The sequence below is a fragment of the Sebastes umbrosus genome, chromosome 4 (assembly GCF_015220745.1).
Source record: "Sebastes umbrosus isolate fSebUmb1 chromosome 4, fSebUmb1.pri, whole genome shotgun sequence".
Taxonomy (NCBI): domain Eukaryota; kingdom Metazoa; phylum Chordata; class Actinopteri; order Perciformes; family Sebastidae; genus Sebastes; species Sebastes umbrosus.
The window spans coordinates 32,105,627-32,245,273 of NC_051272.1; the positions used below are offsets into that span (position 1 = coordinate 32,105,627).

Consider the following 139,647-nt stretch of genomic DNA (forward strand, 5'->3'; position numbering starts at 1 on the left):
AGTCCAACAAAGCATAACGCATTTTCACAATTTCAGCAAATTACTTGTAATTTCACTCAGCAAAATGGTAGAAGTCATTTCAAAGACAAAGGAACAAACGCGGAGAAAGTCAGTGAACATCAGAAGTAATCGTTTCTGTGAATCTTTTTCAACAGAATTATGAGAAGAGAAAACAACATTATTATTAGAGTTTCTTTCTCCCCCCTTGTTCTCTCTTATAGGAAAAACACAAGTGCCACTCGTTCTTCTGAGGATATTATTGAAGCTCACTCTTGCGCAAAGCTTTATTCCTCAGAAGCATATTAATTGGGGTATTTGCATAACTGGAGAAATGACTTGTTAGTAATACGGGAATAGCTAAGAGATACCATTGTGTCGTGTTTTTTATCAGCCTCCTTTGACAGTGAAGCATGTCGTGCTGTTAACATGATCAGTGCTGTGGCAGCGCCAGCGAATGCAACTTCCAACTCCGGCATATTGTTTAATTATTTTACAGCTCCGCCTGTCATATGCAGTGATAATTAAACGAGGAAAATCAATTCAGTACAGCTCATTGTTTTGATCTGTATTATTCAAACAGTAAGCTCTCTAAATAAATGATGCTTTCTGAATTCTCTGGCATGTATTCCTGCTGGCACCCTGCTAGGTGTATCTGTGGACTGAGCCAAGCACGTTCAGAGACCAACTGAAGCCGCTTGTCTCATCCAGGTGTGAAAACCATGTTTTATGAGTATAGGAGGACTTGCGGGATATTTTTTATGTATTTATGTGGCATTTCTTGGAGTCATCAGCATAGATGTATGGATGTTTTATTTAAGCTGCAGCCTGCTTAGTATTAAGTCAGCAGAAAACTGGCAGGTGGTCATACTGAATCAACACTGCATTACATTTTCACATCATCCAGGGCTGAAGCTACAGTATGTGGACACTGAGGTCATGACCTATTTTTTTTTGGATATTTGGGATTTTACACAACCTTGGGGGAGTTTACATTATACTTTAAAATGTATACATTCTGTTAAAAACTGATTCCCGACTAAAATGTGACCGCATTTCCAAAATCATTATTACTCCACTAAAAGTCAAGGCAGTATGGAGGGAGCTTTGAAACTGCATTTAGACCTTCATGTTGGGAAATAAAACATTACAGTAGGATATTTTGTAGGAAACCAAGTGTGTAATCTGGTACTAAGCACAGATAAAATGGAGACAAAGTGGAATTTAAATGCTCCATTTCAATAAAACTACAGAAAATACAACTGAATAGCTAATTAAATTAATAATATATGAGAGATCCAAATAATAAAAAGAATGTCTAAATATTTGGGTATGGTGATAAGGGGTGACTGATTCATGACCTCATATAAAGGGCAGATGAGGTAGTTTGGCACCGGAAACTTTAAAAAGGGATGTTGAAGAGGCAGGTTGATAAGCAGGAGTAGTGCAAAAGAAAAAGTGGCATTTATTCCCAAAAAGTTTACTGAAACAAAGGGCAAAATCGAAACCTGGGGGATTCAATAAAACTACATTTAAGAACATCAAACAAAAGAAAGCTGGATCCTCACAGCAAGCTGCCAACTCCTTCCCCCTCCCTTACTGCAGTGAATGTGATTTTACCTTTTCAGCCTCACCTAAGTGGAACCTACCACCTGCCCAGTTGAGTATTAGGTTAACTAAACACAGAGCTAGCATTCAAATTCACACAGAATAATGAACATACCATTGATACAAGATCTCTAAGTTACGGCTGACATCTCAAGCTATCTATAGGCACCCATCCATACCAATGAGCACAGCAAACATCTATCTAAACATCTCTATCGTACCTATCTTACATCTTTACAGGGCCCAGCAGCCCCTTCCTGTTAAGAGTACATATTGAGGCAAATCTGTTAAAGCAGCAGCGGATAGTGTGACAACCCCTCCACTCCACTAGGTGTCCCAGTGTCCTTTTGCTGGCTCGATGCGGTGGTGATATAAAAGCTCCCTCACGCCCCCACAGAGGATCTCTCTTCCTTGGCTGTCACACCTGTTTGGGTTTTGTTTGCTGCAGACATTTTCACACACCCACACATGCCTACATTACTGATTACTGACTTTCCACGTTTATTTAGTTATTTATTGTTAGTTTGTCAAATAAATGCCTTTTACTATTTTAAAACTCGTCTGGTCTCCAATTTTTGTTGCAACCTTTGAGCCGGGTTGTAACAGTAGAATTGGAGCAAATATGAATAAAAAAAAGTTATAAGTTATATGTATTATAAAACGCTCACTATATCTTGACAGTAGAGCATGAGGCAGGTCATCTGAAAAAAATCATGTACTCTGGTGTCCTCTGGTGCTCCTAATGGCTTCTGCAAGATTTCACAGACCGGAGGAAAACAACTAATCACAGCCGAGCTGGCCGTCTCTGAGCAGCTGTCAATCATTCGAAATATCCGATCAAACGGTCAAACTAGGCAGCGCTGATCAAATATGAATCAATATTGTGTTACTGTAATGCCTATTTCTCTCCTCAAATGTTTTCAGAATCATCTTGTAGTGTACTGTTTAGCTGTAAAATGAGAAAGTTTGTGACCCGGCCACCATGTTGAGATCAGTTGAGGAAATACCAAGCACCGCCCACCAGCCGGAGCACAGCCAATAGGAACGCTCAATAGGAATGCTCTGTCTCTGAAATGACCTGTGATTGGCCAAAGTCTCCCATCACAGGCTAGATTATTTAAATCCTGAAAACAGAGCCATGAGGAGGAGTAGAAGTCTAGTTTTCTCTCAGAACACTTGAATTACAATATGCTGAAAGGTTATTATGGAACTTTTGCCCAATGATGCCAAAAATATACTGCCTACTGAAGCTTTATTACTCTCCTTGATTGAGATGCTGAGCAGCTGATCTACCCCAACATCCCAGGCAGAACAACAACAACTATCCTATGAAACCATAAAACAAACTAACTAAACAAGCTTGTGTCATTTATACACCTTACCTGATAATGTATCAAATAAACTGAAACATTGACACAAAAACACTGTTAATGTTGGAGAACAGGGCCTAGTGAAGAGGGAGAAACATTTTCACATTCAGTAGCTCTGATAATCTGGCCACATCCTGCTGTCACCTGTAAACTCTGAACTGAACACACACAGATTACACTGGGATCAATCTTTTCATATGACTCAAATGGAAACAGCTTATAGTTTCCTATTAGATAATAACTGATATTTAGCTGGAAATTCCTAGTTGCCTGGAAAGAACTCAATTTGGTGCCAAGAGACAGTTTTGGTCCACTTCAAATTTATGAATTTATTATTGGCATAACCAGAGTTTTTTTAGTCACTGGTTACACAGCAGATCAGCTGAACATGAAAGAATGTAAAATGTGTCTACAGGCAATTGCACAACATATAAGGATTCCAACAATAAAGCAATAATAAATGAATATTTATATTTACTTGGATTTAAATGGAGCAATTATTTTCTGCTTATACATTCAAAATAACTAACTAATGATAAGCTTTGCCTCTATTTTCCCTGTAAACATCAGAGGAAAGTATAAAATTACAGTCCTGTAAAATAAAGTGTTACTTCCCAACACATACGCTACAGTGATGACCCTGAGCTCACATATTCTTCAACATGTCCTATCTCCAATAAAGATCAACCCGTCCAATGACTGGAGAAACAGCACTGTGACCTTGGACCCATTTAGACGTGTGAAACTTGAATCCACATGTTTCTTGACGTATTGATGTAAAGCCTTGATTCTTTTTACAAGTTGAGCGTGCGGGGGTTTACGTTTGCATGAGCTCGGGCTTGAGATGCTGCTTGAGGTTATATGACAAAGAATATCCTCTAGTGGTGAGGCGAGGATGTGGGAGGATGACTGTAGACTTGTCTTTCTCAGCAGAAATCAGTGCTCAACATATACAGAGAGCAAACCGCCTGCTGGCTCTGAGGGAACGCAATGCAGCAGCCAGCAAGGTTAGATTCCCATTATCTTAATGATCATAATGAAGAAGAACTCAGAGGCATGCTGCTCTTTCATTACTCACTCATAAGAAGCTGCTTTGTTACAGACCTGCTTTGACAAACCATATCAACTTGAATAAACCCCAAAGAATAAAGTTTAACGTATGGAAACCATTCATGTTAAGCCAGCAGGAAATGTATAATATGTTTATTTAACCCATATTTAGAGGTCTTGTGCTTTACTTGAGTTTGTCCATTTCATGTCACATTATACTTCTACTTCACTACATCTATCTGACAGCTATAGTCACTAGATTATACACACAAAAGATACATTTATACACAACAGTTTATAAGATTTGATGCAATATTACAGATTAAATTCCCCAACAGTAAATCAAATTATTCAAATTATCTCCACGACAACCAACCATACAATCAAATGCAATTTATACATTAATGCATCAGTGTCAATAATCTAATGATATAATATATAACCATATCCCTCACAGGAGGCATTTAATGAGTACTTCTTGATAATTCCCTATGAGACCCGTGGGTCGCGGGCGATCCCGAGCAACTTTAGTGTATTTCAGAGGCTGTAGCAGGTTCAGCTTTAGTGCTAGATACAGGTACAGATATCATATGAAACTAGAAAACGTAAGGTACCAACCATGTCATGCTAGCTTGTCGGGAAGGAGGCTAAATAATGCTACAAAGTTAGGTTACATTTTGGCGTGGCCATTTTTCAAAGGGGTCCCTTGACCTCTGACCTCCAGATGTGTGAATGAAAATGGGTTTCTATGGGTACCCACGAAAATGATGTATTTGAATATTTCTGAATATTGGGGTCCCTAAAAAGTCTTGGAATTAATTAAACTGGTTATCACTGTAAAGCTGAGACTCTTGTGGATCCAATGAGCCCGACTGTATTCATGTGTGATGATGTTAGTCCCCATAGTAGTCATTTCATTGTATTAAGACCATTTTTTGAAACTTGACCTCACTGTATAAAATGACCTGTGGTGACCTCTAGGATAATCACAGCCTCATGAAACTTATCAGCCACAAACTAGAGACCTATAGCATTCAGGGGATGGATGGCTTTCCTAGCTAGATTGACAATAAGGGGGTGTCTGAGCAGTTTACACAACAGAAGTGCTCGCCATCCAATCGCCGAAAAATGCAATTCTTGCAGAAATCTCCAAGTGTTGACACAAAGTGCTGAGAGCATCTCAAATTAATCTTCAGGTCCCCTGCTTTCAGATGATCTACTGTTGACCTACTATCTCCCTATAAAAAAAACCCGTACCCCCTAAAAAGGACAAAAATGGGTCTATTGTGGGTCTCAGAGGGCTAAGTACATTTTATTGATAATAATTACAAACTTCTTAAGGTAACATTTTCAATCAAGTATATTTTTTACAGTGTGGCATTGCTACTTTTAATTAAATAAATGATATGAATACTATTTTTTTAGACAATTTTGGCCTTATTGTGACCAAGATTTTATCCATTTGTATCTTGAATTTTTTAATTCCTGAAATTGCTCCTATTTCTCCCTGTGTGGATTTAAATATTGTCTCTATGTTCTTAATGATGAAGATGATGCAGATGTAAACTCACAAAAGTTTTCACGGACAAGTTAATAGTTTGATACTCTCTGACATGTCTGGAGGGTTTGTTAATCTGGACTCTGGCCAGACATCATATCATTTTTGTTGTTGTTGTCGTCTTGAACTCTGCAGAATACAAGCTGAGAGGGGATTTCACTTTATGGATGTGAGCAGTCCCAAGAAAGTATAAAGGCAAATTAATTAGATTAGCGCATCTCCAAAGATGTCTTTTGGGATCATGACCTACACACACACACACATACATACACACACACACACACACACACACAGACACACACACACACAAACACCACGCACATTTACTTGTTTGAATGCAACATCAGAGAATGATTCTTCATTCTTTAGAAATAACCAGATAGGCCAACAGGGGGAGGTACAGCATTTGTTTACTCACTATTGGTCCACTTTGACTTATTTGAGTCTCTGCATCATATTAAACTATGAGGCATCAAGCGAAACATGTTTGCATAATTTCTGTTTTGTTTTAGTATAAATGAGACATCACATTATCATATGTTTGTCATCTTTAATTTTATGAATTAAAAGTCACCTTCTATATATTTTACAATAATAACATTGCATTCCTTGTGATCCTGTTGTTTATTCTATACTTCAGTTTAAAAAGGACCATCAAAGATAGATTTGCATTACACCACTGCCCCTTTTTACAAAAGATTGCTGACGCTGATCTCGTAAGGAAAATGAAACTATTTCTCAGATTTGGTCTTTGCCTCTGGGAATCCTTTAAGGACCGCCACAGATCCCATATTCTGACAAGCTCTGCACTATATTACTTCAGTTTCTTCTACAAGAGGGGAATAATGGTTTTCCGGCCCTGAGAGGTTAAAGGCATTAAGTGCTTTGTTTCTGCAGCTTACATTCCTGTAAACTCCTGGGATGTGGGACAGGAGCCCACAGAGAAGATTTACTGCAGTAAAGGGGGTGGTGAGGAGTGTTTCACTCAACTGATAACACTGATGAAAGGTGTAGTAATCCTATTTGGGGAAAAGTTGCCTTTACTATGGGGAGTTCATCAAATAGGAGTGGCACCTTTATTTCCTGAAGGAATGCCGGTTGTGGGTGTCTGGTCACAGAGATCATCAAAAAGGCTATTAGTATACATCTTTTAAACTTAATATAAGACAGTATACTTTCAGTTTACTTTTTATGTACTTATCAGAGATATACTTAACAAACATATACATAAGTAAACTTGGCTCACCCTGACAAGTATACAGAAAAGTCTAAGTATACTTGTCTTATACTTGTACTTAATCTTTTGATTGAGATATACTTAAGAAAAGTATAATTAAATGTTCTTGCCTTATAGGCTATAAAGAAAGGTATACTTGGCTTGTAGTTGTGCTTACTTTTTGATAGAGTAGCCTATTAAAGTGTGTGAGATAATCTAACTAATTTATCTGGGATGTTGGTAGTTGTTGGAAATACTGAGGAGGAGTCTAGGTAAATGTTTTTAAAAGTGAAAAACCTGAGGGAGGAGAGAGGGATGAAAAGGCATGCTAATATACATTTATCTTGCCTAAAATGGTGAAAAAAAAGCTTGAAGACTTGCTTTTTCCCATTAAATGAGGTCAGTACAATTTTGAATGAGAGAGAAGATGTGACATAGAGAGCCATGTGGAGCATCATCTTTCAGCCTTTAAAAAAAACAACTCTTAATCACAGTAAGAACATGATCTACTTACATAACGCCACCAGGGAGGAGGCAAAATAATGTTGTGTACCCTTGGTCCAGACTATTTACTCTTACTCTTAAACCATCTTAATAGTTTATTCTTTTCCAAATAGGTGTTTGTTATTTAAAATATCAAGTTAAATAAGATGCAAAATGAATAAAAACAAAGCAAAGGACAATAACTATTCCATACATACAAATAAAACAAAGCCACGTGCAGTGATGTAGTATACAGTATGTGAGAGAAAACCTGACCCCAGCCAATACCTTCTACTAAAGGTGTTTACATTGATATAATTATGTGAATGACTAATGAAAACTAGTCACCACTTTGCCAAAGCAGAAAAGTTGTATTAGACATGAAGAAATGTGATTTGGTTTGGTATTTTGAGGGGCACCGGAGAGTCCTGGCATACCTTATGTGAGGAGGATCTTGGTGTCTTGAGGTTAAGATAAAATGAGGAACTTTGTTCCCGACTCCCATAAGAAAAGTCCTTTGTGAAACTTTAATATCTTATCCATTGAGCAGTCATGTAGCCTAAATCATCTTCCTGTCTCAGCAGCCCAGAACTTTAAATAGCTTTTGCAGTATGAAATTTCAGGCCTGTGGAACGAGCAAATTACATGTGACAAAAGATCCGTGAATTGCAACCTTGACTATGAAGGACAAAGGAATGTGTATATCTAATATCCTTCATCTGCAGAATATGAACACATTGTAGCACACTCATAGACTCATAGACCGGAAGCTCAAGGTTGCAATTCACGCATGAAATCAAGTCACTACATCGTCCTCCTGATAGACCGCCATCTGTGAGTGTGCTGGTTCAGGTCACAGGGGCCAGCTCCGGGCTACTTTAATGTCAGGAAGAAAACTATCCATTAGGACTCCTCCACCTCCTCCATCAAAAAGCAATACCTTTTCACAAGATGAGAACATAAGTGCTGTAACTACAGCCTCGGGCTCCAGTCCCCACTGTCACCGGATAAACAGTACCTTATGTAACATATATGATTGCTCTCTCACACAGTGTCATTTTCACATTTTAAAAAATTCAATAGATTCTTAATTTCATGATTAATTATGTTAACCATCAACCTCTCAGGACCACTATGGAAATCCTGTGCCATGCTTCAATTTGATTCACAACACCTTGTTTGAATTTATAGTTTATTGTTATATTTTATTATTTATATTTTCTTTTATATTCCATTTTATGTCTTTTGTCTTTGTGTGTCCAGATCTCATGTTGTTAATCCAACATGAGACCCATCTGTGTCTTGTTTTGTTTTTCATCTTTTTTTGTTTTGTTTTGTGAATATTTAGACAAACATGTTATGTGTAGGTTGTTGAAGACATATTAGCATGAAATCAAATTTAAATTATAATTATCTGAAATTGATTGACTGGTCACACTGAACTGATAAAGATTGTGAAATAAAATTAATTTGAGCCATTATTGATATTATTACACTTCCTCTCATCATTTTCTTTTCGTGAAAAATCAAATGTCATCATATCAAATGCAAAATATGTTTTTATTTTGTGTCCGTGACATGAAATAATAAAAATCCTCTCCCTCACCCCATGTTAAACAATGGTGTACGGTCATAGACCTGCTCTATATATAAAACGTCTTAAGATAACTTCTGTTGTGATTTGACGCTATACAAAAATAAATTGAATTGAATTGAATTGAATTGAATTGAATTGAATTGAATTGAATTGAATTGAATTGAATTGAACTGAATTGAATGTTGGTCTTGGTCACATGACAGAAAAGAAATAATAATAATAATAATAAAATTAAAATAAAAATAATTTTGAAAAGTAAATGAATAGGAAAAAATAATAAAAAAGAGTAAAATATGTTTAATTAAATAATCAATTTAAAAAATTTGAAATGTGCATTAATATTACTATATTACGCCTATTCTAGCCTGTTGTGTGTAATACTGTTAATCATTTAATAGAATAGCTGAAAAAGAAGAAACATGTTAAACAGATATAGGTTATTTATTATTATACAAGGTAAGGCTATACTTAATTGCCCCACAGGGAAATGTGTCTTGGGCTCACACGACACACTGTGTAATGTACATTTCGATGATAAAACACATAACGTTACTGTGTAGGAACCTTTTGGGGGCGGAACCTTAGATCGTGTGTGTCGTTTCCAGGAGGTCAACGGAACTTCTGTCCGACACTATTTTGCATCCGTGTGGAAACAACATAGCCAGCTGATAGATAGTCCTCAGTTGGAGCTGCTGTTCGGGGATTTAACACGTGCATTATCCTTTACCTGTCAATCAGTAGGTTTCTGATCATGTTGGGGCTTTTAACGCCCCAGACTCTTTGTGTTAAAGCATTCATCAAAGCTTTCAGACAGACAAACAGACCCAGATGTTCCTCAGCCAGCTGTCGGTCTGAGTACATCCGCAGCTTTATCTCAGAGAACACAGAGGTGGTAGGAGAGCAGAGTCTGACCCCGGAGGTCAAACTGAGGCTGTTCACACCAAACTGCAGGTTCTGGAGAGAGAAACCAGACCTCTGGCCTTTTGAAGACCCCTACTGGGCCATCTACTGGCCAGGAGGACAGGCTCTCTCAAGGTAATGTCTGTAATATCCCCACAATAAACAACAGTTTGATGTGTGTCTGGTGCAGCTGCTAGAGTTCTTACAAAAAACAGAAGAAGTGATCACATCACTGCAGTACTTCAGTCCCTACACTGGCTCCCAGTAAGTCACAGAATTGACTTTAAAACACCACTGCTTGTTTACAAATCACTAAAGGGGGTAGGTCCAAATTACATCTCAGATGTGCTTCAGCAGTACACACCTACTAGACCTCTAAGGTCACTGGGAAAAACCCTATTAGTAGTACCCAAGGTCAGAAGGAAACGTGTCAGGCTGCTTTTAGCTGCTACTCTGCTCAACTGTGGAACAAACTCCCAGATGAGATCAAACATGCACCAACAGTGGCCACTTTCAAATGTGGACTCAAGACCAAACTGTTCTCAGACGCTTTTCTTAATTGATCAAATGCTGCATTTTACTGTGTTTTGATTGTTTTTTCTTTTTACTTATACTTTTATATTCTTTTATTCGTTTTCATCTTATGCACTTTGTGCTCTTTTATCTTGCTTTTATATATGTAAAGCACTTTGAATTGCCTCTGTGTATGAAATGTGCTATATAAATAAACTCGCCTTGCCTTGTTAAGTCTCATCTAGTCTCATCACCTTTGTGCAGGTTTCTCCTGGATAACCCTGCAGTGTGTCGGGGTAAGACAGTCCTGGATCTGGGGAGCGGCTGTGGAGCCTCAGCCATCGCTGCAAAACTGTGTGGTGCTGCTCATGTAGTTGCCAATGACATTGACACTGGTATGCATCTATATTTAATTTGACTTTTCATCCAGTGTTATTTTTTCTAGTATCATTGTGTATAGGGATGCACCGATACCTATGCTCAGGGAATGAAATTAGCCACCTGCCAAATACAGGGTAAATGTTGGCTGAGGCAGGTACAAATATCAGGTCACCTGCCACCAGTTTTCCTTATATTAAGAAATATTATTTTTAAGAAGCAATTCCTAAATCAAATGTAGTCAAGGATTAAGGTTACATCATATATTCCATAAATCTACGGTCTGGCACTACTGACTCAGTGTTTACAATTCTAAAGCGTTCTACCTAGATTTCAGATGTGACAGACAAAAAAATGTAGTGGCCGGTAGAAATGTTCAGTGACCTGCCACAGTGGCAGGTGAGGAAATAGGTTCATTTCAGATCCTGCCTATGCTAGATCTGATATCGGGCCGATACCGACTCAAATAGCTGGATCTGATATCGGTGACAATGGAGCTATATAGCTCAATTCTGTTTATATACTATATACATCATATACTGGAATTTTAATTCCTGTTTAAGTTTTGATCAATTTGTTGCTGCAATAAAAAGGTTTACACCTGAATTGTAATTCCTGTTAATTCTGAAGATCTCTTACCGAGCTGCTGGTGCACAATCCCTATAATATAGAACAATTCAATAAAATGTAAATCTATGTATTTATTGGTAACATTTTGTTTCACAAAGTTAGTAAAGCAATGTTTAAGTCGAGCCTGACGTTGCCATACAGATAAAGGAATGATCCCAGTCAATTCCACACAGTGAGGCATACAGTTTATTAATTAAACACTCCGATCGGTACTTGGTATGGGCCGATACCCAAAGCCCAGATATCGGTATCGGGACTAAAAAAGTCGTATCAGAGCATCCCTAATTTCGTACCTTGAAGTCAGATTTTTTACTCCCAAACATTTTAGTATATAGACAACATCAATAAATACAGACATCCACTAAAGACACACTGACTACACTGTCATGAGGCCCTGTTGCAAAAATGTGCTGTTGGTCCCCTGTGTCAGTCATTGATATTTTAACAACATGTCAAAGTGCAAAACTCTTAATTCAAAACGTCAAACTGAGTGTCTGTTATTGTACATTAAACACTAATAGTACAGTAACATATTTCAGATAATTACTGTAAACATAATGCTTGAAGTCAAACTTTTGTGATAGATACAAAGCAGAACATTTGAATTAAAGTAAGTAAACTGCAGTGAAGTGTTGTCACAGTCATTGTGTCTTGTGTGAATACACATGATTTGCTGTGCACATAATAATACAGTATAATCTAATAAATAAAATGAAAGTTGAAAGGTCTTTCTTACAGTAAATCATTTCAAATACTGACTTCTGCCCAATTACATATTGTCTTGTTGCTGTTTGTATAACAACAGCACTGTTTTGATGAGAATTGTTTCATTTGATAGCATTTTTTGATAGAGACTATTTTATTATGAAATGCTACAGTGATTCAAATTCAATGATGAACATATGCAATGTTTTGATTTAGATTTTTTCATTTTTTGTATGATGTGATATTTTGTTAAGAGCTTTCGAAATTTAATCTTTGTTGTCAAAATTGAGCTAACGCAGTTGTAAAATACTGTAATATGATACCTGGAGTCTGGTCAGTCGGTGCAATAGAAGGTAAAGCACAAAAGACAAACTGCTGTTTGTGTTACAGTTGCAGCCATTGCGACCCAAATGAACTGTGAGCTGAACGGTCTGGAGCCGCCAGTTTGTCAGACTAACAACATGATTGGTTCACAACCCCAGGGCTTCGACCTGATCCTCCTGGGTGACATGTTCTACGACGAGGCCCTCGCCACCAGCCTTCACGGCTGGCTGGACCGCTGCATCAAAACCCACGGCACCAGAGTCCTGATCGGAGATCCCGGAAGAGCCCAGTTTGAGGAACACGGCATCCGACGACTCCTGCGTCAGCTGGCTCAGTTTGAGCTGCCCGAGTCTGTCAGAGAGGAGAACTACGGTCTGACCTGCAGCAGTGTTTGGAGCTACCGTCCTGAACTCTGAGGACCTGAGAGGATACAACGTGCTGTCGCAAGGACTGTGAGGTGTGATGTGATTACTTTGTAGCTATTTTATAGACTCAAGGTCACTCAGTTGTCACTTGTTGCCTTACCGAAAACTATCTTCTGATATGTTTTTAATACCAAGGATGCTATTTTTTTTTTTTAAACTTACACAAGGAATGTTGAAGTGCAGTGTTGACATTTAGATTTGGAGCAAAATCATGCGACGAGTCCACTAAGCCCCACACCTCTTGCTCACAAAAACAAAACAAAGTCTTGGAATAAGTGGCAGATATGGAGCCCCCATATGTTCAATATTACACAGATAAATATTTAATTATGAAACAAAGAATGTCATCATTGAATTATGTTTTTTTTCTTTTTATTATTGACTTTGGGGCTCCATAGAGTTTGGTTTTGTGGGACACTAATTATTTAATACAAATCTTCAGCCTTGTTCTCTAATAGGCGAGTTGTGCAACATTTCTTATCATGCAACATTTGATCTGTGACTCAGAGCCCTGAGGCATTAGTAACTGTCTCATCTGTAAGTGGAACTGAAACCAGTGGGACTGCAGAGTCCTCTTCAATAGAGAGCAATACTGAGGTGACAAATTGATCATTAGGAGAAACATTATAAATTGACATTACAGAAACACGGTGTAAATGTCTCACTAGATGCCGATCACTACCATATATTTTATAAATGTCCAAAAATGGTTTATATATATACACAACACAAGATATTATTAATAGCTAGTAAGAAAGCTATCACAAGGAAATGGGGTAGAGTGGAACCCCCTACACACGAGCAGTGGATGGGGGTAGTAGAGGAGATATACATAATGGAGAAGCTGACATATCGTTTAAGACTTCAGGAAACACAGATGGAAGACAAGTGTGAGAAATGGACATTATTTAAAAATCAAAACAGCGACGAAGACGGCAGAAAGGACAACTGATTGAGTTGGAAATGTCATGAGAATGTATGGAATAATGGAAGTGTAACTCCCAAACACGAGTCCTGTATGTATTGTTCCCTTTGTTTGCAGGTGTGACTGTGTACATGCCCATATGTTGTTGATATGTGTATAACCTTGAAAAACATCAATAAAAACTAAAGTGGAAAAAAAAAAAAAACTCAACATAACTTCAGACAAACAATACAACTGGATTTTTTTTTCAAACTGATGATTCATCAAGTCAGTGTAGCTACATATCGGGGAATGAAACACAAATGAAATGTATCCTAAACAATACCAAGATTGCAAAAAAACACCACCGACTGCAGGAATACCTTCACTGTATATCTGCCTACCTCTATTGCCAGCAGTAAGGCACCAGTTCTTACCTACCGTGTGTAAGTGTGAATCTAATCCAAAAGCTACAAATGACATGAGAAAATGTTCTAAAAGTAGCCTAATGTGTTTTATTGATCATTAATACTGAATGTAGATTGTGAGGAGACAGAATTCAAAGTTTCAATTTGCTATAAGGACAATTTGACAAATGTGTACATTTGTGTTGTATGTATAGGCTCTTATCATTAAACCTGCAGTAGTACACTACAAGATGTTTCTGAGAACATTTGAGGAGAGAAATAGGCATTACAGTAACAGAATATTGATTCACATTTGATCAGCGCTGCCTAGTTTGACCGTTTGATCAGAGTTCGTGAGGGATTGACAGCTGGCTCACGCAGACGGCAGCTGGACGGCAGACTCCAGATCAGCTCTGACTGGTTGTTTTCCTCCAGTCTGTGAAATTTTGCAAATGCCATTAGGAGCACTGGAGGACACCGGAGGACACAATTTTTTTTCAGATTACCTGTCTCATGCACTACTGTCAGGATATACTTTTTAACTTTTTTTTTTTTTTTTTAAATCACATTTGCTCCAACTTACCTACTTCAGCTTTAAAGTCTCTTGTTTGAATCACTTCAGGACAGTTAAAGGTAGGCAGTATTGATCAATATGAGGTGTAGTATTGATCAATTGTACAACAGATGTATAATCAAACTTCATCCTGTCAGAGATGACACAAACTGAAGTACACTCCCAGTAAAGTTTGTCACTATCAAACACACACAAGACCTCTGACCCAGTGAGGAAACGCAGTCCCGCTACACCTTCTTGGGTACGTTGGTGATGATGGGTTTGGGGCGCGTCTTAAAGATCAGCTTCCGTTTGATGAGGGCAGTCACAGAGTAAGAAGTGGAGGTGGGTCCTTGCTGGTTCGTTTCCATAGGCACCTGTGTGACATCATCGTTGTTGTTGTTGTCGTCGTTGTCATGGCTGCCAAGGCCATCCTGCAAATGGCTGGAATGCTTGGTGAGGACAGCGAAGGGTTTCTCAAGTTTGACCTGCTTCCCATATAGAATATGATGTCCTACAATGAGCACTGGCACCCCCTGGTGGAAAACGAAAGACAGACAGCGAAGTGAAATGAGACGGGGATGAAAGGGAAAGGATGAGAGAGCTTCTACTGATAACCATTTAGAGCTAAAGCAACACAAGTACAACCTTGTACCTACTAATGTGTCTTGATACGGTGGGTCATGGAATTTGGTTGCCCAGCAAGGTTTTGAACACTCATTAATTACTAATCAGAGGCTCTACCGAACCTCTGCAGATATATTCACTCTGTGCCATGAGGTGGTAAAAACTACTTATTGAGCCTTGAAGACAAGAGTTGGCAATCAAAGGAAGACCACTACGACTAACAATCATCTTCTTGATTAATACAACGGCAGAAAAAAGTGAAAATTGTACAAAACAATATTCAAGGTGAAGTTTTAAAATTGCTAGTTTTGTCCGATCAACAGTCCAAAACCTTAAAGATATTAATTTTACGATCACATGAGACAGAGAACTGTGGTAAATTCTCACAATAGAGAAGCTGGAACCAGAGTATTCAGCATTTTTGCTTGAAAAATTACAAAAAAAAATTGATTGGCTAATCATCGTTTCAGCTTCAGGTGCCTTATATTTTGAGGTGGGCCATAAGAAAAGAAAGGAGAGTAAAGAAATTAATAAAAAAAAATTAAAAAAAAATTGATCAAAAGCACTACATGAAATGCCATATATACATAAATGATAAAAACATGGGGAGATTCATTGGGTCACATGGAAAGCTTAGATCTTTATATCTGGTGTTTTTAATGCTGATAAAATAATCATCTCATACACATACAGACAGTACTCCACTATACTCTATATTATACTAGAATAATAAGAGCAGCCATAAAACACTTTAAAAGCACAAAAAATACATTGAAAATTATAACTAAGTGAGGAAACTGCATCCAGTGTTAAGTTCAGACCCTGCAACCAGCCGAGCTGGAGCCAGCCAGCCTTCGAGCAGCTGTCAATCACTCCGAACTCAAAATATTCTGTTCCTATATTGCTTATTTCTCACATAAAATATTTCCAGAAACATCATGTAGTGTACTGTTTAGCTGTAAAATGAGAAAGTTTGTGACCCGGCTACCATTTTGAAAACAGTCGAGCCAAAACCAAGTACCGCCCACTGGCCGGAGCAAACTTTAGAATAAAAGACATATAAACTATTATAAAAATACATTCCTCTGGTCCTGAGTATTTATTAGTCACATTTATGTCATGATCTACAATCAAAAGTAATGTATCCATTCAACCCTGTTACTCTAATTTCAACACATATCATCTTTATTAAAATAATCTAAAATGATTTTTCTCAGCTCATGAAGGTTTAACCTATTGTGCTTTTAATATCATGAATGATTATATGCATAATGTATTTGAGCAAATATTTAAAAATAAATACTGAAATTAATAAAAAATAAAAAAAGAAGAAAAAAAACGTGTGACTATTGAAAAGTTGGGTAGGATGGATTTAAAAAGCTGCTTAAATTGATATAAGTCAAGTCTGATTTTAAATTAAATGAGTATTCAATGTGAATGTGACTTTTTTTTTAACTTGATGATAAAGGATTTATTAAACAACATTAATTTAAAATATACTTTTCAGGTTCAGGAGTATTGGTAACAAACATAGCACACAACAAATAAAACATCTCATAAAAACAAATAAAACATCGCATAAAAAGTGTACCTTTGATACCTGAGCTGGACCGTTCAAATGACTTGATGGTTAATAAGCTGTTGTTTTTAAATACATAACAGAAAATTATACATTAAATGTTCACGTATGGGTCGATATTGAAAGCCCCAGGTATCTGTATGGGTATGGGGACTGATCAAGTCAGATAGGTGCATCCTTAGAACAAAATGAGCTAGTTGTGTTTGGTCATCTCAAGTGTTTAGTTTAGCAGCAGTGTGTTGTTCAGTGTGTAGTTTTTACCTCTCTGGTGTAGACTAGGTCTCCCATCACGTCTCCTGCCAGACCAGAGTTGTGTCTGGAGATCACCTCACCCTGCAGCTCCACCAGCAGCCATTCTGGAGGACTGATGCCATCCACACTGCTTCTGCAGGAGCAGACACACACACACACCAACACCATAAGATAAGATAAGATATTCCTTTATTAGTCCAGCATTGGGGAAATTTGCAGTGAATAGCAGCAAAGGGGGTAGTGCAAAAAACAAGATGCATCAGCTAACACAGTAAAAAAAGAGCAAAACAAAGTGTAAAAAAATATGAACCATTTAAATAGAAGGAAGTATAAAAATAGGAGCAGTATATACAGTATTGACAATAAACAGACTATTTACAAAATTGCACAAGTGGAAAATGATATTGCACAGTGAGAATGAATGAATCAATCAATGAAATTCCACCTGAAAATATCAGGTTATTGTCAGTTTTTCGGTGTGTAAGTGGAATGACCATGACCACGACCAACACCCACTAAACACACCTACCTGACAAGACTTCATATTATTACAATGTCTAAACTGGAGGAGATCCCCACTCCCAGAGCTCTATACCAAGAGAGTCACACTCAAACATTAGCTTCCAACATGTGGTCTATACTGCCTATACTGATGTAACTCCTCTTATCTTAATATCTTATTCACTGAAACATACTGTGCTATATATATATATATATATATATATGTATATATGTATATATACTGGGGACGTCCTCCACATATTATTAACTTGAAGTAACGTTAGCCTGCCTATAAATCGGTAGAAATACAAACGTGACCTTACCTTACTACTATCTGAACCATTATTCAGACGCCTTCACATTCAACTGATCCCAACCATGCCAACACAGTGTGTTTATGTTCCCTAGTATTTCCCGCCAGCTGTGCGTGGCTGGTGGCTAGAAGGGAACCAGCAAACTGTGGAAAGTATCGCGAGATTATCAAAGTTGGCATTGACCTCCAACGGTTCGGGCAGCTAATCTCGCGAGAGGTCTTGCAGGTTTTTGCAGCTCATTTTGCTGCTCCTTTCGTGACGCGCCCCGTGCGTGCTGTCAGCGTGATGACGTGTTTCCGTTTATTCTCCCTGTTTGGAGAGATTCGTTTCCGGTTCAGAGGTCCTCAACGTGGCTGCTGATGTTTTCCAGCGTGTTGAGTTGATATCAGAGAAACAGCCGGTAAACAATGCTTTATAATGACGTTGCTGTTGAACTGAAGTTAACTGATAGTTGTTATTTTGTGTGAGGGTTCTGGTTTAGCTAACGGACATCAGGTTTAAAGCTTTAATCATGTAATCAGCAGCTTTACTCATCATGTGCCTGTTTGTGTTGTTCTGAATAGTGACCATGGCTGAGTTCAAGGTGCACCGGGTCCGCTTCTTCGACTACATGCCCGCTGCTATCCGGACTATGGCGTTCAACAGCCGGACTGAGCGGCTGGCTGTGGTCCGGGCGGACGGAGCTCTGGAGGTCTTCAACTTCTCTGACAACTACTACCAAGAAAAGGTGAGTTCACACCTTAGAGGAAGTCCAGATCACCATCTGCTCAAATCCACACTCTGTATTATTAGTTTGTTTATTTGTGTTTATTTGTTTTGCACAATTTAAGACTATACAACATAACAAAATCAATAAATGAATAATATACAGTGGAGGAAGAGGCAAACAAAACCACTGGGCTTATCTGAAGCCTCCACCTAGAGACAAGATTAATATAAAGAAATAATATGACTACATAATAGTGAAAACAAAACAACAATAACAATACAGTAAATATATATAAAAAAAGATTAAGTGTGTGTGTGTGTGTGTGTGTTTAGTGTTTGTGAGGAGGATATTGATTTAAATATCTATAAAGACTTCTGGGCAATCGTAACCAAACAACATATAAACGACTGAACATGTCCATGCGTAGTTTTGTGGTTGAAGGAAGCTTTGGTAATTAACTTTTAAAGACATTCAAACTGCTGTAGTGTGTGTACATATGTATATGCTTTATTAAAGAGGGCTCCTTAGTGCTGAAATCTCAAGTCACATTCTCCTTTCCATGCACCTTTTTTCACGGATATGTGTGCAAGGTCCTTTATTGTCATAATATGTCGATTCCAGCAAAGCAGTCATTGATGAAAATCTCTGGTCTCAGGTTCCTTCAACAATGCTCATTAAATATGTTTTTATATAAAAGGGGAAATCACACAAGTAAAAGCAAAATGATAATCTAAGGCATTAAATAGGGCAGTTAAAATAAATATATATAAAAAAGCAATATAAATTTGTAAATTGTAATTTAGTTGAGTATTTCAGATGGGTAAACAGGATGTAGTATGTATATGCATGATGAGAAGTAATAATAATATATAATATGTACATACAATATAAATCCTACACACTGTACACACCGTATATGGTAACACTTTATAAATTATAAATTGATAGTTAAACTCAGTTAATAGTTATTTTACAAACAATGAAATGATAGTTAGTAATGCTTACTAATTATTAGTAATGCTACAATTTCTGTTATTTCATTATTAGTTTGTATAATATGAAATAATTAGTTTATGAAGTATATGTTGTATCATAGCTGATAACAATCACATTCTGATTACATTAGTAAAGTATGTATTAACAGTTTATTGTTGCACACGTTGTAACATTTTATATACCATATTAAGTATTTGTTAATAATGACCGAATGACTTGTAAACCTTTTAAGATATCATTTGTAAAACATCTATAAACATTACATAGATAGATGGACCAGAAACCAATTATTAACCATTGATAAACTAACTATCTAAATAATGTTTATAGATGCGTTACAAAGCATTTATTAATCATTTAACAAGATGTTCTAATCATCAGTTGTAACTTTATAATAGCCATCCAAATAATGTTTATAGACAGTTTACAAGTAAATATCTATCTATGTGTTTATAAATGTTTTACAAAAAAATATCTATGTATGTGTTTATAGATGTTTTACAAACAATTCCTTAAAGGTTTACAAATAATTTCAAATAATAATGAACAAATACTTGGTTATTATAAAGTGTTACAGAGAGCTGCATAAAACTGGAGTCAAATTCCATGTATGTATGTACTTGGAAAAATAAATCAGATTCTGATGGACAAAGAAGCACTGAACTAAAGTATTGCATGTGTTTGACGCTAGAAGGCAACTGCAGGTATAACCTCCAGTCCTGTTTTGATTTTGATGCACAGGTCATCCCAGGACAGGACGGCAGTGCTGTCGAGGCTCTGTGTTGGGTGGGCCAGCGTCTGTTCAGTGCTGGTTTGAATGGAGAGATCACGGAGTATGACCTGGAGAACCTGAGGCCCAAGTACACAGTGGAGGCCTATGGAGGACCAATCTGGACCATCAGTGGCAACAGCCAGGGAACACTGCTAGCGGTCAGTCATGACCTTGTGGATATTAGATTTCCTCTACGCTTGATGCTAAAATTCTTCGGCCCAGGCTAATGTTTTTCCTTGGTTGGAATTGAAGCGACTAGCCTCATCCAGCCGTTAAGCTTTGATTATTAACTAAAGTGATGTTTTCCTTGTTAGGTCGGATGTGAGGACGGGACAGTAAAGATGTTTGAAATACTGGAGGAGAGGATTCAGTTTCAAAGAAACCTCGACAGGCAAAAAGGTAAGAGAACAAGCTGATTCAGAGGTATTTCTGCTTTTCAACTGGCAGTTATATCCATAAATCCATATTCATACATGTGCTTACATAATGAATGGCAAATGAGTAAACATGAACAAACATTTTGATCTAGAAATAAGATTTGCTCATGCTCAGAGTGTAGGATGGCCAGGAGGGATCACTGGTGTGGTTTTAACTTTATGAAGTGATAATTATCCATGTTTGTTTTCCTCCATGGATAGATGTGATTCATAGGGGATGAGTAACTTTTGACCCTGCCTGTGACTTCGTGGCATTCAGTGTTTCATTTTGTCTTCTGGGATCTTCTAGGTCGTATTATATCTCTCTCCTGGCATCCCTCTGGTACACTGATTGCTGCTGGCATGATGGACATGATCAGAATCTTTGATGCTGAGACGGGTAAGTCGATACAACTCCATCCTGAACTTATTAGCATCAGTTAATATATTCAAATGGAACATCAGAAGATTATTTTTGTGTATGGCAACTCTATGTATTCTTTAAAGTTATAATATGCAACAATTTCCTAAAAAACTATGTATAGACTGATCATCACTCAGTCATCACTTATGCCCCACTAGCAGTATGTGGTGGTATCTGTTTCTGCTGAGACCCTGCAGCGCGCAGGGTGTGCAGCCCGTCCAGGTGGTCAAAAAACGCCGTTTTGTCACGCCCCTCGGCCTCTTACACCAAGGCACAAGCGTTGGGCTATACAATCGATGGGCACAAGTCCCCCTTTAGATGCTTTGCGGCCATATTTGGCGGATGAGAATGGGTTTGTTACCGCTGTGAGTTTCCCTGTTCCTCTGTCTCTCCTCTGCTGTGTCAGTTTGACCGAGGCACACACATCAGGCAGAGAGGACAGTCTGCCTCTCGGCTGCATTCATTCAAACTTCAGCAACTCGGCAGCTTCCCGCAGGGTTGTACGGAGGTGTGCGGAGTTAGCTGTGTGTTTACTTGTGTTTTAGAACGTTAACTGCCATGAAACAATTAAACTTTAAACTGCGGTGTTGCATATTGTCCCTTTTTAAATGTCCCCTAATGATATGATTTTAACCTTTTATCATTAGGGGCTGGGCAGCTATACTTTCGGTCCCTCTTGTTTTTGTCAATATTCTTCGTCTTCGTCTTTGTCTTCCTCCTAAGAAATCTGCCTTCCCATGCATAAAAATAAACTCAACTTTGCACATAGGTCCAGTGCTATGCTAAACTTCCTCAACTGGCTTTGAGAGACAATAGTCCTGATGGTGGCGCTACAGCAACCGTCCAAAGTTCAAACCTTTGAAAATTCATAACAAATCAGCCATACATGCTACAACTTTACAACTTCCACCAAAATGTAGCCCAGGTGTGCAGAAATGTTCATTTTAAACCTATCTCCTCCCACATTTTTTGCTCAATTGACACCAAACTTGCTGCATCTTCAGATTGTCCTCCACAAACCATTCAGGCAGATTTTTGAATTAACAAACACTGAGCCAACAGTGCATCAAAATGTTTTAGTGTAAACAGAACTGTAACAGAACTGCTGCAAAGTCCTACAAAATAAAGCTCCAATGTTCATGACAGTATTTTGAATTCTATCCTCATGTGAACCATTACAGTCAATGGAAATCAATTATTTTAAACATCACTCTGTCACTTATGGATCAATCAATCTTTATTAAAATGAATTACAGATATCTCTGTGTTGTCTACATGAAAGGACGCACATTCTCCGAATTTTGTCTCAGACTCAATTTTTGACACTTGTTTGAAATCTGCTTTTACATGCACCGCATAGTGTGATGTCATAGTGTGATGTCATAGTGTGAAGTGGTAGTTTCTCCGGGCAGTGACCTCACCAAGATACTGACTTGCCCTTTGGTGTGTGAGGTTGTGTGTTCGAGACTCTATCAAGGCAGAACTAACATGCTTATGTCTTAAAGGATTAATGATGATGGACCGTTCTGTACTCCTCATTTGTCTTCCTCCTCCTTCCTCTTCCTCCTTAAAATGCCCGGCCCTGACCCACAGCTATAATTTTTGTTTTGCTTTTGCGTATTTCAGGCCGTGCCACACACAGACTGCTGGTGGAGAGAGGCGTCGGAGCATCCAAGAGCAAAGAGGTGGTGGTTTGGAGCGTCGCCTTCCTGTCTGACCACACCATCATTAGCGGTGACTCTGCAGGAAAGGTCCAGATCTGGGACGGACTCACAGGAACTCTGGTCAGAACCCACCTGGTCACCAAGTGGGACGTTCTAGCTGTGTCTGTTACACAGGTAAGGGTGTAACCAAGAATTAGGACACATTACGCGACTTCTGGGCTGGTTGTAGGTACACGTCCCCAGAGAATCAGTGATGTTAAACTTTCTAAATGTTTAACAGGATGAGAGCAGTCTGGTAGCTGGGACATCAGAGGGCACGGTCATCCAGTTTCAGTTCCTCTCCTCTACTGTTGACCGTCAGGATAAGGAATGGGTCCGGACTAGGACATTTAAAAACCACTCGCATGATGTGAGGGCACTCGCCCACACCGAAACTGCCGTGGTCTCTGGAGGTCAGTGTTAAATCTGCTGTTGGTGTTTGATTGATCTATACAGTATATTTTGTGATCACGTTTTAAATTGAAATGGAATGTAAACAGTAAAGGGATGAAGTTACAAGTTCATCAATCAAAGTAGGGAGGAAACAAAGCAAGTGAGCCCTCAAATCGTCTTTACTATAAATCAAGTAAGATCTACAAAATACAAGATATCACACCCCCCCATCTTATTTCTGATGATCAGGTCTAAACTGAAACTCAACTATTGGATGGATTGCCATAACATTTTGTACAGGCATTCATGTCCCCCTCAGGAGAAATGATAATAAATTAGGAGGGATCTGCTGCCATTTCGGCAACCCACTGTGTCATCACCATTCATATCTATACAACCAGTGTGTTTATGATTAAAGTAGAAGTACTCAGAACTTTTACTTAAGGAGTTCATTTTAAAAACACAACATAACACATATTATTCTGGAGGCTATGTAACATGATGGAGAGTATACTGCAACTTCCTCACGGACGCGCATATTGCAAGGGCGCGCTAGGAGACCACAAGGTGGCAGTGTTATCACAGTAAACAGTAACTGCCTGTCAGTGGCGATATGAATGGAGTGAATAAACATGCTGTTACTTTGGAATCTATTCTATGTAAGTTTATGTCCACCAGTTGCACTCACAAAATCAATCCGACCTGCCTGATGTCATCAGGAAGTATAGGTGCTGGGGACCGACTTCCAGCAACAAAAATGTAAAGAAACAATGACGTGGGAAGCAATGTGTATGATGCTGGCCGTCTTGTGTTTGGAAAAGCTTAAAATAAAGAAAGCTAGTTTTTCTGTCAGGACGTTGTGAGGCGTCTGTTGTTGTTCACTATGACACACCAATAAAATGATCAATTGTCACGCCCGACGCCCACTTTCGTTCGCGACACCATACATTTGTTGGGTCACGCTGATATTGTGTGAACCTGGCATTAGTTGTGTTTACACTATACTCTAAAAAAGTGTTATTGATGACATTAATAGTGATATCCAATATTTAGAGCTATCAAAGTTCACGCGATAATTACGCATTAACGCAAATTTGTTTGTAGGTTGTAGCGGGCTCACTTTTAAAGCTAGAGTGAAGATACTGGTATCATAAGAAACTAGAAAATAGTCATTCTAGCTTGTCGCGAAAAAGGCTAAATAACGCTCCAAACTTATGCTACATTTTGGCGAAGAAAAAACTGGCATGGCCATTTTCAAAGGAGTCCCTTGACCTCTGACCTCCAGATATGTGAATGAAAATGGGTTCTATGGGTACCCACGAGTCTCCCCTTTACAGACATGCCCACTTTAGGATAATCACATGCAGTTTGGGGGCAAGTCATAGTCAAGTCAGCACACTGACACACTGACAGCTGTTGTTGCCTGTTGGGCTGCAGTCTGCCATGTTATGATTTGATCATATTGTTTTATGCTAAATGCAGTACCTGTGAGGGTTTCTGGACAATATTTGTCATTGTTTTGTGTTGTTAATTGATTTCCAATAATAAATATATACATACATTTGTATAAATCAGCATATTTGCCCACTCCCATGTTGATAAGAGCATTAAATACTTGACAAATCTCCCTTTATGGTACATTTAGAAAAGATAAAAAATGTGTGATTAGTTTGTGATTAATCGCAATTAAATATTTGTATCGATTGACAGTCCTACCAATATAATTTTAATGCAGAGGCATAGCCATGGATTCCTCTTCTATGGCTGTGTTTAGACGCTGTGTGCAAAATCTCGTCCTTGTTATTCATTTCAATGAAACCACTAGAGGGTTTCAGCAACAAAAAGTGAACCAGGCTCAATCCGACATCCTGCATCAACACATAAACTAATCCAAATGTCCAAATCATGGGAAGATATTGTGCAATGAATTATTTCATAATTTCATCTAATTTCATTTCCATCTTAAATAGGAACTTGTAATGTGTCAAGAAGATGATGATGTTTTGATGTTTGTAATCCTGTCAGGTATGGACACCCAGCTGGTAGTGCGACCTCTGTTGGACAAGGTGGAGAAGAACACCCTGGAGTCAGCACTGCGCAAGATAGCTTTCCCACATGTCAGTACATATATATTTAGTAGAAAAATAAATCTCCACCACCTCTCAAAATTGTTCTTAATGTGATACATCTTTTATTGATATTTAAACATGATTATATAGGGGGTGGGGCTACAGGTTGATAGGTCACAAAATATATTCGAATAATATTCATGCATTAATCAGCACAATATTAATATATATTTTAAAATGCTGTTTTGGCTTTGTTATTACGGGGTATTGATTTCAGCACAAGGCTGCAACATAACATCATGTGAATACTTTCTGCATGCACTGTAGAAGAGATAGATAGTTCATGACTGTTCCCATAGCGACCTGCTTACCTCCGTCTGTCTTCCATGTAGAGAAGCATGGTTTGTTGTGCAAAGAAAGCAGGACTGCTGCTCTTCCAGTTCCCCGATCATTTAGAGCTGTGGAGACTAGGGGAGAGCGATGGACATGGTGAGTAAAACACACACACACACAAACACACACATCCATTAATGCATTATAATGCAAGAAATGGCTAGCAGTAAAAATGATGGCAGAAACTAAAGGGGATCTAATTAACAGGAAAAACAATAGTGAATATTAGTGTTTATCTGAAGAGTTATTATAGTGTAATAATTGTTTGTACTGTGTGTGATAACAGGAAAGCCTGGTGACAGTCTACCTGTGAAGAGGAAACCAGAGAAACTGATCCAGCTGAAGAGAAAGGTGTGTACTGTTTCTACTCTTTGTTTTACATTCAGAGAGAAACTGAGAAACCTCAGTGGAAGCTTAACTCTGCTGTAACTGTCTGTGTTAGATGGTTAAAACAGTCAAAAAGTTCAACCTTTTTTCAGTGATAACATGTAAATGTTGTGTTGTGAGCTTGTCCTGCTGCCCCCAAGTGGCTAAAATCAGTTATTGCAACTTTAACCAAACCAAAACCTATATAGTATTTTATTTTTCATTCACATAATCTTTCTTTGACCTTAACAGCGTAGGTTTTTTTTGGGGGGGGGGTTTCACTCAACTTTAACCATATCTTAACCACACTGCCTTTGAGAGAATAATATCTATTTTTTTCTTTTAATGGAAGCACTTTATTAGGGTGAGTCTTTTACAGCAAGACCCCAGTAGGATGTCGTTAGACAAAGCCATATATACTTATCTACTGGAGGGGTTTTAAAGGCCATTATTGATAGTTGTGTGGTTGACATGTTTAGTCAACATTGTGTATGTACTAATATCCATTTTCCCCATGAAGTGTGCTTGTTGCATTTTTTTTATGAGATGCTAAATCTTGTTCCAGATGTTGAAGGCAAGAAAAACTAATTTGTGAAAGCATGTTGATGCTCCCAGTCTTAAACTAGCAGTGACATTTGCTGTGGAACCTATTTGGTCACATGTTTACTGTGGTGTTTTGCAGTAGAGAGTAGTGCTGGACAAAACAAACTAATCTACTTTCCCACACTATTGACTTGTAAGGCTGTTTTACAGTATTACACCACAACAACAACCTCTTTCCTAGTCTTGTTCAAAATTATAGACAGACATCCAGCTCTCCAGGAGGTTGACCTCACTACCTTTGGCTGTTTTGTGCCTGTTTATTTAGTCTTTGAGTTGGAGGATATTGAAACAGAAAGCTGACTTTGTGTGCTGACCTCTGCAGGGAGAGGATCACATCTGCTGCAGTGCTTTGTCTCCATGTGGAGGCTGGCTGGCATACTCTACCGTCACCAGTTTCCGTCTTTACAGATTACAGAACAACAACATCAGCATCGCCAAGGTGGGCTCATCAACACTGACACTGCTGCTCCCCTGTGCTACTCTCTGTGTTAGTCATTGTTCACACATTAACATTGTAATATGTATATGATATCTCTAACTGTAATGAACCGCCTGGGGGGGGTCTTTTCCCTTTACAGAAAGACAGTAAACTTACCAGCTCACTTATTCCAAGTCTGTTCAGAGCATGAGCTAAATACAAGTTCTGTAAACATTCAATACGAGTTTGATCTCCGTGTTACACTCTAATAGACTTTGTATGTAGGTAATGAGGAATGAACCATGATGAAGCTCACCCCTTTCCGTCTCCTTCCTCATCCTCCCTCTAGGTGTCCAAACTACCTAAGGAGCTTCGCTCGGCCCACCAGCTCTGCTTCTCCTCTGACTCCTCCAAACTCTTTGCTTCCTCCAGCCATTCTTCAGTCACTGTTGTTGGCCTCAACCAGACAGAGTGCAAATACCTTCATACCCTCAAACCCAAGTCAGGTGAGTCCAGTCTGTAATATTGTAGAATTGTGAGCAGCACAGTCCACAGAGTCAAGAAATGTGATCATTTTTGTGGAAACCACGGTCACTTTACAGTAGCAGAATATCTGTGCAACTTATTTTTGTGGCTGTCAATCGATTAAAATAGTTAATCATGATTAATCACACATTTTTGTATCTGTCCAAAATGTACCTTAAAGGGAGATTTGTCAAGTATTTAATACTCTTATCAACATGGGAGTGGACAAATATGCTGCTTTATGCAAATGTATGTATATATCTATTATTGTAAATCAATTAACAACACAAAACAATGACAAATATTATCCAGAAACCCTCACAGGTACTGCATTTAGCATAAAAAAATGTCCTCAAATCATAACATGGCAAACTGCAGCCCAACAGGCAACAACAGCTGTCAGTGTGTCAGTGTGCTGACTTCACTATGACTTGCCCCGAACTGCATGTGATTATCATAAAGTGGGCATGTCTGTAAAGGGGAGACTCGTGGGTACCCATAGAGCTAGGGCTGAGTATTGGCAAGAATCTGACGAAACGATACGTATCATATACAGGGGTTACGATGCAATATATTGCCATACTGTTGGTAAGGCGATATATTGCAATTTTTTAAAACCTAATTTTAAGAAAACAGTCATCGAATAAAGAACACACCACCATGTGCATACAATCTGAGTTTTTTTTAATGTAATCAGAACAGTGGGATCTGCATTTGCATTTATCACAGGTCCAGACCGTACTCTATAGTTTCTAGTTTCATATGATGCCAGTATCTCCACTCTAGCTTTAAAACTGAGCCCGCTATAACCTCTGAAAAATCAATTGCGTTTATGCGTTAAAGAAATTAGTGGCGTTAAAACAAATTAGCATTAACGCGTTATTATCACGTTAACTTTGACAGCCCTACTTAAAGTTAAAAGTTACACCACTTAACCTAGCATCCTGCAGCTTTCTAGTCTTCAGTGTCTAACCAGTCTTTGTGTGTGATGTCCAGGCTCCAGACAGCCAGTCCACCTGCTGTTTGCCAGCGAGGATGGCAAATGGCTCGCCACAGCAAACACACACTGTGAGATCCACGTCTACAACCTTGACAAGCTAAAGGTGAGTTTGAAGTCCATCCGTGCTATTTCTTGATTAAAGCCAAAGCAACAACAGTAAACCCCCAACACCTCTGTGTGTTTGCAGCTTCATTGTACAGTTCCAGTGTACAGCTCATGTCCCACTGCCATAGCCATCCACCCAACAACCAGCAACCTTGTTGTGGTCCATGCTGACCAGCAGGTAAACACAGCATCAGGTTTTGTTAGACTCTACCGTTAATCATGCTTTCCACAATAAAAGACAAGTTGAACATAAAGTTTCTCAAAGATAATATTGAGATGGACACACTCTACAGGTCTAGTTACAGTGTGTGTTTTCTGTTGTGTGTGTGTTGCAGATCTTTGAGTACTCTCTGGTGCAGAAGGAGTACACAGACTGGAGTCGGAAGCTGCAGAAACAAGGACTGCACTCTCTGTGGCTGGAGAGAGACACGCCCGTCACCCACGTCACCTTTAATCCTAAAAATCCAGCTCACATCATACTGCACGACACGTTCATGTTCTGCATCATTGACCAGAGTCTGGTACGTTAAACTCACACCTGTCTGTCATGTCGACACAAAAGGAGCGATGACAATAGAGAGGCGAAGTTGTGCCATGAATGACACATATGATGTTCGTCAGTTTAAAGCATCATTTTGCAAGTCAGGAAAGTCTCAGTTTGTTGTAAAACCGTCCGTAATACGTCATTAGAAAGACGACACACCCAAAAGTGTCGTAGTGACGTCTCTCTTTCTGAAGCTACGTTGTCTGTGTGTTTCCTATTGGGATGAACTCACACCAGCAACAGGTCTGATCAGTCTTCCGCTTCCCAGCAGTGTTATTTTAGCAGCTATTTTAGATTTAGTCTTAGTCTTAAGATGAAAATGCTTATTAGTTTTAGTCACTTTTTATTAATTTTTATCCTTCATAGTTTTAGTCGACGACAACTCAAAACAATTTATTCCAGTTTTAGTCACCGAAAAGTCACTTTTTAGTCAAAATGTTTTCAATTTTGTCAGCTATTATTTTAAATGTAAAAATGTTTCATGTAAAGTTTTATCTTATAATTATCTGATGAAAAACACAGGTTGAATGATTAAGTTAATTTGAGTCCTCCTGAGTCTTGGCACTCATTAATGATGCGTGGTTCAGTCGCACCCACCGGTCCGTTATGAGAGCCAATCCCCCCCCCCCCCCAAACATGTAAAATATGTGTTACTCAAATGAAAGGGGCAGGACTATTGCTTTATCAGTGCCATGCCTGTTTCAGTTTTCTTCCTCTCAGTGAAAGAAGGATGGTGACGGGGGGTTAAATAATTCTCATGCTATATTTTTGTGTCTCTGTGTCCACATGCAGCCCCTCCCTGAAGCAAAGACTATGCTCTACAATCAGATGACACTGAGGAGTCTTCCTGAGCCAGATAGGATCAAACACAGCCACGCCTTTAAGATATGCAAGAATTTCCAGGTACTTTCACTGCCTTGCCCGGCTTCTAAGTGGGGATTCCAACCAAAAACAGCACAGGGGGGGGGAGTTTGATCGAGTTAATGGTGTGATGATCCTCAAAGTCTCTGTCTGAGTAACGGATGAATGCCTTTTAAAGCCTTATCAGATGTCAAAACACTGCACAACGGGTTGGAATACTCACAACACAATGGAGAATAGAATAGAATAGAAAATAAAGCTTTGTTGTCATTGTACATGGTACAATGAAATTTGGAAGGCTTCTCCAGCTGAGTGCAGTTAAAAATAGATAGATCAAAAAACAGATTGCCAATCTGGAAAGTTATCATGATGTCAACTATTTTACATTAGAAATTAGAAATGCCTCATTCACGTTGCAAAGTAATCTACCAGTAATGTGAGCTTGCCTGTGTTTGTTTGGCCAACGCAGTGCATTGTTAGATTATTGTCCTTATTGTTATTGTTAGTTTTATCTATTTCTTTGTTATTATACTATTGTCCTGCACCAACAAAGCCAAAGAAAATTCCTCGTGTATACCCCTTACACCTGGCAATAAACACCCTTCTGATTCTGATTCTGATGTTGTTTTGCATTGCAATACAGGTGTCAGGGACCACAGTACTCACTTCTTAATTTCATTATTATCCAAAGTTTTAGTGTAGATTTTCCTATGTGATCTAAATATTAGGGCTGGAGACAGTGAACGCAGCATCGTGGCTGCTACAGTAACTCTCATGACGGTGAACCGGAGACAGTGAACTCAGCACCGTGGCTGCTACAGTAACTCTCCTGACTGTGAACCGGAAACAGTGAACGCAGCATTTATTGATTTCTGTCGGGATGTAATGAGAATTTCGACAAAACAAATACAAATATTTGTGAAGAGCACTACCAACCCTAGCTTTAACTGAACTGATAATGATTTTTTAATTTAATTTTTCCATTAATCTTACAGATGTTTTTTGTTCTCCTGATATTCTGTCCCACAGCACCTCCTGTGTGTGAGTCTCTTGGATGACCATTCTCTGGTCGTAGTGGAGCGCCCCCTGCTGGACATCATGTCTCAGCTGCCTCCACCTGTCCGGCAGAAGAAGTTTGCTACATAAAGGAAGTGAATGCGTCTCAGCCCAGATGTTCATGGATCGTTACTCCTACATCTAAAATCATTTTCAACTAGTGTTCATGTGTCACCATTTTGTAAAAAAAATGCTTTGATAAAGTAATAAATGGAACAATTTACTGTTATTGTTGTTTGACTGAGAAGTGTATTGAATTTATTTGATAGAATTACTTATTTATATTTTTGTTCTTTTTTTTATATGTATATACATATTGCATCATAAGTACAGACTGTATTCACATGGATTGAAACCATAGACTGTATATAAAGACGGCTCAACGGCTCCCCAAAAGTGAAGCCAAAACATCTGTTATTTTGATAGCTACGCTTTCATTACTGTAAAAAGAGGAGAAAAAAGGCGCTGACGTTGGGGAATCAGCTTGTGGCTCTGCTTCAACTGTGAGAGAGCCTGTGGACGGACGACCAAAATTTCGGACATGTCAAAAATTCACCCGATCGTCCGACAGCCAGTCGGGAGGAGTTAATCGGTCCTCGGTCCCCCACGGCAACGACGCCCGACCAAGCTGAAATTCGATCCGACTCTAAAATGAGTCGTTCGGCTCAAAATTCGTGCCAGAAACTGGCTAAAATCGTATGCTTCCATGCAGGTTATGAGATATCACTGATTGGGTTGAGTATGAAAATGATGTGAATCATGTGCTATGGCCTTCACAGTCACCAGATCGCAAACCCAGCTAATGGGGTTTTTTGGAGTGACATGTTAGACGGCCATCTCCGTTAACCACAGTCATTAAAACACCAGATGAGGTTTTCGGAAGAATTTTGGAACTCCCATTGACCCTGCAACCTCCACTCACTGTGCTTTTGGAATGTACTCGATCACAAGTTCAGCACATGGCCAGAAACCAACCAGTATACCAGGTTTCTGTGTGTCAGACATGTTTGACTTGTGCCCAGTAAGCCATGATATGCTGGGTTTCCACCAAAAAGTTTCAGGGAGTTTTTAGTTCCTAGAACTTATTTTTAGGAACAAAAGGTTCCTTCAGCCCACTGTTGTCTGCATTTCCACCGCGGTCTTAAGACCTGCTAATAAAAGGCAGATGAGTGTGCTGACGTATGAAAAAGCAACATAATATGCAGCTGAGGAAAATGAAACTATGAGTGTCTGTCTCATTTGTTAAGTGTTTGAAGGTTATTGATTATTGCTTTATACCATGAAACAATCAGAAAATAACTTTTCTTTCTCTCATTCACATCACCATCGCTGCCTCCCTCTTCTAATGTTACCTCTCGCCCTCACGGTCTCTCTCTCTCTCTCTCTATTGCTCTTTTTTTAATGAGTCGGGAAGCCGACAGCAGAACCTGACTTTACTTTTAATGTTATCAAACAAAGAGAAATGTTCTCCTCTCGTCCTAAAATGATCATAAACCGATACTAGAGTACTTCCTTGTTTATGAATGAAGCGGTACACGAGATGAAACCGACGAAGCAGAGGCACTGTGTGTGTGATTGACTAATCAGCGACGGTCATCCCTGCTTTTTGGGAACTTAACTTAAACTCTGTTCCCTGCGCTGGTAACACAATGAGTTCCTCAAAAGGTTCTAATTCCAGGGGAAAGTTCCTGCTGTCAAAACAGGGCTATAGTGTGACAACGATCCAGTATGAACAATACCAAAACCCTGAAACTGAAGCAGCTAAATGGAATATTCAGCCATCATTCATTTTTCTATTTACACCTTTTCCTTCGGTGATATGGCAATATGTCTTCAGTGAAAAAGGCCAATAACTAAACTAATACCAGAGTGGATTATGACAGAAGACAGACCAACAACTCAAGCTTACCATGCAGGACCTGTTTTTATTGATATTGAACTTAAAGGAACTGTTTGTAACTTTTTACAGGTATAATTCTACCGGGTCGGGATACCATGCGCGCTCGCGTGTGGCCGGAGTCTCTCCTCCTCTGTCTACTTGCCTTCACTATCACACCGCCCGCGTTCTCGCTGTCTCGCTCCACCTCTGGATGTGCATGTGCGCTCACTCCACACTGCAGAAGAGTTAGTTTAGCTCTGAGAATATCTAGTGAATGTACAGTGGACGTTTGTGCAGAAATAAATGCTGCAGCTCCTCCAGACCAACAGAGGTTTTCCGTGTCTTGTGAAGTGACGGGGCTCCGCAGAGAGAAACGTTGTAAAACCCTGTAAAGTGTCTGCGTCACCCTGAGACCCGCCGACTTTACCGTCCTTTAGAGGCTGTAGCAGATTCAGTTTTAAAGCTACAATGAAGGTACAGGTATCATATGAAACTACAAAACCTAAGGAATCCATTGGTACCAACTGCGTCATGCTTGTCGGGAAGGAGGCCAAATAACGCTCCAAAGTTAGGCTACATTATGGCGAGGAAAAACTGGCATGGCCATTTTCAAAGGGGTCCCTTGACCTCTGACCTCAAGATATGTGAATGAAAATGGGTTCTATGGGTACCCACGAGTCTCCCCTTTCCAGACATGCCCACTTTATGATAATCAAATGTGTTATTTTATAGCCTTGGAAGGATTATTGGTCATTTTGATCAATTCTCGAGTGGTAACATTTTTTTTAAATTTAGCACCAAATCTTTGTAACGAATGGTATCAACCTAAAAATTGCTGCAACAACTTATGAGAAATAATAGAGCATGTGAATAGCCATAAAACACTTCTATCATAATGTTCTAAACCCTTATACACTTTTATAATTTATTTTAATTGATTTATTAGATAAATAATTAATTCATGTTTATTTCTGATTAATGACTAGAACAATTTGACACACAGTGCTGATGGATGGCTTTCCTAGCTACATTGACAATAAGGGAGTTTCTGAGTAGTTTACACAACAGAAGTGCTCGCAATTCCATTCGCCGAAAAATGCAATACTTGCAGAAATCTCCAAATGTCAAAAGTTTTTGATCCCAAATCTCAGCATGGCTTTTTCTATGTGTGTTCCTCAATGTCTTGGTGTCTTAATGTGGTATTTTGGAGGGGGAGTTTTTTACCCCTGGATTATCCAGGGGTAAAAAATCCCACTGGAGAATCCCCCCATTTTTTACCACCAGATTCTCCAGTGGTAAAAAATAGTTAAATTTAGCACCAAATCTGTGTAACAAATGGTATCAACCCAAAAATCGCTGCAACAACTTATGAGACGTATTAGAGCATGGGGATGATCATCATATACTTCTATCATCATGTTCTAAACCCTTATACACTTTTACAATTTATGAATTAATTAATTAATTCATGTTTATTTCTAATTAATGACTAGAACAACTTGACACACAGTGCTGAGCTGCATCTCAAATTAATCTTCAGGTTCCCAGCTTTCAGATGATGTACACCACTTCTATATGACATCTACTGTTGACCTGCTATCTCCCCCTAAAAACCCTCTCTACCCCCCTAAAAAAGAATAAAACAGGTCTATTGTGGGTCTCAAAGGGTTAAAATACAAATTTTCACTGCTATGAAAATTCCATATTTAGCCACATTTACAGCCACTACATAACTGTGCCACGATGTATCTTCCATCTTGTGTTTTACACTTTTTGTATTACAGTTTGTGAAGCGAATATGACATAACTATTTTCTATAACATTTTTGAAAGAGTGTGGGCAGGCACTCAGGTATAGTATAGGCCTATTATACACTGTAGTCTCTACTTTATTGTGTATTTACAGCGTGACTTACACATTGTGGTTGTAAAATAATAAGTATCCACCACAAATTAAAATAGAAAGTCAAATCATAACTTGTGGGGAAGTTTGGGGGTATGAGCTGTATGTCATTTTTTTAAACAGATTTCTGACTTTGAGTGGTTCTATTGATGAAAATATAGGAGGATGTTTCCTAGTCACTTAGACATCTGCATCCTGGGTAGCTTTACTGTACATCAAGGAACACAATAGAATTAAGTCTCTGACTTTATTACGTTATCCATGTCATTTTCTTAGTTGTGTGCAATTAGATGTCAAATAAATTACAACTTAACTAAAATGTTTAATTTATGTGTTGTTTTTAGACCACACCCACTCACACACACTACAGTACAGTGGACAGTTATACCCAGAACCTACAAATCCTAAATAAATATGTAGCAAAGAATACCTGACTCCTACTCACCCCACAGAGAAAGTCATGCTTCTCTAACTGGCCACCAACCTGAGCATATAATGAAATTACCAAAACCCACTGACATCATCTGGACCTTGGTAATCCAGCCTCGCACGTTCCAATATCAGCTTTGAATATATAGAATATAGAAACACAAGAATTTTTTTTCTTTCAAAACATTTCTCTTTATTGCGCTTCAAAGAAGCCAAACTTTTGGTCTTTAGTAGACTCATTAAGTCCCACTGGGACGAGACCTACAAGACATCAATCATAAATAAATACAAAGTTTTCCTCATCCACTCATGAGCATCCTAAAGCCTTCAAATGCTCAAACATTACATGTGCAAGACAAACCAAATAAATAGATAGTTATCAAAATATTATATATATTATATATTAGTGGTTAAATTGTTATTTTAAACTATACAAAACTATATAATAGCTATTTTCTTCGATGACAAGGCCTTCAATATGAAAAGAAGTACAGTGAAATACCAAGCTGCACTGGGCAGAGCTGTAAACAGTCCTACAAAACATACATTATAAATGTATCTATGACAAATAAATGTATGACAATAAATAAGCCTATAAAGGCTGATGTGACTTTTGACTTTTGAAGTCTTATATTATCCCAGAACTATCCCAGGGGTGTCGGCTGTGTGATGAGTCCAAATCAAAGTGCTGGAACCTGCTGACCCATATCTGCCCATTAATCACACCGTAGGACCTGACACCCCGGAGTTACACTGTCCAGAGAACTTTATGCATTTTAAAACAAATACAACATGAACTGTAGTGTGCCACTTTGACAACAGGTCTGGATGGATCCCTTCTAGGGTGAGGACTTGGCTCTGGCGCAGGTACAGCCCACAGCTACTTTCACAGAAACTGGCTTCAGATAGTATGTCTTTCCGTCTTCGCAGAGCTCCCTCTTGAGAAACACCCTGCTCTGCTTTATGGGGACTGAGTTGTAGTCGAAGCTCTCTACTGGGCGTTTGTTGTCCTGGATCAGGACGCATCCGGAACACTGGCACTGAGCCTCGGCGTAGGTGGAAGGAAAGTGGTCCTCCTTTGTTACAAGCCTGGAAAGGAAGAAGAGGACTCAGTGAGCAGCTTATCCAAAGATATGTGTCATCCAATAAGATTACGCTTGATTATTGTATTATGATTTCTTCTTTTTCTTTACCAATAAATTAAAAAAATCGAAATAAAATGTGTTTTTTGGAGACAACTACACTTTGTATGTTTAAACATACATAAAAACCTGCACATTAATTCCAAATGATTTATGGCAATATTCTGAGTATAGCAAGTGACTGGGGGTTTCACTTCTCCTGATTATGGCCTGAGTCCAGATTGGAACATATCATGGCTTAAATAGCAAATGCAGAAAGGATTAATAATAAAATAACAATTCACTAAATTTATTTCTATGTATTTATTTGTTACATTTTGTTTTACAAAGTTAGTAAATCAATGATTAAGTCCAGCCTGATGTTGCCTAATAGAGGAATGATCCCAGTCACTTCCTCACAGTGAGGCATACAGTTGATTAATTAAACACTGGTATCATATCGATACTCGGTATCAGCTGATACAAAAAGCTCAGGTATCGCTTTCGGTATCGGTACTGAAAAAGTGCATCCCCTACTCAGTAAAAGTAAAAATACAACAATGTAAAAAATACCCCATTACAACTGTAAAATAAAGTATTTAAATCCCTTCACTTTTTCACATTTTCTTATTTTGCAGCTTTATGCTAAAACCAAATTAATTTTCCCTGGTCACTGGTTACTGGTTAACAATGTATAGTGATTCATAAACGAAATGTAGTGGAGTAGAACTTTAAAGTAGCATAAAATGGAAACACTCAAGTAAAGTGGAAGTAGTAGGCCTAGTTACTTTGCACCTGTACAGAATCCATGTGTAAAAATATACTTTTAACTGCTTTATTTATTTGGTTTGGGTGCATATTCATAAATAAAGTTGTGGTTAATGAAATTACTAGAAACTGCCACGCAGCAGACCTAAGGTCAGGTAGCACTGAAGCATATTGGTTGGTTTGTCTCTGGGAAAATACTACAACTCCGATATATTGTGTGCTGTGTGCACTACCCTTGGTTGAGACTTGGTGGCGACAGACTACACAATGCAGAGGGGCCTCACAACTCATCTTTTTCCCTTTGGGCCTCCAAACATATTAAACCGGCCATGAATCTTGCAGTTTACGATTATCATATTATAGGGCAAGAATCTAGTAAAAATAACCAAAGTATAATCAGCCAACCTTTGGGATTTCTCATTGAAAATTTAAGGAAAGATGAGAAACAGAGTTAGAGCGGGTCATCCACTAATTGGAAGGTTGGCGGTTCGATCCCCGGCTCCTCTAGTCCACATGTTGAAGTGTCCTTGGGCAAGATACTTGCCCCTGAACCATCGGTGTGTGACTGAGTATTTAGATTAGATCCTGATGGACATACTGTTACTGTACATACTGTTGCTGCTCTAGAAACAACATCTAGCCCAGTTGTATTTACAATATTACTATATGTATAGCTAATATGCACACTTCAATATTTGTTTATTTATCGCAAGTCGTATCGTCATCTCTATATCGAACAATGATATCGCACATCGCAGATTTTCCACATACCGTGCAGGCCTAATGGCAGCCTCAGCCATCAGTGTATGAATGTGTGTGTGAATGTGTGAATGCTGACTTGTAGTGTAAAGTATGAGGGGCCGTACAAGACATAATTCATTCTTGCACTCACATACACATGCATTCTCCTTTCACATACATATATTCTCCTTTCACATATATATTTTCACTCTCACATACACATATTTACACTTACACACATGTATTATTTACTCTCACTAATCAACTCTGAGTAGGTTGAACCTGAACATAAGAAGCCATCATCAATAGAGCTCCGATACTACGATTCACATGGCGACAGGTAAATAAGAGGCAGAGCCTCCATTTGAATCCAGTCGACGTAGAGATTGTAGCACATGTACGTACAGTATATGCTGACTGTGCACATTTATCTATAAAAAAGTCAGAGCGGGGAAAAGTGTCAAAAATATAATAAAGTCTTATTCAGTGTTGTCCATTAATTCATCTTTTACCAGACTTGCATTTCCTTAATGATAAAGTGGTGGAATCTGACTGTGTATTAGACTGTAGCCTAAATTACATCTACAATATATGTGTTCAGCTCTGATGGGGACAAAACACAGGAGCAGCAACTGAAGGTGAAAAATAAAGTTGAAGATTTAAAAATATATTTAAACATAGAGACGTGATTGTAAACTCACAGTCTGATCCAGTAATAATGTGCTTGGTGATTCAAAGGTTAAATAGAGAAGGTGATAATATACACCTTACATAATGTAATCTTAGACTGTCTTATCTTGTTTGTAAGGCGTCCTTGGGTGTCTTAAAAGGCGCACATACATATATACATATATTCTTCTCACACATACATCATACTGAAGCGCTTTGAGTGGTCGGAAGACTAGAAAGACGCTATATAAATTAAATTAAAAAGCATTGTGTTCGTACAACAAAGAAGAGTGTGTGTGTTTCAGTCTGTGGGGTGGATTTGTGGAATGGGTTGAAGCGGAGCACAAATATAAATCACTTTAAAAAGCTATAAACAAAAAATATATTTTTGGGAGGTATATGGATGAGGAAGAGTTGAGATAAGGGTTGTGTTAAGGGTATATTTACTTTTTAAGTCTGGATGGATATGTGGGTTGTAAATAAACTTGGGATGCTGTTCATATATTTAATTTAGGATGTAAATAAATCTGGGATAGTTTATATATTATATTAAATTATCATTCTATGATATATGAGTTAATAGAGGAGAAGTGAGAAAGGGGTAGGGAAATATTAGTTTCACTTCTCCTTTTCAGACACTATTACTCATGTTTTGTTTGTTATTATTTTGTATCTGTTGTTATTTATTTGTATGTTCCAAATAAAGTCTTTCATTCATTAAATGTCTATAAAAGTCCATTTAGCAATTAGAAAGCCGACTGTAGGAAGCAAACAGGGAAATAAACTCTGCAATCAGCAGGTAATAAAGTGTTATAGATTGGAGATAGCCCTCAGTGAAGCAATTCACGTCATTCCCTGTGGGTGTGTGTGTGTTTCAATAGAGCCGCGGTCACTGGAGGGAGAAGGGATTTCCCCTCCTCTGGAGATCTGGGTGTGGCGCGCACGCCAGCGCGTCATAGGCGCTCAAAGCCTCGGGCAAAGTGTGCCACAGCACGGCCACTCTAATGAGTAAGAAGGTCAAAAGGATGCACGTCTGCAAATGTTGTGCAAATATTAATTTCCCCTTTAAGAGTTCATCATTTCACTGAAGCTTTATGGTGCTCATGCATCATCATGTGCAAACAGGATAGCCTTTATTTTGGTATCTGTGAAAACTTTATAGGATTCTTATAAATTATTTCCCAGTCCAGTCGCTCTCACAGCTTCCCCAAGACAATCTCAGCCTACAGTAGGATTTTTTTTTTTTTTTATCTCATGATGAGCTCATTGAGAGTTTCCAGTCTAACTGGAAGCTCATCCAAAAAAGTAAATAAATCACAGCATCCAAACCAAAAGTAAAGGATCACACAGTTTAACCCTTTAAAGACGCTGCATTTCACTGAAGCCTTATGATGCTGATGCATCATCATGTGCAAACAGGATCATTTTTATATCAGCTTTCTCCTTATTTTAAGATATTTTGGTATCTGTGAAAACTTTGTAGCATCCTTGTGAATTATTTCCCAGTCCAGTCGCTCTCACAGCTTCCCCAAGACAATCTCAGCCTACAGTAGGATTGTTTTTTTTTATCTCATGATGAGTTCATTGAGAGTTTACAGTCTAACTTGATTATCATCCAAAAAAGCAAATAAATCACAGCATCCGATCACACAGTTTAACCCTTTAAAGTCGCTGATTCCATTCATGTGGTGTATGTGAGAGAAGTTTGAAATGTCACTTACACGTATCTCCAGGGTGAGAGAGACCTGTCGTAGATGTGCTGCGGCGGCTGCTGGAACAGCTCCACCGGGCAGGACGCAGCGGAGTCGGGCTCTGCAGCGTGTGCGGGCTCCGGAGGCTGCGGGTAGTGACTCCTCAGCTTCCTCTCAGCGGCCAAGTTCAACTCCTGCTCCTCATAGCACCGGGGCATCCCGAACGACCACACGGGACTGACGATAAGTCCAAAGATGAGAATCTGTGGAGGAGAAGAGAGTCAGACAGAGAGTCAGACAGCTGGAGTGATGGAGAGCAGCCTCAGCATCAGCAGCAGCAGTCTGTGTGCGTCTCACTCACCTGCTTCATGTCCATCCTCTCTTGTCTCTTGTCTCTTGTCTCTGACTGATGTGTTCTGCTTTATACCTGCCTCCATCCTCAACCCGGCTACTATTTATTGAGTCGGTGCAGCTGGTGGGAAATACCGGCGTGCGTGAGGGAATGGAAACCTTTTTTATTTCCTGGACTTCCTCTTTCCTAAGTGAAAGTATCCGCGTGCATGTAGGTAGGTAGGCGAGGGTTGCATGCACGTGCTGTTGTCATAGGAATTCATTAGAGACCGAGCGCGAACCCAGGAATGTCCTGCACGCGCGCGCGCGCACACGCACGCACAGGTGAGTGCAGAGAGAGGTTGACATCACCCAGGAAATATGCAGTCAAACACAGTGTGTTGAAACCAGAGACTGTTGTTGGAGAGATCTCAGTCTAATTTAAGAGCGACCTCTTGACCTTTGAACCAACATGAGGCAATAACCAGAAGAGCTACCTGAAGGTAGGCCCTATTATATATATATATTATATACAGTATATAGGCTGTAAGTGTCTGTGTATTATATGATATAGACTGTGTTTGAAGTGGAAAACAATAAGTGCCGGTACTCCTCTTATTCACATGTTGTTGTGTGTGTATCGGCCGGTGCCAGCAATCTCTTGCAACTTATTCCTATTTATTCATTATTCCTTTAAGCATGTTAAACTGTATCAGTCATAATCAGTTGTGATTTTATTGTTATAATATAATATTTGGGCTATGCATCTTCTATAGTAAGTCTATAATACTCCAATAATGTTCTAACTGGAACATTATAGGGTTGAGGTGGTGTGTTTGTATATAGTGTTAATAGTTGTGCTTTCTGTGTTATTTGTAGTATCTCTCTATAATATATGATAGGATGTCAGAACACATTTTATTGTTTATTACACTTAGAAAGACAAGACAATTTAAACATAATTTATTTATTAATTCATTTGTTTGTTTATTTAGATGCTTCAGTCAGAAATTTAAAAAAACAAAGCAATGATAACATTTAAAGTGTATTCATTTGTTTGTTTCAGAGCACCTAGAGATGTATTAATTTATTCATTTACACAGAACGGTATTTATTTATTTATTTCAGAGCACCCAGAAATAATAATAAAAAACAGTTTATCTATTTATTTGTTAATTTATTTCAGAACATTAAGAAATACAACACAGTTTTAACTGAGGAGAACATGAACCATTGACACAAAACAGCAGTTCCGATGAGGTAATACTTCCCGTTTTTAATACAGGATTGTAAACCCCATGGTCTGATATCCAAAAATAACAGGATTTGTTATTATTTGTACCTCCCGTGGTTTTTATGCCAGGAGAATTTCCAGTAGAGGCTTGTATGGCTGGCCCAGTAACACTGCCAAGTCTCCTTTGAAAGAGATAAGGTGACAGCTGAGCTATTATTAGCACACCTTTGTGATTATATCTCAACGGCACTGAGGCTTAAGAAAGTCTTTTTTGTTGTCTTTGTATAAAGGGTTACAACACTCTCTCTCTCTCTCTCTCTCTCTTACATAAATTTGATGTAACAATAAACAAATAAAAAACGATTTAGAATATAATTTATCTGACCATCCATATCAATGTTTTTCTTACCAACCAAAGTACATTTTTGTCAGTATAGGAACATGTCTAAAACATGTGAAAAACTGACATGAACCTCTATCAATCCTCTCGAGCAGTGAGAATGGGCCTGCAAATGTGTGTCGGGGAACATATCGTAGCAGTAAGGCTCAAAAACATTAGGTGTGGAAATGAAAAATGCTCAGTTTCTATATGTTTCTATATGTTCCCACTGTAACATACTGGACGCTGTGTCACCGCTCGTTGGACTGACAGGCTTCTAGTGACACAAACACACACGTGAGGTTCATCCCCATGCAGAGACTGCAGTGATTGTTTATTAGAAATCTTGTAAGTCGTTTGTTTTACTGCTTAATAAGAAAGTAAAGATAAGCCCCACCCATCTGACTCCACAGTAGGAAGAATGTGTTTCTCACCACATCTCTATAATAAGAACAGAGCCATAGCTGCCCTGTTTCAAAGAGATGTCGTCTCTATTCCAGATGTCATGGCATATTGGAATTGGTTTGTATATGCTATATAGGGTATTAAAAGAAGGTTTGGATTCTTACTCATAAATACCTGATAGTGAATAAGGATAAGGAAATGAATCACTACATGCAGAAATTTAAAAAAATACCTTTGCAGATTTGTCATTGTTCAAACAATACCTGTGACCATGGGCACCTCTCTCTCTCAAAGACAGAAACCACGTCTCAAACTGGTGATGTCATAGGGTACTGTCTAAAGTCTGGCACTGCTCCATAGACAATAAATGGGAGACCAACAGAATGTTTGTTTTCTTTTAATTTATTCTATTGTAGTGTTGTCAGTTGTGAAACAGAAAATGTTCCCATATACTCACTCACACTCATAAACACTCCCCTGGGTGCTCTCAGTGTCATCTATAACATCTCTCCCATTCATTGTCTATGGAGCAGCTCCACACTTTACACCCTATGACATCACCCGTTGAAGTTTTAGCACTCTAGTTTTTGGATTTGTAAAAGAGTTGTTCATGTTTACTCATATTTTTTGGACTGTCTTAGACCATAGGAATAACATGTATGAATTTTGTATGAGTTTCCCTTTAAAGTCATTATCCAGGCTAAAAGCAGTTTAAACTGTCAAATACAGAAAGGACAGCTGGCAGACACTGTAACAGTAAGACTCGAGAATAATAGGTGTGGAAAGCAAAAATTGTCAGTTTATTTATTATATATGTATTTATTATTAACTGAAATAGAAATTAAAGGAATTAAAGTTGCACTAATCAATATTTTTGTATTAATAATGGAAAAAAAAACCCTGTGGGCATTACTAGCAACACCTTTCATATTACATGTCAGTTTTTCCAAGCCCCCAGGAAAAGCGGCGGTCGTTGATCCCAACTTTCGTAATGGCCAAACGGCGGTACTACATATTCCCAGTCCATCACGTGATGCCATTGGGCCCAAAAATAGTTTTCCCCATAGACTTACATTGGGAAAGAGACGTTTGTAACTCAGAGGATCATTTTTTTTTTAGGTAAATCAACTTTCCTGTATGAACACTCTAATAGCCCGTATTTACATCACTAGGTCCTAAAAGTTGTAAAATGCACTAATAGCTGAATCCAAAGTTATTTCCCTTCCTCCGTTCATGTGAATGAGACTCAGACCGAGGCTGGAGTGCAAGCCGTGACGACAGCGTGACGTTGCTCCTCAACATCGTTACATGAAACAAAAGCATATAATTATGCCCTTTCTTTTTGGCCTATAAGCACAATTACAAAAGTATTTCAGCAGCATCCACCACATATTAAATGATGAGGAAACAAACAATAAAAGTAAAGTGAGACATTTTGGTGACACATCCAATCACCTCAACTTCCTCCTGTGGACTTTGTGGCCTCATAAAACGTCACACTACTTCCTCATTTTCTGTAAGAGTCATTAGTCCTGGAGGACCTTTGCCATTTGAACATGAATGAATGTCATTTGGGGCATTTGCTGAAGCGCCTGATGCTGCCGGTTTCTCTTGGAGGACAGTCTTGAACCTTCTCCCTCTCTCCCATTCTCTCGTCCATCTTATTTTGAGATTCTTACTGCCCTTTCCTTCCTTGCCTTGTTTCCTCTCTGGAGCCATATTCGAGCTAACACGCCAGCCCAGTCACACAGCAGTTCAAGAAAAAGTCATGAAATGAATGTGTTCATAGACATTCAATTTTCCTTTTTTTGCGTGATGGTCTGCACAAAATCAATTTGTATGTAATCCACGTAAATGTGAACCAGGAAGTATAGAGAGCGTAGGGAGGAGATCGGGGTGTTTGGGTGAGTCAAGAGTATAGAAGCAATATATGTTCTTTGGGGTGGGTAAAGAAAACACAGGACTTTGGCCCAGTAGACCGACGGCGTTCGTGTCGTGAAACCAGAAGTCAAAGTTGATTTATTTGTCACGTAACTTCCGTACTTAAAGGTTACGGCACTTCCAGAGTTATTTTAACCCAAACCACCATCTTTCCCTAAAGCTACCTAAGTAGTTTTATTTTGAAAATACTAGAGCGGAAATTGAGATGCGCGTCACGTGTTGCTGGACATTCGTAGGAAAAAGCATGAAAAATACGTTGTTGAAAGTCGTGCTGAGCGTCACGATAAAAAAGGTAAATTCTTGTCTATGTACACGAATCCAATAGATTACATTTCGTGACTATTTCACGAACTGCAGTGAGACTGTGTTCAATATGCCTAACACCTCGCTTGGAAGCTGGATTGTCAAGATTGCTTGTCCTAAATCAAATTGTTTGAAAGTCAGTCAGAAAATGTCAAACCCAAATGTCTTGACCAGAATCAGCTCCGTCATTAATGTTTGCTTTAGATATGCATACCCCTTGTCAGCGTACACTTCAGAACAAGACTTCTTCTCCTGCCTTATGACACAACCATGTACATCGCCACCTAAGAAATGATGCATATTATATATGCAATAACATGTCTATTGCATACATATGCAACGTTTATATACACAGACTAACGTTCGCAGACACGTGGGGAAAATAATAATTAAGCTACTGTAATGCAAATTAAACTAAAGCTGAATTTATACACGGCGTAGCAGTGGACCGTCACAGTGTATTGGCGTGTGCAGTGGGATATTTTGTCAATACGAAGGGGCGATCTGTCAACAGAAGGGACTGTCCTCTCATCAACATGACATGTTAGGGACATTCACAGTTAACTTTCCACTGGTCAGTCCCCTCCGAGTGTGTTGAACAGTGTGAAGCCTCTGCAGATGTGAACACCGATGTATTTGTGTATGTACGCAGAGCAGGGACTTCTGGGAAACTGCTGGCATCAAATGACAGTTCTAATGAGACGTTACTAACCAGACAACACAGTCTCATGGCAGTTCGTGAAATAGTCCCGAAATTTTATCTATTGTATTCGTGTACATACCTTTTTTTTGTGACGCTTAGCACGACTTTCAACAATGTACTTTTCGTGCGTTTTCCTACGAATGTCCAGCAAAAATGTGACGCACGTCTCAGTTTCAGGCTCCAGTCTTTTCAAAATAAAACTACTTAGTTAGGTTTAGGAAAAGATGGATTAGGTTAGGCTTATAGGAAACAAAACTACATACGTAGTTAGGCAGGAAGAGATAGTGGTTTGGGTTAAAATAACTCTCTGGAGGTGGCGTAACTTATGTACGGAAGTTACGTGACAAATAAATCAACTTTAACGTGTGGTTTCACACGGGACACAAACACCGGTCTCCTGGGCGATAGTACTGTGTTTTTTTTTACCCACCCATCCACCCTGAAGTTTTCCCTACACCACATTCGCTGCTCTTTATACTTCCCGGTTCACAATTACGTGGATTACATACGAGTTGATTTCATGCTGACCGTCACGAAAAATAATTTGAGATTTGTGTCTATGTACACAAATCAATATATTAAATTACGTGACTATTTCATGAACTGCTGTGCGACTGGGCTGAATTAGAGGAGTAAAGAAGCACTCATCTGTTTCTGATAGACTGACATGTTGTTCAGGAACAAACTGAATAAAGACCTGTTGCAAGACAACCTACCACCAACAAATGACTATGGCCATGAATATTTATGCATACATAACTTATTATTACTTATTTATTCTTATCAAACTTTGAAAACCACATTTAAGGATCACGTCAGCAAAAGTTTCTCTCCAGTCTGTGTATTTTAGTTGTGTTCAGAAAGTCTGTCTTGAGAATGATCAGGTAATGAGGAGGACACAGCTCAAAGCCATTGTAATTCTGTTTAAAAGGCCAAGATCATTTGAATAAACACAAAAAAAACAAAATTAGGGCTGTCAAAATATTTAATCGCAATTAATCGCATGATTGTCCATAGTTAATCGGGATTAATCGCAAATTAATCACACATTTTTTAATCTGCTCAAAATGTACCTTAAAGGGAGATTTGTCAAGTATTTAATACTCTTATCAACATGGGAGTGGGAAAATATGCTGCTTTATGCAAATGTGTGTTTATTTTTATTATTGGAAATCAATTAACAACACAAGACAATGACAAATATTGTCCAGAAACCCTCACAGGTACTGCATTTAGAATAAAAAATATGCTCAAATCATAACATGGCAAACTGCAGCCCAACAGGCAACAACAGCTGTCAGTGTGTCAGTGTGCTGACTTGACTATGACTTGCCCCAAACTGCATGTGATTATCATAAAGTGGGCATGTCTGTAAAGGGGAGACTCGTGGGTACCCATAGAACCCATTTTCATTCACATTCCACAATAAACCTGTTCTAGTGTTTTTTTAGGGGGATACAGGAGGTCTTTAGGGGGAGATAGCAGGTCAACAGTAGATGTCACATAGAAGTGGTGTACATCATCTGAAAGCTGAGAACCTGAGATGCAGCTCAGCACTGTGTGTCAAGTTGTTCTAGTCATAAATCAGAAATCAACATGAATTCATTCATTCATTCATAAATTGTAAAAGTGTATAAGGGTTTAGAACATGATGATAGAAGTATATGATGGTCATCCCCATGCTCTATTATGTCTCATAAGTTGTTTTTTACCACTGGAGAATCCGGTGGTAAAAAATGGGGGGATTCTCCAGTGGGTAAAAAACTCCCCCTCCAAAATACCACATTAAGACACCAAGGCAATGAGGAACACCATAGAAAAAGCCATGCTGTGATTTGGGATCAAAAACTTTTGACATTTGGAGATTTCTGCAAGAATTGCATTTTTTGGCGATTGTAACTGCGAGCACTTCTGTTGTGTAAACTGCTCAGAAACCCCCTTATTGTCAATCTAGCTAGGAAAGCCATCCATCCTCTGAAGTCTGTAGGTCTCTAGTTTGTGGCTGTAAAGTTTCTTGAGGCTGTGATTATCCTAGAGGTCACCACAGGTCATTTTATACAGTGAGGTCAATGAAATGTCTCCTATGGGGACTAACATCATCACACATGAATACAGTTGGGCTCATTGGATTCACAAGAGTCTCAGCTTTACAGTGAGACCCAATTTATGTAATTCAAGACTGTTTAGGGACCCCAGTATGCAGAAATATTCAGATACACCATTTTAGAATAGGAGACAATAACACATTTATACTGCATGAAAACAACTGCATGTTTTTTCCCAAAAACTGCATGTGATTATCATAAAGTGGACATGTCTGTAAAGGGGAGACTCGCGGGTACCCATAGAACCCATCTTCATTCACTAGTATGCTATATAGATTCATATATCTGTACCTTCTCTCTAGCTCTAGAACTGAACCTGCTACAGCCTCTGAAAGACAGTGAAGTCAGTCTGGACCACGGGTCTCTTAATATCACACTGATCCAGATCCACTGTGAATATCAGCTTGTTTTAGCACCAAGCTTTACTGTTAGGTTGTTGTGTCACCATCAAAGGCTTATGTAACGCTGCTTAGCCTACAAACCTACTGACAGACTTTATGATATTACGCAAGTCTGGAAGTGCATTACACAATTTCAAACTTGAAAACAATAGAACGTGTCACTGACCCAACGTAACAGGAAAATTACAAGTTAGCAATATATCAAGGCAAGGCAAAACAAATAAACTGCTTAAAGGTGATGTCAACTTGGAAGATTTCAATTACATTAAACTAAATGGACACATTGCAAAATGTTAGGACAGGCTAAGTGACTAAATAGGACAGACGACATGCAGGAGGCAAGACTGAAGGTACACCTTTCACACAGAGTGACAGAGGCAAGACGTGAAGCTCAGTCACCTAGAGGACGAAGATCCAGATCCGAGACGTCTGGTCTGGTTGGACAACGACCAAAAAGAGAGTTAGAGTGTTTTTTCATAAAGTTTACAACATTCTCGTCGACCGGACAGACATGGACTTTAATACCAAGACCTCAAGCTTAATAGCTGCAGCGAGACTGAGACCAACCAACCAGAAAGACAGTGGTGGGATGTCATTAAACCTGCACTGGTTAAACATCCCATAATAACCTTTCAGCATATTGTAATATGAATAAAAAATATTGTAAAAAAGAGATAACTAGACTTCTGCACCTCCTCATAGCTCTGTTTTCAGGCTTTAAAAAAATCTAGCCCGTGACGGAAGACTTGGACCAATCACAGGTCATTTCATTGACAGAGAGAGCGTTCCTATTGGCTGTTCATTCAACGGAGGCAGCTGTCAATCACTCGCTAACTCCGATAAAACGTCAAACTAGGCAGCGCTGATCAAATAAGAATCAATATTCTGTTACTGTAATGCCTATTTCTCACATATTCAGAAACATCTTGTAGTGTACTGTTTAGCTGTAAAATGAGAAGGTGTGCTCCGGCTGGTGGGCGGTGCTTGGTATTTCTTCAACAGATCTCAACATGGCTTCCGGGTCACAAACTTTCTAATTTTACAGCTAAACAGTACACTACAAGATGTTTCTGAAAACATTTGAGGAGAGAAATAGGCATTACAGTAACAGAATCTTGATTCATATTTGATCAGCGCTGCCTAGTTTGACCGTTTGGTCGGAGTTCGGGAGTGATTGACAGCCGGCTCTCATAGAATGGCAGCTGGATGGCAGACTCCAGATCAGCTCTGACTGCTTGTTTGCCAGTCTCTTTCCAAATAAAGAGGTAAAAAAAAACATGTCTGTGATCTTCTGACATCGGATTTAATCAGCTTGAACACACCTTGGAAATCATCAAGACTCATAAAATCAGTATTCTGCAACAATTACTAATATTTAGCTCTCAAGGGCCAAATTTGTAGCACCCCGATATCTATATCTTTTCATAACATATAAACCTACATCTCTTGCTTTTATCGCAAAATGCACAATTGTTATGAATATTTCAGCTTAGCTGCCCCACTATTTAAAAAAATACAGCTAGTTGACAAACCAAACCGTTGGGAAACACCATCATACCGTCCTAGTGTGCTGCATGACATGACTGATGCAAATTTCTGTATTATTGAGTGGGTGAGTTGTAAATGTTTCTACAAACTAGTGTGCAATAAATGTGATAAACCTTTCCACTGGGATTGGTGTGTCAGCTCTCATAGTGATGTTTATGTCCAAGTTATGGAAAACTAAGCAAATGTCCAGCTCCGTTAAAGGTCACAGGGACCGGAAAGGAATTCCCACATGCAAAATGTGTTATTTCCACCTACTCTTTAATGTTGTGTTTTGAATATTTCTGCATACTGGGATCCCCGTCTATCCCAACAGTCTAGATTGGGTATCACTGTAAAGCTGAGACTCTTGTGGATCCAACGAGCCCAACTGTTTTCATGTGTGATGATGTCAGTCCCCGTAGTGGACATTTAATTTCTACAGTGCCTCTTTTATTTAAACACTTCTTGTCTTGCATGACAGCAGAGAAAACCCAGGCAACTGACCTTCTTTTTATCAAAATAGTTTATTTAGAAGGCTTTTGTCACAAAAGCAAGACATCTCGTCTCTAAATGTCCCCGATCCACCTCTCACACTTCAACTAAAAATGTGACACAAATAAAACATCGGTTTATCACTTAAGAGCTAAGAAGAAAACAAAATGCTGTCGATTTTTTTTAAAAAAAAGCAAAAAAAAAAAAAAAAGCAATACTTCACATCACTGTCTATAATTATACGTTCGAAAGAATTTGATGACTTGCTATTATTGTACAAGGTGAACAGTGGACACTGCCCTAAAACACAGAACGCAGACGAGTCATTGGTTGAACATGGCCCCCCCTCTGAACAAAGCTTGGGCTCGTGATCGCTGACAGGGGCCAAATACGGATGCTCAAGAATTTGTAGATTTATGCAAAGAAGCGTTGTGAAGCCCTGTAGGTTGTCAGTCCCCTGTAGAGCTGACCCAACAGTCACACCGCCCACAGAGGAAACTAAAGAAAAGATGTGAAAGAACAAGACGATAAAAGGGGGGCAGAGACAGACGGACAGAAGTAGTAGATTCAATGTGTATAAATCTTATATTCATAACACCAGATGAGGAAGATGCTTCCTTTTGACTGAAGGAACAGAGTGAGCAGCAAGTGATCAAGTTCTGTTTCTGTACTGTGAAGTCTACACAAAGTACACTCCATTCCTGAGATGTCCCTCCCTCACCAAATGCTCAAATGTTTCCTCCCGTTTCTCGTTGATGAGGTGAACTGCAGCCAAGACATTCAAAGACTTCTACGGGGAGCTTAAGTCGGGCATATGGGAGTGAACAACACTCTAGAATGGAGAGCCAAACCACTTCCTGTTCACTTACACAATAGCCTTTATACATGAACCATACAACATTTTTACACGTCCATTGAAGGCAGCGAAAAACGCTCAATCCCACGGTCCCCACTGTTGCCCCGGCTCACGAGGCCGCACGGGCAGGCCGCCGGGCGAGGAGCGGGCTTCCGTTTATTTGGCGGGTATCTTTGCTCGTTTCCGGGCGATGGCGTCCTCCACAGCCTTCAGCTGTTTCAGCAGCTCCTCGCGGCGGGACAGTGTGTTGCTGGGTTTGTTGGAGCTGGAGCCCGAGCCCGAGCCCGAGCCCGAGCTGGAGCCGGCGGCCGAAGTGGTGCCCGGGGCGGCCGGCTTGCCCGATGGCGCCGCTGGGCCTTTTCCAGATGACTTGGGGGGTGGTGACAGGGGACGTTTTCTACGGAAGAGAAGAGAGAGTCTTTTACTCATGTCAGTTCATACAAGCAGATAGCGTGATGCGACTTAGAACTATAATAGAAAGTACAGCAACAATAAAAATAAGCTGTTGTAAACATTAAATGTGGGTGCAGAAGTCTGGTTTTACTGTCATCAAATCCCATGAAAAAATGAGTTGATCCTACTAACAACTAGGGCTGTGTATTGGCAAGAATTTGGTGATACGATACGTACCATGATAAAGGGGTTACCATTCAATATATCATGATATATTGGGAAACTGTAAGGCAGGCGATATATTGAGATGTATATAATCTAATTTTAGGAAAACTGTCTATAAAGAACACACCACCATATACATAAAATTTGAGTGAAAAAAGTGAACTTTTTTTTATGCAATCAGAACAGTGAGATCTGCATTTATCACAGTCTCTGTAACATCCAACATCATAGCTCTACTTTGAGAGGGCACATACACTGAGAGGACACATCTCTTTGCAAATGCAAAAGTATTGACTTAGTTAATCTTTGCATATAAACTATTAATTAAAAATCGATACAGTATCACAAAGCGAGTGAGTCAGCATGTCGACAGTCAAAAGACACACTCAAGTACAAAACTGTACTAAACTTCATAGTATGGTTTTAATTAGGGTGGTCAAAGTTAACGCGATGTTAACGCGTTAACACAAACTATCATGGCCATTTTCAAAGGGGTCCCTTGACCTCTGACCTCCAGATATGTGAATGAAAATGGGTTCTATGGGTACCCACGAGTCTCCCCTTTACAGACATGCCCACTTTATGATAATCACATGCAGTTTGGGGCAAGTCATAGTCAAGTCAGCACACTGACACACTGACAGTTGTTGTTGCCTGTTGGGCTGCAGTATGCCATATTATGATTTGAGCATATTTTTTATGCTAAATGAAGTACCTGTGAGGGTTTCTGGACAATATTTGTCATTGTTTTGTGTTGTTAATTGATTTCCAATAATAAATATATACATACATTTGCATAAAGCAGCATATTTGTCCACTCCCATGTTGATAAGAGCATTAAATACTTGACAAATCTCCCTTTAAAGTACATTTGAACAGATACAAAATGTGTTATTAATTTGCGATTAACTTTCCACAATCATGCGATTAATCGCAATTAAATATTTTAATCGATTGACAGCCCTAGTTTTAATGGATTATTTTTCCTAAAAAATACAACAAGACTAAAACACTGTTGAAATTTTTTTTTTTAGGACTTTAAGCATTAATAATGGAAGCCCTGCACGATCTGAAAGGCTGTCATATTAAAACTAGAATTACAACCTCACTGTTGTATGCCTCCGCCAACCAGTCAAGTTTACATCCATGTCTGTCTAAAATGTCAATACTTCATCATTATATCCTAATAGACAACAAGCACCTTTAGTGAACGTAACATTGACGCTGCTCACTTGCCTACGCAGCTTATTTCGCGGCTGCCGGTAAAAGTAATTTTCCCTCAATACTGGACCAAAACATTTGTCCCCATTAGTCACTTAGACACAAAGACATGAGATAAGAGGGTCCAGGTTGAAACATATCAAAGTTACCCTTGAAAACCCTGATGTGTTTGGCCTAAGTAAACATGATACCTGCTGGGGATAAGGATGATGAGTCAGAAAGATAAATTGACTCTAGAATTTCCACACTGAATGCGCTCCCCCCTCACACACCTTTTTAATCAATTTTAGACTTCTGTTGTTGTATGATAAAGTGTTAAAGAATAAATATCACAGTCCTATAACAATAACACGCTGAAGGGTGCACCAACCTGTCTCCCTGGGAAGGCATGGGTCGGGGCCCTTGGCCTCTGGGCCGCTCCATCCGAGGGGAGAGTGGGGGTCGGCCAGGAATCCTCTTATCACGGACTGAAAAACACCAGTTTCAGAGTTAGTGAGGTTGTTAAAGCAGCAGTAAGCAAGATTGGAGCAAATCTGATTAAAAATTGTTGTTTTTATAAAACAGTCACTATATCCTGACAGTAGTACATAGTAGATAAGCTGAAAAAAATCATGTTCCTCTGTGTCCTCCGGTGCTCCTAATAGCATCTGCAAGATTTCACAGACCGGAGGAAAAAACAACCAATCAGAGCTGATCTGGAGTCTGCCATCTCTGAGCAGCTGTCAATCATTCGTGAACTCCGACCAAATGGTTAAACTAGGCAGCGCTGATCAAATATGAATCAATATTCTGTTACTGTAATGTCTATTTCTCTACTCAAATGTTTTCAGAAATATCTTGTAGTGTACTGTTTAGCTGTAAAATGAGAAAGTTTGTGACCCGGTAGCCATGTTGAGATCTGTTGAGGAAATACCAAACACCGCCCAGCAGCCGGAGCACAGCCAATAGGAACGCTTTCTTTTTTAAATGACCTGTGATTAGCCAAAGTGTCCCGTCACGGGCTAGATGTCTTAAAGCCTGAAAACAGAGCCATGAGGAGGTACAGAAGTGTAGTTTTCTCTCAGAACACTTGAATTACAATATGCTGAAAGGTTATTATGGAATTTCTTCCCTATGATGCCTAAAACTTTCTGCCTACTGAAGCTTCAAGCAACAAAAAGAATATCAAGCCCTTACAATTTAAGGAGCTGAAACCAGCTAATGTTTGACATATCAACTGATTAAATAACAAAAGGATTAACTATTAAACCGTACCAAATAATCTTCTGTCAACTATCTCACTGATTAACCAAACAATAATTTTAGCACAAATTTGGGCATTGATTTAGTATCAAACAACATACACAAATCTGACCAGAGATTGCAACATCAAGAATAAATGTTACTAAAATGTCAATGTTTATAAATTACAGTAATTATAAAACATGTCCATGTGTACTTGTGTGGAATCTGACCAAAATGTTACATGAGAGTTAATTCAGGCAAAAGGGTTCCCATAGACAAAACACAAACTGCATCATATCCATCATGCCAGAGATGGACAAAAAATAAAAAGCCAGTATTGTTCCCATATGTTGGTCTAGGTCTTGTGTGTATTTGTGTGAAACAGTAAACGATGTGTGAGAGTGAACGGGTGTGGATGCTGTTTGTAAGCACATTTCTCACCTCTGTCTGGAGACATGGCCATCCTCTTGCTGAGGGGGGAACTTGGCCTGTCTTTGTCTGACGGCAGGTACCTCTTTCTGTTGCCCTTATCTCCCTGTTGCTGGAAAATGACAGGACATATGGAGTCAAGCAATGAAAATAAAGGAAGTTTAAGGAATTTAATCCAAGAAGCGAGGTCAGGGTCCAACTGATTTATTCCACATCTGAGTGAAAAAAAACCCCCAAAACAGCTTCAAGTGATTTACCCAGTGCTTTTCATAGAAAATATGTCTGTACTGTGTTTCTCACAAGTATGGAACTAAATTGGCGGAGGGGACGGGGTAGTGGAGGGAAATATTTTAGTGATGGAAACCAGCACATTTAAAGCTCACTAATTAAAATGTGATATCTTGTTTGTTCATATGAAAACCAAAGGGTAAAACAGACAAGTTGTGGGGAGGTTATGTGCTGGTTTATTTCTTGGTTGGGTGCAGTGACTTCCTAGAATGGACTAACTCTCGTCAAGAAAGAAACAGACCCTTTAAAAATGCAAAGAGGAGCAATACTAACCTTATTGAGAAGGGTGAGTTTGATGTCTTTGTGGGAACCTGAACCTCCGTAGTTTCCTGGGGGGCCCATGGCGCCAGGTGGGGGATGTAAAGGATGGCCACCCCTGCTACCAGGTCCTGATCTGGGCATAGGGTTGCCTCCTCTAGGCGGGGCACCAGATGGGTCCATCTTCCTGCGGTCCTCCCTGAAAGGCTCATCTTTCTTTGATGGTCTCTCTGTGATGAGGACAGAAAAACATGAGAACTGATGAGCTATGGAATGCTGCTCATCATTTCCATAACTCCCATTTAGAGAGAAATGTCAAATATTTTAAATCTATATATCATTATCTATTTATAATTTAATTGTATTATTTTATACCTACCATTTTACACTCTTGCGTTTTTTGTTTGCAATACATACATACATACATACATACATACATACATACAGGGTCTGAAATTAACTGTTTTCACTGCCTGCCACTGTGGCAGGCAAGTATAATTTTTATCTGCCACTTTTGAAATCTCTGCACTAAATGAAGGAAATATATTTTAGATCTGATGTCATTCAATGTTCAATATACTTTACATAAAAAACATTATATACATGGTAAATTACAGTGTTCGAGTACCACCGTAGACTCCGGGGGAGCCCTATTTTTCAGCGGAGGGAGAGTACTGTACACAGTACTGTACTGTACTTTGTTATTGTCATCTATAGTGGTTATTTGCATAACAACACACAATTCAAATGATTATGAATATTTGAATAATTGCTTTGATTAAAAACAATCTTGGCAAGCTGTTAGGAAGTTAAACCTGTCGTAATTCCCTCTCTAATATTGTTTTTATATTGCTGTGAAAACATCTCCAATAAACATCTGGATTTATTTAAGTTTCCCACCAAAAACTTAATTTTACGAGATTACATTTGAACACATCATGATAACGTTATAATTTACCTTCGCCCAATAGTATATTTCCATTGCAAGCGTTTTCCCTGTCAGCCTGGTGGATGGCCTGACAATTTTATCCACCACTGCCAACAAGTTACCCGTATTTGGCGGGTGCTAATTTCAGACTCTTCATACATACATGTATTTATGTGGAAAAAACTCACAACTGTGGTACTTTTGATTTTATTAAAGCTAATGAAAAACAACATTTTAATTTTGAAGAATATGTGTTGAAATCTTGACTTTTAATGCCTCTAAAACTGAGTTATGTCATTTCACCAACCTGTTTCTCTTCTCTAACTGAAATACTGTTTTCAGTCACTAATCGCTTCCAGTCACTTGTAATTTTCTGTCTTTTGATTGCCGTTAAACTATCGTCAATGAAACTCAAACTTCCTGAACAGATGTTATATACTAAAAGCCTTCCAGTCGTGCAATGGGCATAATCCCTTTTCGGGTGGGCTTTTACTTTGAAACATCTACAGGAAGTGAGTTTAATTGAGAGTAGCTCAACAACCATCATAAAAAACACTGTTTGGAAAAGTTACTGGAAGTAATTGGTGAATAAAAGTAGGATTTGTTTTAAAAACAGAAACAGAGCAGCAGAGTGGTGAGAGTGATGACATGACACTGTTGTTGTACTGATTGAATTATGGAATTGAACATTATGCTGAATTAACCATAAGAGCCAGTGGCCCAGGTAATTCCAGCCCCCTCAATATTTTTATCCCAGCCTTTATTTGCTCATGGTGGCTATTTTTGAGGCCGTTATTTGAATACCGGTTTATTTGAGAATCTATGATTTGTATGTCAAGCTGTTGTGTAGCAGCCTGCCTATGCGTCCTGGCCTGCTGCATAGGGACTTTGTTGCCAACACTAACCCCTGATCTTGTCTCTGCCATGTGGAGGCCGGTCCCGCGGCGGCGCTCGCTCCTTGCGAGGTTGATTTGGTGTGGGCGAGCGGGAGCTGGCAGAGGACACCGGGCTGGCCAGGTCAGCATACATGTCATCGGAGTCTGCGCTACGCACCGAGCTGCTGCTGGACGATGCCGATGACACCGATGACACGCTGCTCACGCTCAGCGATCTGTGGCAAGAGACAACAGGTCTAACTGAGCATCACAGTTGTGTATAAATGACACAAAATGCCCACATGTCTGCCCACATACACACACACACAACAATAACACCCTGAATAATAACTACCTGGATTTTCTGGAGGGTTTCCCAACAGTCAGTCAGCGCATGAAAGCAAGAGAGAAGAACATAGAATGAATACATATTAGGATGTGTAATCACAATAACCCATTATATATACATTTAACATACCTTTATATTTTCAATATTTAGCTTGCAAACTTACACAGTGACTGAAGATGAATGCAACCGATCAATCAAATAAAATTCTGATAGTACTAAAACCTAAAAGCAGCCAATTGTAATTGCAATAAACTATTATAAATCCCACCTGTTCTCTATCCATCTGCTTGCTCATAAATAAGTTAAAGGGACTGTTTGCAAGAATCAGAAATGCTTGTCAACAGCGACAACTGTGGCCGTTAAGTCAACGAAAGTCAGCGTCGGGCTCGCGCTTGCTCGCTCTTAATAGACATGAACGAGCATCGCTCAAAACAGTGAGGCGACACACGTCAGCTAAAACCACAATATCACTCTATATTTCACCTGCTTGGCAGTAATGTTAGCTGACCAAACACACAAACGTCCACTGTACATTCTCTAGATATTCTCAGAGCTAAACTAACTCTTCTGCAGTGTGGAGTGTGCGTGCATGCATGTGAGGTGGAGCGAGCTGAGTGAAGGCAGGCAGGCAGGCAGGCAGGCAGGCAGCGGAGCAGAGGAGCAGAATACAGCAGAGAGTCTGGCCCTGGAGACCAAAGCTACGGCCTTCCCCGAGTACTACGACCGCGGCCAACACTGTTTTGCAAGATAGAGTTATATCACTTCATATAACTTTGCGGTTTTGGTGCTTCCTAGTAGTTTGTGTTGGAGTCTGAACAGCGTAGCCACACGCGAGTGCGCACATGCGAGCGCGTATACGCAATCGCGCATGGGACACCGACCCGGGTGATTTATACGTGTAAGAACTTACAAACAGTCCCTTTAAATATATAAATGACCCCCCAGAATACAATATCTGGTCAACAACATCTCTCAAAAAGAAATGGTTGGGAAACTACAGCGAGTACCTGGATTTTCTGGATCCCGAGCGTGAGCGGGAGAGGGAGTTGGAGGAGGATCTGGATCTGGAGCTAGAACCAGTATAACTGCTAGCGCTTCCACTAACACTCCCACTCACAGTTCGCCTGGAAGAGACAGACACAGAAGTGAGAACACAGCTGCTTCTTTTCCCCTGCCAGCACTGAAAAAATCACGGAGGGTGTAACAGCGCTAGGTTCCTGCGGCCTGCCGTACCCACCAGGTCCATCACCCCACTTTGCAGGAGCCCTGACCAATCAGTTGGAGTCACTAATGTAGTTAGGATTTGGACCATAAGCCCCCTTTTCAACCACAAGAACTTTCCACCAGAGCTAGGAACCTTTGGAGGAACTAATTGCATTCCGTCTGCTGGTTCCAGGGACATTTTACCCCCTAAAAGGGCCCTGGCTGGGATGGTACTTTCTGAAAGTTCAGGAACGTTCGGGATGGGATTTTCAGGAATGACAGTCGCTGATTGGTGTGCCGTTGCTTCAACTTGTGTACCGCTTCAGTCATAAAACAACTCCAGTATCCATTTCGGCTTTGCTGGCGGCTTACCAACTTAAAAAAAAAGACAGAAAAAGAGAGAGAATGCGCGAGCGGGCTGAGATGGCGGGCGGTAGAAGAGACAGGCGAGTGCAGCTGTGTTGTGAATGAGAGGAAAAAAAGTAATTTTTTGATTGTTTAACTGCAGTTATGTTCTAAAGCACAAATAAATAACCATCAAAGACTCAACAGAGAATTTACTGTGAAGACAGAGACTTAGTTTAATTTTCCTCCACTGCATTTCATTCATCACATCCAACGTGCATCAGTAAATATTATGCAGCAGTAAATGTCATCGCAGCGACGTTTATTTTTTTTCAAAGTGCCTTTTTTAGATGAAATGGGGTGGGTTCACTGAATTGCATTTTTATTGGCACAGATTAAAGAAAATATCTCACAAATATGACCTTTTCCCTCGTTATGGAACTCCAAAGGAAGAGCCATCATGTGTGTGTCCTGGCAACACTGTGTGTTTTATGTACTGTATCTTTAAACAGAGTTGTTTCAGCAGACAATAATGAATTCATCTTTACTTTTGCAAAGTACCACTGTGGTAAACCACTCCTTAAAAGACAGACACTACCGTTGTCTATTCAAACACGTTCAGAGCCAGAGCCAGAGCCTGGTTCTGCCCAAAACCAGGCTCTGGTTCCAACTGGTTCTACCAGTTAAAAGGGAGTTTTTCCTTGCCACTGTCTTTTGGGTCACTTCCTTAATTATAGAATACGGTCTAGACCTGCTCTATATGAAAAGCGTCTCTAAATAACTTCTGTTATGATTTGAAGTCATATAAATATAAACTGTATTGAATTGAATGTTACTTAGGGATGCAAATTTTGGAAAAAATATTTAACCGATGTCACTCACTAACCGATTATTAACCGTTAATCGACAAGATTAGTGCCTGCATGCAGCTGTGCGCCAGCTGCAGTGTTTGTCTGCTCAGTCCCCAGCTCACTTGTCCGGGAGCGTTACTGTAGCAGCCATGGTGCTGCGTGTAGTGTCGCGGACATGCAGCCACTTTCCCAGTAGTCTCCACCACACATTTAGTTTAGCAGGTTGTCAGCAGTGTGTCCGCCTGGTGTACCGATAGCGAGCGTCCGACAACCCGTGTGTGTTTGTGCTACTTTAGCAGCTCTAGCTGCTAGCTGTGGCTACGTGCTCCCCGTTGTCACACACATAAGGTCTGTCAGCGCGGCATAACTTTAGCAAGTGTCCGACAGACACTTGTGTGTGTGTGTGTGTGTGCGTGCGTGTGTGTGTGTGTGCGTGCGTGCGTGCGTGTGTGGTGGTGAGTGTGGGGTTGTCGGTGGCTTTATAGCTGTAGCAGACAGTGTACTGTGTACAGTTTATTTGTCGGTGAATACATGCTACGAGGCTACAACTCCTCAGCTCTGCTAAGGTGGGCTGTTAAGGTGGACCAGCTTTTCTCCTGTAAGTGACAAGCCGCTCCTCTGAGTTTTGCTCAGCTTTTTAATTAATTATTAATATTTCTTTTAACCATTTAACCGATAGCATTAATCAGTTAGAGTTCTTAATGTCGGTTAACGGTTAAACGTTTAATTATTATCCCTAATGATACTCCATCCTTCGCCCCCGTCAGTATCACTAAACTATACCTCATATCATACTTGTCAATCAGAGGGAAGTAGTTTACAAACAAAATAAAAAACAGGTGTTGGAACTGGTTTTCCTGGATAGTTTCCACAGTGTAAACCATCAGCCCACACTCACACCCACACACACAGATGCAAACAGCCTCACACACACCCTTACTGTTCTTCCCTGACCTTTAGCTTTTCTTCCTCTCTGTCTGTTATTGATCGGTCACACGCACACACATAATGTGTGCACTCACAACGGTGCTGCTTTTTAACTCAAGCTACCCACCCACTCCCTGGCACACACCCAGTCTCTATGGTCTTTCCCCGAAATGCACAGCTGTTTCATAAACCTGCAGTATTGCATTATGCCACACACAAACACAGACACAAATATGCAAATGTAAATGTGTTGGGAAATAAAGTTCTGCTTATTGCAAATGTATCTGTTTAACAATCATTCACTGTTGACATACTTCCTTGCAAATGTGAGTCGGGGGGGGGGTCAACATTCACCCACATGCACGCAACTAAAACTAATAGCACAGCATCCAGACAGTTGCCCTGTATGCACACGCTGTGCTCACACAGCGTTTTAACCTTTTCCAATCCCCCCCTCTTTTTCATAGACCCGTTTTTGTCTTTTTTAGGGCAGTACATGGGGTGATAGCAGGTCAATAGTAGATGTCACATAGAAGTGGTGTACATCTGAAAGCTGGGAACCTGAAGATTAAGCACAGCTCAGCACTGTGTCAAGTTGCTCTAGTCATGAATCGGTAATAAAAATATATTGTATATATATATAAATATATATTAATTAATTAACTAATTGAAATAATTGTCAAATTGTATAAGGGCTTAGAACATTATGATAGAAGTTTATGATGGTGATTCCCATGCTCACTTGTGTCTCATAAGTTGTTGCAGCAATTTTTGGGATGACGCCAGCAACAGCCGGCACACAAACTGTAGCAGCTTATAAAGAGTTCAACAATGCTGTGGCAATCCATTTCCAGTAAACTGACTATACACGTGCATATATATAAATACCTTAGTCACATTTTGTGCTGACAACGAAACTAGTTTTTTTATTCAGTTTCGAGAGAAACACCATTTTCAGCGTGGATGTGTTGGGGGAGCTACTTCGAAAGTGTAGTGAGTTACGCAACCAGTTACTCTACATTTAATGAAGTTTCACTGCAGTGAAAAAATTTAACAAGCTAAGCTACAGCAACATGGCAAAAGTAGTTTAACTACATCAAACCTATATATATATATTTTTATTTTTTTCCATCGAACCAACTGAATTTGAAGTCAATGCTATTAATACAAAAATATATAATACAAATATACTGTATATAGGCTTAATATAAATTATAGAATAATTTAATAATATAATGAATAATATAATATGAATTGTAATGTATAATGTCTTATGACACATCATAGAGCAGGGGAATGGCCATCATGTACTTCAAATCATAATCATCTATCATAATGTTCTAAGCCCTTACACACATTCACAATTTATTTTAAGTATTAATTTATTCTTCTGATTTATAACTAGAACAACATGACACACAGTGCTTAGCTCAAATCTCCAATTAATCTTCAGGTTCCCAGCTTTCATATGATGTACACCACTTCTATGTGACATCTACTGTTGACCTGCTATCTCCCCCTAAAGACCCCCTGTACCACCCTTGTTAAAAAAAGACAAAAAGGGTCTATGGTAAAGAGGGGTGGAGTGGAAAAGGTTAAATAAAAATAGATTGTACATTCTATAATCTGATTAAAAGTTGCTGATTTTGATCTTCTCTCTGACAACACTCCTCAACACTAGCGGTAAGAAACCCCTTGAGATCGGCTGTTTTTTAGTTTGTAGTAAAATTTGGATACTAAATCAATGCTAAATTGCCAAGTTACTACTGAATTAAACACTCTGCTAGTGCTGTACTGTTGTATTATGCTGCCACTTAAGGCACAATGCTGCTCACTGTGCATCAGGTGCAATTGAGGCCTTTTGGCCAAACGTTCTCCCCTCACACTTAACGTCATTTTTGACTATTCTTGACTATTTATTATGTGTTTTATTTGTTATAGTTGATTTTTAAATTATAATTGTATATTAGGCTTTCTTATTCCGGGACCTGAGTGCTATATTTCGTTCCCTTTCATGTACCAACATGTTCTGGAATGACAATAAAAACTTCCATGATCCTTGAAACATCTCTGGTTTAAATGGGAGACGCTAAATTGAATAGTTACAGTTGACTGCTTTGGCCGAAGTAAATATTTGGCAGTTATAGGTACTTGAACTGAATTAAGTGTTTTCCAACCTTAGGTGGATTTAGATTTAAATGAGACGTCTGTTAGTTTAAAGTATTTGAACTGAACTGAGTGTTTGATTTGAATTAACCACTTTCCAGTTTGGGATGTTTGAATTGAATTAAAACCATTTCAGTTTGAATTGCTTGCTACTAAATCGAATATTGTTCAAGTTAAATCATTTGATGCTGAATGAAAAATGTTCAGCTTGATTTTTTTGAGAACTTGCAGTTTAGTTTGTTGAATTGAATTTGAGATTTTACTAAATTGATGGTATAGGGTTAGAAGAGGCTCGACGCTGCCTCATTGAACCAGACGAGGCTCTTGACCCAGACAGACTAACTGGAAAATAACTTTTCCTTTTCCTGATTCCTGCCATAAATCAAATTCCTTTTGCCATTGTAATGTAACACCAGACTTTCAGTCAGATCTGAACCCATAGCAGATAATGTAAAATGTAATACACCAATGTATTATCTTTTTTTTTAACAGCACTTTAAAGAGGCCTCAAAATGAGCCGAGAGCTTGAGGGTGAGACACCTACCTCCGTGGAGGATGCTGCTGCCGTTCTTTCCGCCTGTCTTCCCTTGGGTTGGGAGGTTTTCCAGGTTCTCTTGGAGGCAGGGGTCTCCCCGCTCCACCGCTGCCTGCCCCGCCACCTGCACCTCCAGCCTCCCGTGGATTGGGGGGAGGCTTCCCTCCCTCTGGCAGGGGTTTGGGAGGCCTGCCCTGCGGTCCACCAGGTGGAGGAGGACTGGGAGCTTTCTTCATGGCAGGCTTTTCCCTGCGAGGAGGGGGCATCGCACCCGGCTTCAGCGGCATGCTTAGGGATGGAAAAGGCACTTTTTCAAGCATGCAGACAGTGATGGGCAGGCATGAGCTATCAACTAGCATGTCAGCGGAGCTCATGCAATGCTCTAGCTAATGATCAATAAATAATAATCAATAAACAGGCATGATGCAACGTGATGCTGGAGCAGGCCCACACTACAGACTTCATTGTTATGACAATCTATGACTTACATTATTTACTACCACATACAAAAAAAAGAAAAGAGTTGAACGCTAATGAGAAAATGTATTTAAGGAGGAAGCAGATAATAAACGCATGGCTGACTGTGGATTAAATGGATGTAAGTGCTTAATATTTACCCTTTAGTTAACACCGGGGGAAGATCTGGTTTGTTCTTAGCAGTCCTCTGTGCTGCTGGACTCGGTGAGGGGGATGTGGAGAACGATCGAGACCTATAAATCACAGAGATGCAAAGACATGTACGGTGAAAAAAGAGAGAGCTACCCGAAGTGCAAAAAAAAACGTGACATCATAATATCAAATCCCAATGTGACGAATGCCTGTGCTAAATAAATTGGAAATTGGAGAAAAGTAGCCAGCTAGGGGTGTCTGGGGGCATGCCACCTGGAGAAAAATTTTGGCTGTGAAAGCCAGATTTTGGTTCCTCTGGCACATCTACAGTTTATTTTTTGACCACCCGCAGCAAAGTTGTAACCGCCTGTCTTTTTGCCTTTATTAGATAGACAGGACAGATAGACTGGAAAGGGAAGATAGAGGGGACGACATGCAGCAAAGGACCATGGGTCGGATCTGAGCCCAGCTCGCTGCGGTAAGGACTCAGCCTTGTTACATGGGACACCCGCTCTACCAGGTGAGCTACCTGGGCGCCCCTCTAATCAGTTCTTGAATCCAAATTTTGTCAAAATGTGTGCCAGATTTGAAGAAATTTCCTTAAGGCATTCCTGAGATATCGCATTAATAAGAATGGTACGGACAGACAACCCGAAAACATAATGCCTTTGGCCACAACTGTCACCGGGTAGGAAGCATACAAATTGAATGCCGTATGATTTAGCTGGAAAATCAATAATCTTTTTAGATATATGGAATCCATTTTTCACCTACTTGACTGGACGGCTTGGGAACACCTCAGGAGGATAATTTTTTATTTCTTGAAGAAACACATGCTTACTCACCTATTGCCATTACACCATTACATCCAGTTATTTTCAATAAGTGTAATATGACAACATGTGCACATCATTATTCCCTATGTCTTTCAAGAGGTTAAGATTTTGTATCGACTTAATAAAGATGGCGTTTATCTACAGTATATTAACCGTTACTGTTAAAACAGATGCCGACTTAACATGGAAGTTATAATGTAAACTGTTCTCGATTGAAAGAGATGTAAACAACCTTGTAGTGGCTAAAAACTTTGTGAAATCCCACAGGAGTGGGCTTTGTGGAAGTATTGCAAACACTGTATAAACAGGTCTGCAGGTTGAACAGAATGTAAAGACTGTAAGTGCAAATTCAACAGCTAAGTGTAGTGAAATACACATAGAGATACACACAGACACAAATACTTTTGTGTACCTAGAGCGGCTGCCACTGAAAGAGCTGCGCTGGGAGGAGTGGCTGGAGTAGGAGCTGAACGAGGAGGAGCGGCTGCGGGAGCGAGATGACCCAGAGCCTGTATAGGATGAAGAGCGAGACGAAGACCTGAAACACACAGATACAGATTAAGATTAATGAACGGCCTCTTAAACACACCTGCAAACTCTAGTAGTGAAACAGGTGACAAAATACAAAAAACTGTATGATAAATGTAGTGGAGTAAAAGGTACAATATCTGCCTCTGAGATGTTGTGGAGTAGAAGTAAAAAGTAGCAGAAAAAGGAAATACTCAAGAAAAGTACCTCAAAGTTGTACTTAGGTACAGTACTTGAGTAAATGTACTTATGTAGTTATTTTCCACCACTAATTATTACTAATGATTAGCGCTAATAAGCGAATGTTAGCATGCTAAGAAGCTGGTGAATATGGTAAAAATACCTGCTTTGAAGAAGAACTACTTTATTAATCCCTGGAGGGGAATTAAATATTTTCACATTTCATACCAAATTTATACATTTTCATTTCACTTCAGGTTGAAAATGGCTCAACACACCATCTACTGTTTTAAATCAGCCCTAATCTTGCAAGGCCAGTTCTGAGATAGAGTTGACTGTTTGGGACTAATTACCTCCACCAAGGCCAAAGGCCTTGGGCCAAGGAGGTTATGTTTTCACTGGCATTGGTTTGTTTGTCTGTCTGTTAGCAGGATTACTCCAAAAGTTCGCAATGGATTTGAATGAATTCTTTTGGAGGGGTGGGGTGTAGCACAATGAACAATCCATTAGCTTTTGGTGGCGATCCGGATCATGATCTGGATTCAGGAATTTTTTTAAGGATTCCGATCAGCCTGAGCATTAAGACCACAGGGTATAACACATGCGCAGTGTAACTGATGATGCGTTGATGACGCATGACCCATGAAAACTTCCTTTCCCATCATGATGACACAGGACATCCCAACTTGAAGGAGGAGTTCTTACCGGGAGGAGTTGGACAGAGAGACAGAGGAGCCTGAGGGCCGATGTCGCCGGCGGCCTCGTGGTGGGGAGCCGAGCCCAGGGCGTCTCCTGGGGGATTTGGACCGACGCCATGGGTCCTTCCACTCATCTGGTCGCCTCATAACTGGAACAACCTCTTTCTTTGAGGGAGGTTCCATCGGCCTGCTGAGAAAATTGAAAATGGCTGGTTAGAGACAAGTGACAGTGCAAAGACAAACAGCTTTTTTTTTTTTAAATCATTCTAACATCTACTAATTTGAGATAAACTGGGTGTACGTCACCATTTTTTTTGTGTTTTAAACATTGCATACAATTTCATAAGTCAGGGAGTGACTTATGAAATCACCAGCAGATGATCTAGGGGTAGTATACTTTCTGAAAGTACTGAAAATGTCAGGATGGAGTTTGCAGGGACGACTGCTGCTGATTGGTCAAACAAACACACAGCGTAACTTCTTCAACGGCGTCAACTCGCGTACTGCTACATACTAACAAGGAAGCACTCTAGTATCGATTTAGGACCATTTTAGGACGAGGGCAGAGCATTTTTCTTTATTGGATAACATTGAAAGTAAAGTTCTGCGGTCGACCTTCCGACTCATTAAAGAAAAAGACAGAGAGACAAAGAAAGAAAGAGATTGTGAAGTGAGACAGTACGGTGGTGTTGTGAATGAGAGAAAGTAAAGTTATTTTCTGATTGTTTCACGGCGGATACGTTCTAAAGCACTAATAAATAACAACCAAACACTCAACAGATGATTTACTGTGGAGTCAGATCTTAATTTAATTTTCCTCTGCTGCATTTCATTGATTACGGCAAATTTCCCCACTGCGGGACTAATAAAGGAATATCTTATCTTATTTTATTACATCCCACATAATATGCAGCAGTAAATGATGACGTGTTTTTAGATGAAACAGGCGGACACACTGAACTGCAGGCTGCAGAGTGAGTTTACCCCTCCTATCAACATGTATGGGATTTTCCCCAGTAGAAAGGCCAATGTTCATTTTTGCGGGAACATTTTTTCAAATGTTTATCTTCAAGGGTGTATATAAATATTTATTGGAGGCCAGGCACTTGCTAGGCATTAGAACTTGTGTGAGAAGTATGCAGTGTTTCCCGTATCATTGTACAACGGGAGCCCCCACCAGGGAAAAGAAATCTTTTTTTAAAAAGGTATATATACAGGATTCAGAGCATTAACACAGCAGCAAACAATGGTTTGCAATGTTAAGATATAGTGGAGTAATGTCTACCTCAGCAGAGAATGAAGTTGCTTTCCCTATGTGTGTGCTGTAATTAGAGTTTCTCAGTGCTTTGTTTACATAGACTGGTCAGACACACTGAGCTACTGTTCAGTTGTCACTTACCTGGCAATAGCACTGTACTTTCCTACGCTTTGACAAGAGTGTGTGGATGAAGCATTAAGTTGTTCAATTTTACTCAATTACTCTGGCTTCTTTTTTTTTGTAGTTACAACTCCACTGCACGTTTGAATGGGAATGTCCATTCTACTCTTATTCTATTTCTATGGTTTCCCCTATATTCACTCTGCAGCGGCACACCGCTGTGAGTCTATGAACAAGGCAAGTGTCTGTGGTTATTTCACATGGCTGTAATAACAGCAGGACTGTCGAGTGTATGTTCTCTAAACCGCTCAAGTCAGTTGAACAAGTGAAGTGAAGATAACGTTGTTGGTAGTCTACGCTAACATACTGACGGAATCGGTGTTTTTAGCTGAGCTAGACCAGAGCATATTCAGTTTAAACAGATCAGTGATGCTGGTTTGTCCTCATTGCTCTCCGTTTGCTGGAAGTGATGTACATGTAGCCCTGGTGGGTTTTATATGGAGTGAGCGCTGCACCTTTTAAATGCTACATTGCTTGTCAGCAACTTTTCATATGGTAACTTAGGAGAAAATTTGGCCTTGTGCACTCTGATTAATTTGGCATGCAATTAACACACCAAGTCATAATTTAGTTTTAATGAAAACTCAACTCCTGGCATTTGCTCCTGGTGTTCTTCACAACTGTTTTGGAAGTGACGTATTTTCTTATTAATTAAGTGACATCTGGTAGATCTAATTTATGCTGATGTGAAGAGTGGTTCATGTGGATTTCGAAAAGGGTCTGATAAATATTTAGAAAAGTAACTGATAAATATTTAAAGAAACTTTAAAGAAACTTTAAAGTGTTAAATTTGAGAACGGAATTTGGTGTAGTGTAATTGTGTTAGTGTGAGTGCGTCCTCCCCCCCGCCCATCCGCCAGGCCAGAGCAGTCAACCTCAGGGAAAAACTGGTATGTTTTGGTTTACTATGACAATAGTAACTGCCTTTGGACAATGTGCTGCACAAACTGTTGAAGCTTAATATCACATGTAACAGGGAATTAAACATTAACATAAATCTGGAACAGGGAAACATACTTGGAATAACATCTGCTCACCCATAACGAATGAGTGAGCGTCTTTTAATGAGTAAATAAATAATGTGAGTACATGAAAGGAATAGTTGATAAGAAATTCCGCAGGTGTAATGCAAGAGCAAACGAAAGACGTCAGCGCACTCATAGAGCTAAAAATAGAATCACAACACAGGAGCTATTTTTAGCTCTCAAACTTACATCCTTGTCAACAGAATGTTTCCTTTGAGGAAGTAATGAAAAAAAAAAGGGAAGTGGGGCAAATAAACTCATAATGCCCACGGAGTACAACAAAAGGTAACTACTTAATTACCTAACTAAAGGTAATTAATGGGTTTATATGGTGACTTTGCTGTTATAAACCTTATTGTTGCTGCTCTAGAAACAACATTTAGCCTAATTATATCTAAAATATATGTATATGTAATATGCACACTTCAATATTTGTTTGTTCATCGCAAGTCATATCGTCATCGCAATATTGAATAATGTTAGCACACATTGCAGATTTTCCTCATATCAGCAGGCCTACCACGGAGTACAACAAAAGGTAACAGGATGTTTGCAGACCTCTGTAGTTTTAATGATCACCGCCTTTTCATTTTGAAAGAGCAACGGCCAATAAGGAAAGTTCAATAGTCGGCTGACCAATCGTGTAACTTCATCACTCAGTCACTCACTCAGTGACATACTTTGGCGTTTGTAGGGCTGGCCCTCTGCAGTCCAGCCAAAAAAAGTGTCAGAGAGTACAGGCTTCAGGAAGTTGAGACTAAAGAAAGACATGAAATTGAACACCAATCGAGGCAACTATCTTGCATCCACCGGTTTTGAGTAGTGATGGCAAAATCTTTCGACTAAACTGATTCTTCTTCATTGCTGGTAGCTTAACGGAGATAAAAAAAAAGGAAATACTTTGCACATAAAGACCGTATTTCTGTTACAGAGTAGTATATGTCACTTGATCATATTGTTGTCCTGACGAAGTGAATGATTGAGTTTGCATAAACTGGGAATAGGGGAAATTAGGAATAGGTCTGTCTCCATATAAGTCTGTTCCTAGTAAAGGCCATGCCTCTCCGAGTATTGGGTATTGACAATTTATTTAACATTAAGGTTAACTTGAGGGATATCCTCTCTTTAATGACCGAGACCAGTTTTTGGTGAATCCACTATTCTGGCAACCCACTGATGAACAAGGTGTTGCACGAATACAATTAATGTGTAGATCAAATTTGACTGTTAAGTGAATATACATACTGGTTTTCCCACAAATAATGTTCAACATACAGAACTTTTCCATACCATTAACCCAAATATAAATATGCTACTATTGTGCAGAAGTGAAGTAACTTCTGCAGTCGCAGTAACATCGGAAGTTTGTATTACTGCAGATTAGAAAGTAAATACATAAAAATCTTTAAAAAGCAATGGTTAAATGAGGTTGGGTATTGTGTACCAATATCATGTTCTATTTACAGTACATTTCTTAAATTTTTCATTAAAATGTTTTTATTTTTCACTTGGGACCACTTGGCATTCAAGATCTTCTACCGGAAAATATGACACAGAAAAAACAACGCTCAGTATGTATTTCTACATTTTCCAAGTAGTCAGTGCAGATATGTTGAACTAGTAGTTCTTCAGCCATGTCCAAGAATAGATCACTTCAGGGATTTCCACGTTGCCTCAGGCAGGTCATATTGCATAAGGTCTTTGCGTCATTCATCATTAAACACAATAGGGTGTAGCTCGGAGTTGTTGACAATAAAAGTCCCCTATATCCTTTAGTGTGTACATACACAATGTACTGTAATTACATGAAAAGAACAAGTCCAACAGTGGATGAGAAATTCTGCAAGTGTGATGCAAGAGCAAACGTGTGATGTCAGAGCACTCATAGAGCTAAAAATAGACCACAACACAGGAGCTACAAAAGAAGGACGGAAGGAAGGAAGTGGGGCAAATAAACCCATAATGCCCACTGAGTAGGGCTGACCGATAATTTGTATTTTGCATCGCCATCGCGATATGAACATGCGCGGTGAACACATCACAAAAGGCTGTCTGAATGAATAATGCGTTGAATAATGTGTTGAATAATGAAAATACAGCCTCTCCCTGCTCTGTGTCGGAGCTCTTCAAACACAAACACACACAGCGCAGTCAGTGAACAGCTGATCAGAGAGGCCGCGGTGGAGACAGAGAAGTGAAACCAGGTGAAGTCGAGCTGACGACACTTTGCTCATTACTGTAAGTAAAGGCAATAAATCTTTGCAAGTGTAAAACCAAGATACGTTATCATTACACCTGTTCAACAAGCATAAACATGAAGAAACGCTACACATGTAGAAAAACGATATTTCAATCTGCTCTGTCCGCAGTCTCTGATCCACCGCCGCTATGTTTACACAAGTACAGGGCGTTAGCTTGGCGACTAACAGCGGGTTGTAAACACGTGTAAGTTATTTAGCTGAGTTGTGACTGACTTTAGTTCCCTCTAGTGAGCAGTGTTTCAGTGTCTGGGGAGTTTATTGTGAAGGGTGGAATGGGAAAGGGAAGTTTGGGGTCCCCTGCTGGAGCTGTTGCCCCCGCGACCCGATCCCGGATAAGCGGTTGAAGATGGATGGATGGATGGATGGAATGGAAGACGTGAAGCGGTGATGCGCCATTATTGACATGGTTGGAGCCTCCGCGTTATTAATTTATTGTCTTCATGAAGTATAGGAGCAAGGTAACCCTCGGCTACACAAGCTAAAACTAAAGCTGGCAGTAGGTTATGTAGTCTAACTGTTTAGGTTAGTTTGTCCTGTATCTTACTAGTAAACTGATCAGCTGGCTGAGACAAAGCAGCCCCTCCTCTCTCTACCAGCCCTAACGTTACCTGCAGCAGTGAATCACATCAGCAGAGGGAGGAGGACAGAGGACAGGAGGAAGGACTGATACTGACTGATGTCTGTGTTCTTCAGTCTTTAGAAACTTCACTCAGGAATATGATTTATTTTATTAACATTTTAGGTTTGTTTCCAGTGAGATATTAATGAGTTTATATAGCGACTTTGCAAGGTAACAGGATGTTTGCAGACCTCTGTAGGTTTAATGATTCTACCTGAGGAGCCTTCTGGAAAAGCATAAGCCAATCTGGTGGAAGAAAGCTTGAAACCGTTGAACGTCGCATGAACCCAACGTCACTGTTTGTTTTTTAATATAGAACAGGTGTTTTAAAAAAGTGTCCAAATTTCGTGAGCCGGACGCGTCACAGAGAGTACAGACTTCAGGAAGTTGAGACTAAAGACATCAAATTTAACACTAATTGAGGCAACTATCTTGCATCAACTGGTTTTGAAATATAAAATACAAAATTTGACCATATTCACAACTATTTACAGTCTTAAATTCAATTTAATTATGTATTAAGACTTGCTAAAAACCAAGCGATGGCAGAATCTTTCAACTAAACTGATTCTTATTCATTGCTGGTAGCTTAACAGGGATAAAAAAGGTGAAAATACTTTGCACATAAAGACCGTATTTCTGTTACAGAGTAGTATATATCACTTGATCATACTGTTGTCCTGATAAAGTGAATGATTGAGTTTGCATAAACTGGGAATAAGTGAAATTAGGAATAGGTCTGTCTCCATATAAATCTGTTCCTAGTAAAGGCCAAGCCTCTCTGGTTTGGGTATGCACAATTTACATTAAGGTTAACTTGAGTAGTAAGTGACCCAGAGTAGATCACTGTAAGGATTTCCACGTCGCTTCAGGCAGGTAATATTGCCTAAGTGCTTTCATCACTCATCATAGAACACAATAGGGAGTGTCTCGGAGTTGTTGACAAACATGACAGGAACGTCATCATCATCGTTGGTGCCTCCACGGCTGATAAGAAACAGCTAGCTATGTTCCACAACTTCAAAAACAGAAGCTATGACTGTGGGCAAAACAATGGCTGGCTGTGTTATCAGTCATAAACTGGTGGAATGTGAAAAGATTTATCAATTCTGAATCACAATGAGGGGAGGTTTCCAAATACGGACTACTGCTTTTCCAAAGACGTAGCTTTATCGTTTTGAAAGAATGCCGACTGAGACGTAGTATATTGTGGCGCATTGAGAGAAATACTTATTAGCAGTAAGTGGAATTTCTAATTACAAATTGACATGCCTTTTGTGACGGTGAAAAGAAAACATTAAATATAAAACCAAGGCTTTAAAAATGGCTCAGTAAATAAGATAATGTTAGTGCTAGGGGTGTAAGATCACTAGTTTAATCACATTACAATATTATATTGATTTTTTGGACAATACGATATTTGCTCATATCACAAAGTCTGCCACAATACGATTTCCATCCGATTCAGGGGCCGGCGCTCGATATGAGACGATATAATATTTCATATACAGTACATTTAACACAATCGTTTACAATTATATCAACTCATAAAAAAACAGCAACATTATGTTTTGAAAATTCTACTGGGCTCTTCCAGACATTTAAATGAAAAATTATTCTTTTCAATAAAAATAATAAACAATAGACCTCCTGATGTTCACTAGAAAGTGCCACATTTCTCATGTTTAAGTGCAGATGTTTTTTTATCAGTCAAGAATTTCAAAATAAAGGTGTATCTTAAAGATGATCATACACACGTGGACAAAGTTGTTGGTACCCTTCCGTTAAAGAAAGAAAAACCCACAATGGTCACTGAAATAACTTGAAACTGACAAAAGTAATAATAAATAAAAAATGACTGAAAATAAACTAATGAAAATCAGACATTGCTTTTGAATTGTGGTTCAACAGAATTATTTTAAAAAACAAACTAATGAAACTGGCCTAGACAAAAATGATGGTACCCTTAACTTAATATTTTGTTGCACAACCTTTCGAGGCAATCACTTCAATCGAGCGATTTCTGTAACTCTCAATGAGACTTTTGCACCTGTCGACAGGTATTTTGGCCCACTCCTCGTGAGCAAACTGCTCCAGCTGTCTCAGGTTTGAAGGGTGCCTTCTCCAGACTGCATGTTTCAGCTCCTTCCACAGATGTTCAATAGGATTTAGATCAGGGCTCATAGAAGGCCACTTCAGGATAGTCCAATGTTTTGTTCTTAGCCATTCTTGGGTGATTTTAGCTGTGTTTTGGGTCATTATCCTGTTTGAGGACCCATGACCTGCAACTGAGACCAAGCTTTCTGACACTGGACAGCACATTTCACTCCAGAATGCCTTGATAGTCTTGAGATTTCATTGCACCCTGCACAGATTCAAGACACCCTGTGCCAGATGCAGCAAAGCAGCCCCAGAACATAACCGAGCCTCCTCCATGTTTCACATTAGGTACAGTGTTCTTTTCTTTGGATGCTTCATCTCTTCGTCTGTGAACATAGAGCTGATGTGACTTGCCAAAAAGCTCCAGTTTTGTCTTATCTGTCCAAAGGACATTCTCCCAGAAGCTTTGTGGCTTGTCAATATGCATTTTGGAAAATTCCAGTCTCGCTTTTTTATGATTTGGTGTCCTCCTTGGTCGTCTTCCATTAAGTCCACTTTGGCTCAAACAGTGACGGATGGTGCGATCGGACACTGATGTACCTTGACCTTGGAGTTCACCTCTAATCTCTTTGGAAGTTGTTCTGGGCTCTTTGGTTACCATTCGTATTATCCGTTTCTTCAATTTGTCATCAATTTTCCTCTTGCGGCCACGTCCAGGGAGGTTGGCTACAGTCCCATGGACCTTAAACTTCTGAATAATATGTGCAGCTGTAGTCACAGGAACATCAAGCTGCTTGGAGATGGTCTTATAGCCTTTACCTTTAACATGAAGGTCTATAATGTTCTTTCTGATCTCCTGAGACAACTCTCTCCTTAGCTTTCTGTGGTCCATGTTCAGTGTGGTACACACCATGATACCAAACAGCACAGTGACTACTTTTCACCCTTTAAATAGGCAGACTGACTGATTACAAGTTTGAAGATACCTGTGATGCTAATTACAGGACACACCTTAGTTTAATATGTCCCTATGGTCACATTATTTTACATCTTTTCTAGGGGTACCATCATTTTTGTCCAGGTCAGTTTCATTAGTTTGTTTTTTAAAATGATTCTGTTGAACCACAATTCAAAAGCAATGTCTGATTTCCATTAGTTAATTTTCAGTACATTTTTATTTATTATTACTTTTGTCAGTTTCAAGTTATTTCAGTGACCATTGTGGGTTTTTCTTTCTTTAACGGAAGGGTACCAACAATTTTGTCCACGTGTATATGTATTGATGTTTTCACTTTGCATCGATATATTGGATTGTTGATCGTTGAATCAATATTGATCTAAATCGATGAATCATTATACCCCTAGTTCGTGCATTTTATGGAACCTGTTTTTTCCATGTTAACTCTAAATTGGCAGTTATACAATATAAAAAGAACTTTGCTGTCAACTAGGTTGGGTTATGTGAAGATATACTAGTTCAGAACATCTACATTTGTCCACTGCCAAATATTTTTATATATGATTTACAACATTATAGCTATCCATTTAATATCTCTGGATGATTTTAGCCCACTGTGGACAACGTTGCAAATCAATGAGCAAAACTGATTTATGGTAATATTGGATTGTTATATGATTTTTGCATCAATGTGATGAAGTTCCTTGATTTGATTTGCTGAATTAGCCAAAATCAGGCAATCCTGCCTGTTTATTTCAACCATGAACGGCTCAATAGAATCTAAATACAATCATCTTCTTATGATAAAGCTGAGTACTGAATTAAGGAATCCTTAAGACAAGGAAATAAGTATTTTTTTTTTAAAGAACATGTAATCACCACCGATTGATGTACAGAACAAAAATATCTGCATATTTCCGACACCAAATATAGGCTCCAAAGAACAGTAAAAAGATGTATCACCATGTGCCATCATGCCATGTGATTCTTAATACTTGTTCAGTAGTCAGTGTGTTGACCTACAACAAATTAATGTTTTCTAACCAAAATTCTCTCGTATGTTAGTATCAAAGAGGATATTTCTAATGAATTGGAAGGTTACAGCGCTCCTCGTTTCTCCAGATGGTTTAGGGAACTAGTCTCAGGGATACAGACAGGCTGATAGATCGGCCATTTCTAGCTTATTGCAGATACAGTATAAAGGTATCTGTGTATATGTTGGCCGATAAGTAACAAGAAATTGTAGTACAGAAATGCCAAACTAGGTTTGAGATGATTAAGAAACAGTGTCTCCATTAGTTTGTCTTAGTTTGACAGATTTTTCAGCTGTAAAATGTTATGCTTTGTAGCCTACGTATTTATATCTTCCGGGCTATGATATTGATGCATGCCTTTCTGCATCAACCACACCCAATAATTACAAAAACATAACTGTGCCAAACAAAATATACAATCATAATGACTGGATTTTATTGTCCTGGCTTCTTACTGGTGTATCAAGACATGACATCACAAATGTCTGTAAAACAAAACAATCAACTTAAAGCCTACTGAAATGTCACTTACTTGGGCGGCAGGCCGAGGGGAGAGCGTGGTTTCAGTTTGTCCTCATCTTTCTTCTCCCTGGCATCTCGAGGAGGACGCATCCTCGGCCTCTCCTTATCATCCCGCTTCATCCGGTCTCTCTCCCACTCTTCTTTCCGTCGCATCCTCTCCTTCTCGCGCTCCCGTTCTCTCTCCCTCTCTCTCTGCCGGCGCTCCCTCTCACGGTGATCTCTCTCCCTCTCTCTGTCCCGGTTACGCTCCCGAGGATCGCGCTCACGTTCACGCTCCTGTCGACATGGATATTTTCAGTTTTCTAGCAAAAAAGTTTTGGCTTGTGGCACAGAGTCCCAGGCCCATTAATTCCTACTGAACTCTTCTAACTCACAAATATATGGTTTCATTTCTAAAGAAAAAGGCTCAGTAATTGAAAAAAACAAAAACTGGTGACTAGATTTTAGCAAGCGTTACTCCCACAGGATTTTATAGTGAATTCATTTGGGGACTTTTTTTGTCTGCATTACTGTTCTCATGTCATGTCATGGCGATGAAAACATTAACGTGAGGGAGAACATTTTAAGCAGACTGTGGAGGATACTCACAGTGTAGTGGTAAGGAAGAGGAGCTTCTGTATACTGCACTCTGAAGTTTTCATACTGGCCGCCTCGCCATAGGGCCTCCATTTCATAGTCATAGTATGGATCAGCATATGGATCACTGCGGAGGGAAACACATTTGAATTGTACGAAACCTCACAAAAGGTTACTTTAATATTTATTAAGCACAAAGGGCAAAATGTGCTTTTTTTTTGCTGGTTAATCTCCTTTCATGTTATGGTGTTTTTATAAACAGAGATTTTACATATTTTATGTATATGGTGGTGTGTTCTTTATTCTACAACAGTTTTCCAAAAATTAGATTAAAAAAATCACAATATATCGCCTTGCTTACAGTATCGCAATATATCGCAATATATTGAATCGTAATCCCCTGTATCGTGATACGTATAGTATTGCCGGATCCTTGCCAATACACAGCGCTAATACAAAGTACTGCGGCATGTCATTCCTTTTTTATTTGGACCCGCGGTTTTCAAATCCTTTGTCAGGCGGTCTTTGATTTATTTGATTGACTTGATTCAGAGTTCCATATAAGTTTGGCCAAACACAACTCCATGGCTGGAAAAAAAAAACTATGGAAGAATTGGAAGATGAGGAGGAGCTCCTGTGCCTGAAATTATTAAGGTTGTTGTAACGGATGTGATGTATTTGTCCATCTCCCAGCTCTGTTGGCAACATCAAACTCATGCAGCGCCGGTGGTGCCTTGTGTGTAGTCACATTTTTCAGGAGGTGCATGGCACGTCTCTGCGACTCTCATCGGCTCTGGGCAAGCTTTTCCACACAAGTATAAATTAGGCATTAGTGAGTCTACACTTACCCATATATAGGATCTCTGAACTCCATTTCACTGAAAGAAGAAAACAGATTAGTATCAATAACAAAATATCAATGATATCATATTTGGTACATTTACAACACACTAATTGTTTGTACGCTTAAAAGGAAAACTTGTGTTTTGCTCTAAAGTCCAATATTTTCTTAGGGAGAGGAAAGCCAGACATGACCCTTACTACAAATAATTATACGGAGATTTTATAACAGAAAACCAGAATTTACAGATAGACTGGTGTGATTTAAGTATGGTGGGTTAATTAAATGTAGGGTTGGTTGTGCTGTTCAGATACATTTTTTTGTTGTATTTGTTGAAATTTCTCATTACATCCCAACAGCAATCAATAAATCAAATGCTCTGATAAAAGAAAAAAATTCAGGTATCTGAAAGCTGTAACTAGTGGTGGAGCAGGTGGGCCAACCAGGTTCAAATCTACAGTAAGATGGAGTGTTTCTTCTTCTTCTTATTGTACAATATGTGTGTATTTGTTTAAAACTATTTTGTAGTGTGTCTGTCATCTCACCAAGCTTTACTTAAATCGTGCGAGTCTGACGTGATTGGATTTAGGATTTAAATAATTTAAAAGGTAACAGAAAAAAGCTTTGCGTTAAGCATGTACTTCAGGGCTAGAGGTGCTGACAACTGCAAGATAAACACATAATCAGAAAAACAATTGTTCAATATAAGGAGGTAATACTCTCTGATGATGCGGTAGCTGCGTTCTCTGAAGAAATCGTTCTCTTTGTCAAATTCTCTCTCGTCCTCTCCGATGGTCACGTTGAAACGCTTCTCCTCAAAGTCCGGTTCCTGCTCCTTACGGATGGTGGCCTTCTTTAGCACCTATGGGACACACAACAATTTGATTAAAACACAGATATAACAGTCAAAGGGCACTATACCACACAGAAATCTGCAAGTTTTATTATGAAGTAAAGAGACTGTGTGTTGTTCATCTCATATTATGTGTTGTTTGCTGTACATGTAATATAATGTAATGCTGGTCCTATGTTTCACATGAAAATCTTCTGTGACAAGGTAGTAATCAAAACCCATTTGGTTAACAAAATAGGCTTTAAGCCTGCAAACCTTGCAGCTTGCAAGCTCTGCCTTTTGGTCTGGAGCGTCATTAAACAAACAGCACTACGGGCGCAGTTAGTTTAAACACTCAGCAGCATGAGGAAGTGGAAGCATTTACCTCTTTGGCATGCCTCAGACCTCGCTCCCAGGCACTCTCCACAGGAGGCTCCACTGGAGGAGGTGGTGGAGGGAGCTCCTCCACTGCAGGTCCAGCCTAAAACAGTGACAAATGAATTCAGTAGTTTCTCTATATTTGCACACATGCTCACAGAGAGATGCAGAGGCCCAGTGGTACAGTCAGTAGAATTACAGGTGGCGGAGACACAGTTCCTGAGCATTTGTACTCATTATTTTTTCTCTTTATGTAAATCTGTATACATGTACTGTAACAATATAAAAGCAGTCTGTGCACAATTTCTTCAAATTTACATAGATTTTACACCGTTTTAACTGTTTAACAAAAGTAAAAGACGTACCCAGGGATTATTGGGTATGAGTGGGTGTGGTCCTCCAGGAGGCGCTCCATTAGGTGAGAAGAGGTCTGGCTTAGTGATGAGGGAATAGTTCCCTTTGTCATTGACTCCGGGGTGGATGAACCTGCAGTTCATACCCCAAGTGCAATTTCCTGGAGGAAACAAAATGTACCAGTATGGTTTAAAATAATTTGCAGGCAATTGATAACACAGGCACAGTTACCCAGAGAGAGGAACAAAAAATAAATTATTTTTGGTACTTTCTTTCTTTCTATTAAGATGCAACAACATGAAATTTTAAGACAAATGCCAATGAGAGATATCCTAAATTATATCAATATGCCTTCTACCAGCAGTGACAAATATATTGGAACATTAATATTCGTGCTGTATCCCCATTATCTATCCTTTACTTAAAGATCGGTAATAAATAGAACAATGGCGAACATTTATATTTGTTGCTAACGGACAATGAAACTACTTTCTAAACTGCTGTCTATATGTTTCTTATTGAGAACATGTCTTTACTATGGGCAAAATAAAAAGAAACCAAAATCTTTGATAAGTACAAAGGCTCCCCCTGCTGTAGAACAACTTGCATAACAGGGGCTGACAGAAACAGTTACATTCTTCACATGTACTTCATGTTCTTCATCACGGTAACAAGACAGATATTATTACAATGTTAGATTGTTATACATCTATAATTATGCAGATAGCACTTATATAGTTGTCATTAAATATTCTAGGGGGCATGGGATTTGAGAATTTTAGTTAGTATTCAATCAAAGTGAAATCACTAATAATATCTGCCTGTGTCAAATTTAAAAATCCAACCCAAGAGCATTATTTGTGTTGTGTGTGTGTTCATCACATTAACTTTTGTTACTGTGCCATAATCCTCTTTTCAATCATACCACTACAACTTCCAAAATTGATGATATGGTGGTACCAGAATTGTCTAAAAAGGAAACCCACAAATTCCCAGAGTCCAAGGTGTTGTCTCAGCAATCAAGAATTTAGTTTATTATGATATGAGATTCTATCAGATTAGACCAAAGTTGGCAGCAGTGAACACACTAGAGTTGGGTCGATTACCGGTATTGCCGGTCTGGTCTGGTCCGGTGTACGAGCTTACACCGTTTTGATTTTATGCCAACCGACTGAACCCACATTTGTCATTATGACACGTTCTGGAAAAATTAAAAAGTAGCCGAAATCAGCAACCTGTGCCGACGTCATCACGGCGCTAAATCCAGTTTATGGCAATATGACAATGTGATTAACATATTATTACGTTTATAAACTGACTAATGAAGCCACTAGAGTCACTAGAGTCTGACAGGCTGTGCGCATCTATGACTTCAACATAACACCGGCAAAATGAAAAAGATCACATTTCAGTAGAGGTGGGAGGGAAAAGGGGCGCACGGCGTGCATTGTGTTTGTTTACTAGAAAGTTCACGTGTTTTTTGGGGTGACGAGACAAGACGGGCTTCCGTCAGCTAGTTTATTATAAGTCCAGCGGCCCATAACGTTAGCGTGTAGGGTTGAGAGAGAGGGGGGGAGAGGGAGAGGGGGACAGAGAGAGAGAGAGAGAGAGAGAGAGAGAGAGAGAGAGAGAGAGAGAGACGGGCGTTGGTTCAGGGGGCTCACTGAACCCCCTAGAAATGCATCTATTTTTTATAATAACGTAGAACTAATAATTTATTGTAATGCTGAATAATATCGACCTTGCTGTGTCTTCATGTTGAGAGAATAAGAAACCAACAAGACAAGAAGATAGATTTGTTGTTTTTATTAATTCATAGCCTGATAACATCAGACACTCTCTGTCCACACACTGTTATATATGCACTTTCTGTTACGCCATGTAAACACACCACGTACCTATCAGCTGTGTGCTGGAGATGACTGGAGACGTAACCACTTTAAAGATGGGTGAGTACTAGGCTACTTGCTCTATTCCCACGTTTGTGTTATTTTTAAATAGAAAACAGGTTTTACTGCGATATTTACTGAAAATGACTAAGAAACCTAAGTAAGTAAGTGAAATGAGGAGGTATCGTATCAGATAACTCCTCATTTCAACTTCACCAATCAGCCGTTCCTCATTCGTTGGAATAAGGAATAAATAGAAACAGGGCATCTGACAAAAGTTCAGCTCAAAACGGCACGCCGTGGCCAGTTAGCTTATTCCAATAGAAAACAATGCAATCAAAATGATTTTGTCACTGAAGCTTGCTGGCGTCGCATTCTGTTTGTGTTTGGAGGCTGTAATGTGCAGACTACATCCCAATACGTTAGACCTCTCTGCGTTGTACACATTACATTCCCTCTAGATTCTTTTTGTGAACCCCCATCCTTAAAGTTCAAACTGCGCCTATGGAGCGAGCGTGTGACTGAAGGTGAGTATGAAGTTATCAGTAACGGCATAGCTGTGAACGTAGCAATGCAGTGTGTGTACAGATTAAACTGTCGGTGAATAAATGCTTCAACTCCTCCAGACCCAAGCCAAGTTCCTGTGTCTTGCCGGCCATCTGTTGATTAAAGCGAAGGGGGTTAGCCCCGAAGCCAGCGACAACTTCAGCTCAGGCTTTTTTAAGGTAGACCAGCTATTCTCAATTTGTGACAAGCGGCTGCTGAGTCAAGAGTGACAGCTAGTGGTAAAATTCTGTATACCGGTCCGGTGTTATGGCTTAATATCAAACTGGTTTGGTAATTTTTACAGCAGCTCAACTCTAGAACACACACTTCCAATCCACATTAAAAATCTACTATGACATAAGTAAAACTTTTTTATGAATAGACAACAGTCAGCTTCTAGTACAGCATCAGTTGTAAAAGCTTTTATTCTAATGGTTCCCCACTTTAATATAAGAAATAGAGGGGATCCCTTGAACATGGTTATTATAGAATTCTGACCAAGATATGTACTGCGCGAGACATTTTACTGTTGAAAAATAAACTTATCAGTGCTCTCTGGAGGACAAGCCATGTAATGGCTACACTGTTTCTAAATGACCTGAAACTATCTTTGCCAATGTGGCACTGCAATTTCTTGTTAGTTACCCGCTTACATACTGTATACACATACACCTATATATCTGTCAAAATTGGCAGACAATATCAGCCATGCTGATATAATGGTTGGGTTCTGGGGTGAGACCTGCTCTTCACCACCTACCTTTGATGAAGAACCTGCAGATGGGACGTGGTCTGATCTTCCTGTCTGAGGGATCTTTGACCTCACCCTCCTCCAGGTCATCGTCCTGCCCACACATACAAAAGGCAAATGATGACACACGTTAGAGCGTCTTACCTACTAGAAATAAGGTATTTGGAGAATTTCTTATTTTGTATTTCATGTTAAAGAGTTGATAGAACATTATGTGGTAGGCATTATTCATTATATTCGACATAAAAACTGATGAAGGACATTTTTAGAAATTAAACAATGTAACAGCCCTCATCCTCAAATCACGAACCATCAACAGTATGTGACACTGTGCTGTCACACAAGGTTAAAGTAGGTCAACAACATCACAGGTGAAATAAATATGGAAGTATATTGACGACAAAAGATTTGAGGGAGCACAAAAATCACTCTGAGCTCTACTCAGTCTACAAGTAAACATTGGAGAAGAGCAGAATCTGATTTGAGTATGCAACCCCAAATTTCTCCTGCTGTTTTGGCAGCTTCTGAGCACTTGAGATCGCAAGAAATTACTCGCCAGCCGTTTTTTACTAGCAAGCAGCAACAATGCTGTCATGCAGAATGTAGCCACATGCCGTAATAATGTTATTATTAGTAGTAGTAACGGTAGTAGTAGTAGTGCAAGTAGTAGTATTGTTTGAACCATTATTTTCTCGAAGCCCACAGTCGAATCAGATCACAGTAAACCCAACCCCCGCAATGTCAGTGTTACGGTCTCAGAAGTGACCGTTCGTTATTGTTTGTATTGTTGTATGTTGCTGTGCGGCGCTGTTCCCTGTGCTCTTTTCTTTTGGTGCGCTCTGCTGTCCCGTCGCTCCAAGACGACGTCACGTCTTGGGGATTCCCTTCGGGGCCACGCCTCCGGAACGCCCTCAGGTGGATGCCCTTCGTTTCCCGCCGTTTGTGGTCCTGCCTCTGACACGTCACATGTGATTAGCCAATCACCAGCCGGCTGGGGCGCGTGGAAAGAATTAAAGGCCAGCTGTGACCAGACCAAGGCGGGCAGTGATTTCAAATGATCTGTTCCCCGTGCCTCTCGATTGTGTGTGTTGTAATTGTTAACTAGAATGTGTACAGGTCCCACTGGAGTCAGTGGACTTTAGATTGTTGTAGCTGTTAACTAGTCTGAGGTACTCGTTTAGGTATATTTTGTTGTGCATTTGAGTTAGTTGTGTAATTTGTCTGCTGGTTAGGATCGTTCAGGGCTAGGGTGTGTGCCTTTTGTTTTTCTCCGTTTCGGCCACCCTAAACCCTCGTTTTCAGTTGTTATAATTCAATCCATTGTATGTTTTATTTTGCTTTAATCAATCACCCATCAACCCCTACACCAACTCCGGGTTGTAACAGTCAGGCTCATTAGATTTCTGAGGGCAGCATTACTCTCAGAAGTAAGGGTAGCTTAGTGTTATCTAAAAGATTTTCAATGTCATGGCTGAATATTTAGACGATTTCGACAATGTGGGTGAGGTCTTTGAATTTGATGGCAGCCCATATTTATTGTAGCCAGAGTATACGGATATTCAGATTTCATGAGACTTCTCCTTGAGCAGGACTAAACAATAACAGACCAGATCAAGCGGACGGAAAGGAAAAACTTGTATTTCTCTGTAGGGTCCTTTCCATAAAGTTGTCAGACACTTATAATAACAATCTGAGTCTGTCAGTGGCAAAAACAAGCACTGTTAGTGGAAGGAACGCAACACTGACGCTGCTCACTTGACTTTGCTGCTGCCGTTTACAGCGTTCTCCCTCAATACTGGACCAGTTTCAAAAATGATTGTCCCCATTAGTCAGTTAGACACAAAAACATGGGGAAATACGTTGAAAAATACCAAAGTTAGCCTTTAATAATGTGCATTTGCTGACATGGAGTCTGCTCCAATAGCCCACTATTAACATACGATATGCAGTGGAGATTAAATATTTATCTGGCACAATAAAATAACAGGTGTAGCCTACTGTGGGAACTACAGAAATCCTCATACACGTGTACAGCGATGTCACAGAGGGGAGCTTCCTCCTGAAATGGCTGACTACAGACTCTGGCGGCTTGCATAAAGTACACAAACTCAACAACAGCCAAGTTTAATTTTGACCTGTCATCAAATTGCTCACAAAATGAACGTTAATTAGCAGCCACTGATATGACTAGCCAGCAACGTTTGTCCTCTTAACCAGTGAATGTGATGGTCAGCACTGGCTAAAAATTAGATGCTGTTACCTGAATATTTCATACACTTTGTTAAGGTGAACGACAGATCTAAAGTTGAATGTTATTTTGCCAACCTGGATGTTAGAATTCAGAGTCACTCGCACCAAGTGTGCCCAAATTATTTCTCACATTCAATCAAATTTTCACTTGCATTTGAGTGAAATGCACTGTAGGCTGCAGAGCAGGAGGGCAGTGCTGCACTACTAACGGGCTGAGGTGGACAAAACCCAATAGAGTACAGTAAAGAAACGATCGGTTTTATTTCAGCCGATGCCAATCTATTTAAATATGCCCGGATCGGCCCTGATACCGATCCTTTGGACCGGTTTAGGACATATCTATTGTCCAGCCATAACTGCAGTCTATAAATTCAACAGTTACTATTTTACAAAGTTTCGTATTGATGAATTAAACAACAACACAACAAAAAATTAATTCCAGACTAGAGAGCAGCACTTCTGAATATGGAAGGCATTTGTTTCCTAACACCTGCACCCAGCCAATCACCTCACACTGATTAACAAATAATCCAAACTATGATCACTTACATCAATCTCTCCTTCATCAATCTCTCCATCATCCTCATCCTTCTTCTTGTCTCTGAAGGAGTCTCTGCGCATCCTCTCGGGCCCTTTGGAGTCACCTGTCCTCTTGAATTCACTGTCTTTAGGAGATGGGGGGAGGATTGGTTTCTTCTCCTTCTTCTTAATGCTCTTTTCCTCACGCTCCTCTTCTTCTCCCTCCACTTTTGTGTCTTCCTCATCGTCCTCTTCCTCGGGTGCAGGGATGTTGGGCTCCTCTGGGACCTCCTCATCGTAATCCAGCTCGTGCTCATCCAGCTCCCGGGAAACAGACGCCGAGTCATCCTTCATCTCCCTCACCGCGACAGCTCTCCTCCTCTCGTCTTCCTCAGCTCTCATCCTTTCGTCCTCCTCTTCCTCCTCGGCCTTGCTTTTGTCTTCCTCCTCCTCCTCATCATCAACCTCAGCTGTCTCGGGATCTGCTGAATCGTCCTTTCTGTAGTCACAATATCCTTCCTCCCCATCTTCTCCGTCCTCTTCAGCAATGAAGCTCTTGCCCTGTTCTGGCTCTGAGTCTGGAGACTGTGGGGTGTCAATGACCCCATCCTCTTGCTCCTCTTCATCCTTCTCGTCCTCCCCGTCCAACTGGTCCCCCTGCGAACCGTCTTCATCCCCCTCCATCAGCAAAATACTCCCATCCTCCTGTCCCATCGCTTCTGTTTCTCCTGCAGGTTCCTCATCCTCTGGGTCAGAGACAAAGTCAGGGACAACCTCGTCATCTTCTTCCCTCTCCTTCTCTAATTCCGAAACTCTTCCTCTGCTTTGCGCCACCTCCTCCTCTTCATCATCATCATCAAGCCCCCCATTCTCCTCTTCATGGACTAGCTCACTGTCTGAAATGGCCCCCTCCTCCTCTTCATCAGGAGAATCCAGCAGTTCACTGTCAGAAAAGTCCTTCTCCTCCTCCGGAGACTGAGGGGACTGGGTAGGGCTTTCAGGAGTATCCATTAGAGAATATTCTGGTATAAACAGAAAAACAGTAGTCTGTAAGAAACAGTCAAAATGAAATATCCTAACTGAGCCCCCACACTTTGATGGTAAATTTCTGCTTTTCTATATCATGAAAAGAACATCATGCCGTACTCCATTGAAAAACCTGTCAATTTAACATGTACATATCAGCCAGATTACATACCAGGTAAAATAGGATTTCAGAACATGGGGTTGTATTAGGTACTTATCCATAGTAGGTGTATATATAGTAAGGGCTGTCTGACGGCAAGATACAGGAGTGAAAATATTCTATATATAGTGTACAATTAAACAGATATCATTTTTTTAGGTGAAAATACATTTTTGCTGCTGCCCCCCTCCACAGCACTATACTGTTTTGCTCCATTGCTAGTGTTCCTGTCTGTTTCTCCAAACTGGGAACGTGCTGACCGTCATCTACTGTAAGTAGTTCACCAACTATGGATAAATACCTCATACAACCCCACTTCAAGACACCCGATCTATCCCTTTAACTAACCAATAAAGTTATCAAAAAATGCATAATGCAACCAGAAAAAATATAAATATATAAATTTATTTTCCAACTGCAAATGACCACAATCCACAGTTTCTGTTGATGGAAAAATACCGACAGTGTTATATTCACGAGTATTTACACATACTCAAGTGTGTATATCTTAACCAAATGGGCAAAGAATTACATTGCCAGACCTTTAAATTGAGTTTGGCATATGAGACTCTACATAATACAGTAGAGCATAATATAGAACTAAATAATAACACACAAAATGTACAACAGCAAACATTTTTTGATATATTTACTGTATTGTTATTGTTGTCATTATATATATATCTTGTCCTAATTGTTTTGTTATCACTATTATGTAGTCATATTATTTCTTTATATTAATCTTGTCTCTAGTTGGAGGCTTCAGATAAGCCCAGTGTTTGTTTTTTTGCCTCTTTCTGCACTGTATATTATTCTTTTTTTTGTTTTTGTTATGTTGTATAGGCTGACCCCCATATGTGAACTATTAGGACTTTAAGAAGTTTAAACATGCACTATCTACCTTTAAACATGCACTATCTGCAACCATCTTGGACTCTAACCACTGGCGCACTTTACACTTACTTACACTATACATCCTATATACCACTTTATAGACTGCACATATGCACATATTACATTTATTTATTGACGGACTGCATACACTATGTTCACCCATTCACTCAGTATCTTTTATATCTCTATTATTGTGTTTATAATGTTTGTATACCTTTACCTCTCCTGTGTTTCACTCTGTTTGCTGATGTTGCTGCTTTGACACCTGAATTTCCCTCCGGGGATTAATAAAGGTTCATCTTATCTTATCTTATCTTATCTTATAATCTTAAATTGTGCAAAACAAATAAACAATAAACAATGTTTGTTTGTGGTTGCTTTGGAGCAAAGAAACACTAGCCAGCTTTGATAACAAACTGGCAATCTCAATACAGAGAATTAAAGCTTTAAAATACAGTTTTATATGAGGAATAAACATAACAATAGGTTTATAATTGACAACATCGTTGTCATGTTATTTAATGGAAGTTAACTTCCGGTGCTGCTAATTCAACAGCAAAGGAAAGAAACACAGCAATAGCAAGCTACCGTCATCTTCTAAAACCTCACGCACTGTCTAGTTACCTGCTTATGTGCACATCATTAGACAACACGTCCACGTTAGTAAAGATCGTGGTGAAGTCCCCCTGCAGCGTTATGTCTGGTATTAAGTACCAAGTGGCGCTAGTAGACAACAAGGCCTGTAACTCTGCCGTCAACCTGAGCAGAGAGCCGGCTAACCACCGAGCAGATCATCCTCCTAGAACAACATAAACACACGAGCCGGCTATCTTAACTGCATGACTAACCGGACACAGTCGCGTTAGCGCTGAGCAGCGGACACTGTAGCAGCCTCGCCAGTCTTTCAGGTAACAATGCAGCCTCCTCTGAAGCTAACTGTAAGCTAACCTGAAGCTAGCCTCTGTTAGCTCTGTTAGCTGCTCCCGAGCAACACATTATTCATTCACCTGGCCGACCCGGAGCTCTTCACAGACAGCACTGCTGCGTCAACAACCGCGCTCTCCTGCTGGTGATGATGTTTCTTTGTTTTACAGTCTGTAATAAATATGATCGGGTTAATCTAACAGCTCTGCTGGAGAAAATAAAACACGCCTCACGGCACAGCGAGAGCGGCCATTACCTTCAACGTCATCAACATACGACAATCCAGGGGGGAAAAAGCAAGAGGGTAAGTGGCTAGATGGGAGCCCGCAAACTGGGGGAAACTCTCGCAAGATTATAAAGGTTTTTAGCACTGATCTCAAATGGTTGAGGTTAGGATAGGTCGGCGGGCAGCGAGTCTCGCGAGAGTTTCTCGCAGTTTGCGGGTCCCCTTTTAGTCACGACCGGTAAAAATACCGCGCTGGAAGTGAATAAGGTACAGATCTAGGAGCTTTACTGGGGTCAGATTGTTGACCGCTGTGATGTGGTCAGGAGAACAAAATCTGGTCTGCATTCAGTGACAGCGGCCCAACTGCAGCAAAGCACCCTCAGCAATTAACACAAACGACTTATATTTGCCGTTTTAGATTCATTATATTATATGATATTATATGATATGATATGATATGATATGATATTATATTACATTATATTACATTATATTATATTATATTATATTATATTATATTATATTATATTATATTATATTATATTATGAATCTATAACGGCAAATAAAATTAGTTTGTGTTCATTGCTGAGGGTGCTTTGCTGCAATTTCTTGTTCAGTTTGTTTCCGTATATTTTAAATGGATAGAAAATACTTTGATAATTTCCCTGGATATTACATACATTTCTCCATGTCCAAAAACATAGGTATTTGTCTAGTACCCTGTGTGCCAGTAAGGACTGAGTGAAGGACAAAGTATTCTTTTTAATATCAAGTTGTCCTTTACATTTCATGACATTTTGACACAGTTTTTGAAATCACTACAAATACCCGTATAATTAAGCTTGACAAGTTCATTCTTGACCTTGGAAGCAACAGTTGACAAAACAATCTCCCCTCAAGGTCCACTTACTCACGTGTTCATCTGCCGATGAAGACCTTGAGATATACAGTGGAAAACTCTACAGCAAGCAAGTTTACCATGAGCGGAGATTTTGTCAATTGTCAAAATGGTACAATCTTGTCTTGAATATGATATTGAGTAAATTGTCTAAACCAGAAATGTCCTTTAACCAAAGGTTTTTGTCCATTACTGCAAACAACACGGTTGACAATATGAATGTTTTTGTGGGGTTTTGGGAAATACTATGTAAGTAAAGGTTCAGTGATTTATCTTGTTTGTGTCACAGAGGCCCTGTAGCAGCTTTGAGTAGCCATATTAATGTATAGTTTGACATGTTTTCAACAGTAATCTACCATATAATATCCCCATTTACCATTTACCATTTAATATCACCCCAAATAGTTCTCAATACTAATGAGGTAATTGCCAGTCTGCCCAAAATGTAATCAGTGGCTCGTTGAAATGGTTATTTAATGACAATTGCCTTTTCCATGGACAGCTTAAAATGTGATCTGAATATTACTTGTCCTTTTTTCAAATTCTATTGGCATCTGAATGGGAACCATCAGGAATCTACATGCTACAATATAGTTCTTGTAGCAAGTCATTTTGCCAACTATTGTTAGGTTTATTATTCTTGAGGTCAATAGTCCACGCAAGTTTAACCCGACATTTTAGCTTTGTCTTAGTCAAAGAAAGCCCAAAACATTTTGGTCTAGTGTTAGCCCTGACAACTGGCCATAGAAGAACACGTTGTATGATTAAAGCTTCAGTAGGCAGAATGTTTTTGGCATCATTGGGCAAAAATTCCATAATAACCTTTCAGCATATTGTAATTCAAGTGTTCTGAGAGAAAACTAGACTTCTGCACCTCCTCATGGCTCTGTTTTCAGACTTTAAAAAATCCAGCCCATGACGGGAGACTTTGATCAATCACAGGTCATTCCAGAGAGAGAGCTTACAATATGCTGAAAGGTTATTATGGAATTGTTGCCCAATGATGCCAAAAATATACTGCCTATTGAAGCTTTAAAGTATGCCTGGTAACATGTTTTTATGTGAAATTTGTCCAAACCAAATGAAACTGCCTCATCTCTATTGTTAATTGTTTCAAAAACATGAGAGGATATTTGATTTATACAGTAAGAAATACTTATTTGTATATAACTGGGCTAATTTTCACATCACCCCATATTGAGTACATCTACTACTGGTACTGACTCAGTCAATGGCTAAAGTTACATTATACAGTAAGGCTGCATCCTGTCGCCTTCTAGCCACTAGATGGAAGCAGTGACCTTACATCAAATGATGTCTGCGTAAGAGTCAGAGATGGAATATGGAACTCCTTCAAAAAAAGAAAACCACTCCAGGTGACTACCCCATGAGGCTGGTTAAGATAATACCAAGAGTGTACAAAGCCTTCATCAAGGCAAAGTGCCTACTTTGAAGAATCTAAAATCTAAAATATATTTTGCTTTGATTACACTTTTTTTGCTTCCTACATAATTCCACATGTGTTATTTAATAGTTTTGATGTCTTCAGTATTAATCTACGATGTTGAAAATGATAGAAAATAAAGAAAAAACATTGAATGAGGTGTGTCCAAACTTGTGACTGGTACTGTACACACACATATGCATATATATATATATATATATATTATTGCTGTCAATCGATTCAAATATTTAAACGTGATTAATGGCATCGTTGTCCATAGTTAATTGCGATTAATCGCAAATTAATCGCACGTTTTTAATCTGTTCAAAATTTACTTTAAAGGGAGATTTGTCAAGTATTTAATACTCAAATATACTGCTTTATGCAAATGTATGTATATATTTATATATATATATATTTTATTATTATTGGAAATCAATTAACAACACAAAACAATGACAAATGTTGTCCAGAACCCCTCACAGGTACTGCATTTAACATAAAACATATGCTCAAATCATAACATGGCAAACTGCAGCCCAACAGGCAACAACAGCTGTCAGTGTGTCAGTGTGCTGACTTGACTATGACTTGCCCCAAACTGCATATGATTATCATAAAGTGGGCATGTCTGTAAAGGGGAGACTCGTGGGTACCCATACCATTTTCATTCACATATCTTGAGGTCAGAGGTCAAGTGACACCCTTGAAAATGGCCATGACAGTTTTTCCGTGCCAAAATTTAGCGCAAGTTTGGAGCGTTCTTTAGCCTCCTTCATGACAAGCTAGTACGACATGGTCGGTACCAATGGATTCATCAAATTGTGTAGTTTCATATGATGCCAGTATCTTCACGCTTGCTTTATAGCCTGCTTTAGGGATTGTGTTAATGCATTAAAGAAATTAGTGGCGTTAAAACAGAATTGCATGAACGCATTATATATACACAGTATATATACACAGTATATATATACAGTATATATACACAGTATGTATATATATATATATATATATATATATATAAATGCAACATATGCAACAGTAGGACTGGCAGTGGGACTGTAAACTGCAATCAGTCTGATACCAGTGACCACATCAATGCAGTAATGTTGGTTTGTAACGTTTTGATTTTGAGTTCAGTGATGTTTAGAAGACAGTTTGGGTTTGCTCTAGAGTGATCAGGATTTCAATTAAGGCTGTATAGTGAATGAAACTAATTCTTGTTTTGCTTGGAGATGGGAGATGCTTCCCTTAAACACATGAATCCCTGACAAGAGGCAGGAACTGGAGGGCACAGGAGGCAGCATCTACCAGAAGGCGTTTTGAGGGTGGATAGTGAAGGTAGAGCATAGACTATACATGATTTCCTCTCAAACATTTCAAAGTAAAACTATCATGATCCAGTTTTGAATCCCTTTCAATCGATGTACACATATAGCATACACGATATCTGTCCCTTACGTAGCCAGACTAGACACCTGTATTCATGTGTTAAAGGCAGATGACCTGTCATCCCTCAGTTATTAGCCTTTTCTGTATATCCAGATTGTAGTGTTTAACCTGCCTGACACAGGAGCTGGACAAGATGGACCTGTCATGGGGAGAGGCCCAACATGCTGCCAAGGACCGAATACAATGGAGAGAGCTCATTGAAGCCTTATGTCCCATAGGGGATGAAGAGGAATGATGAACCTGCTTGACAGATAATTTATGCTAATGCTCACTGACATGGTTTTAAAGCTATTATTATCCTATCAAGCTCAGTTTTCGGACCTCTTTATTTCTAAAACCATGCGTATGGACCTGCGAGTGAATCGACTGAAAGGGAATGAAAGGTACTGATTAGATTTTTTAGTGAAAGGGGAAGAGGACCTACAAATAAACCTACAACTAGCCTGCTCGCCCCTGTTCAGTTCACTGAGCCCTGCTGTGAGCCCAGTTGTTGTACTTCATTCCTTCAGGGAACAGAAGGAATATTGTCAAAAGTATGCCCACTGAATCATAAAAAAAACAGTAATACTAGTTCAGGGTGATCATTTTGAGTATAATATTCCTATAATATCTTTGTCTGGACTTAGAACATATGTGGTAGGCTACAGTTGAGCTACTTACAGTGAGCTTAAAATACTGCACTATTTTAAATACCACATTCTAACATAATTTCTAATATCATTTAAAATATTTATGTATAATAAATCATACATATAGGTGAACAACCCATACAATTCCCACAATGGCAAAACTAAGGTATTCATACCCTCTCTACGACAGCGATGGATTAAGGGCCTTCTAAGACCTGAGCGATACATTTAATTTACCTGGGTCATCTTTCTCTTTTTTATTTCCAGTTGCTCACTGCCATGTGCATATAATGGCGTTCCATGGACTCAATCATTACCTATTCACCCACTATAGAAATACACAGTGTTTTTTTAGAGCTAGAGTGAAGGTCCAGATATCATATAAAAACCCAAGGAAACAACCGTGTCAAAGGGGTCCCTTGACCTCTGACCTCAAGATATGTGGATGTAAATGGGTTCTATGGGTACCCACGAGTCTCCCCTTTACACACATGCCCACTTTATGATAATCGCATGCAGTTTTAGCATGCAGTATAAATGTGTTATTGTCTCCTATTCTAAAATGATGTGTTTGAATATTTCTGCATACTGGGGTCCCTAAAAAGTCTTGAATTACATAAATTGGGTATAACTGTAAAGCTGAAACTCTTGTGGATCCAATGAACCCAACTGTATTCATGTGTGATGATGTTAGTCCCCATAGTAGCCATTTCATTGTAATTAGACAATTTTTTAAAACTTGACCTTTCTGTATAAAATGACCTGTGGTGACCTCTAGGATAATCACAGCCTCATGAAACTTTACAGTCACAAACTACAGACCTAGAGCATTCAGAGGATGGATGGCTTTCCTAGCTAGATTGACAATAAGGGGGTTTCTGAGCAGTTTACACAACAGAAGTGCTTGCCATCCAATCGCTGAAAAATGATATTCTTGCAAAATGTCAAAAGTTTTTGATCCCAAATAACAGCATTGCTTTTTCTATGGTGTTCCTCAATGTCTTGGTGTCTTAATGTTGTATTGTGGAGGGATTATTGATCATTTTTTATCAATTTTCAAGTGGCAAAAAAATGGTTAAATTTAGCACCAAATCTGTGTAACAAATGGTATCAACCCGAAAATTGCTTCAACAACTTATGAGACATCATAGAGCATGGGCAGAGGGGGCCAGTGCACCTGTAATATTAAGCCTTTATTATGACATTATGTTATTGAATGATGATTTTTCTCTTGTCTTATCAAGCCATCAAAAAGAAAAAAACATTGTTTTGTGGAATAACGGCAGCAGATAGACGGATGGGATGGCGGGGGTAAATAGTTAGTAGTGGCAATAGTGGTTATGTTATAATTATGAGTTTTAAATGGAGGTTGAAAAATGATTTGTATTAAACTGCGGTCAAATTTTATTTCCAAAGTTTTGGCTAGGACATAGCACACCAATGTGCTTTTCTCAGGTTCTCCTGGATATACATTATTTTTCTGTATTATTCACATTTGTTTTCAAAGATTATTTGTTGGGCTTTGTTTTATAGTGACAGTGATAGTTGTGAAAGGTTAGGATAGATAGATACATAACCCAGAGCATATGGCAAACATCCATGTACCTAGAAAAATAATATACAGAAAATAATGTAATAATATATAATATGGGAAATGATTTTATTCACAGATTTGAATAATAAGACTTAATCCTGAAGACGTGACGTTGCCTAATTCCACAACAGGCATTGCGCTTTTATTTTGAAGGCACTAGTGCTGCTTCCCTCGTTAGTCTGTGCGCGTGTGACGGAGCTGAGTAGTGCGTGTGCACTGTGTTGTACTGTACAGTATGTAGACAACAGCATGGGCTGCCGATCTGGCTTTAACCAGCGACTGACACAACACACACACTCAGGGGAACAAAGAAGGCATTTTATTTTGTGAAGAGAGATGAAGAAGATGCTTGAAGAGCTGACATGATGCAAACACTCTAAAGGTAGGCTAATTCATTTCATTTTAAGAATAATTAGAAGTTTATAATCAGTTCTGTCTGTCTTTAAATCCCTGTTGCTGTGTTCATCAGACAAAGCTCCAACCACACCATACTGACAGTAATGTCATCCCTTCATTTAGCCTAACAAAGGTACACAGAAAGAAAGAGGAAATAAGAGAGAAAGAAGTGCATGATTTGACAGTTGTCTTTTTGATAATGTTTTTCAGATAATTTCGGATCTGTGACAGTAGCACAAATACAAATACAACATAAAACAAGTAGTTGTCATGGGGAACATTTTCATTGCACTCTTTTCATATTTTAACAGTAACTTGTTTCATGTAAATCATCCACTTCTCCCAATTTATGTCAAAAATATTTCCTTGAACTCTGAGACGATAGGTCAATTTTCCATACATTTCCTGAGCAATATCAAGCTATTACTGTTATTGACATTTGTCTTGTATTACTCTATAGCTATAGGCTCAGCTAAGCTCCATGCATTTTCATTCTCATTCACCTGTTACACCCAGTGGAATACCTCCAGGTCTGAGAAGTGAAGCCAATGATGAAAACCTGCATTCTCTCTAACAGCCAGCAGGGGGCGACTCCTCTGGTTGTATAGAAGTCTATTAGAAAATGAGCCTAAGTCTCACTTGATTTATTACCTCAGTAAACATTGTAAACATGAGTTTATGGTCTCAATCGCTAGTTTTAAGTCTTCTTCAATACAGCATGATGTTCATTTAGTAAAATATGGTCCCATTTAGAGTCAAATAGACCATAAAGCAGGGGATGCTTTAGGGCGGGGCTACCTTGTGATTGACAGGTCGCTACCACGCTGTTGTCCGGTCTGGGAGTTGTCCGTGTTTTTGTCTTACAACTTTAACTTTTTCACAGTGTGTTTTCACTTCATCAACGTAAATTATAACATTTTTGGGCGTTCGGTTGTACTTAGCTGCACCCTCTGGTGTCACTTCTGGTTGCAAAAAAACAATATGGTGACAACCAAAAACCAAGATGGCGACGGTCAAAATGCCAAATTCGAGGCTTCAAAAACGGCAAACCAATGGGTGACGTACTGTGACTACGTCCACCTCTTATATACAGTCTATGGTTACACCTATGCCACACCTTCGTTTACTAATGGCCACTGTGCAGTGGACCAGTTGTAGGTTCGGTGCCTTACTCAAAGCAGGGGCGTGTCTGGTGAGCGGGCCAAGCCTGAAATCTAACTGGCCACCCAAGGTGCCACCTCCTTGTCCTAAACTATGATTGCCTATCTGCCAAAGCTTATTTTAATTTTGTTGGTACATCACTGTATTTTTGAATGTACATTGTTTCCTTTTGTATGTAGCCTACTTTTGGAGGCACAATTTCTTTTTAAGGACTTAGTATGAAAGCTTTATATTACATTTGTATGGTGCCACTCTGTTGTGTTGTGATTAGTAGGTACTGTATATTATCTTTTAGATTAAATGTTAAACAGGAATGTCAGAAACTGTAAGACTGTAATGTTGGTGATTAAAGTAGATATGAGTAGTGGAGACAGAAATGGTGAATTAATGCTATTCTGATGTGTGTGTGTGTGTGTGTACTCACGCACGTACTTCATGCCACCCCTTCATAAATCAGTACCCCATTTGTGCCTTCCAAGTCGAAAAAGTCTGGATATGCCACTGGCTCAAAGTCATCTTTATTCTAATTGCTAGGGGTAACCCATTCTCTTTCTCCGCCGACATTTTCCAGCTTGTCTGGTGACCTTGAGTTTGCTACTTTTAACTGTATCCCGAGAGGAAACACTGGAGCAGAATTCAAATCAAGCAGGAAATAGTGGCGTCTATTAATTAGAGAGTCAGGCTTAGTTTTAATGTTGAGGTGGACTGAATTGAATAAATGCAGCTGAGATCTGAAGAAAGGGGAGGGAGGAAATGAGACCACTTTAAAGTTAAGGATTGGTGATCCATGGCAATTATGTGGCCTTTAAAAAGTATGACTTACCTGAACGGCTAACAAGAATCCAAAAACGCTGAAGTGTTTGGTGACCTGCAAGTATTTATGACCAGTGATTGCTCCGTTTTACGCATATAAATGTAAACCATTTATGTAATCAAGTCAGACTTACTTGTTTATTTCCACCCACAATCTACTTGCATAACCTGTGTCTATGTTAAAGCTTTGGTCCAGAGTTAAATCCAGATTGAGTTAGATATGTTGTAGATCTGTAGTATTGTTGTGTAGTTTTACAAAACAATTGGATTCAAGTCAGGGTTAGGTGATTGTTTCTATTTTTATATTGTTCAATCATGGTTACTTGAGATCGTCGATGGGCGATCCGATCACCAGGAGGGGGGAGGGGGGTTTGGGGGTGGGGGGGGGGCGCGGTGTGGCACAGTGTCTGACGGAGATTTGAAATAATAGAACATTTAAGCTTTCTTCAATTATTAAAAGAGTGTTGACATTTTATTTAAAACATTTAAACATTACTTTTAAAAGTCTGTGTGTCTCTGCTTGGTGCATATCACAGCATTATGTTCCGTTTAACATCATTATCTTTTCTTTAATATCACAATCCAAAATATACTAATTTGGGATTCATGTTGATAAATATGAGTGGACAGTGACAACCATTTCGTTTCACTTTATTTCTCTTTATTTCGAACAAGTAACAAATAAGTAAAAAAATAAACATATAGCAAACAAATAATCAACATAAATAGATATTACGTCCGAAAAGGAGTAGGAAGAAATATACATTTAATGGTTCTTCTCCTTCACCATAACTTAAATAATAACTAAATATTTATCATATAAAGTTTTGTGGTAGCCTGTAGGTTATTCCTGTTTTATTTAAATTCCAACCTTGGTAATGAAGTGATGTTTTTCACTGGTTGTCCACGTGAGGTCAGATAATCCTTTATTAAATGTTGATGTAAAGTGTTCCATCAGCAGAAGGACCTGTGGTATCTCTCTTGAACACACACTGTGGCTGAAGCATTCTGTCACTGAAGGAGATACTTAAAAATGTACGGGGGGAAGCAGAGCCTTCTGTAGTCCATCTTCAGAACTTTGTAGTTTTACCACGTAACTAAAATTTGCCGACGTCGCATCATAATTACAGAGTCTAGTGTAAGTGCAGTCAGATTTTCTTAACACCACGTTTGTCTTTTTGTCCTTCTGAATTGTCATCTTTCTTTGACCTCATGACGTTTTCCATCAAAGTCAAGGAAAAGTGGTTAGGAAAAGACAGGACGTCATTTTTTGACTTTTCGACCGCAGCCCAGCTTTTCCCTCGTGCCTCCACTCTTTGTGCTAAGCTAAGCTTACTGACTGCTGGCTGTAGCTTCATATTGATCGTACAGATATGGGTTTGATATTTCTCAAAATGTCAAACTATTCCTTTAAGACAAAACTCATCAATATGTATATGTTTATGTAAGATCTTAAAGTGATAAGTTGCCTCTTCCCCTTTATTTATTTATCATGTTGAAAAGATAGTTTGCATCTGTGTATGTAAACCTCGGTCCAGCAGGAAGCACTCCAACTTAACAGAGTTCCCTGAGGCAACTCAGCCAAGCATGATGGATAGTCAGAAATGTGCAGAAGATCAGCTTTACTGAGTTGATGTGCGTGTGTAATGGAATGGAGAGTGGATGCAGTCTGATTGATGGCAGAATGGTGCAACTAAATTACTTTTCATTTCATGTCCACCTCAATTTATTAGAGGCAGCCCTCAGGAGGGGAGGTCCAATATGTGTGTGTGACCGGGCTGGGAGATGAGTGAAAGAGCAACAGATGCCTTGTAGAGTTTCACAGTGTTGCACACTGGTTAATTAGATTTCAGCGGAATGTGAAACCTCAAAACAAACCTCAGGATTCTTTAGATGAGAAAAAGCTGGCTCACACTTTGTCCTCTGATAACCTTAAAATCTGATTAAGTATTTATAGTTTAAGAAATGGCTTTAATCACAAATTCTTATGCTATTCAGGATTTTAGGAATGTGGCTGTAGCTTTACCAGAAATGCACTAGGAGGCATCATAAGTGCATTATGAGGGGTGTGCTTTGCCAGAATATTAAGTTAAAATGATCTTAATGCACTCATTGAGTGTGTTTACGCCTTGAGTGCTGTATTAGGGGTTATTTGTTACACTGCATGCTCAGCAGCACCATAATGGCTCATTTGAATACCAGTAACAGTTTCTGCTCCGACTCTCAATCTGCTCTCAAGCTGATCTGTTGGTACGTCCAATACCTCGGAGCAAGATCTATTTTATTACTTTTCTTTTATTACTGGCTGTATTGCCATGACATTTGTTGTGGCTATTCATGGTTGCCAAAGGATGATTTTTAGTGTTTTTGGTGACCCCCCTGACCTTCCCTTTAGCACCACCATCATGTCAGAAATGTCCCCTTGACCAACATTTTGGTCTTTGACAAAGGGTATATTTCATTTCCCTTGATTGCATCCACATTTCCCTATGCCAGTTTTTGATTAGGACAGCATGGCTGAATCACCTCCTCTTCACACTGGCCACGAAGAGAGTCTTTCCTGATGCAATTCCAATCTTCATTCTGTGCAAAAATGCACTCTGAAGGTCGTCAACCCAGACTAATATGAGAGTGCAGCGGTATGAGTTGTTATCGGATATTCGTTCATTGGGTAGGTATTCGGTTTTTAATTTAGGGATTCTGATGTTTTTTTTATTGTTGTTGTTTTTTTCTAAATGGAAGCTATTTATCCAGGTCTATAATTTACCCTTGATAAGAAAAAAATTCACAAGCTGTTATTATGTCTCAAACAATTGCACAGATAGGACCTTGCACAGCCAAACCCCTCGGGATTACAAACATGCATAAAATACACCAAACCAGGGTTTCCACCAGTGTATTGCAAGGCCCACTGGGTCTAGTTTCCTCCCCGCCAGGCCTAAGCACCAGGAAATCTTTTTTTTAAATGTATTTTTGAGATGTTTTTACAACTAAAATGTGCTATACAAGTATCAAACTTTAAAGGAATAACTCTTTATACTAACTCTTTTATATCTTTATATAATGTTATAAGGAATAACATTAGCGCGTCTGCGGGAGAGAGAGAGAGAGAGAGAGAGAGTGTGACAGTGAGTAAGTTATTAATAACGTTATAGCTGTGAACGTAGCAGTGCAGTGTGGGTGCAGTTTATTTGTTGGTGAATAATTCAATTGCTAAAACTCCTCAAGACCCAAGCCAAGTTTCAATATTGAAATTCCCCTACGGACGATATTGCTTTAAGAAAAACGAGATACGATATTTTCGTCCAAAAAAAGCTGAAGAGAGACACACAGAGATATAAATATCTATGGATTAGAAATGCATATGTTGCAATAGTGGCCACAAAGTGGCGACAATGTATAGGCAGTAAGCGTTATTTTACACAATGGCATGCTGAGATCAATAAATCAGATGAGTCAACTGGTGAGGTTATATTTTTTTAAACGAAATGTTAATCAACATTGATAGCACTGTCGCCTCACAGCAAGAGGGTCACAGGTTCAAACCCAGCTTGGGGGCCCTTCTGTGTGGAGTTGGCATGTTCTCCCCATGACAGCGTGGGTTTTCTCCATTTATCCTGATCTGTGCGTATCAGGCGATCCGTGCGCACACAGGAAGCTTTTCAAAAGCGAAATGATCAGATCTGTGAAGTCAATATTTATTCAGGTTGTGATGTTTTACATGTGTTCAAATTGATTGGTGTTTGTGTGTAGATTGGAACACACATTTGTGAGTACCCAAAATTATGCACAAATCGTACACATTTGTAACTCTTATTTTTCATTTGTAGATCATGTAATACACATTTGTGACCATTTTGGGTGTCCAACTAATTGAACTCATTTTCTATTTCTAGGTGACTCAATGGAAGCCCTGGGATCATATTCGATGTGTTATTGTTTTTCACTCTTCTTCATTAGCTAAACTGAAGCAGTGAAGGTGAATGACAGAAGGAAATATCAAAGACAAGAAAAACAAGCACAGTGCTTTTATTTTCTTTGAACTGGACTGGCCTCTAAATGAGAGTTAATGCTCTAAATGAAGGAGAAAAAACATGGCGACACTTCTTCATCACTTTAATCAAATGAACGTAACTTGTGATTAACAAACACTTACTGTATATATAAAAAGCCAGCTGCTAGCAGATATGACCAACAACGTGAGCTCCAGAATCGACACCCCAACCAACATCTCTCTGAGTCACAGCGACGCCGTCTCTGAGTCGTTGGAATACAAGACGGTGTCGGTGTTCCTGGTCCTGCTGGTGTGTGGTGCGGGCATCGTTGGGAACATCATGGTGGTCCTTGTGGTCTTCACCACACGCCACATGAGGACACCCACCAACTGTTACCTAGTCAGCCTGGCCATAGCTGACCTGACGGTGCTGGTGGCGGCGGGGCTGCCCAACGTGTCGGACAGTCTGACAGGCACGTGGGTTTTTGGCCACGCTGGGTGTCTGGGGATCACCTACCTTCAGTACCTGGGCATCAACGTGTCCTCCTGCTCGATCACTGCCTTCACTGTGGAGAGGTGAGGATGGACTGACGACCAAATAGAACTGTTCTCAGTACAGCTTTTACTGGATTGTACTGTTTTGCGTTGTTATTGGCATTCATTTTACTTTTACTGGAGAGTGCTTGTCTTTTAATTTGCATTACAGAAGACAAGTGTTTAATTTATGCTTTACATGTGAGGGAGTCAGTGATGCAAGTCAATGGTCTCGGCTTATTGCTCGGCTTAGTATTGGTGTCATCGGCGTTGGTTTGTTGGTTTGTCTGTCTGTCTGTCTGTCTGTTTGTCCTTCTCTTAGCAGGATTACTCCAAAAGTCTGGGATGAATTTGAATGACATTTTTTGAAGGGTGGGGTGTGGCACAATGAATAATCCATTAGATTTTGGTGGCGATCCGGATCAGGATTTGGATTCAGGAATATTTTTAGGAATTCCGATCAGCCTGAGCATTAAGACCACAGGGTATAACACATGTGCAGTGTGAGTGATGACGCGTGACCCCGCCTCCTTCTTCGAGCAGAGAGATACGTGTGTGGATGTGTGTGCGGGAGCTGCTGGCCGTCCGTGGTAAGAAAGAAAAAAGCGGTAGATGACGGGATGAGAGACAACGTAGTGTAACGTTATACAGACATAACAAGGCTGCTGAATGAGAGAGTCATCCGCCGATACGTTACACGGAAACACACCGTGTTAATAATAAGCCGACCACCTCACGGCACCACCAGCTGTGAGCTGTGATCTATTTTTAAAGTCACGCACCTTGGCGGAGTTTTGATTAAAAATATTCTATTTTTTTATGGAAACCACTGGTATGTTCAAGGATTATACCAGTGTTTATGAAAGCCTATTTGCACAGTTTGGTGATTTGCAGGTCAGATTTCAAAGCCTTAACTAAAAGAATTGGTTTTAGACATCTGCGTTACATCTGTGCCTCATCTGTGCCTCATCTGTGACCTCAGAATATACCTACCTCCTAGATATAAAAAACCCTCGTACAACAGTCTCTCCCTGTATTTACAATTGTCATGCCAACTGCATAGATGAATAAATTAATATCCAGCAAAACTCATGATGCATAAAACACGAATCTTAGCTTAACGTTTAGCTAGAGAGGAGGCGTCATTTCCCACAGTCACTGCTAAAGTGCAGATTTTTAGATACCTTAAAAAATGGGAGGGGTATCTACTTACCAACAGATTGTTGGCAGTTAAAATATTTACAGCCATGGTTGTGTTTGAACCGTCCATTTCCTCTTTGCATGCAGGTACATAGCTATCTGCCATCCAATGAAGGCTCAGACAGTGTGCACAGTGTCCCGGGCCAAGCGGATCATTGCTGGAGTTTGGATCTTCACCTGCATCTACTGTATGCTGTGGTTTTTCCTGGTGGACATTCAGGTTAGATAAATACACTGCTACACTGATGGATGGATGGATGGTTTAATTGGCTGAGGGCCACCGCAGAGTAACCCTCAACTACAGATTCAAAAATAAGGTATATGATAAGTGTGTGAGTGTGTGCTGTGGCCACAATCATTTTCTCTGTAAAAATACTTATAATGAAATGAGGGTACAAACATATGTTTTTTTATATATGTATTTACATGGCTAAATTGCTATGTGAACACACTTGTGGGCTATATAAATAAAACAGTACCCTTCACAGGGTCTGCATCGTGTTTCAGGAAGTACATGAGTCATGGTCAGAGGAATAAAACATTTGTAATTACCAATCCTCTTTTGTCTATGTACTGGTTCAACTGCAGGGGAATGTGAAAAGCTTTTTAAGAGCCCTGTGCCATTTCTGAGAGTAGTATCATTGTGTTGAGATGTGAGAGATTATTATGTGCATCTCAGCCCAGAGCCACTAGCCTGTTTTATTACAGCGTCTCTATGATAACTGTGTGGCATTCAGGTCAGCCAGGACGGACATGTGCAGTGTGGCTACAAAGTGAAACGGGAGCTCTACCTGCCCATCTACCTCATAGACTTTGCCATTTTCTACGTCATCCCGCTGCTCGTTGCCATCGTGCTGTACGGCTTGATAGCACGGATCCTCTACCTCAGGTACTTTAAAATATGTTTCAAACCATATTAATACATTAATTCATTCATTAATAAGAGTTACTCCACCCATTTTACACATGTTATGTCTCTGTTTATTCATCATGAGTACTACTCAGCCTGTGAACAGAGTTGTATAATGCCTTCTGTGGCTCTGGGGGAACTTTGTCAAGTCTGAGAGAATGACTCTGATGATGACGAAGGCTTGGCCTTGAAGGTTTATAACAGAAAGCCTGCATTACAAACTGGAGTCATGGAGTTTGCAAGAGATGGGTATCTACCAGGCGGACTGAAATGAAAGACCCTTTAGGCTCCAGTGGTTTTAGGCTCCAGTGGTTTTGGATATTGACCCATGCTAGGGACTAAAAGTCAGGATATCTCTGACTCTGCTTGCAGAGAGTTGAAAACTCGCTTTAGATGCAAGATTACTGACATCAAAACTGGAGTAGACAGATTGGAGTAAATGTGATTTAAAAAAGAGTTATTTTTATAAAACGATCACTGTATCCTGAGAGTAGTGAATGAGACAGGTAATCTGTTAATCTGGTAATCTGGTAATCCTCCGGTGTCCTCCGGTGCACCTAATGGCATCTGCAAGATTTCACAGATTGGAGGAAAACAACCAATCAGAGCCGAGCTGGAGCCTTGCCGTCTCTGAGCAGCTGTCAGTCACTCACAAACTCAGATCAAACAGTCAAACTAGGCAGTGCTGATCAAATATTAATTGATATTCTGTTACTGTAATGTCTATTTCTCTCCTCAAATGTTTTCAGAATCATCTTGTAGTATACTGTTTAGCTGTAAAATGAGAAAGTTTGTGACGCCACCGCCATTGTCACATGACTGGAGCACAGCCAATAGAAATGCTCTCTCTCTGAAATGACCTGTGATTGGTTAAAAAGTCTCCCGTCACGGGCTAGATGTTTTAAAGCCTGAAAACAGAGCCAAGAGGAGGTGCAGAAGTCTAGTTTTCTCTCAGAACACTTGAATTACAATATGCTGAAAGGTTATTATGGAGTTTTTGCCCAAGGATGCCAAAAATATACTGCCTACTGAAGCTTTAACCAACTGACACTGATGGAAATGCAGCCTGTGTATAGAGTGCTCCAGGGATGACGTACTTTTGTTGGGCCAACCAGGAAGTTAGCATCACCCTGGTTCCCTCGATTAAAAGCCAATGGGTTTGTACCATTGGGTTTTGTATTATTACAGAATAATAAACTCTTTGACAAACACAAGTATATGATATTTACATGTTTTGTTCAGCAAGATAATCTTCACAAATGAACAGCACTTCTATGATTCTTGAAGCGTGAACGCAATCGGCAGAAGTAAAAGGTTAACGTTAGGCTATAAACGAACTACACCACCACGGTCACATGAGCGTGAGTATACGCAACGAGGCTGTATAGGAGGACGAGTCGACGTGATGACGTTTAGTAGTCTCATTTAGACACTTGTTAGCAACCGCCTTTTCTAAGACACATAAAGGCTTAAAAATTCACGAGTGGGATATTTATTGATGTATTTTATGTCGTAGAGCAAAACATTAATATCTCTTCAGCTTGTGTTAACCACAGACCTTATTTCAGGCATCTAACTAAAAACCCATTGACTTCCAGACGAGGGAATTGGAAGTGCTAAAATGCTAACTCATTTCCGGGTTTTAGGACCCATTCCTGTAGCACTCTATATGACATATGACATAAGGACAGAACCCATATCAGTTTAGCCTTTTTGCAGGATTTCGACCAACCAACAAAACCAACCAACAAATGTAACATGCTGCTTGTGTCCCTCCAGCCCTCTGCCCAACCATCCTGACACCAGCGCCACCACGTTGCGTCGGAGCTGCCGGGAAGCATCTGAAGCAGGGAAGGGGGGTCGCCAGGGCCGGCCAAAGAGCGCGCTCTCCTCCAGGAAACAGGTTTCTGTCCTCATACAACATTTACCCCCTTCCCCATTAACCCCTGCTGCGCTCTCTTTCCTTGCTGTCGAATCTTGTCTTTCCTATCAAATGATTGCTGTGCGATAACTTTAGTCACATTTGACCCAGGTCACGTCTGTTGCTGTGCGTGTGATCTGCTGGGAATATAGAGGTCATGATTCCCTCTCAGCATGGTGATGATGTCCCTGCTATCCATTGCCTCAGAAAAGTGGCCTCTTGTCGGCTCTCCGTCCTGGCTTTTTACGAGGCCCTGAAGGCAATCATGGCAGTAATGGCTTCTTTTCCTCAGGCTGAGCAGTCAAAGAGCCTTCTTACTGAGAAAGCCCTGCCTCTCTAGGTTACACGATGTTGCTGCTTTGTCTCTATGCTCTTGGATGTAGAATACATTCTCTCTCAGGCTTTTTCAGTCTTGAAAGCATTTACCTTCATAAGCTTTTATCCACTCAGAAGGGTTACGGCAAAGTTATTTTTTAGTCCAGAAGGGACTAGTTTTGGGTCCACATTTTATTCTTTCAAAAGTTGTAGAGCAATTGAAAAGCCATAGTACTGCACAGAGATTTTTTTGTACAAAAATGTTCACATATTCTTATATTTGAACAATAAGAAAAGGGATTGGCCTGTATTTCTTTCAACTTCACCCAAGTAGGTTATGACTGAATCACTGTAAAGCTTTGCTCCTCTTAACGCGTAAGATCTGGCCAGAATTTTAGTTTAAAACATTCAAAAAAATGAAGCCATTTGTGCCCAAAGACTATATTTAGTATGATAAGGAAAAATTCCACAACATTTTATTCTGATTGGTAAAAAGTCTTGAAATCTGGTTCTTTGGGCAAGTATCTAACAGTAAAACTTTTACATTTTTAGATCACATGAAAAATCACACTTTTATTAATGGTCAAAGTCGGGATTTTTGAAAAATTAGGAAAAACGCCAGCATTGTGTTTATTAAATGTTTTCCATATGAAATCTTTTTTGCACTGCATACAGTATGTTTGCAAATCTTTGATATTCAACTTGTTGTGAGTTCATAAATACCAAATACTTGATTGTGCTCCTTGTAGCATCAGAGATACAGACATTTATTTATCATACTATATCTTGTATTTGGGCACATGGGACTACTGTTTTTTCCTAAAATATAATGGAGTCTATTGCAGAAACAATAGTCCCATTTAGTATGATAAGAAAAACTCACTTTTCAGCCAAATGGTTTGACCCATTTAGAAAATTTCAGAGCACACTTCCACCAAAGGAAATTAAAAATGTCAGTTGTGGGCACAAACGGGTTAACTAACATTATCAAAAGAATGTGAAGAAATATCAGTTTTGGGGTGTGTACGGTAGTAGCACACAGGGTTTGCTATTACGAACATTACATTTCATTTGAAATTAATTTTCAGTAGTAATTTCAAGAATTCTTAAACCTATCGCACCAGTGTTTAATTGCTATTTCATTATTTTTTTGTAATAAAAAAATGTGTTCATATAAAACGGTCACTATATCCTGACAGTAGTGCATGAGACAGGTCATCTGAAAAAAAAATTCCTCCGGTGCTCCTGATGGCATCTGCAAGATTTCACAGACCGAAAGAAAACAACCAATCAGAGCTGATGTGGAGTTAAATAAAAAAATTTGAGTTTCAGAGACTTTGTTTCCTGCATTCTGGTGACTTTAAAAGAATGAAAATAACAAAAATAATAAGTATACTGCGACAGCATTTTATGTTAAATAGACTTACTTTTAATTCTCGGGAAAGAAAACTGAATAATTCTCACCTCTGGTGTGAACTTGTGTGGTGTGAATATCTGGCATAAACTAATATTCATCAGTTTTCATTCATTCATTCATTTTCTCCTCCTTCTTGAGTATTTCTTTCTCTTAGTACCCTCCATTTCTCTCTGCTTCTCTCACTCACTGAAGGCCTTTCAGACATAACGTGACAACGGCACCACTGCGCTCTGAAACTTGATATTTCCAACGGCTTGCGCCACACCTTGACGGCTTTGCTGTGATGCTGTGATGTGGGTCAAACGTAGCTCAAACCCCGCTGCGGTGTTGCGAGCAGCTCTCCTCTGCCGGGAAAACACATTTGCTGTAGCTCTATTGCCGTCCGGGTGGAAACAGAAGAGCTTATAAAGTTATGACTTTATTCTCGAAATCTCAGATTTTTTCCCCCTCAATGTGGCCCTAATACTCCGTCGTAATAAATCGGGAGAAATGCGGGAGAATTGTGACCCCGGGAGGAATCCGGGAGAGGGCGGAGAAAAATGGGAGTCTCCCGGGAAAATAAGGAGGGTTGGCAAGTATGCTATAGAAGTAGCTCTCCGCTCTGCTGTGCACTTAGTCTATTATTGACCTCTGTAGTCTTTCAAGAAGGAAAAGAAATGAAAGCGTTCTCCTCCTGCTAACAGGTACTGTAGGCCTATGTGAAATATAGATACAAAATAATTACGAGGATACATTTATTTTTAACAAAACACATCCACAAATCTTTGATCCATGTCGTTCATAACTGGACTTTTAACAGTATTAACTGTCTGTAGGCTACAGCACAACAAAGTATTCAACAAGCAACTTACAAATATTGGTAATCTGTTAATACCAATACATTATTTTGTGAATAACTATTTTGCTTTTTTGATGTATTTATTTCGCTGATAGTTGTATTAAATATTATATTAAATTAATTATTTCCATGGACTTAAAATCATTGTTTTATTTGATGGCCTTGCTGCTCTGGCATTTGGCCTTTGTGCCCTCAAAAAATTGACAACAACAGAAGCCAAGTGGCCTTGCCCCTAAAGTGATAAAATTCCAGGCCTGGTTCTGTGAAATCATGTTTTTTGGCATGGTAACACTACAACACCCAAGATCCTCAGCTGCTCTGAAGCAAACGTCTATCAGAGAAGCCTACAATGCAAAGCCGCTCAACTCAGGAGTTTTCTCTTAGTTTCTGTTGTATTTCTGACAAAGTAGCCACTCAATGAGCATTTCCCCAGCGGTTACTATGAGATCTGTATTATTAGAACTCACTTGTTGTTACCAGCTGTAACCAGAGGCGTATATGGGCTTGTACTTTTGACTTTTTATCAAACAACCAGATCTTTTCTATTTAACACAGTGGGTCATGTGTTGTACTTATGATTCAGCTTGGAGGGTTTTATGCCCATCTAATTTGTGAAAGTGCTTTAATTGCTGGTCATCAAACAATGGCTCTGCAGAAAAGCAATTTTACCTTTGGACTGCTGGATGCTAAGAATTGCATCTTCAGGTTGTACAAAGTCACAGATTAAATAATAACACTTTAATTGAATGGGTCTTGAGTGCTTTACCTTCCCATGCAACCTTTAACATAGTTGTTTCTGTGTCACAGTGTGCTTGTCTCTGCGTGAACACAGGCCTCGGTGAGACTGAACTCTCAAGCGAGAGCAGAGAGAAGATCCTTATCTCGTGTGTTCAAGGGGCTCCATCTAGGAGCAGGAGATTTGCATAATGTGATTTACGATTTACATTGAAGTTTCCTTAATACCGCAGATGATTTTGCTCTCTCAGTTCTTCAATAGCCACTTCGTGCTCTTTCATTCATCGTTTGATAGGCCAACTCAATCTGATAGGAGTTTGATAAACTTGTGTATGCCAAAGAATGGCACTTTTATGATTAGATATTAATACAGTGTGGTGTGAGATTGTGTAGTTTTAATCTTTGAGAGTTTCTTCATGTCTGTGATCTCCTCGAGTGCATGTGGAAGAAGAGGGATGGGGAAGCTTGGTCATCGTTGCCCCCCGGGTGAGATGATAGCATCAGATGCTAAATGTGAATTCTTCGGCTCAGTGGGCTGAACTGTGCGTCCGTTGGATTCTGGATTCTGTCTGGGAGGATGCTGTTGTTAGCAAAAAAATCTGATTTGTTTGTAATGCTGGAGTCAAGTATCCTGCCACCACATAATTACAGTCATAATATGCATATTCAAAATGTCAACCCGATGCTTTCTGTCTCACTACGGCAGCGCAGAGATAATTGGAAAACTCTCCTCCCGCCTCCTTCATGTTCAATTAAACACTCTGTTGTGCATGAGTTTTTCCCTTTTAACTACCTGCTTAGGTGGCTGTCACTGACTCAACGCTTAATGCATGAACACAGTCCCACACGAACATAGTCCCCAGTCTGTTTCTGGAGAAAATAAAGGTTACAGTTGGCTAACTAAACACTATTTGGGAAGACTCGCTAGCCTTGCGACAGTAAGGCTACAAATCAGCGCTATAGCGGTACTCTCTCCATTCAAAAATAATGTCTGCTGTTGTGAAATGTCATTGTCTACTTGTTATTTGGGCCAGTACGGTATATGATTACAATAGACAGTTTACTATTTATAGTCTCTAACGTAAGCTTCAATCATTAGCATGTCGGCTAATTAGCTTACTATAAAGCGTTACTTCAAAGGCCAAGGAGCACATCAATAAAAGCCACATTTAGGAATAGCACACCCACTGTGTAGTAGACTGTTGTCAGGCTATTAAATAGGTCAGTCGCTATAAGCACCATAGATGAGGGTCAACAGTGGCCTACTACACCTACTAGTAAGTTTGATCATCTATTCACATGGTAGATCACCAAAAGAAGGTATAAAAGACCATGACAGCGACCTCTAGCGAACGTAGTAATTATGACAGGAGCTGAAGCGGAAGTCAGGCACTGTAGTAGACAATGTGAAACTTATGGCGTTTAGTTAGTATCAAAACTTGCACACGCAAGGAACAGTATCCGCAAGTGGAAAAGCATCCTCTCGAGGGAGCATTTCTGCTCCGCGTGCACAAACACACTCGCACTTGCTCAACTCGCTCGCTTGTCAAGTTGAGACTTTGGAGGCGGGGATGGAATAGACAGTGACTGATGTGTCTGCTCTCTGATTGGTCACATTCAACACCTACAGTCTCTGACGGCGAAGGCAGAACATGAATAATTCATGAACACGTGACATCGTTGTCCAATCATAGAGCACAGAACACGTGACCATCCACTCCTCCAAATATCATAATGTTGTATCTGGGAAGCAATTGAGTATTAGCATTAGATAATAGCATTTGAGCAAAAAAGTGCTCGCCATCCAGTCGCTGAAAAATGCGATTCTTGCAGAAATCTCAAAATGTCAAAAGTTTTTGATCCAAAATCCCAGCATGGCTTTTTCTTTGGTGTTCTTCAAGGTCTTGGTGTCTTAATGTGGTATTTTGGAGGGATTATTGATCCATCAATTCTCCAGTGGTAAAAAATGGTTAAATTTAGCACCAAATCTGTGTAACAAGTGGTATCAACCCAAAAACTGCTGCAACAACTTATGAGACATAATATTGCGAGAGAATGGCCATCATATACTTCGATCACAATGTTCAAAACCCTTATACACTTTCACAATTTATTTCAATTAATGAATTAGTTTTTTTCTGATTTATGACTAGAAGAACTTGACACACAGTGCTGAGTCCTTAATCTTCAGGTTCCCAGCTTTCAGATGATGTACACCACTTCTATGTGACATCTACTGCTGACCTGCTATCTCCCCTTAAAGACCCCTTGTACCCCCTAAAAAAAGACAAAAACAGGTCTATTGTGGGTCTCAGAGGGTTAATTAATGTTTTTTTTAATGAACAGTCCCTCTGCTTCTTCCCTACAGGTGACAAAGATGCTGGCAGTGGTGGTGATCCTATTTGCTCTACTGTGGATGCCCTACCGGACGTTAGTTTTGATCAACTCTTTTGTGTCCACACCCTATCTGGATGCCTGGTTCCTCCTGTTTTGTCGGACATGCATCTACGCCAACAGCGCTATAAACCCTGTCATATACAATGCCATGTCTCAGAAGTTTCGCTCAGCATTTCGCGGGCTTTACCGCTGCCAGAGGCCAGAGGGAAACCAGAGGACGCTATCGATGATTCAGACCGGCTTCGGCACCATCCGAGACACCCGGACTTCCCAGGCCAATAGCAATGGAACCAATGAAAAGGCAAGGAGAGACCTGAATACTGCCACTGGTATGACCACAAACCAGAATGGAAGCAGTCATCGGGAGACAGCAACAGTCAATGGCAAGAAAGCAGACCATACCATCGACACCAGCCCAACTACTTTCGTCTTTAATGTGGATCCAGCTGAGACGACGCCATCTGGTGATGAGGAGTCGGATTGGCCTCCATTAAATGATACAACGGTTAATTTAGCAGACAGACACACAACAAGCGATCAGCAGGAAAGCATTTAAATTTCCATATCACCATAGGATATCTATGAATTTGTAAGTACCTCTTAAATCCAATGAGAAAAAACAACAACAGAACTATTAAATTGAGCTGTTTCCATCTGGTGACAAAACAGTCGTGGATTACTCATGGACAGGATCAGAAATAACCCCTAACTTATATTTATTTTATGATTTAAAAGTGGTAGATTTCGCCTTGACCGCTGAGTTCACAAGAGAAAGAGATGAAAGAGGATGTGTACATGGCATGAGTCACACTGCGGCATGGAAACATTATTTCTTTAGTCACAAAATCAAAATTGCATGTCAAAATGTTGGCTCATAAATGAATTAGAGGCTGCATATGTTTCAATTAAAGCACTTTTTACTGTCCAAAAATACATAATGGACTGGTTCTCATAATGAATCAAGACCATAATGGAGTCAAATATTATGAATTCAAGGACAAACAATGATTAATTTGCTTTTTGAAAGACTGTAATTTAAATAATTTGTCCTATTCAATTTCTTGCACAGAGGAATTTGACGCGACACATTTTAGTGTCTAAAAAGGAAGACATAATGATCTTTTCAACATTACCATCTCAAATCGAAGCACTATTTCCTCCACTCAGCTGTGATTCATTGCTGAGATACAATAGAAACGTTTTAAAAAGGCAGAGTAACTACAACTTTAAAAGAAACTTTATATTTCTCTATAGTACAAAACAAGCACAGACTCAAACTTGAGCAAAAGATCAAGACAAATCAGTTTAGAAGATTTTGTAGTTGACCAAACATTGTATATTGTGACATTTCTATTTTATTTGAAAGTCTACAACACATAGTGATCTGAAAGAAACTAGTGATAGGGCAACACAAGCATTAACTGGCCACATATGGGGATTCAAAATCTAAAACACAGATCTGTTGAATAAAAAGTGTTAATAAAAGTCAAATAATCAACATACGAGGGGGGACCTATGGGGACTGACTCCCTTTTAGAGCCAGCCCAAGGGGTCATTCGATGAACTTCAGTTTTTGGCACTTCCCTATTGGCATCACTGCTCAGCACCGGAGGTTGTCGCTTCGGTGCGAGTCGTTTCTGCCACTTTAGATTTTATTCAATAACCAAACTATCAAAACGCACACAGACCATGGATGTATTATTAGACTCGTTAGAGATGAACTGCGCCTCACGTGGAAAGTAGACGAGATCAGGCGGCAGCAGCAGGGTGCGGTGACTAAAAGCTGCAGTCAAGTCGGACAGTTTCCAGCAGCTTTCAAAGAATTTACAGGAAGTTACAGAAGTAGTTACTTCCCGTTTATATCTGATCTGTAGGCCACTTGTAGTTTACAGACCATGTTCGGATTTATTTATATTGGTTTGTAAATGTATGTGGAACTGTGCGTGTATCTGGCATTGGATTCTATCCTTTAATATTTTTATGTCCGCCTTGTGAAGCACATTGTAATGAGCACTCGTTTTGATAAGTGCTATATAGATAACCTTCATTATTATAATAATAATTATTATTATTATTATCAACAGCACAAGATGTGTTTGTTAACAGATGAAACCTTCAGTGCACAACATGAGACTAATAATCTACAATTTAGTGTTAAATATTACAATTACACAGAAAGTTGTGACTTTCTACAACATGTGGTGTTTGTTGTCAAAACTAAGAGCCAATCGGCTCTTTGATCAGGCGACAGCCAGACGTTTCCCATAATGCCCTGGGTCTTGCAGTCGTTGGAGAGCAACTGCGGTGCCTTGTGAGGTGCAGCAAGTCGGCATCAAGTCGGCATCAAATCTAACCGGCATGCATTGTGCAGCGATCGCCGGTGATCAGCCTGGCTCATCTCCAACGAGCCTATTGACAAAGCCCTCGGTGCTGCTCTACGTCTTTGTTCTCTGGACTGAGGGAAGACTGGCGCTACAGTGACTCACTATCACCTCTCGAGGTACAAGTGGTATTACAAGACAGGACGGGCCGGGGCTAGCTGGCTAGCATGCTCATTTCTGTAGGTATCTCTGCAACACAATACATCTTTGACATATTGTTACCTCTTCACATTCTGTTGATAATGTTAGTACACTTTTCAAATGTTTTAAACTTCTGGCCATAGGCTATCTTACACATCGCACCTTTAAGAAATATACTGTCTGTAGTGAATTTTCCTGACCTTATACTCCTCTGCTGCTGACCTTCTCTAGCTGCTCGACTAGAACACTCATTATCAGTCATTTGGTAAGGAAAACAGTCTCATCTGAACATTGAACTACCTGTTCATTTTTACTTCGTTGAAAGGTGATTTTCAATCTGTGCAGCTAATTTGGTCAAGTCAAGGGTCAGAAGAAGTGATCCATTACCGTCATGAAATATACATTTAAAAAATGATTGTTATTTACAGCCCTGCATGCATTATATCATTTATAGGGCTGTCATTCGATTAAAATATTTAATCCGGATTAATTGCATGATTGTCCATGATTAATCATGATTAATCGTAAATTAATCACACATTTTTCATCTGTTCAAAATGTACGTCATTTATCATAAAAAAAATATGCTCAAATCATAACATGACAAACTGCAGCCCAACAGGTAACAACAGCTATCAGTGTGTCAGTGAGCTGACTTGACTATGACTTGCCCCAAACTGCATGTGATTATCATAAAGTGGCATGTCTGTAAAGGGGAGACTCGTGGGTACCCATAGAACCCATTTTCATTCACATATCTGGAGGTCAGAAGTTAGAGGACCCCTTTGAAAACGGCCATTACAGCTTTTCCTCGCCAAAATTTAGTTTGGAGCATTATTTAACCTCCATCTCGACATGATGCCGGTATCTTCTCTCTAGCTTTAAAACTGAGCCCCCACAACCTCCGAAAGATCGATTGCGTTAATGCGTTAATGAAATTGGTGCCGTTAAAACAATTTTGTGTTAATGCGTTATCGGTTATGGGAAAAAAGTTTATGATACTGACACGTTTTGTTCAGCAAGATAATCTTCACAACTGAATACCACTTTTATGATTTTTGTAGCGTGAATGCAATTGGCAGAAGTAAACGTTTGACTATAAACGAAGTATACCACCACGGTCACATGAGCGTGAGTATAAACACAACGAGGCTGTAAAGATGGACGAGTCGGATTGAAGAGATTTAGTGTCCCTGAAAACCTCTGTAATCTCATTTAGCCGCATGTTAGCAATCGCATTTTTTAAGACACGTAAAAGCTTCAAAATTCCAGAGTCGGGTATTTACTAACGTATTTTTTGTCGTATAGAACAAAAAATTTTAATCTCTTAAGATTGTGTTAACAACAGACCTTTTTTCAGTCATCTAACTAAAAACCCATTAAAAAAAACAAAACATTGACTTTGAGACGAAGTAACCGGAAGTGCAAAAAAGCTAACTCATTTTCAGGTTTTAGGACTCATTCCTGCAGCACTCTCTAAAAATACATTTTAAAACTGAGTTTTAAGACACAACTCAACATTTCAAAAAACACAATTATTGTTCTTTTGTACCAGTAATTTGTCGAGGAGTAGGCCTACACCAGGTTTTGGGGAACTTCTATGGAAGAACATACTGGCCATAAAGTTTAAAATCTTATAAGCAACTGAATATCTAATTGTGAAATTTGATCACAGCCTCCACTGAAAGATTTTTTAGTCAATTCTGAGTTCTGTTGTTTTTCATTATATAATAAAATGAAAAAAATATATTTTGATCCAGCATTAACATATTTGGAACATGAAGTTTCCATATTTCAGTGTTTTAAATGAAGTGGTATTCAGTAGTGATTAAATTCCACAAGGGGATATTTATATATTCAAGGGAATTATTTGCTTTCATAAACTTGTCCCATAAGTCAGCTTTAACTGATGACAACACTGACACTGTCATCATGAGTCCCAGAAGGCTCTATCATGCTAATACTTTAGCACCTTAGAATACACATGTACATTGTATACACTGTATTGAGTGATATTAGCTTCCTGACATTATCTTTAATGTCAGAAAGCAAGTGTAAATAACTTTCCCATATGACTCAGTCAGTACGAGGGTTTATTAGCTATTATTAGACATTATTTTTATCTTGTGAGCAGCATGTCGGTTAAACATGCATTTCCAACGGGTAATTAAGAAAAGCTTAAAGATTCTAACTCAACAAATTAAACTCTTGAAGAACATACTGCATGTAAATATGGTCAACATGTCCTTGTTCCTTTCTCTTTCATTATAGTTACTGTAAATGATGATGTACAGTGCTGTAAGTGATACGTAAGTCATGATTTGATTGTTTTTACTTTTATGTTTTTCTGGGATTTCTTAAATGCACTGCATGCCCACACTGATCCTGCTGGATGTAGTTGGCTCTTTGACGTAATTAGTTCACAAAATGTATTTGTGTTTTTATGCTTTATTACCATCGACTAAGCAGAATTCCCTCTTGTTATTTGCAGTATATTTTAGCTCATTTTTTCTTCAAAAAGTGCCATGAAGCAGTGAAGCAGTGCTTAATGAAAATAAATAGCTTAAAACATTTGCAGTCTTATTAAAAGTTAAAGAAAAATTCCATGATTTGTTTGGGCCACATGGGGGCAGAGTAACAAGCTGTGAACACAACAATGATATATTATCATCCTATAAAGATCTTTAGCTTCTAAATACTCCAATATGTTTAGCATCTAGTTGTTATTTCGTTCTGTCTGTCGTTTGGTGCTGGATATGTAGCGTACAGTGGGTTTATCAGAGCTATCTTGCTGAAAACAGCGGTTGGTAAACCAAGACAATTAGCTGAAATGTGCCAAAACGCTCCATAGAATTAAGGGGAAGGGAGTTGGTGATAATTCTCTGTGGGGTTCATCACTACTAGCAACCTCTTTTGCCATTACACAATTTTTTGATCCATTGCTAATAAAAAAGAAGAAAAAAGATAAGTGCAGCTTTAAAGTTCACACCAGAAGGACAGTAACTGCTTTCTTTTCTTACAAAACTGCATCATACTGAAGTGATGATAGATTCTTAAAGTGGAAGTGGCTTTGACTGTCTCTCTGATGACAAGCTCTTCTCTTACAAACATCTTTTGCTTGGAACCTTTGGAATCACGTGCGGGACTGCAAGAGGGTGGAAGGCAAGCTGTATAGCATAATGTAAATGAAACAAGGTAAAACCTTGTTTTGTGGACAGAGCTGCGGTTTCAGTACACATGTTGGGAACATGCATAGAGTGTATATACTGTATATGGTGGAACAAGTCATTTGGTGATGGCGTAATTATAATATAAAGTTTATCACATTGTCTTTGTAACCTTAATGTGTGTATTGGCAGTTTAATTGATAAAGACAATTGATTAATTGTCCAAAGACATGCAGGTTAGAATAATTGTTGACTCTAAATGTCCTGTAAGTGTGAATGTGAGTGTGAATGGTTGTCTGTCTCTATGTGTCAGCCCTGTGATAGTCTGGAGACCTGTCCAGGGTGTACCCCACCTTCAGCCAATGTCAGCTAGGATCAGCTCCAGCCCCCCTGCGGCCCCGAATGGGATAAGCGGTTACAGATAATGAATGGATGGATGGATAGAACGCCGTGATTGACCAATCAGAATTTAGTATTCAACAAAGCCGTGTAATAAATAGTAATGATAATGATCCGACCGAAATGATGTGAAATTGCATAGTTTTAAGTAAAAAAAACTTCAGATTTTCTTGGGGGAGAACCCACAAACCCATTAACTACTAGTAGCCTATCGTTTCTGTAGAAATTCAGAATGTAATAATAATTGCTGATACCGGCTGATACACACGGCAACATGTGAATAAGGGGAGTACCAGCACTTTTTTCCCCACTTCAAGCACTGAAAATGTGTTGATTTGCTGACAGTAGCATTGTAGAACTCCCTTAGACATGCTAGTGTGTGTGTGAGAGTGTTTAATGTGTCTAATTCTGTCATTATTTAGCCCTGGAGAGCTGCTGGTTTGTTTTGTATTAAAAATTCTGTAATCACAGATGTTCAAATGTGTTGATTTTTAAAGTGGCTTTATCTGCAGCAAGATGATGTTTTATTGTTTGAAGAAATATGCAATGTGCTCTGGTGATTGGCTTTGATTTCATTGTATGTGCAGTACGGTGGCTTCCTTTCAGTATTTTGACTAAAGTCAATAAAACACATTTTTGTTGAAGCATCTCTCAGACACAACTCTTTTGGACTGTTACTTTGAGTGGTGGTTTTCTGAAACAATGGCATAAATTCACGGGATGTTCTGAGTATTGTAATATCAGCTGTGATGGTCAGTCACCATATAACAGGCAGCACTAGTTCTGTGAGTATGTAGTAGTTCAAACTGACAAAAAATACATGAAATGAATGACATCAAAATATGCTTGAAGTTATGATACTTAAAGTAGCAACGGGTAGAATTAGAGCAAATATGTTTGTATATGTATAATATATTTCTCATTTTACAGCTAAACAGTACACTTCAAGATGATTCTGAAAACATTTGAGGAGAGAAATAGACATTACAGTAACAGAATGTTAATTCATATTTGATCAGCGCTGCCTAGTTTGACCGTTTGGTCGGAGTTTGCTAGTGATTGACAGCTGCCTTCATTGAATGAACAGCCAATAGGAACGCTCTCTCTCTCTGAAATGACCTGTGATTGGCCAAAGTCTCCCGTCACAGGCTAGATTTTTTAAAGCCTGAAAACAGAGCCATGAGGAGGAGCAGAAGTCTAGTTATCTCTCAGAACACTTGAATTACAATATGCTAAAAGGTTATTATGGCATTTTTGCCCAATGATGCCGAAAAATATACTGCCTACTGCAGCTTTAAATCAAACCGTTTGATACTATTTATGGTCAGCATTTCTCTGTGATATCTATTCAATGCATTTACATTCTGTATCAGCGTCACTGTTTACCATTACCTATCCTCCAGCTGTGTCAGAGCTTTATTAACTTACTGCTAATGCAAATCATCCACTGTTGCTGCTTCACATTGAAAACGTTTATTGGGTGAAACATGGGATTTCTTTTATCAACGAAGCAGTCACAGGAAATGCAATGTATTTGTCAGCAAGGTTAGCGTTGGCCGCGACTAAAAAAAGGCGTCACCAAACAAGACAAAGGTCATATTCAGTAATTTGTTTTTATCAGCGGATCAATATTAAGTATTACAAAGAGTAGAGGAACAATAAAGAGCAGAAATAGAGAGATGTTAGATGAAGGGACCTTCAACTCCTCTGCAAGGTGAACACCTCCACAGTGCAGCCTGAAATCACATCGTGGTTGCTCATGGCAGGATATAAAAAAGGACAATTATTGACTAACTTCTTTATTGAAAATGGGAGTTTGTTTGGCTCCACTGTAAACAGCATCACTTCCTCCTCAGTTGTATGTCAGACGGAGAACCCGCTCAGAGAGTGTTTGCTCTTTGCTGCCCACAGAATTCTGGAAGCCGCAGTATTAAACCTGCAGTGGGTGGAAACGGAGCAAATATGATTAAAAAAAGTTATTTTTATTAAATGGTCACTATATCCTGACAGTAGTGCATGAGGCAGGTAATCTGAAAAAAATCATGTTCCTCTGTGTCCTCCGTTGTATAATCATACACCTACTATGGATAAGTAGTAGGGATGTGACGGTGAGGAAATTTCCCACCGGTTAATAAACTAGTGACAACACCGGTGTTACAGATTACATTGGACATATTACAAGAAAAGATGACGGTCAATATATGTAGCGCGCTTACTTTGATCTTTATCGTCAGTTGGCTCCGTCCTCCGCACGGCGATTACCTCATTAACATTATGATTCTCTTATAGTGTTGGGTTTAAATCGGAAATTTTGCCAAATAGGCACTTTTGCTTTTCGCTTCGACATCAGATCTTCCGCCACCGTCTCGTCTGTCAACTCCCTCTTGTCCTGTGTGTGAAATCTGACTCCTGCTACTCTGAGCTCAGACTCTGTACAGAGCAGATGCATTCACTGTCAGTTTGTAGCGTCCGTCGTCCGATCTATTGATAACATGCTGCTGATACGCCAACATGATCTACATGGGTTAATTTCTATAAAAAAAAGCAAAATGACGGCGGGGACGGTGGGTACGTAAGGTCATCGGTGTGTGCCCGACCACCGTGTCACACCGGTTACACAGACCACCACGGCAAGCCTAATAAGTACCTCATACAACACAGACACAGTCATGTACTACAGTACCCCAACTGTAGAGATGGGATTTTCTAATCTGCAGACTGACTTTAACACCCTCAACATGCCCTATTGGGTCTGAAATAAAACTAAAACGGTGATTTTCTCTCTTGGGCGAAAGAAGGTTCAAACCCTTCCTATTAATACTGTGAGATGGTGTCTCTATTCAGTCTGTTGACACTTGTAATAGGAGTGCGCCTGCCCATTCCTTCAGCTGTCGGCACATACGTCAGACAGACACACTCAGAATCACACATCACCTACCTGGCCCAGCGAGATCCTATCCTGTTGGCCCGAAGACGAGACGAAGGCACAGAGGGAAACTGCTGCACTTTCTGTACCGCTCCAACAGATCCACAGACAACATCATAAACCATCTCATCCACACTGCTCTGGAGGGGGAATTATGTTAAAATGCTGTTTGTGGACCTTGGAGTCAACTCCACTCTGTGCAACTGGATCTTCAACTTCCTGATGGACAGACATCACGCGGTGTGGGTGCGCAGCCACACCTCATCCCTCCTCACCGAGGCATCTATGAATTTCACTTTATGTTGTTCTGTGTATCATTGTGTATATGTCAATAACATTGAAAACCTGAAACTTGTTTTGCAGTGATTCATAAATAGAAATTGAGTCAATAACAATGATAATGTAATAATAACTTGCATAATAATATTCATCCATTATCTGTAACCGCTTATTCCATTCTGGGTCGGTTTGGACTGTGGGAGGAAACCTGAGAACCTGGAGAAAACCCACGCTAACACGGGGAGAACATGCAAACTCCACACAGAAGGGATTGAACCTGCGACCTTCTTTCTAATTATTCTAATTCTAATTATTAAATCATATACATTATAATATCAAGTGTAATAGATCTGAGAACATACATCCAGTACATACTACCAAGTGGAACACTAGAGCTGGAAGCTCCGTATTAGAGACAAGACATGCAGTGTGAGGAGGAATGATTAACACTTAGTATTTTCTTCAACATTACAGGTGGTACTGTAGCTTAAGTGATGAATAATTTATATGCATCATATGGTAAAAGGTTATGCATATTGCATGCTGGTATGTGTAGCAGGCAGGATTCCTCTCTCCTGGAAGAACATTAACATTTTGCTGCATCAATTGTATAGCCACTTTATAATATGTAACATCTCATCTTGTCTTTCAAATCCCTGGTTGTTTATTGGGTTTGGCTTCAATGTTTCAGCAGTTTTCTAATTTGTTGCACTATAGTCAGTCAGTGGTCAAACTCTGTGGCAATAGGAACGATCTCTCTCTCTGAAATGGCCTGTGATTGGTCAAAATCTCAGGTCACAAGCTAGATTTTCTAAAGCCTGAAAACAGAGCCATGAGGAGGAGCAGAAGTCTAATTTTCTCTCAGAACACTTGAATTACAATATGCTGAAAGTTTTGCCCAATGATGCCAAAAATATACTGCCTACGGCCACTTTAAGTGTGCGATAGTACGCTTAGGGAGGGTGGGGAGGGAGGATGGATGGGAGCTGACAAGTTTGGAGTGAAGGGGCACTGTTCATAAATGCATTTCGTCCTACCTTCCAGGGGCCCATGGGCTTCAGTTCATTTTAGTACACCATCACAATCAACCCGCAGACTTACTCAGTGTAGCAACAGCCTCATAGAGAAACAAAAAATCTGGACTGGTTTTCATTAAAGTGACCTAATTCTACACTTTTAATGGTTGAGTAATTCCTGGTGGTGAATGCACATACTGAAGTGAAGGTCTAATGATGGAGTTTCACCATTCAGCCACACATCATTACATTTGTAAACTTTGATGTTTGGAAACTCAACAAGGAATACAAATAATTGCACCCCCTGCACCTCCCTCCCGGGTGGAGGCTACTGTAGGCCAGGCTGGCACACCAGCATGCTTTGTGCTCTATGCAGCTCACAGTACACTAATACAACTGAGGCTCAGTGTGATGGTTGCATTAGACCTTCTCCACCGGGCAGTATTTCTCACTGTGTTGCCCACCTGTCGCTCACTCCCACTGCGAAGGTCTTTGCAGTCAGAGCCGACAGGAGGAAGGTTTCATCTCGCTTTTCAGAATGATTTCACTCTGCTGATGCCTTCGCAGATCTGAGCTCAAAGAAGACATGGCCTCAGAGGAGGAAAGAGGCTCACAGTTTTTACTCACCAACTCCAGAGACAACATCAATGCATCGTTGGCTTTGTAAATATTAGCTAAACATATGTCCAACGATTAATAATGAGGCACTATCAGATGCATTTTCATATACCAACTAATATGCCCACTGAGTGATGGAATATTGTGGGAATTAGCAATTACCAGCATACCATTATTTTATATATACATATATACAGTATATGTCTATATATATGTATTTATTTTTTCTCTCTCTTTTATGAAGTTTCTTATTTTCTGTTTTATTTGTTTTGCATCTTTATGCTTATGTAAAGCACTTTTGATTGTCTTTGTGTCTGAAATGTGCTATATAAATAAACTTACCTTACCTTACCATGGAAACCGAGCTCGCACAAACTGCAAAACTTGACAGTAAACCAGATGAGCCTTGCAGGCTACCCTGTGGCATACATGCATAAATGTTAAAACACCAGAGGGATTGCTATTGGGATGCTGTGTGTACATATTACACCATGTCCTAACTGAATGCACTGTTTTCTGCACTGTTGTCTGTCAATATGTAATAGATTTACTGTATAAAAAATCATAAAATGACCATGAAATGTCATCAGAGATTAAGGAAACACGCTTACTTGAAATACTGGCTTCTCTGACAACAGTGCTGCAGCCAGCATGTTCTCCTCTGAAATTTCCATTCCAGTCCAGAACATCTGTTTTTTATTGCAATTATGCTGTGTTCACTGGTAAAGAAAGCAAACTGTAACTTTATAAACTCAATAACATACGTTTGGGGAGTTGTGATATACCAATATTGGTGATTATTGACTTATTAATATGCTAATAATACAGATACAATAATATTGTGAACATAATCCAGTACCATTTTTAAGTCACCCTTGATAGTTGCCATCTCTCTGAATGTACTAGGTTTTGTGATCTTAATCACAGTGTGAATTACCTCTGACTCAATAAAACCTTCTTGTGTTTTTATTTGTTGTCTAAGGCTGCTGTCTGACATGTCACAACCAACATCACAGATCTGTCCATCATGTAGCTTAAACTCTCTGCAGGGAGCACAGCTGCAACATCATTAAACCTCAGTAGCTGATCTGCCATACTGGAAGATAGACTCACCCCTACCGAGGGGAACACCCCCAACACCTGCTGTGAGTGACTTGGCTGATGCTGGAGTGGCGAGGTTCCTATAGCAGGCATTACACCACGGTCTCTTCCCCATAGGTGCTGGCAATGTGTGAATGTCTCTGCTCTCTGTAGATGGGTTAGCATGTGCATCTCTGTCCAGGGGTGAGAGTGAAGGGCATGGATGTCTTTGTTCATGTGCGATGTATGTGTGGGAGTGTCTGTGGTTGGTGAAGCTGGATGTCTGTGTGGATGGTTGGGGTCAGGATGAGGCGGAGTGTAGCATCACTGTTGTTGGGTTGTTGAATCTCCCATCTCAAAGGGCATGTCCTGGCTAGCTCCAGACCCTCCGGTGTCTGTGTCCAGCAGGTCACTCAGCAGGTCACTGAGGAGGGGGAGTTGGGCCGTGCCTCCATCCTCCAGGACTAACAACTTTTCACTTCTTATGTAGTCAACAATCATGTCATACAGTTCTGGTTCACTATAAGGTCATCAGTGTTGCTAGTCACACCGCCGTCATCAATTGAGCTCGCAACTCTCGGTAGCTTGTATTAGTGGCGTAAATATCAACGGTGCCCAGAAGCTGTCAGGGGGCCAAAAATCACCTTCCTACACCCTGTCCACACTGAATCCGTTATATGCATGAATATGTTCTGTTACATCATGTTAACAAATCACATACAGGCCCTAACCCTGTACCTATCAGCCGTGCCCTGGAGATCAGAGTAGAGACGTAACCAATTATCTTCCTTCGTTTGTTCTTCTTTAAACAGAAATCACACGTTTAATATTGTGATTTTTTACTGGAAATGACGTACAATACAGCCGCCAGCAGTAGGAAACGTTCAGCTCTCTGGTGATCTCCCTCCAGCCAGCTACCACCTTATTAAGGTGTTTTGTAGTGAAATGAGGAGGTGTCGTATAGATAACTCCTCATTTCAACTTCACCAATCAGCCGCTCTTGGTCCATTGCTGTGCTTACAAAGCGAGCGACAGGAATAAATAGACACAGCTGGGCGTCGGATAAAAGTTGTCAGCCAGTGTTGTTAATGACTTTGCGGAGCACAAGACCTGTAGGATAAACTTCTAATGGGTGAGTACTGGTTTCTGTTTGTTATTATGGTGTGGGATCATGGGATTTAAATCTATGGCACTGCAACTGTTACGTCCCATCTGTTGGAAAATGTGCACCTACTGTAATCTGTGTCTGTGAGAACATTTGGCAGCTGAGTCCAGGGCAGGATGTTAAGTTAGCTTGGATAAATTTGACGCTCCGGCTGCTGTCCGTGGTGCTGATCTAAGGCTGGATTGCAGGATGGTAGTCACATGGTGAGCCTCTCCATCGTGGCATAGCAATTGTCTGGAGTGCGTGTGTGCATTATACACACTTGCACTTTTAATAACAGATGGTGTTAGCAAGCGGAAACAAGACACACAATTTCATTCCAAAAAAATAGCACCAAAATTGCACTGCTGCAGGCTTTGCATAATCACAGCGTCAGCTGCACTGTCCCACCCACCTCGGCAACAACAGTGGAACAATAAAAACAGACCCAGCGGTGCCACATGTTGCACCATTAATGTAGATCTTTTGCTATTTTGGTCCACAGATCAAATTCAATGCTTCGATTGATTCTCAGTGTTTCTTTCTTTCTTTTTCTTTGAAGCCATTCATCACAGTGGCCAGCACAGTGCCTGACCCTAACCCCTACTTGTCCTACCCACATGCAGTAGCTACTTCTTTGAAACACACTGTACAGTACAAAAGTTGTCAGCAAGGGCTAGTCGGGGTGCTATTAACGTGGAGCAACTGATCACAGTAGGGGCTTTTGTCATCATCTTAAAACACCCTTCACCAGGATCAAATCCAATGAAAGAGACAAATCATTTCTCTTCCCTCTTTCACCCTCCTTCTCTGTTCCCATCAGAAAACATGATGGAGGTGATAGTCAGAGGTCGTTCTCAGAGAAGTCTTCGCTCTCTGAGCTTACATAAATCTCCAGACAAAGCGAGCCCCTGCAATCCCCTCCTGTCGATTACCAAGCAACCAGCCAGCCAACTGCTGAGCAGATGAGAGCTGCTCAATCTCAACATCAGGAGAGCAGCAATCTTAACATCAGGAGAGCAGCAGTAGCAGAGGAAAGAGAAGAAAAAAATGGGGGATTGAGAAGTGTCCCTGATTTCTGCTCTCCCTGTGCTATCACTGGCTTGCACACAGGGCTTAGTGGATAAAGCCACAGAGGAGCAGAGATCAATTTTGGCGCTATTAATATGTAGCTCCACAGTTAAATGGTCTGCTGCTCATTTCAAGAGAAACTACTATAAAAGTGTAATTAAATCCCTGGAATTTATTTTTCTTCAATCACTGAACTCAACCGGCGTATATTTGGGACAGAAATACAATCAATACCACCACAAATTGTTTATTTAAACCGGTATGAATATTGCTTGTATAAAAATGAGGCTATCGAATAACAATTCTGAATAATTTTATTGATCCGAGACAGTTAACAACGTTGGTTTTACGGCACCCAGCATACCAACACAATACGTCTTTATTTAGAGAAGGAACCGAAAAGGAATAGGAGTAAAAACTAAACAGAGAAAGGTGGGGACACTTTTATTTTGCAGCCAGCAAGGTAACAAAAACAAGCATACCCAACAACATGGTGCAGGAAGAACACTAAATATTGGTTTTGTCATAATTTGGTCTCAACGAAATTAGCAGGCCGTGAGCAATGGACTTCACATGACTATTCACAACAAGTCTATTCAGACTTTATGGCCACTTCAAAGGTCGGGAGCCACCACTTGTTTTCGTCTCTCTTGTTTAAAATTAGGGCTGTACCAAATAGTTTGAAGCTTTATTCATAACATTGACATTCAAATCATTCCCAGCTAGCGGCCCTAGTCGGCATAGTCTCAGCCGTGAAGTACGGCCTCAGTCTGGACCGATAGTTCCCAGAGATACGGCTGAAGTGCGGGCCAAATGTTCCGGCCCGAGTCTGACAAGCCACAACTACGCCTGGATACCTGGGCTAGGCCAGGTTTAAACCTGAAGTACACCGCAAGTGCCAGACTCAGCCCAGATTTTTCTCATTACCCGTTCCAGCGTTGGGCCTGAATAGTTTATTTATTAATCCCTCGCCCGCCAACCCAACATTTCCCTGATGCGAATAACAGGATATAATCAGGCACATTTAGAAACAACTGCTCTTTTATTAAATCAGAAAAAACAAATCACCGGCACTCGCAGATAAAGGATCTTTCTTAGTTTATTCTGAGCAAAAAAAAACAAACGTGTTTCAGCTCTGAGCCATCATCAGTGTGATCACTCAAGCAGTAATGCCAGTTTGAAACATTCAGGTGAGGCACAGACACCAATCGTGAAAGAGAATACATGATTACATAATAAGATTAATCTGTGAATGATTGATGAATTGTAATAGATTGTTGATATGGTTAATGTAGGAACTCTCATCATTTCATGTTGTTTGCAGGAAATAAAAAATATGATAGTGATGAAAATTAAACTCCATATTCATAATGAAGAAATAATTAAAGTTCCATCAACATGTTTCTGAGGTATGCTGATAGATGACAACCTCTCTTGGAGAAATCAGGTTGGTTTTGTCTGCAATAAGGTCACCAGATCTCTGGGGATTCTGAGAAAAATAAGAGCTTTTGTCCACAATACATGTCTGTTAACATTATATTATAGCTTAATTTATCCATATTTAACATACTGTAATATTGTATGGGCAAGTACTTTTGCAACTTATACTTTTCCTATACTTAACAAAATATTGCTGCTACAGAAACAGTTTATTAGATTAGCAACTTTTGAATGGCGAGATTTTGAATCTTTAAGGCGAGATATAAGGATGCAGATTTACCTAATTGTTTTAGATATTATTTTGTTAACGACTCTCAGTTCCATAATTACCGGACAGACAGACTCAGGAAATCCTTTGTCTCCCGAGCCGTCAAACTGTACAACACCTCTCTGGGGAGGAGGGGGACAAAGGAGGACGGTCTGCAGGACAGATAATAATGCACACAGTGCACTTTAATAAACTGAGCTACTTTTTAATTCTGCACACCACAAAAAGCTCTACTCCGCACCTTTAAAGACTGCTTTTACTGTATTCTACAAATAATGTACAGCTTTATTCTGCACCTTAGTTTATTTTTAAAAAACTTCTCTACCTCAGTTCTTATCCCGCATTATATTCCATATTAGACATTTCTTAATATCTATATCTCCTATATTTTATTATCCAGCACTATATCACTTTCTGCACTATATTCACATTCACATATTTATCTATCTATCTATCTATCTGTCTATCTATCTACTGTATCTATCTATCTCTCTATCTATCTATCTATCTATCTATCTATCTATCTATCTATCTATCTACTGTATCTATCTATCTATCTATCTATCTATCTATCTATCTGTCTATCTATCTATCTATTATCTTATAGAATGAAAATGTCCATTTAATGGATTCCTCTGTGTCATTGTCTGTGTATAAAAGAGACTTAGAAATACTCTGAAACACAAAAACATTTGATTTGGAAAAAAAGATCATTCATAGAAACTGTAAATATGGTGATTACTGCTGCTTCTTTGTGTTATTTTTGTTTTGTTTGAACTTTACTTCTACATTTTACACTATATATTTTTTATATGTGAAATGTTTTGAATACTAATATCTAAAATGTACTGGTGATTTTTGTCATGATAGTTATTTGTACCTATTGTTTGTCCTTTGGGTGTGTTTTTTATATAAGCCATTATAGGTTTCTACCCTCACATGTATTTTACATTCCTTTCATGTGAATTGTCTTTTATCGTCTTTTTATACGTGTGAAACAAATAAACATAATAACTCTCTAATACATTTTTACCTTTAAACATTAAACCCATCATTGCCATGTCATCTGCATACTTAAAGAGACCAACGTTGCTGTCATAGATCTGCATTTCATTGATATGCATAGAGAAAAGTAGAGGAGATTAAACACAACCTTGGGGCACCCCAGTATTCAAAATGATTTCGTCAAACAGGAAGTCTTGTACAGAGACTCTCGGTCAAATAAAAAGTCTTTAATCTACAGAGCATAGTGTCCATTAATATCAAGTTCAAAAAGTCAATTTAATAAAATGTCAGTCCTGATCGTGATAAAAGCTGAACTGAAGTCAATAAAATTCTGGGATAAGCCTCAGGATGCTGAATGTGTTTGGTGACCACGTGTAGTAGTGTTATCCTCAGTATCTCTCTGTGCTTCATAGGCAAATTAGAGGTGGTCTAACTGACCATGGGGAGATGGTAGGCACCCCAGTATAACGCTTTCCATGCACTTACATAAAATTCTAGTTAGAGCAATGGGTCTGTAGTGATTAAATGAGGAGGGGCGACTGTTTTTAGGCATTGGAATGATTGGGGATCTCTTATATGAGAGTTGCACAACATGTTTATCAAGCAGATCCTGGAATAAACACATTTTTTAAGTTGACAAGTGCACCCTGCAATTGCTTTTCCTCTGAGACCATCTAAGTCTGGAGCTTTGTGTGGCCGAATTTTAGCAGGACTTCCTGCTATCTCCCCTTCAGTAAGTGTGATAGGACCCCAAAGTGGGCTACATTCATTGTCAAGTATGTCCCCATGAGTGTCTTTGTCAAACCCACTGTAGAAGTGGTTTAGCTCATTGGCAAAGGAGACAGTATCTGTGGGAAGAGGCAGTATTGTTTCTGAGACTCTCCCATCATTGTATTAAGACTGCTCCATGCTTTCTTTGCATCACCAGTAATGAATTGTTTCTCTATTTTGTGTCTATGCTGTTGTCTGGATCTTTTAATTATCCCCCTCAGTTCAGCTCTTTTTTCTTTAAATAATGCATTATCTCCCTGAACAAAGGCAACCCTTTTCTCACTGAGACATTTCTTCACTTCATATGTTATTAGTATATACCTTAATCGTTTTTGTGGTCACATTATTTTCACAGAAAATTATTTTATTTATGTTAGACACGACCATGTTAATAATATCGTTGTAAATACAGACAAATACAGGCAAATCAAATTCTGCTCAATATTTAATCAGCGCTGTCTCACCAACACGTTCTCCACCTCCGGAGTTCAGAGGAGAGGGCCGGACTACCGACCCCTAATGGTCAGCTGTGGAGCAACGTAGCTGTTGAAATCATCATCATCGGTTGTAGAAATCCAAGATTACATCAAATAGCATTAAACGGCAGAACAGAGTGTCAGTAGTTTTAATAACATCTTCTAATAGTGTGCATATATCACCAAGTACGATATTAGTTTTCATAAAGTTGTTGTGTGTAAAATCGCTGCAGTGAAAACAACTTTATTTATTTATGGTTTATTAGATAGGGACCGTTACAGTACACAAAGACAAAATGAAAACAGCTATCCGATGCAACTATCAGACTGTCTCCAGTGCTGCGGCGGCTGTCACACACACTCTGCTTCAGTCACCTACCCACCTCCACATCTTCATCACTTGCACGTGGATTGTGTAAATTAGCAAAGTGTGTGAATAATGCAAGTGACAGCTCTCGCACAGTCGTTACTCTCCATATCCTCATAGTCATTATCAGTCCTAATCATAATGCAGGCGAAGTTCATCATAACAACTTCAACTACAATGGCCCTCGGAGAGCGCAGACCTCCGACCCCCCTCTCTGTGCAGCTTGCGCCATCATCCAAGTGAATTTTTGTTTACTGAATGTTGAGACCAGCTGTACTTAGGGGAGCATCGTAAAATACTTCATTCGAACTGGACAGAAACAAAATTAAATTCACCTAAACCATCATTGTTACTCTTTACAACAATCACCAAGTGTGCTTTGGTCAAACTCAGCTGTAATTTCACAGAGTTTAATGTGAAAAAAACGCTGAATCTACAGGTGTCCCCCCCTCCCTCCACCCCCGCTCTCTCTCTGTCCCTCTCTCTGTAGGCAGAAGGAAAGCGGCAGAGTGACGCGTCATGAAAGCGTCATCAGTCGTAAATCCTGTGGGAGTTAATGCTCAGGCTGAGTGGAGTTATTAGAAAAAAAATCCTGAAGCCGGATCATGATCCTTATCGCCACCAAAATCTAATGGGTTCATTGTGCCACACCCCAATAACCCGAATATCGAACAGTCTTTTGGCTGGATATTTTAGCAGGACCTGGCAATCCTGGTGTATTGATCCAACAGCTTTCATAGATCCATGCTTACTTGACACATTTAGAATGTGTCCAATATGTGTAATGTGAAGATGTGGTCTATACGCCTCCATTGGCCTAGCATATGCACGCTGTGCGAAGGCTGTATTCCAATTCCTGGACAGCAAATTCATTTTCACTGTTCTAGACAACAACATGGGTAAAGTTGATGGTTAATATATTTAGCAGGTCAGTGGAGTTGCACCCCACTTGGCTGCAGCTTAGGAAATGGCACACTGCTATTTTCTGGAGGGCAAGCTGCAGAGTAAACTTCAAGTATTTTATCTCCAACAAAGGATTTTCTCATAACGTCAAGAAATTAACAGCCGTTAATGTTGCAGAGAGAAAACATGGTCAGAACTAATGAGCTACTTTATTGACTGTAATTATGTGTGCGTCACTGCATCTATAGATAAACTGTGTTTTCTGATGATTGGGCCATTAAGGGCTATAATTGTTATGTTGGTATGACCAGCTGCCTCACCTGTGAAACTAGTGAACGTCTGCAAAATATTTCAACCTTTTAGATTCCGTGCATATGGTGAAATTCATGTATTCAATTCAAAACGTTCAGATTGAAGAATGCCAAAATGACCGGGCAACACCTGATGTCTGTAACTACAGTAACTCCTGCCAGCGTGCGGAGGCGAGCGAGGAACCGCTCACTGAGTTTACTCTGAGCAGCAAATCGTTAAAAGGGTCTGAAAAGTCGCCAAATCCAGCGAGAGGTCACCAAATGCCAACACTGGGCGGGCATAGGTGATCCACTATTGCCTGCAACTCCAGGTATGCTGGTGAATCATGTCCGAAATGAGGGATGAAAAGCAACTCGTCATCACAGATGGTAATGCAGTTATATGCAAGCCACCACTCCAGGATTTGTCCTCTCTGTCTCCATGCATTCATGAGGAGGCTGATAGTAGGATGCACTTCATCAGACAATATTGATTCATACTGCTGATTCAGATGTTGTTGTGTCAGCTGTTTCTGTGGTGCAAAGTCTTAAAGAAGGTACCGAAGGTTGGCTTGCAACAGGCAAAAATTTCAGATACCTTGCAGCATATGAGCTTTCAAAGGGCGTTGGATCTGAAAAGGCATGTGCACTCCCAATGTTCCATGCTCTAACTGGGTGTGACAGTGTCCAGCTTTGTTGGTCATGGCAAATAAAAACCAGCATAGGTGACCTTGAAGGTTCTGCCACAGCTCACAGAGGCTTTGTGGACATTGATTATGGCACCAGACATTCATCTTTTTATTGCCTATTAAAATGTTAAATAATGAAATACTTTGAAATTTTGTCCATTTATTCATAGATTAATAAATTAATTTGTAAACAAATTTATTAATGCCTATTTGTATCGCACAATTAGTTATTAATCAATTAAATGCTATATTACTATTTACGTGACTCTTGTGGTCCTCCATACATACGAGCCCACTCTATAAAAAAAGTAAGAGAAAGTTAAAATAAGAATACAAAAATGTTCTTGCATGAGGCCCAATGTTTCAAGAGACTGATGAGAGGTCTGATGATGTCATTTTGCATAATAAAAGTGCTTCTGTTAGTTTGTATTTTCGGAGCAATGGGTCTTCGGAACAATGGGTGTTTGTTTTCGGCATAATGGGTCGTTGGACAACTGGGCTTTCAGTCCAATGGGACATTTTTCGGGCTATTGGGCTGTCAGAATAGGATAATGGGTTGTTGAAACCATGGCATGGTGCCATAAGAGGTGCAGCTGAATCCAAAAAACTAGAAAGAGCTGTGTTCAAGTCATTGGTACGATCTTCAAAACTTACAGCATCATGTTCAATACATCAAAGTATATGAATATGTCATCGTGAGAAATAAAGAATATAATATAAACTTTATTCTTGTCAGAGATCCCCCAGCTGGTGATTAAAACAAGGGCCAAGGAGCAGAGAGACAGACTTAACTTTCCCCTTAACTGCCGGACGTCGACAGTCATTATTCATCTGCAGAAGTGAGGCTGCTTTTGGACACACTGTGCTCTCACAACTGAAAACTGGTGCTTAAAATTAGCCTTGTATGATTGGTGCACTGTGGTTCCTTCCTGGACTCCAGACACGTCTTCCTGTCCAGCATGATGCTGAATGGAGAAAACAACTCTGTCCATTATCTAAATATATGTGTGACTGTGCACACAAGACAAACCGAATAGGGAGGCCTAAAGGAGGGAAATCAGAGGGAAAATAAAAAACAGGGCAGACAAAGAGTGTAGGAGAATGTTGGAGAAATGTCTGGTTGGGAAAGAAAGAGAGAATGACTCGCTGACAGTGATCTAAATGCCACGCTTAGTTTGGCATTTACACTCTCCACAGGGCTTAGGCTACAGTAAGTGGCACAGCTGCTTAATTCTAACACGACTGTAGTCGGATCTTGGTTCCAGGCACCGGGAGTGTGTCCGTGTGAAAGTCAATGTGTGTTTGTACAGATTGCTTGATATTATTACAGTTACCCTTTTGCACCTCTCTCTACATACCGCTTGTATCAACTGTGTGTGTACATCTAATTTAACTGGATTACATTTTACACCTGATGTTAAAATGTCTAAATACCCTGAAATTAATTTTATCAGCAGTAAAAAGGTCACGGGGATGTTCAGGGTGTGAAGGGTCTGCAGTGATGCTTCTTGCCTGTTTCCTGACTCTGGAGGTGTATAATTCCTGGATGGAGGGCAGGCTGGCACCAATAATTTTCTCAGGCACGGGCCGAGACACGGCAGTCGGATTAATCGGCGGCCAGCACTAAAACGGGTTCTGGCCCGTTGATGGTTCCCAAATCTGGGCCCGATTGGGCATTGGAGACAAGGACACGGCATGTCCGACGCCCAACTCCTTCCTGCTACACACTCGACGGGTGTTCACCCCGTCAGGCTTAGTTGAAGACAACCTCCCAGCGAGCAGGTTAGCTTGTATGTTGCCAGAGTAACTGACTCAGATGAATTGGCTTTGTGAAACCAAAAACCCAGGGGATAATATTGCAATAGTGGTACGAGTTTGTTTGTTTTGTCCAGCTTTCCTCATCTCAGGATTAACAAACTCAGAGTTTTCACTAATCCTGCTTTCTAAAACAGGGCCTTGTTGTTGAGGTGAGGTAATGGAGGCTAAATTAGTAGCACCTCTGGAAAATGTAGTTCAAACTGATGTGAACTGGAGAGCTTTTTATAGAAAAATCCACAGCACTTTTCTGAAAATATTTTTTTGTTAATAATGGCAGCTGTTTGCGTTTGATGCTCACTAACTTTCACAGTCAGTCACTCTCTTTTTCCAGCTGTAACACGCCGTCGGTACAGACGAAGGGTTCGCAATGTGGACTAAAAAAATGCCCTGATGAGGATGAAAGCGGCCAAAGTGGAGCCAGGGGGTTGAAGCACAATGCACCCCACACCCAAGTACTCCAGCCTACTTGAGCCCTGTGTTTTCATCTCACTTGCGTGACTACTTCAGCTTGTGTATTGACATGGAAATTGCAGTGAAGCCACGGCTGTTCACCGAGGACGTGGCTAGATAGATAAAGCTGTTGGCCATGGTAATAACAAACGAGTAACAAAAAGATGCTCAAGGCCTTCTCTGCCTTCCTGTCCGACACTGAAGTGGAATCTGTTTATGCTGAAATTATGGCTCTCAGCACACTACAGTACACTTGAACATGTACATACATGTCGCAAACACAATGCATTTGTGATCAGAGAGAAGTCTTCTGTACTTCTATTTGATAGAGATATATATATCTTATCATTGTTTCATGAATCAGACATTATTATTGTGCACTTGCTGCTACCTAGAACTCATTAATAGTCAATTATCTCCATCCGCAGATGGCCTCTACATGATTTGGTTTCAGCTTCATGGAGCGTAGAAAGCCCTCCATTGCCAAAGCATGTAAATTGAATATCCTGCTGTAACTCTTATTGCAACCAGAGGGAACTGCTGAACAATGATTTGATGATTCGTTCAAAAACATGATGGTGAACAATAACATTTAATTCATTTTTTTCAGTAATTGTAAAAAACAGAATGCAGCCATCAATAAAATACTAACTGGCATGTTCTTTTTCATTATTACATGACTTGATTTGGCTTACTAAGCATCACAACACAATACAGCAAAGGTCTGATAGAGTCTGTTGAGTGATTTAATTTTATTCCTCATGTATGGATGTTAAGCTGGGGACTGCAGTGACATTGCCCTGGGTGAATGTACCTCTTAAAGTATAGCACAAACAAACTAACCGACTGAGGCTGCGGTAGACCAGCAACCCTGTGATCTGCGAGGAAAAATATTTACTTTTCAGTGGAGTCTGGTGGCTTTGGCAAGATCATAGATGGATACAACGGCTTCAGTTCCCCGTCGGAAAAGGCTGTCTGAGGCAAGGTACAGTGGTGAAAATATTCAAAATGTACCATACAGCAAAATCTACACTATGCCAAAAATACCTGGATGTCATACTGATTTGGAAAAAATCTTCAGTATGCATCGGACCAGCCTACTGTATCCCACAATGCAAAGCTGGAACGGTACAGGCTACGGTCACAACAACAGCAGCCAAAAATGGCTCATTTTTTTTTTACATTTTTCGTAGCTATTTCATCACTAAATTCACTTCTGAATATTTTTGAGGCGAGAAATCAACTGTGATGATTTAGAATATTGGCAGTTTTACAATATTAGATGGTGAACGTTCTCCACAAACTGTCAGGGTCGCTACCTCTCCAGCAGGGCGGTCATTCTCACAGACCGCTATGAGCTGGCTGGAGCTCTCCAGAGATCGGTCTGTAGATATAGTTTTTTTTTTTATGAGTTATTATGAGAAAAAGTGTCAGGCCAACCTTATTAAAAAATTAAATAGACTAGAGTTCAATAGTTGCTCTGGTTTTATTTATTTTATTAAAATGAACTGATGGTGTGAAGCTGGGTGATTTTCGCAAACAGACACAGCCCGCGTTGGCGAATAAAAAAAATGCCAAAGAAACACATTACATAAGGACATTTAAATGTAATTAAAAAGAGTCATTAAAAAGCCAAAAGCACAGAAAATGAAAACAAGCTAAAATAAAATAAATCAGGTATAATATAGAAGAATAAAACTTATAGTGCAGTGTAACAAATTAATCTGATTTAATAAAAGGCAGCAGCAAACAGAAAAGTCTTCAGCCTTGATTTAAAAGAAGTGAGAGTTGCAGCTAACTTGAGTTTGTTCCAGATATCCGATGCATAAAAACTGAACGCTGCTTCTCCATGTTTAGTTTTGACTCTGGAGACAGAAAGCACAGCTGGTCCAGATGACCGGGCAGGAAGCCAGTGTAGAAACCTCAGAACTGGAGTGATCCACTTTCTTGGTCTTAGTGAGGACTCGAGCAGCTGCAGCTGTCTAATCGATGTTTAAGGGAGATCTGTAAAGACAGCGTTACAGTAGTCGAGTCTACCGGACATAAATGCACGGACCCGTTTTTCCAAATCCTGCTGAGACATAAGTCTGTGATGGATATTGTGGTATTAAAGGTTATGCATGTAATCTGTATATAATTTGTATTAGGGTTACCAGGTGTCCCACTTTACGAGGGACCGCACAGCATGTTTATCTCATGTCCCACGTCCAGACGATGTCCCACATTTTAATTTTCTCTAGCTTTCAAAAGTCAAACCGCTGGAGGGCAGACGCTTTTTTAAAATCTTTCTTTTGTCCTATTGGCTGTGAAGAAAGCAGGGAAGGCTGTCATCACGGCGCTGTGTTTGCTGTCAAACTAAGCACATGTGGGTCAAGTGCAGGTTGACATTTCACCGTCTTTGCTACGCTACGCCCAATGGGGAAAATTGCGAGTCACCGCAAAGTCACAAGCTCTGCAGATTTAGAGAAATGAGACGTCCTTTCCTCTGAAGCGTCACGTGAAGATACGTCCATTCCTGATGACGGCGGCACAGCTGGATCTGCTGACAGCGGCCAGCACGTTTATCTGTTCTATGTTCACTCACAAACGATAACCCCCGCCAACGGTGGACTCTGTTTGACACATTTACTTACGTTAACATTTCTGTCATCAAGTGCAGACCGAAACAAGGGTATAAATGAAGAGTTAATTTGTAAAAACAGATAAAAGACATTTTTAATATGAATAAGCCAATTTCATCAATATTCCCTTAAGTACACAATAAAAAAATACAAGATTTAAGAAAAAATATATATTATCAAAACAACCCAAGATCAGACTGATTAATATTCCCTGGATTGCACACAAAAAACAATTTAGGAAAACAAAAAACATCAGTTTTTGCAAATGACCCCTTCAAATTCTATTCAACGGTATCACTGCCATTCAGCAATTCAGCAGCCACATTTAGACTAATCAGGTGTGTTGACACGTTACCAGCTGTAACTTATGTGGTTAGTTCAAGAAGAAGGTACCAGGCCTATATAAGTGTCAGATGAAGTAGGAAGATGACATCTAACGCATTAGTTTGTGCAACTGCAATCTTTGAAATGCTCCAGCAAGAGCAGGACAATGCAAGGCGCAGGAGAATAAGACTGCAGCGTGCTATCCTGTGTTTAGAGGTACGCATCACACAAGTGTAATGTTTTATGACTGGTTGTACCGATGACTTTCATTTAATGTAAGATTAGTTTTAATCACAGTTTAGCAAATTTAGGTGTGGGAAGTTACCGTTTTATTTTGGAGATGGAGATGGAGATGGACACAGAGCCAGTGTATACGCAAATCAATCCTCATGTGCCGTTCCTTGCTGTGATCTTTGATGGCCAGAAGGATCTCATGGCGGGCTACAGGCTGGAGAGACAGTCCGTCGAGGTCCTTCTGAGGATTCTGCCATCAAAGAACACACAAGGCTGCTCACATGAGGTAGATTTACTCATTCAATTCAATTCAATTTATTTTTATATAGCGTCAAATCATAACAGAAGTTATCTCGAGACGCTTTATAGATAGAGCAGGTCTTAGACCATACACCATCATCACCATATACTGGTTGGCACACGGCTTATCATACAGTGTGCTGTCCCGAGCCTTTCATGTTCCCAAGTCTACAGTCTACAGACTGGTGCACATTGGAGTGGAGAAAATTACAGCCCTTCGCCAGGAAACCAACAGAAAGCTCTTCCCATCCATACAGTTGCAGGCAGTATGTGATGGGAAGGGCATGCTTCATTAACACCTTTGTGGGGTATCCTGGCTCTGTCCATGACACCAGAGTCCTGAAGAAAAGCAGGATCTACAAAGAGGCTCTGTATCCTCCCACAAGTGAGGCTAAATACGTTGTCAATGCATCAATATCCATCAATTACTATGAATATATTAATTAATGGGTTCCCACTCTCTGCAGGGATACTATATTTTGGGTGATGGTGGCTACCCCTGCATGGAAAGACCTGTGGGAATCATCACCCCATATAGAGAACCACTACAAGGGAGGGTGCAGAGCTGCTTCAACCAGCATCATGCTAAGGCCCGTTCCATTATAGAGCGAGCCTTTGGCATGATGAAGACTCAGTGGAGATCGCTTAACTTCAGGGCTCTGGAGGTCGACCACACCTTGGGGGGGGGGGGGTGCTGACATGGCCAGCGAGACTGACAAGCAGGGCTGCTCTCTGTTCCACGTGTGCACTCTGTGGAGTTACAGGAACATGATTATTTGTAGACATTGGGGACATAAAAGCCTGGGACATGGGCCACCACACTTTATGATAAGCTGTGTGCCTTGAAGCTCCTTTTCTTTTAGTTCTGTATATTCCTAAATTGCCTGTAAGTTTGAATAGCCATTATCTTGTAAAGAAAATACATGAACAATGTTTTTTGTGTCCAGTTTGCTCCCAACATCTCATTACCTGTTTACTTGTTATTTTGTACTGTCTGCTTGCTTTTATTTGTATGATTTATTTTGCTTTGCAATTTTACAGTTTGTGCTTAAATTGAAAAAATGATATGAAAGAGGTCTACGGTGTTTCAATGTTCTAAGAAATGCTTTCCTGTGACTACAAACTTAATGATAAACTGTGTTGTGCTCCCGTCCATGGAACATTACTCCGGAAATAGAATTTGTGGAGACATTTGTTAATGATGTAAATGTTAGACCCAGAACTTGGAGGACAGTGAATATGGTTTCCATAACTTAAAACGTAAACAGTCTGATGAGAAGGCTTGTTATAATATAGAATAAATAAATCCGGATTATATTACTGTTTCCGTACTAACTCTTCTTGAGTAGCCTGGAAGCGCTCCTCTTCCTTCTTGGCCTTCTTTTCAAGAGATGCATCATTGCCCCCCCCTCTTGTGGCACGTTGTTTTCTGGGTAGGGCGACAGGTAGAGGTGGTTGGGTCATCATCCAACTCCGTGGTGCCGCTACTGGTGCCAAGCTGGGCTGATTGCTCTTCCTCCTCAGATGCCCGGCCACAAGTAGCATGGCCCCAGCTCCAGATGGTATGCCATTTGTCAGCCACAGGTCCATGGTTTCCCCTGACACATGAGTCCATCAGGACTGGGTGCTCAATAGAGGGGCGGCTCCCGATGGCCTCATGCATCAGAGAAAACCACGGCCAAGTGGCTGCCGTGGTCTCCCCCTCATCTGTTTCGTCCCCGTTGGTGGATTTTTCAGCTTCTGGAAGATATCAAACAACGGATTTATCAGTAAGATGTAGACGCACTACAAGCACTACAATGTGATGCATTATGTAACATAATAATAGTCCCAAATGCCTATTTGACCTCATACTTTCTCTTTAAAGTAGGCAACAAGTTTTTGGCATCATTGGGCAAAAATCCCATAATAATCTTTCATCATATTGTAATTCAAGTGCTCTGAGAGAAAACTAGACTTCTGCACCTCCTCATGGCTCTGTTTACAGGCTTTAAAACATCTAGCCCGTGACGGGAGACTTTGACCAATCACAGGTCATTTCACAAACTTTCTCATTTGACAGCTAAACAGTACACTACAAGATATTTCTGAAAACATTTGAAGAGAGCAATAGGCATTACAGTAACAGAATATTGATTAACATCTGATCAGCGCTGCCTAGTTTGACCGTTTGATATGAGTTTGCGAGTGATTGACGACAGACTCCAGATCGGCTCTGATTGGTTTTTTTTTTTCACCGGTCTGTGAAACCTTGCAGATGCCATTAGGAGCACCGGAGGACACAGGAGGAACATGATGGATGTTGTATGTATTTTTTTTTTAATCGTATTTGCTGCATTTCTACTCACTGCAGCTGACTCGTGAACAATGGTGATAGCATGACATTGTATAGATTATCATAAAATGCAGTGAAATAGCACGGTCAAACCAGACGTAAAACAGTTAACTCACCCCCAGGACTTCTTAGCCGTGGGCCTCTTCCCTGTGAAGAGATGCTCATTTTCGGACC

At 39.7% G+C, this 139,647-nt stretch overlaps 6 protein-coding genes and 1 long non-coding RNA gene across 16 annotated transcripts; 4 read left to right on the forward strand and 3 right to left on the reverse strand.

Annotated features, from left to right (window-relative positions):
* The first annotated feature begins 9,462 nt into the window (after positions 1 to 9,462).
* Positions 9,463 to 13,898, forward strand: etfbkmt (electron transfer flavoprotein subunit beta lysine methyltransferase). Its single transcript, XM_037768695.1, has 3 exons — positions 9,463 to 9,914; positions 10,557 to 10,687; positions 12,396 to 13,898. Exons 1-3 carry the CDS (start codon positions 9,631 to 9,633, stop codon positions 12,743 to 12,745), a joined length of 765 nt encoding a protein of 254 aa, XP_037624623.1. The 5' UTR covers positions 9,463 to 9,630; the 3' UTR covers positions 12,746 to 13,898.
* Positions 13,899 to 14,571: 673 nt separating this feature from the next.
* On the reverse strand, positions 14,572 to 18,051 carry chtf8 (CTF8, chromosome transmission fidelity factor 8 homolog (S. cerevisiae)). Its single transcript, XM_037766113.1, has 3 exons — positions 17,901 to 18,051; positions 17,086 to 17,209; positions 14,572 to 15,154 (listed from the first exon to the last, which is right to left on the reverse strand). Exons 1-3 carry the CDS (start codon positions 17,918 to 17,920, stop codon positions 14,867 to 14,869), a joined length of 432 nt encoding a protein of 143 aa, XP_037622041.1. The 5' UTR covers positions 17,921 to 18,051; the 3' UTR covers positions 14,572 to 14,866.
* A 100-nt stretch (positions 18,052 to 18,151) lies between these two features.
* utp4 (UTP4 small subunit processome component) lies at positions 18,152 to 31,488 on the forward strand. The gene is made up of 17 exons (XM_037766109.1): positions 18,152 to 18,291; positions 18,455 to 18,618; positions 20,338 to 20,526; positions 20,683 to 20,767; positions 21,095 to 21,184; positions 22,835 to 23,046; positions 23,153 to 23,324; positions 25,330 to 25,421; positions 25,766 to 25,862; positions 26,053 to 26,117; positions 27,058 to 27,174; positions 27,503 to 27,659; positions 28,675 to 28,781; positions 28,866 to 28,961; positions 29,119 to 29,304; positions 30,120 to 30,230; positions 31,218 to 31,488. The coding sequence occupies exons 2-17, from the start codon at positions 18,460 to 18,462 to the stop codon at positions 31,332 to 31,334; spliced, it is 2,052 nt and encodes a 683-aa protein (XP_037622037.1). The 5' UTR covers positions 18,152 to 18,291; positions 18,455 to 18,459; the 3' UTR covers positions 31,335 to 31,488.
* A 4,186-nt stretch (positions 31,489 to 35,674) lies between these two features.
* On the reverse strand, positions 35,675 to 40,937 carry il17c (interleukin 17c). Its single transcript, XM_037766112.1, has 3 exons — positions 40,806 to 40,937; positions 40,475 to 40,707; positions 35,675 to 36,543 (listed from the first exon to the last, which is right to left on the reverse strand). The coding sequence occupies exons 1-3, from the start codon at positions 40,818 to 40,820 to the stop codon at positions 36,294 to 36,296; spliced, it is 498 nt and encodes a 165-aa protein (XP_037622040.1). The 5' UTR covers positions 40,821 to 40,937; the 3' UTR covers positions 35,675 to 36,293.
* A 9,340-nt stretch (positions 40,938 to 50,277) lies between these two features.
* zc3h18 (zinc finger CCCH-type containing 18) lies at positions 50,278 to 88,434 on the reverse strand. 8 transcript variants are annotated; one of them, XM_037766100.1, is made up of 20 exons: positions 88,169 to 88,335; positions 85,112 to 86,103; positions 82,322 to 82,406; positions 79,138 to 79,286; positions 78,780 to 78,875; positions 78,282 to 78,424; positions 77,570 to 77,599; positions 76,734 to 76,848; positions 76,156 to 76,421; positions 66,196 to 66,378; positions 65,195 to 65,320; positions 63,955 to 64,047; positions 63,347 to 63,625; positions 58,318 to 58,434; positions 57,317 to 57,349; positions 56,992 to 57,197; positions 55,174 to 55,388; positions 54,625 to 54,724; positions 53,330 to 53,426; positions 50,278 to 51,517 (listed from the first exon to the last, which is right to left on the reverse strand). In XM_037766100.1, exons 2-20 carry the CDS (start codon positions 86,090 to 86,092, stop codon positions 51,277 to 51,279), a joined length of 3,555 nt encoding a protein of 1,184 aa, XP_037622028.1. In that variant the 5' UTR covers positions 86,093 to 86,103; positions 88,169 to 88,335; the 3' UTR covers positions 50,278 to 51,276. The 8 variants fall into 8 exon arrangements, with proteins under 8 accessions (XP_037622028.1, XP_037622032.1, XP_037622033.1 ...); XM_037766104.1 differs by lacking the exon at positions 88,169 to 88,335 and adding an exon at positions 88,342 to 88,434 and having other exon boundaries at positions 51,277 to 51,517; XM_037766105.1 differs by having other exon boundaries at positions 51,277 to 51,517; positions 57,317 to 57,325.
* LOC119486204 lies at positions 57,092 to 66,497 on the forward strand. 3 transcript variants are annotated; one of them, XR_005206484.1, is made up of 4 exons: positions 57,092 to 57,216; positions 64,335 to 64,466; positions 65,199 to 65,395; positions 66,166 to 66,497. It is a non-coding gene; the product is annotated as an uncharacterized LOC119486204 (long non-coding RNA). The 3 variants fall into 3 exon arrangements; XR_005206483.1 differs by lacking the exon at positions 57,092 to 57,216 and adding an exon at positions 60,248 to 60,307; XR_005206482.1 differs by lacking the exon at positions 57,092 to 57,216 and adding an exon at positions 60,248 to 60,307 and having other exon boundaries at positions 64,335 to 64,424.
* Positions 87,937 to 113,008, forward strand: trhr2 (thyrotropin releasing hormone receptor 2). Its single transcript, XM_037766110.1, has 6 exons — positions 87,937 to 88,069; positions 100,596 to 101,269; positions 102,515 to 102,647; positions 103,165 to 103,316; positions 105,117 to 105,240; positions 110,932 to 113,008. The coding sequence occupies exons 2-6, from the start codon at positions 100,887 to 100,889 to the stop codon at positions 111,514 to 111,516; spliced, it is 1,377 nt and encodes a 458-aa protein (XP_037622038.1). The 5' UTR covers positions 87,937 to 88,069; positions 100,596 to 100,886; the 3' UTR covers positions 111,517 to 113,008.
* The last annotated feature ends 26,639 nt before the right edge of the window (positions 113,009 to 139,647 follow it).

Coding starts and splice junctions, on each gene's coding strand:
- etfbkmt (XM_037768695.1), top strand. CDS start 9,631: ATGTTGGGGCTTTTAACGCCCCAGACTCTTTGTGTTAAAGCATTCATC. Junction 9,915..10,556: donor GGAGGACAGGCTCTCTCAAG/GTAATGTCTGTA, acceptor ACCTTTGTGCAG/GTTTCTCCTGGATAACCCTG. Junction 10,688..12,395: donor TGCCAATGACATTGACACTG/GTATGCATCTAT, acceptor TTTGTGTTACAG/TTGCAGCCATTGCGACCCAA.
- chtf8 (XM_037766113.1), bottom strand. CDS start 17,920: ATGGTTCAGATAGTAGTAAG. Junction 17,210..17,900: donor ATGGTTCAGATAGTAGTAAG/GTAAGGTCACGT, acceptor CTGCTCCTGCAG/AAGCAGTGTGGATGGCATCA. Junction 15,155..17,085: donor ACCTAGTCTACACCAGAGAG/GTAAAAACTACA, acceptor GTTTTCCACCAG/GGGGTGCCAGTGCTCATTGT.
- utp4 (XM_037766109.1), top strand. CDS start 18,460: ATGGCTGAGTTCAAGGTGCACCGGGTCCGCTTCTTCGACTACATGCCC. Junction 25,422..25,765: donor GCAAGATAGCTTTCCCACAT/GTCAGTACATAT, acceptor TCTTCCATGTAG/AGAAGCATGGTTTGTTGTGC. Junction 27,175..27,502: donor ACAACATCAGCATCGCCAAG/GTGGGCTCATCA, acceptor TCCTCCCTCTAG/GTGTCCAAACTACCTAAGGA.
- il17c (XM_037766112.1), bottom strand. Junction 36,544..40,474: donor CTCTCACCCTGGAGATACGT/GTAAGTGACATT, acceptor CTTCCTTTCCAG/GCTTGTAACAAAGGAGGACC.
- zc3h18 (XM_037766100.1), bottom strand. CDS start 86,092: ATGGATACTCCTGAAAGCCCTACCCAGTCCCCTCAGTCTCCGGAGGAG. Junction 76,849..77,569: donor TTCAGAGATCCTATATATGG/GTAAGTGTAGAC, acceptor TTCCCTCCGCAG/TGATCCATATGCTGATCCAT. Junction 54,725..55,173: donor AACTCACCCTTCTCAATAAG/GTTAGTATTGCT, acceptor GTCATTTTCCAG/CAACAGGGAGATAAGGGCAA.
- trhr2 (XM_037766110.1), top strand. CDS start 100,887: ATGACCAACAACGTGAGCTCCAGAATCGACACCCCAACCAACATCTCT. Junction 101,270..102,514: donor ACTGCCTTCACTGTGGAGAG/GTGAGGATGGAC, acceptor CTTTGCATGCAG/GTACATAGCTATCTGCCATC. Junction 102,648..103,164: donor TTTTCCTGGTGGACATTCAG/GTTAGATAAATA, acceptor TGTGGCATTCAG/GTCAGCCAGGACGGACATGT.